Source organism: Schistocerca serialis, chromosome 1 (genome assembly GCF_023864345.2).
Source record: "Schistocerca serialis cubense isolate TAMUIC-IGC-003099 chromosome 1, iqSchSeri2.2, whole genome shotgun sequence".
Lineage (NCBI taxonomy): Eukaryota > Metazoa > Arthropoda > Insecta > Orthoptera > Acrididae > Schistocerca > Schistocerca serialis.
In genome coordinates this window covers 198,296,619-198,440,797 of record NC_064638.1, presented here as the reverse complement: position 1 = coordinate 198,440,797, position 144,179 = coordinate 198,296,619, and positions in this window count along the sequence as shown.

The following is a 144,179-nucleotide window of genomic DNA, read 5'->3' as shown; positions in this document are numbered from 1 at the left end:
GGAAGACTCTCTGACAAAACGCGATTCACAGATCTATTTTTTCCTAAAATTGGCTTTCGATCACACACGACGTAAATGAAATTCATATGGGACACCATTATGACGATTCTTTTGGATGGGGATACCAGAAAAATTTGCATAGATACTCATGATAATTTCAGGATTGGTCAATAACATTCTGATTATCTATCTACCTGATTACTCAGCTATTCACAATAAAGTGCCTGGCAGAAGGTTCAGTGAACCACTTTCAAGCTGTCTCCCTACCGTTCCACTCTCGAACGGTGCACGGAAAAAACGAGCACTTAAATTTTGCCGTGCGAGCCCTGATTTCTCTTATTTTAACGTGAAGGCCATTTCTCCCTGTGTAGGTGGGTGCCAACAGAATGTTCTAGCAATCGGAGGAGAAAACTGGTGATTGATATTTCATGAAATGATACCCGTGATCTAGGGGTAGCGTCTTTGATTCACAACCAAAACGTCTTCGGTCCCGGGTTCTATCCCCGCCACTGCCTAAATGTTGATAAATGATCAACATTGGCGGCCGAAGACTTCTGGCATAAGAAGTCAGCCTCATTCTGCCAACGGCCTTGTTGGTTACAGGAGAATATGGGCTTGGGACAAGGAATGAAAGAGGAGAAAGACTAATTGAGTTCTGTAACAAGTTTCAGGTAGCAATAGCGAATACCCTGTTCAAGAATCACAAGAGGAGGAGGTATACTTGGAAAAGGCAGGGAGATACGGGAAGATTTCAATTAGATTACATCATGGTCAGACAGAGATTCCGAAATCAGATGATTGTAAGGCGTACCCAGGAGCAGATATAGACTCAGATCACAATATAGTAGTCATGAAGAGTAGGCTGAAGTTAAAGACATTAGTCAGGAAGAATGAATACGCAAAGAAGTAGGATACAGAAGTACTAAGGAATGACGAGATACGTTTGAAGTTCTCTAACGCTATAGATACAGCAATAAGGAATAGCGCAGTAGGCAGTACAGTTGAAGAGGAAAGGACAATTAAAAAAATAGCCATCACAGAAGTTGGGAAGGAAAACATAGGTACAAAGAAGGTAGCTGTGAAGAAACCATGGGTAACAGAAGAAATACTTCAGTTGATTGATGAAAGGAGGAAGTACAAACATGTTCCGGGAAAATCAGGAATACAGAAATACAAGTCGCTGAGGAATGAAATAAATAGGAAGTTCAGGGAAGCTAAGACGAAATGGCTGCAGGAAAAATGTGATGACATCGAAAAAGATATGATTGTCGGAAGGACCGACTCAGCATACAGGAAAGTCAAAACAACCTTTGGTGACATTAAAAGCAACGGTGGTAACATTAAGAGTGCAACGGGAATTCCACTGTTAAATGCAGAGGAGAGAGCAGATAGGTGGAAAGCATACATTGAAAGCCTCTATGAGGGTGAAGATATGGCGGATGTAATAGAAGAAGAAACAGGATTCGATTTAGAAGAGATAGGGGATCCAGTATTAGAATCGGAATTTAAGAGCTTTGGAGGACTTACGGTCAAATAAGGCAGAAGGGATAGATAACATTCCATCAGAATTTCTAAAATCATTGGGGGAAGTGGCAACAAAACCACTATTCACGTTGGTGTGTAGAACATATGAGTCTGGCGATATACCATCTGACTTTCGGAAAAGCATCATCCACACAATTCCGAAGACGGCAAGAGCTGACAAGTGCGAGAATTATCGCACAATCAGCTTAACAGCTCATGCATCGAAGCTGCTTACAAGAATAATATACAGAAGAATGGAAAAGAAAATTGAGAATGCGCTAGGTGACGATCAGTTTGGCTTTAGGAAAAGTAAAGGGACGAGAGAGGCAATTCTGACGTTATGGCTAATAATGGAAGCAAGGCTAAAGAAAAATCAAGACACTTTCATAGGATTTGTAGACCTGGAAAAAGCGTTCGACAATATAAAATGGTGCAAGCTGTTCGAGGTTCTGAAAAAAGTAGGGGTGAGCTATAGGGAGAGACGGGTCATATACAACATGTACAACAACCAAGAGGGAATAATAAGAGTGGACGATCAAGAACGAAGTGCTCGTATTAAGAAGGGTGTAAGACAAGGCTGTAGCCTTTCGCCCCTACTCTTCAATCTGTACATCGAGGAAGCAATGATGGAAATGAAAGAAAGGTTCAGGAGTGGAATTAAAATACAAGGTGAAAGGATATCAATGATACGATTCGCTGATGACATTGCTATCCTGAGTGAAAGTGAAGAAGAAATAAATGATCTGCTGAACGGAATGAAGAGTCTAATGAGTACACAGTATGGTTTGAGAGTAAATCGGAGAAAGACGAAGGTAATGAGAAGTAGTAGAAATGAGAACAGCGAGATACTTAACATCAGGATTGATGGTCACGAAGTCAATGAAGTTAAGGAATTCTGCTACCTAGGCAGTAAAATAACCAATGACGGACGGAGCAAGGAGGTTCAAAAATGGTTCAAATGGCTCTGAGCACTATGGGACTCAACTGCTGTGGTCATCAGTCCCCTAGAACTTAGAACTACTTAAACCTAACTAACCTAAGGACATCACACACATCCATTCCCGAGGCAGGATTCGAACCTGCGACCGTAGCAGTCGCACGGTTCCGGACTGCGCGCCTAGAAACGCGAGACCACCGCGGCCGGCGGATCAAGGAGGATATCAAAAGCAGACTCGCTATGGCAAAAAAGGCATTTCAGGCCGAGAGAAGTCTACTAATATCAAATACCGGCCTTAATTTGAGGAAGAAATTTCTGAGGATGTACGTCTGGAGTACACCATTGTATGGTAGCGACACATGGACTGTGGGATAACCGGAACAGAAGATAATCGAAGCATTTGAGATGTGGTGCTATAGACGAATGTTGAAAATTAGGTGGACTGATCAGGTAAGGAATGAGGTGGTTCTACGCAGAATCGGAGAGGAAAGGAATATGTGGAAAACTCTGATAAGGAGAAGGGACAGGATTATAGGACATCTGCTAAGACATGAGGGAATGACTTCCATGGTACTAGAGGGAGCTGTAGCGGGCAAAAGCTGTAGAGGAAGACAGAGATTGGAATACGTCAAGCAAATAATTGACGACGTAGGTTGCAAGTGCTACTCTGAGATGAAGAGGTTAGCACAGGAAAGGAAATCGTGGCGGGCCGCATCAAACCAGTCAGTAGACTGATGACAAAAAATGACAAAATACCGTCGCGACGAAAAACTCCTTCGTTTTAATTACTACCATTCTTGAAACGGAGACCCGAAATTATCTAATGATTTGTTTAGTCCATGCTTTGCAGACAACGTGTATTTTATTAGCAATGAAGGATGTCCAGCGAGATCTGTAGTCAACATTATAAATAGCCCTGCATACAAACTAACACAGACTCAACCACTTCCTGAAAAACTATTTCACATATCAAGTAATATACTGCAAATAACGGTTCCACGCTCATCACTGAAATAAAAGAAATAAACATTCCAGATGTTGCCCATTTACATCACTAGACATCACAAACCTGTATTCCAATCTCCCTCTTAAAAAAAGCCTTTGCAAAAAATGGTTCAAATGGCTCTATGCACTATGGGACTTAACATCTGAGGGCATCAGTTCCCTAGACTTAGAACTACTTAAACCTAACTGACCTAAGGACATCATACACATCCATGTCCGAAGCAAGATTCGAACCTGCGACCGTAGCAGCTGAGCGGTTCCGGACTGAAGCGCCTAGAACCGTTCGGCCACAGCGGCCGGCAGCCATTGCAGTAATAAAGAACAACATACTGAAGCACAGAAAATGTTAACAATTTGAAATTATTGAATTTACATATTTACTATAAGTAATCTTCAACAATAAGTACTTTCTATTAAAGGATAATCTTTATCAGCAAGCAGGTGGGCTAGTCGTGGGCTCATCCATGTCTGGCACAATAGCAGACATGTTCATGAACCACTTAGAACACAATATATTCAGCAGTCGTGAACCCTGTTTAAAAACGTATTATACTGCAAAAGTGTGTGGACTGTACCTCAGTTTTAGTCGAAGATGACACCAAGGAGGCAAATAACTGCATAATTTTTTTAATAATGTACAGAAGAAAGTAAATTTCACAGCTGAATCCCAAGAAAGTAATAGCATTGATTCTCCAGATTTTTGCATAGAAAATCAAAACAAAGCACTATTTCAAGATATACGGAAAAAAGGCAACTCCCAGCATTAGAATCCCTGCCAAATCATGCCATCCAGCTGTGCACAAGATAGCTACACACACAACGATGGTACACAGAGCAAACAAAAACCCAGTGAATCGAGACGACAGGGAGAAAGAATTATACATCATTAAGCACAGCTACAGTGGCCAGTGACTTCCCCGGCTCAAAGATAAATGAAATTAAAAACCAAATAACAAAAAAGAAAAATTCCTGGCTCTTTAAAAGGAACAAATGAGACAATCAAATTTGTGGCCAGCATACCTTATGTAGGGGACATTTATTAAGAAAATAGGAAAATTACTTAGGTCACTTAAAGTGAAAGTATCTTCTCCACAAACAACAACAGAAATTAGTCCACACCTGAAGAAATGTTAAAAGATAAATTCTAAAATTCGGAAATACACAGAATTGTATGTAAAACTTGGTCAAGCTACTACATTGGACAAACTGGCAGGAAGTTTTAAATTAGATACACTGAACACAAGAACTGTTACACACAACCAGGTCGCAAAATCAGTGATAGTAACACACACAAAAAGACACTGGATACCCATTAGAAAATAAAGAAAATCTTACGATACTTCACAGCTTCCCTGCGTGACATACAACGGATATAATGGAGGAGCATGAAAATTTCGTACACTCAAGAAATTAAGGAGAAAGACTTCGTAGTGACTAGATAGTGAGTCAGTTAATCCTTTCGAATATTTCTCCTGCATGTGATAACTGCAGTAAATATCATAAATATGTACATTCTCTCTCTCTCTCTCTCTCTCTCTCAGAGAGAGAGAGAGAGAGAGAGAGAGATGTAATGTTTAAGTGGATAGCCAGTAATGGTGTGACAACTCTATATATAATGTAGTCCACGGAAAATTTAACGCCTCTGACTGCATCCAAATTCTTTTGAAACCATCCTAAAATCTCTGTAACATGTATGATTACAAAAACAAATAGTGTATGTGATGACTTGCCTGCGTGTGATATTCTGTATACTGGAGGAGGCGGAATACTTTTAAGTAGACAAACAGAAATACCATATCTAACATTAGCATATAAAAACATCCCAACATTCATTTTGTCCGATTTTCCGACTACAGTACATAAAAAAAGACAATACTGCAAGAGGCAGAAAATCAAACAAGTAAACGTCACAAAAATATTTACGGAAACAAATGCACTTGAGAATAAGAATAAATTTTAGAAACACATTGCGCTAGGCATGAAAGAGCAACAAGTGGACTTTTTCCGGTATTTAAATCGTGAGAAATGTTTTCTGCTTGTACACAACACCCGTTCGATTTCGTTTCGTAACAGTGATGCTGCTTTCTGTGAATGTACAGTACTTTCTTGCATTATAATGTTACTCAAACGTTTTTATGAGATGATGTCGCTAAACGAATGTGGGTCCTGCACTTTATTTTCTACTAACATTTTTACCAGTGATATGTTCTCACGTTCCAATCTTATGTAGGTGTTGTGAGTTTGAAATTGTGACTGTTCAAGGAGAAACAAAAGTTGTTCGGTGCAAGAATACCACTGTTACACCAAACCTTATGAAAAGCGTAGGGTACTGTTTAGTAACTCGTTCATTGTAATAGCGTTCATGGCGTTTCCTTATACCAACCGTCTAGAGGTTTTCGTTCTCCGCTTTTTTTCCAGTAAGGAGTCTGATTTTGAACTGTTTCAGCGTTTACTGGTGTCGAATAGTTTGTACGCTGTTGCTGAGAACTAACGCTAACAACTAGGGAAACTCCCCATCGCACGCCTCTTAGATTTAGTGGTAAAACAGCCCTTCAAAAACTAAACACAGATCAAGCATGAAAACAGTATGAAGCTGTGCTGGCGTATGAAAATAGAAGCGAAACAGAAACACTGAACGGTCCAAGCTGAATCAAGATGTGCAACATGGAGCGAATTTGAATAGCCACGACATCGTGGTTATATGATCACTGTGCTGGACTGCGAAGGGAAAGATCTGAGTTCAAACCTCTCTTGTGGCCCTCTTTCTTTCTAAAAGATCATGAACTGTCCGTCCGATCACTGACGTGTCTGTTCGCTGTATTCAAAAGTCTGTGTGTGTCTTGGTGTAACGTCCGTTTGCAACAGCGAGCTGTTAGGAAGAGACCTCCAGACGTACGTATCTGCTGTTTGTTCTAACCAAGTACCGCATATTATGACTCTTGCGTTCCGGTTTGAATGTTATGACTCTTGAATTCCTTTGTTGTAACATAGTTCACATGCGTTTTTTTCTATTTTCATTTTTGTGTGAAGTTGATGCGGCATATCGCCTGCTTTCACTATTCATCAGTTCTACTTGCTAGGGTGATGTAGTCTGTAACACTATCGTCTGCTCCTACTATATCATAACCTCAAAGCTGAAGGCAGTTCGTATAGTGAAATTATTTTTATTCGAGTAACTATAGTATGAGAGGAATTTTGCTACGTTGACCGTGTTGCACCTAACGGACGTGGCTTATCGGAAGTGAAGGTAAGAATTACGTAAATATTTAAACAGTAATAAATATTTTACCTAGCTACACTGTTCAAAGAATAAAGAAAACGGTCGGCAGTCTAATTAGGCAAGAGAATGATTACCATTCTTGTTCAAGAAAATAGGTATGAGTAACTTTAACAGACAAACACAACCTATACTTTGCCACACGCGACTGCAATTAACTCTAGCACCTGAATACAGTATGTTCAGGTTAAGGTTGGAGCTAACAGATCAGAATAAACTATTTGCATAAATATAACCTTATAATACTACACACTGTTACTTTCAGGGCCTATTCAAACTGAATGGTCTTTATAACATTACTGTTAATATTCACTGTAGAATCATAAATTGGACATAGGTTCAGCATTATTTTTCAAATATTTTCCTAGCTGACATAAAATTGTAAATGTAGTTCACTGCAAAATTGTGAACTGGTCACAGGTTAAATCTCTCTCAGCTCAATAATTTTCTATTTAGAATGAAAGTTAAGTAGAATTCACTAACAGGTTACTTCCCACTGTCTTTTGAATAAAGAAATTATTGTTTTCATAGATAGTGGACTTTCTATTAATAGTTATCTAGCATGAGCACAATAGACAAACTGTTGATCCTTTTACACCATTAATATGCGCTTTTAATACACAAAGGGGGGCCAATATTGTACAGAAGTTCACTTGAATTGGAAGAGTAATTGAAACTTGCTATAATTAAGTACCTTTGTGCATTTGAACTACTTTCAGTGGAGGGGGGCCCTTAATCTTGAACCCTGTCGCAGAGCATACTAAACACACTTTCAATACACTAAACAAACAAGCCCTTAACAAGTATGAACATGTAACCTTCAACAGTATTAGTTCTCAACTCTTACAGCAGTAGAACACAACTTGACATATCTGTAAGAAACTGATTCACCTTCTGCGATCCGCAATAGGCAGCAATGTGTTCATTTACTTCGCAAAACTTTATAAGCCACAGTTTTGAGAACATTCACTTTAGAAGTTGGCAACAAAATATTAATAAACGGTTTTAATAGAAAGATTATTTTCAACAAGCATCATACTATATTTCTATGTTACTATTTTACTCAGTTCCTCTACCTAAAGTTTAACTTTATTTTTACTATGTTCAAGTAGCTTTAATTAGTAAAACACTGGGCTTTCCTATTTTCACAGTATGGACACTCGGCAATCACTTTAGCGTGGGAAGGACCCTAAGTAGTTGTATGACTAGTGATAAAAAAATAAAGGTAGGTATAAGAGTTCGAGTATAAGTTGCCTTATATTTGTGCACACTGAAACATCCAATGAGCTGATCCTTCACTGTACGTTACTGTAGTGTTCCATTACAGTGATTGCCCAATGTGGTGGCGATTGCATGTTGGTAGGTGGATTTGCAGGCAGAATTGCCGGACTCCTGTCATTTCTTGGTGGCGATGATAGATACCAATTTCAGAATAGTTCGTTCTTTACCCATCCATACGAGGCCTTGGAAAGCGTCAGGAAAAGCCTCTCTCGGAACCAGCCCAATACACAACTTTTTACATGTGCAGTTGTTAGTTTGGTAACGTCCCCGACTGACTCTTTGTTCCACCTTTTCTACCTAGGCTAACCACAATTTGCGCGCGCTATACAGTTCCGTTCCCGAGGGGAACCACAACACCTTTTACATACAAAATAACTAAGAACCCTAAGTGAAGGTCAGCAGTTTACATAACAGCAAACAAACATTTTAAATAAAACAGAAAATTTGCATATATTGGTAGTTCTACAAAAAGTTATTTAAATAAAATTATTTAATTTTAAAGATAAACAAAGAGATTATATGAGGAAGACAAAGGATTATTATAGAGATTATATTTCATTACAGTATCGAATTAATCGTACACCAATTACAGAAGTCCAACGATGGGATGTTGACAAAGTAGAAAGCTAAATGAATCAACAAAAGGTATGTAATGTCTAAGCTATGGTGTTAAAAGTCCTACCACGTGACTCATATTCTATAACGAATGTATAGCAAGACAGTTGCCAAGAGAACAGAAGGGAAACAGACAGGTCAAAGACTGGAAGGAAAGATTATTATTCTGTGAAAAAAATTAAGCATGAGAGAGGTCTGAACACGGATGTTTCGCTTTGCAGGCCAACACCGTGATCTCACGATCATGACGCCAAACCTCTTGCAAATTTCTCGATGTTGCATGTCTTCAGCTTGGACAGTTCACTGCTTCTGTTTCGCTTCTTTTTTCACAGTTCAGTACACCTTCTTCCTGTTTTCCTGCTTTATATGTGTTCAGTTTCTGGTGGGCTTTCTAGTAAGCCATTTAACCACTAAATCTAAGGGAGATGCGATGGGGATTTTCCATTGTAAAGAATGTGATCATCCAGGCGCTGTTTATCTCTTGTGAGAACCAATGCGGATTTCGACACAACACTGGCAGTTCACTGTTCCTAGGAAAGTACAGCTATTTTCATTATTACAGATGAACACAAGTAACAGGCTTGTTCGTGTATCGTAACACGCAACGCGACAGCATGCCGTCATGAAGTTCGGCTAGACGCGGATCTAATTCGCACGACGAACTAACGACCGTGGCCGGTGCACCAGCCAGTCTGACTGGTTTCGCAGTGGTTTTCCTCGTCCGTGTAAGAAAACGCTGGGCTAGTCCCCACTTCTCGCCCTAGAAAATACGATCCAGGAACAGTTAAAATACGATCACAGACAGGTTTTCACTGTACTCAGTCGAGTGGTGCACGGGAAAATAAATATCCCAAATGGCGAGTACAGAGAACCCCACACTAGACGGGATTCACGTTAGCCAAAAGAGAAGTAATTAGTTCCACTTTGCTCCAGCTATACTTTGTATCAAAAAAGGATCTAGTACAAAAGCATAAGGCTGTGAAGAGTTACTCGTCTTCCGAGCTTTGACAAGGCACTGGCACTGAGAAGCGTTCAAGACTAGGTTAGTAGTGTATTGAAACAAGTCTATCGGGATTTTATTTGCATGTCTGGTGTTTGTACTTACTTTGGATGTCTCAAACGCTAATCGACAACTATTTTGAATCGTTTATTTGCGTGCTATATTTGGTCAGAGTAGCTGTGTCGCTGGAAGATTTGCTTCCTTGTTTTCGTCATCGCTGCTTGGCAGCGAGGATCACAGTTCTATCGTTAGCACAGTAGCGAGACAAGCGCGGGACGGAGGACTCGTGGCATGTAGACAAAGTTAAGTGCATCTTTGTTTGTGTTTGAATATTGTGTAACAGGGGAGAACTATTCGATTAGTGATTTAGAATAAAATGGGATACAATAAGATCAGAATAGCGTATGAAGAGGAAGGAAGGTAAAAATTTTATTTAGTGGCACTGCAGTCGCACGTAGTCTAGAATCGTTGTTGAATGAGACATCTATATCAGGGAACTTTACATTTTTCATTAAAGACTGAGTAATTTTCACTGCAAGGTATTTTCATGTTTATTAATGATTTGTCTGACATTTGTGAGAGTAAGTGTTTGGTATCAATTTTGCATTTTGTCAATGGTAATGAGGGTTTTAACACGAAGTGCATACAAGTAGTAATATATCGGATAATTTAAGAAGAGTTTGTTAATGAAATATTTTACTTAAGAGCATTGTCCACATCCTTGATCCAAGTCATCTTTAATAAAAAAAAGTGTCTCACTCAATGATGTGTATAAGATACCAGTAGTTTATTTGTTCTCTGGAACACTGCACTAAGCTCTCAGCTACCATAGCAAGCGCTGCATTTCCAAGCAGTCGCATTTACAACGTAAGAGTTTTAATTTTCATTTTGCTACGAAAATTATCAGCGCAATGGAACCATTTAATGAACACCATTATTAGGCAGATCATTAACGCAAAGGGACCATTTTATATTTAAATAAATAGATCAATAGTAAATCTCAGGATTTAAAACAGTCTGTATATTTTTTAGAAAGATTTAAAACAGGGCGAAATTCATGTTTTATTCTCGCTCGCGGATATACACTCCTGGAAATGGAAAAAAGAACACATTGACACCGGTGTGTCAGACCCACCATACTTGCTCCGGACACTGCGAGAGGGCTGTACAAGCAATGATCACACGCACGGCACAGCGGACACACCAGGAACCGCGGTGTTGGCCGTCGAATGGCGCTAGCTGCGCAGCATTTGTGCACCGCCGCCGTCAGTGTCAGCCAGTTTGCCGTGGCATACGGAGCTCCATCGCAGTCTTTAACACTGGTAGCATGCCGCGACAGAGTGGACGTGAACCGTATGTGTAGTTGACGGACTTTGAGCGAGGGCGTATAGTGGGCATGCGGGAGGCCGGGTGGACGTACCGCCGAATTGCTCAACACGTGGGGCGTGAGGTCTCCACAGTACATAGATGTTGTCGCCAGTGGTCGGCGGAAGGTGCACGTGCCCGTCGACCTGGGACCGGACCGCAGCGACGCACGGATGCACGCAAAGACCGTAGGATCCTACGCAGTGCCGTAGGGGACCGCACCGCCACTTCCCAGCAAATTAGGGACACTGTTGCTCCTGGGGTATCGGCGAGGACCATTCGCAACCGTCTCCATGAAGCTGGGCTACGGTCCCGCACACCGTTAGGCCGTTTCCCGCTCACGCCCCAACATCGTGCAGCCCGCCTCTAGTGGTGTCGCGACAGGCGTGAATGGAGGGACGAATGGAGACGTGTCGTCTTCAGCGATGAGAGTCGCTTCTGCCTTGGTGCCAATGATGGTCGTATGCGTGTTTGGCGCCGTGCAGGTGAGCGCCACAATCAGGACTGCATACGACCGAGGCACACAGGGCAAACACCCGGCATCATGGTGTGGGGAGCGATCTCCTACACTGGCCGTACACCACTGGCGATCGTCGAGGGGACACTGAATAGTGCACGGTACATCCAAACCGCCATCGAACCCATCGTTCTACCATTCCTAGACCGGCAAGGGAACTTGCTGTTCCAACAGGACAATGCACGTCCGCATGTATCCCGTGCCACCCAACGTGCTCTAGAAGGTGTAAGTCAACTACCCTGGCCAGCAAGATCTCCGGATCTGTCCCCCATTGAGCATGTTTGGGACTGGATGAAGCGTCGTCTCACGCGGTCTGCACGTCCAGCACGAACGCTGGTCCAACTGAGGCGCCAGGTGGAAATGGCATGGCAAGCCGTTCCACAGGACTACATCCAGCATCTCTACGATCGTCTCCATGGGAGAATAGCAGCCTGCATTGCTGCGAAAGGTGGATATACACTGTACTAGTGCCGACATTGTGCATGCTCTGTTGCCTGTGTCTATGTGCCTGTGGTTCTGTCAGTGTGATCATGTGATGTATCTGACCCCAGGAATGTGTCAATAAAGTTTCCCCTTCCTGGGACAATGAATTCACGGTGTTCTTATTTCAATTTCCAGGAGTGTATTTTGTTTCTCTCGCAGTTGCAGATTCAAAGAGTCACCCAAAACAAAGTTACACCGGACCAAGCAAGCAAGCCAGTAAGAGTTCAAAATCAAATCAAACCAAAATAATATTTAAATGAAACTTTCAGTGTCACCTATATCAGCGTGACTATTGTTACTACTACCTGGAGTCCACTAGATCCAGTTTGTGAAACTTGCGGACTTCGGAATCTCCAGGTAAGTTGCTCCTCAGTGACGTCACAAAACTAAGTGCACCCCGCTCCAGACTCCCAACAAAGAACAAACTCCTGCCAGTACCGAGAATAGAACGTGGGTCTTCCGTATCTCAGTCAGATGGACACATTGGTCAGCTGTACGCAGTAATATTCACTTACAAAACATCCACATATAACGAATTTGGCATTATGGACGTTGCTTTTGCGACGTGAGGTAATTCATGGAACTGCATGCTATCTCACAAATCTCGACGTAGCCGTATGCAGGCAGGTAAAATAGTCAATATCACATCCACTGGAATGTCTCAGTATACGCATCGAATGGTGGCATGGACTCAGCAAGTCAGTGGAAGTTGTTTGTTGTTGTGGTCTTCAGTCCTGAGACTGGTTTGATGCAGCTCTCCATGCTACTCTAACCTGTGCAAGCTTCTTCATCTCCCAGTACCTACTGCAGCCTACATCCCTCTTAATCTGCTTAGTGTATTCATCTCTTGGTCTCCCTCTACGATTTTCACCCTCCACGCTGCCCTCCAGTACCAAATTGGTGATCCCTTGATGCCTCAGAACATGCCCTACCAACCGATCCCTTCTTCTAGTCAAGTTGAGCCACAAACTCCTCTTCTCCCCAATTCTATTCAATACCTCCTCTTTAGTTATGTGAGCTACCCATCTAATCTTCAGCATTCTTCTGTAGCACCACATTTCAAAAGCTTCTATTCTCTTCTTCTCTAAACTATTTATCGTCCATGTTTCACTTCCATACATGGCTAACTCCATACAAATACTTTCAGAAACGACTTCCTGACACTTAAATCAATACTCGATGTTAACAAATTTCTCTTCTTCAGAAACGCTTTCCTTGCCATTGACAGTCTACATTTTATATCCTCTCTACTTCAACCATCATCAGTTATTTTGCTCCCCAAATAGCAAAACTCCTACTTTAAGTGTCTCATTTCCTAATCTAATTCCCTCAGCATCACCAAAGTAATCAGCAGAAATATTTATCCATGCTGCCTCTACAGCCGTCCACAATTGCAAAAGTGTTGCCGGTGCTGCATTTTGTGCACAAGCTGATCTCTCGGGTATGTCCCGTAAATGTCCATGGGATTCATGTCGGGCGATCTGTGTGGGCAAATCATTCCCTCGAATTGTCCAAAATGTTCTTCAAACCAATCGCAAACAACTGTGGCCCGGTGACATGGCGAATTGCCACATATAAAAATTCCATCGTTGTTTCGGAACGTGAAGCCCAAGAACGGCTGAAAATGGTCTGGAGTAGCCGAACATAACCGAGGACCCAATCCATTCCACGTAAACACATTCTACACCATTACAGAGGCACCACTAGCTGTCTCAGTGCCTTCGTGACACTTTGGCTCCATGGATTCGTGGGTTCTGCGCCACGCTCTAATCCTACCATCAGCTCTTACCGACTGAAGTAAGGACTCATCCTACCAGGCCACGGTTTACCAGTCGTCCAGAGTCCAGCCCAGGAGAGGTAGCTGCAGGCGACGTCGTGCTGTTAGTGAAGGCACTCCCTTGTGCCGCCTGCTGCCACAGCCCATCAGCGACACATTTCGCTGCACTGTCCTAATGGATAGGTCACCCGTAAGTCTCACACTGATTTCTGCGGTTACTTCATCCTGTGCTGCTTGTCTGTTAACACTGACAATTCTTCGCCAATGCCACCTGCTCTTGGTCGCTAAGTGAAGGCCATCGGCCACTGCGTTGTTCGTCGTGAGAAGTAATGTCTGACATTTGGTGTTCTCGGTATACTCTAGACACTGGTGAGTTCCGAAATTTACGATTCCTTGCGTCTAGCTCCAAGTACCATTCCACGTTCAAATTTTGTTATTTTACGTCGTGCGGCCATAACCACGTCAGAAAACTATCCAAGTGAATCTCCTGAATACAAGTAATAGCTGCGCCAGTGCACTGCCCTTTTATACCTCGTATACGCGATACTAGTGCCATCTGCTTGTCTACATATCGCTTTCCCATAAGTTCTGCCACTTCAGTGTTGCTCTTGGGTTGCTGGGTTGGGTTGTTTTTGGGGGAGGAGACCAAACAGCAAGGTCATCGGTCTCATCGGATTAGGGTAGGAAGTCGGCCATGCCCTTTCAAAGGAACCATCCCGGCATTTGTCTGGAGCGATTTAGGGAAATCACGGAAAACCTAAATCAGAACGGCCGGACGTGGGATTGAACCGTCGTCCTCCCGAACGCGAGTCCATTGTGCTAACCACTGCACCACCTCGCTCGGTATCAGTGTTGCTGTTCATTTGTTTCGAACAATCTCCATTTCTGTTTTACGGCCCGTTCTCAAGTGCAAGTTGAAACGTCGTAAAATGTTCGACATGTCTAAATGACACGTCTTCGTCGAAATAACGTATACTGCTTCTATAAATTAGTCGATGTATTACAGAATATGACTAATATCAAAGATACATTTACCAAGTGTAATGCGTTTGTGGCAGCCAATGCATTGCTGTGACCTGCATTCATCAAATCCAGACATTGGCTGAGTGATGGACGTGATGGTCTGAGCACTATGGGACTTAACATCTGTGGTCATCAGTCCCCTAGAACTCAGAACTACTTAAATCTAACTAACCGAAGGACATCACACACATCCATGCCCGAGGCAGGATTCGAAATTGCGACCGTAGCGGTCACACAGTTATGGACGTGATGAATACCGGTAATAGCAATGTACAGACTCTCATATACACACACACCGACAATGCCTGACAACATGCGTCAGCGCATTGTCAAAGCATGTGCGAACATTACGGAAGGCGAACTACTCGCTGTTGAGAGGAGTGTCGTGTGACGTATTGCCAAATGCATTGAGATTGATGGACATCATTTTGAGCATTTATTGCATTAATGTGGTATTTACAGGTAATCACACTGTAACAGCATGCGTTCTCAGAAATGATAAGTTCACAAAGGTACATGTATCACATTGGAACAATCAAAATAAAATGTTCAAACGTACCTACGTTCTGTATTTTAATTTAAAAAACATACCTGTTACAACTGTTCGTCTAAAATTGTGAGCCATATAGTTGTGACTATTACAAAGCGAAAAAAGTGGTCCAACTAAAACATTCATATTTCTTTACGTACTACACGAATATGCAATAAAAATGGGGGTTCCTATTTACAAAAAACGCAGTTGATATCCGTATGACCTATGGCAGCGCCATCTAGCGGGCCAACCATAACGCCATCTGGTTTCCCCCTTCAAGTTAGACGAGTTTCGTTCTTTGTTGCTGCTTATTTCGTGAGATATTTGGCCCGGTCATTATCAGTGGCCCACCCTGTATAATACGGCGACTGGTTTCTAGGACCAGATATATGTCATATAGGCATATCGGACTTTTGTGAATTCCAACTTCCACTTGGGAATGGCTACGAAGTCGAAATCATGGTAGTGTGAAATAAATGAATACTAATTTATAATGAAGTGGCGGAGCTTTCTTTCAAGAAGTTTTGTCACAGTCCCACTCCTACTTTCTATTAAACACCAGTAGCAAACGTTATAGAGGGAAGGACACAATATAAAGAGGTCACACACGTAAAAGGCGAAAGCAACTTTGACCAACCAGAAGATCCAGCGGAGAGATCTGAGAACAAATATAGGAAGGTGGGAGAAGAGGAAAGAGCAGCAAAGTTCGCGTTGCGTAGCTTCATCAGTGACGGCAGGCGGGCAGTCGGAGCGAAATGATTTACGAGTTAATCTCTCGAGATTGGATCCCCTTCTCCCTTCTTCCCGTCCCCCACACTCCCCACTCCAGAAATACTTCACCGATATTAATCTTCAGCCCAATATCAAGATAATAACTGCTCCTCTCGCTAAAGAAATTGAGCGAGCACTAATTGCGGTTCACCTTTATTTAATTTACCCATTCCACTGCGGGGTTACCTACATCTGTTGATTATATTTCAGTGTAAAGTCCTGGCATCGAATTCAGGTTTCGCAGATGCTATACCAGAACTTCAAATTACCACCTGAACTTAAACGTTCGCCCGAAGACTGTGCTAACCCTCCTCTGAGAAAGGCTTAGTGTGGTTACATTATCCGTTGCTTTCAAATGCACCACATGCTGGTAGCAGCAGATTCCTGGAGTACAGCCGGAATGATACGCCTATAAGAAAATTTCCCCTGTCTTACTGAAATTAAGTTTTTTTATTTGAATTTAACCAAACGAAACACGCTCTTGTGCACTAGCACTTTCTCCCGCGACTCTTATTTTCAGTTCTTTCTGTTGCTCTATGTCTTGCAATTGTGTTGTTTCTTTCGGAACGGACTGCTGTATGTGACTTCCTAACTTTATATATATATATATATATATGTATATATATATATATAATCTGTGTGTGTGTGTGTGTGTGTGTGTGTGTGAGAGAGAGGGAGAGAGGGAGAGAGGGAGAGAGAGAGAGGGAGATACAGTGCAACATCACAAGCAAGCAAACCCGTAAGATGATACTGTACACCCTAAAACATCATCAACACGACCTAAACGTTACGCTATTGATGATAATTATTGTCAGTTCACACACAAATTTCTGTGGTGTAAGGTGTTTTAAATTAGTTCTTTTAACATATAAATTATTACTGTAATCCTGTGGAAGTCTTATCAAACACTGTTCCGTATTTAATGGAAACATGTAAATGAAAATTTACATACCTTAAAGTTGGCCATCAATAGTTACTGTAGTCACAGTCTAACATAACACTCAATTCCTTTTTTTTTTTTTTTTTTTTTTTTTTTTTTTTGCTAGCCATTGCGATTGCATCGCTCCGAGCGGTCAGGAAGTTATACTGTTGAGTTCGGCGAGATCTTGCGAAAGCGAATTGTAATTGTTTATATTGGTCTGTAGAATGGTTTTTACAAACGGGAGCGTCTGCAGTGCAATAAATTGCAGCAGCAACAACAAGAGAACACCACATTTGTCTTTTTTTAGGTTTCCTAACAACCCTAGGAAATGCGCACCGCTGCATTAGAGAAGAGTTCATTCGCGATGCTGTTGGAATTTTCAGATATTTACCGGCGAATGTCGTGTTTTTAAGCACAAAAAAAATTGCTAATAAACAGTAAAAGACTTGACCTTTTGCAGAAAGGTGTCGTATATCTACTCAAAAACTACACTTCCAGGCAAATTAGTGAATGTGGTACATAGGTAACGTTTATGGAGTGCAATACATACATTATTTAACGTACCAAATAAGCTACCACATCTGTGGCTGAAGGAAAAACCACACAGATGTGATTATGTAAGAAAAAAAGCAATAATACTATTTCCCATCACGGAAGGAACCAAAACCACAATGATTGTTCAATCTGAGCCACGAACGGAAAGAATGTTCAACACATTCGCTTTTGAAACAAAACTAATAACGCTTACAAAAATTTTTATGTATTACAAAGTCGAGTGAAGTGCAAGAGTGTGTGAAGAAATTGGGTTCCCTTGGGAGCTGTTACGAGCCAAGGAAAGTGCCTGTCATAATAAGAACAGACGACAAGACACACACTGAAACGTCAAAGAAACTGGTATAGGCACACGTGTTCAAATACAGACGTATGTTAACAGGCAGTATGCGGCGCTGCAGTCGGCAACGCCTGTATACGACATCAAGTAGGCGGTGCAGTTGTCAGCTCAGTTACTGCTGCCGCAGTGGTAGGTTATCAAGATTTGAGTTTGAACGTGGTGTTATAGTCAGCGCACGAGCGATGGGACACTGCATCTACGAGGTAGCGGTGAAGTGGGGATTTCCCGTACGACCATTTCAAGAGAGTACCGTGAATATCAGGAATCCGATAAAACATCAGATCTCCGACATCGCTGCGGCCAGAAAAGAAACTAAGACACTACAAGAACGGGACCAACGAAGACTGATGAGAATCTTTCAACGTGACAGAACTGCTACCCTTCCGCAAACTGCTGCAAATTCTAATGCTGGGCCATCAAAAAGTGTCACCGCGTGAATCAACCAAGGAAACATCATCGATATGAACTTTCGCAGTCGAAGGTCCACTCGTGTACCCTTAACTGCATGACAAAGTTTTACGCCTAGCCTGGACCCGTCAACACCGACATTGGACTGTTGATGAGTGGAAACATGTTGCCTGGTCCGACGATTCTCGTTTCAAATTGTATTGGCTGATGAACATGACGGGTATGGAGACAACCTCATAAATCCATGGACACTGTATGTCCACAGGGAACTGTTCAAGCTAGTGGAGGCTCTGTAATGGTTTGTGGCGCTGTGCAGCTGGAATGATGCGAGACCTCTGATACGTCTAGATAAGATTGACAGGTGACACGTACGCAAGCATCCTGTCTCATCAGCTCCATCTATTCATGTCCATTGTGCATACCGACGGACTCGGGCAATTCCAGCAGGACAATGCGACACTTCACATGACCAGACTTGCTGGAGTCTGTCCATGAACACTCTTCTGAGTTTACGCACTTGCGCTGGCCACCACACTCCCCAGGCATGAACATTGTTGAGCACATCTGGGATGCCTTGCAACGTGCTGTTCAGAAGAGGTCTCCACACCCTCGTACTCTTGTGGATTTATGGACAGTCCTGCATGATTCATGGCGTCAATTCCCTTCAGCACTACTTTAGACACGCCACGTCGTGGTGCGGCACTTCTGCGTGCCCGTGCTTGCCCTAAACGATATTAGACAGGTGTACCAGTTTCTTCGGCTCTTCAGTGTTCTCCTGCATGAGATATGGGTTTGTATTTTCTCGTTTTCTGTTGAATACGCTGCAATTACACACATTTCGAAAGTATTTCATCATCATGAAGTTGTAGCTTATGTCACTGGATTAAGGAGATTCGGCTGTTTTACATGTATTTCATGATCATTCATCTCTCTTGATAATTTAAGAATGCTTCAGCGCAAAAATTTAGTAACTATTTCGTTACTCAAGTAGAAAAACTGATAAAAACAAACCTTAATTTTACGGCTGCGTTCTCGCTCCTTAGGGTGGTTGTGTCGCACCTACTGTCAGATGGTAATAATCTTCACAGCAATGAGTGTAGCGACTGTGTACGTTGGACATTGTTTCCTCTCAAATTGGAGATGCGTCTATCATATGAACCATATGTCAATAATTTCTTTGCATAGTTACTTAAAAATGTCACAGTCGAATAAACAAAAGCTTGATGTATACCAATACTCACACTTAGATATTCAGAAACGGAGACAATATGGAAGCCCGTGTTGGTTTGCTGGATGTCTATCACACGTAGTGATTTTTCAAATCTACATCGTTATTGCGAGGAAGAAAATAGGTTAATTCATTGTAACATGTGAAAACAAAGCCAACACATTCCTGGACGACGAAATTATGAATAAATATTTCTGTTTAATTATTGAACAGTTCAGGAAAGTTCCTTTCAACTCGTTATGAAAATTGGAAAGAAGAAGCCAAACTATCAGGATGCATGCCAACTACATAATTCGTCTTTCGGAGTTTGACCACACATGTTCTGTACAGTATCCTTGCTGTTTAATAGCTGACTATGGAGTGATTCTTTCAGTTTTACGAGGAGGTGATACGACTATAATAAAAAAGTCACCATTTCGAATTTCGCTAGTAGCATACTTTTTTCGATCCTATTTATTAATGAACCAAAATTTAGTAAACAAATATTGAATTATATACTTGTTTTGCAAATCAAACTGCCTTTTCCTGCTGCTAGTTACTTTATGCATCCCATATGCGTTTCGGCTTCTCCTGTTCTAAGGCATCATCAGTGGGATCTGTAACGATACAGTTTGTTAGTTATAGATTATCAAACAGTTGACTTCGCGATTTTTTGTAAAAATGTAATTACTTACGATTTGCTGACCTGCGTTTCCTCACATCTGGTCTGTAGGTCGCACTACCACTTTTATCACTGTTCTATATTCACATCTTTGTGTTTTCGCCATCTACACACTGTTCACCATGTTTCTCACTCTTTTTTCTGGTGGACTATCGTTCTTCTGTCACTCGATACAACTATTTCGTCATACACTTCTTTTCAAAGCGTAAATATTGCGACTCCCACTGATGATGCCTTAGAACAGGAGAAGGCGAAACGCGTATTGGATAAATAAAATAAGTAGCAGCAGTAAAAGGCAGTTTGATTTGCAAAACAAGTATTTATATGCTTGCTGCGGAGGATGGTCACACTACCAAATTTGTTACTGAATTATATGTTTTTTCTAAAAACAACTTTTAATTTTCATTACTGTACGAAGCACCGAGGTTTGTATTACAATCCCCGCTACGCCATGTACTTTTTTGTACTTAACGGGGCACTTTTATTTATTTATTTATTTGAGTTTTTGATGCATTTTACTACCATAACAAGAAGAAAATCTGAGAGGGCTACTCGATATTGTCGCCTTGTTGCTCTCATTACTTTTGTGACTGTAAGAAATCGTTCGCACTGACACTCGCCTGTTGCTGTTACCAGCAGGTGTAACGACTCCTCCTGATGTGTAAAACTCAACAGCCGTAAGAAACAAGAGTACGAGAACAGATAGCAAAAGCTTTTAGAACTGAGAGTAATGCAATGGTCCTATTACTGTACGGTACAGTTCTTCAAAATACATAAATTTTTCTTTACACCATCTGTTTTAAGTGCCACCAGCACAATCAGGTAGAATTTTGTAGACCTTGGCGAGAAACTCGCGTGTTCGTATTTGTAAGGTTTCAATACTTTTTCTGTAGAAATGTTACAGGGTTTTCCACGAACGGCGCAAACCGCAAGACTGCAGTATGAGAAGACTTGCATATAAGATGCTGGCAGCTGAGTTGTTGCAGTCTTCCTTGAATGCCGGATGTCTAAATTTACCCGAGAGTGTTGCAAAGATTCATATTAGATTTCCCTGAGCATCTCTGTTAGTCTTTTCTGTTGCCTGTACCGAAGTGATACGGTAATATTTTCTTTCCTGGGTCATCAGTCTTGTGAGTGGTTTGATGCTGCCCACCACGACTTCTTCTTCTCCTGTTGCAACCTCTTCCTCTCAGAATATCACTTGCACCCTACTTCCTCTCCTATTTGTTGGATATATGTCTTCCCCTACTATTTTTATCCACACCAGCTCCCTCTGGTACCACTGATGTTATTGCTTTATGTCTTAATGCATGACATACCACACTGTTAGTTTCTGTTGTCGGTGTTTTCCACATCCTCTTGTCACGGATTCTGCAGCAACTTTCTCATTTCTCATCCACCCAGTTTTCAACATCTTTCCATAGCATTCCATCTTGTAATTCGATTTTCTGGTTTTCCGCTTTTACCACAAACCATCATCATTCTCTCTGGCCTTGGTCGCACTGCAACATGGGGTCAGTCCTGTTCTTATGGATTTGGCAATGTTAGTGGCAGGGTGTGGCCAGATGACCTTCCCGTCGCTGCTCCACACCCCCAAGAGCAGAAGTAATGTACCCAAGCTGTCTGTCCAGTTTAAGTCATGAAATAGTGCAAATGTTTTCAATTGACTGGGAGACGTGCAACTAAGGTGGGACGTGGTGACCAGCACGGCATTCACCTAGTGATATGTGGAAAACCGCCTAAAAACCACATCCAGGCTGGCCGGCACACCAGCCCTCGGCGTTAATCCGCCGGGCAGATTCGATCAGGGATCGGCGAGCCAACCTGAGTCCAGGAAGCAGTGCATTAGCGCTCTCGGTTAGTATGCGTCTTTTACCACAGACCGTAATTCGATTTCATAGTACACTGTGCTTCAAAATCCTGTTCTCATAAATTTCTTCCTCAAATTAAATGCTATACTTGTTACTACTAGACTCCTTTTAGCAAAGAATGCCCTCTTGGCCTGTGCTAATCTAATTTACTTTAGTCCTCTCTGCTTCGTCCGCCATACGATTTTTTCCATCCAAGGCAGCGGAATTCCTTTTCTTCGTCTACTTCGTGGTCATCAGTTTTGATGTGAAACTTTTCACTAATATCAATTCTGTTGATCCTCATTACTTTAACCTTATTTCGGTAGACTCCAAATCCATAGTATGTACTGAAACTGGCCGGACCGAGACTCGAACTCGGTACCTTTTTCCTTCCGCAAACAAGTGTTTCACCGACTTTTTCCGGACTGTGCGCTTTAACAACATTTTTTTTCTTTTTTGGTTTATTTATATATAATTTCGTTAGCTAAAAACAAACAGGAACAATAGAGAGACGTATGCACTTTGTAACGGAAGGAAAGAGAAGAGAAACAATCGACGAAGCTCGAGGGCAAGGAGAGCAGGGTTTGTAACTGAGGCCTGGCCACAGTGTTCCCGGCCCTCTCCGTAGTCGGGTGCATAGGAGGGAAGTGTCTGTGGTAGTGAGGGTGGGGTGGGGTTGGGGAGACACCCTTTTATTTATTTTTTCCCCATTCGCGTAATATGCAGAAGAGGGCAAAGTGTCAAGGCACTGCCTTATGTGAGCTGACTTGTTCGGCGAGTATGATGTGCTCTGTTTTGTGACTTCCTCAAAAGATGGGAAAGAGATATTCAGATTCAGTGAGAAGAGCGGGGGGAGAGGGTGGAGGAGGGTGGGGCGGACATGAATACTCGTTGCAGGTAGTTGCCAAGCTACGTCCAGTATTTGGGTCGCCGCTCCAAGTCGACGTGGGCGTTCTGTCATATGCATCAAAAGCCGAAGTCACAGAGATAGCTGAGAGTCCTAACTTTAATGCACAATATGGCGTTGATTTTGGCAGCTGGGAAGTATGTGTCCACAGGAAACATACGTATTAGATTCAGCCATGTTAGGAGGAATTTGGAGAAAGCCGGAAATCGTTTTGCAGCTGAGCTTCCAGATGTCTGGGACTGATGGGTGTGTGAGGTGGTGGATAACCTTGTCGAGGTGTCGGCAGATAGCACACAATGGGGTGTCGGCTAATCCACTTGTATGTTACCTCTGTCGTGTCGTAATTTTTCCATTGGTAACCAAGTACCAAGTTGCTCGAACATATGTAGGGAGGTGAACTTGGTGAATATGGTGCCATACATTTGACCAACAGATTGCAGGGCACTTCTGTTCGACAATGCTGCGTGACACTGGACGTAACAGGGTGAACAGATGTGTTTGGCAGGAGAAGGATGCGTGGTCGCTAATGCAGGTTGCAAATAACTAGAGGCAACAACCAAGAGAGCAATGGGTGACAAGGTAGTATTAAAGTGAGCAACCAGCACTGGTGGAAGGATGGACGCCAGCATGAACATGTCTACTAAACTGCGTGCCCATTGTTTCCGCATCCTTCGCATATTTACAGTATAAGCTCTGTTGCTGGACGTTGAGTAGACGAAGTCCTCCTTGACTTAGAGGGATCGTAAACGTTTCATATTGGACCTTAAAGATTGTTCCCCCATCTGATAGTAGCCAGAGGCCAGTTGCAAACGAAGTACAGTCGTGTGCAGTAAGGGTTGGACTTGTGTAACACGCACCAGTTTCGAAGCAACATGGTGATTGAGATAGAACACCCGCTGAAGAGGGTCGAGACGGCTGATTGGATTGTTGTAGATGTCGGCGCGAACACTTTGCAACACGCGATGGAAATTGGTGGTTCTTGTCCGGGATGTATTTGACGTGAAGACAATGCCCTCATACTTGATTGTCTCCACCCGTGGGAAGGGTGCTTGTTTGGTATCAGGGTGGCAACGTCGTATTGTCTGCACTGCTGATTTATTTATGTTCATCGAGCTGCCTGTCGCTGCGCCGTATGTCATGATTGCTTTAGTCATATGCTGAATTCCCGCTCCCGAGCGAACCAAGAGGAGCACATCGTCGGAGTATGGGTGACAACGTAAGGTGCGCTGTCGTAGCGTGCCTCCCATGAGCGTAGATTTAAGGTTCCCAGTGAAGGATTTCAGCCTGAAGGCATATAGCAGGGTCGATAGCTGACTGCCTTGTCGAGGAGACTGATGTCTCAGAAATGGACTCGTTAAGCGACCATTGACTTGTTTACGGGAGCAAGACAGTGAGAAACGAGGATGGAAAGCACATCTGCGCCATCACGGGGAACAGGAAACCATTTTGTACTTTGTCATATGCGTTATCGAAGTCAATTGTAACCATGGCTGCCTAGAGACAAGACACCATGACCATTGCTATTACATCCCGACAATCTCCAGTTGATGTCGGCGTTGTCACTCGACCACGTGAGTTTGTCTTCTCTGGTGAAAGGATGCTGGGAAAAAGAGGATAAAGCGCACAGCCAAAATGCGGTCAAAGATTCTGTATCCACAGTAAGAAGGGTTACCTGATAGTAGTCAGTGATTGCCACAACACAGCGAGGCTTGTGTGTACGAATGATGACGCCCATCACAGACCTGGAAGGGTTAACACGGCCCGGCGTGAAAAGTTGCTATTCCATGTCTGGGACATTAACATCCAGAAGGGACGATAGAGCTCTATAGGCAGACCAACCATACCGGGAGATTTGTTAATGCCACTTTTGCTGATGGCGGTCACCACGTTGTCTCTGGGGATCGGTTCGATCAATTGGGCATACTCTCCATCAGGGATGGTGCAGGTGCAAGTGATATAAGACAGGATCTGACCAGCTGCTGTTGCATAAGCAATCATAGCGCCGTAGATGTTCCAGTAATGATTGGCGAAAGCAGTGACCATTTCAGATTGTTAGGTGGGGGGCTTTGCCTGTGGCGTGACAAGTTTTGGTATGATTCGCCGTCGTCATCTTTTGTAGGTTGCGACATGACGCATGGTAAGTATAGTCTTGGTCCAGTGAGTCCTGTAGACGCGTTCTCATGAGGACTTCTGTAGATGATGTCATGCCGTCGTTATTATGCGTACCTCAATCCGTTGCTGCTCCATCCATAGTTGTGTTGGGACCTTGCGATTCCAAGTATCGGAGGATAGCATAATAGTAGTTAATTGCTTGTCGGTGCCATTGCATCACGTCCTTCGTGCATCGCATCAGGCTTTACTATAACGAGGGCTTAGCACACCCTAGACACCATTCTAAAGTCATTCCGTAGGTGGGTGGTCACCGTTTGCAAGTCGTCCAAGCCTCTGCTACATGTCGTTACCATTCTGGCTCCTGGAGGTGATAATTGTTCACTTTCGATGGCGTGCGACTACACCAGACTGGTTGCGATTTGAGGAGGAGTGTGCAGACGTATCCACTGACGTGTGAGAAAGCCAGCAGCCACAGTTCAACATCTTCGACATCATATACAATTCGTAGGAGACGTAAATTCTGTAAGTCGACTTTCCGAATGCTTGTTTGATATGTGGAGCCAAGGGCAGTGCTAAATTTCTCTTTCCATGAATCACTAAGCCGGAGGTCTCGGATCATTATGCGGAGTTCTTGACAGGTATCAAAGTGAGGAGTCAGATCTTTCTGTTGCCAAGACACAGTTGAAGTCGCCTCCAAATATGCAACTTGCAGAACGCCCTAAGAACAATGGGGCAATGTCTTCAGAGTATAATGTGACTCTCTCCCACTGTTGTTGAAATATGTGTCCATAGCGATGAAGAAAATGCCTCGTTCTGATGATAGAATGGTCAGTTCCGTAATGGGGATTCCTTGATGAACATATGGATCTATGTCCCTGGCAAGGAGGTCACCACAGAGGTGTAAAGTATGTATCCAGCAACGTGATCCTGAGCAGCCAGATGTGGTTCCTGTAGGAATGCAATGGCAACGTCAGAAGCCCAGATCATGTCTCGTAACAGAGATAATTTCAGGGGAGAACTGATGTGATTGGTATTTATTGCCGCAATCCTGTATGATTGAGGGGAATGAGAAGATGGTAGCTGTCCTGGACAGCCCCAGCTGCTGCAGCCTACTTATGCTTGGGTCGTGGCCTCCACATGCGCTTCCGGTGACAAAGTCAGAGTCGATTCAGATGTCGTCGCTCCACCCGGAAGCGTGGAGTCCTGGTGACTCATCGATTTGCTCCAGCGGTACAGGTTGCTTGGACGTGACCACCAGTTCGACGATCCTTTGACTTGCTGCCACAGCTGATGGCTGTTCGTTAGTGGGAGTCGGGGTTACATTGGTGTATTTGACTTCAATCGATGTGGTTGTATTTATGGCAGTTGGGTAACTAATGCTTCTATGACCAGCATTCTCCGTCGGAAGACAGAGGTGAATCTTATCGTTAAGGCATAAGGCTATCGTTTATGTAAACTCCGTGTCGTCTGAGAGATGAATGGCTTGCTCAGAAGGTTGAATAATCAACGAAAGGATAACGTTGTAACAGTTGGAGAGTGGAATGTCAGAAGCTTGAACGTGGTAGGTAATCTAGAAAATCTGAAAAGGGAAATGCAAAACCTCAATCTACATATAGTAGATGTCAGAGAAGTGAAATGGAAAGAAGACAAGGACTTCTGGTCAACAGCAGCAGAAAAATGGTATAACGGGATTAGGATTCGTTATGAATATGAAGGTAGGGAAAATGGGTGTATTACTGTGAACAGTTCGGTGATATAGTTGTTCTAATCAGAATCGACAGAAAACCAACAGCGACAATGATAGCTCAGGTACACATGCCGACGTTGCAGGCTGAAGATGAAGAGACAGGGAAAGTATATGAGAATACTGAAAGGATAGTACAGTACGTAAAGATAGACGAAAATCTAACAGTCATGGGGGAGTGTAATGCAGTTGTAGGGGAAGGAGCAGAAGATGTTGTCGGGGAACATGGGCTTGGGACACGAAATGAGAGAGGAGAAAGACTAATTGAATTCTGTAATAAATTTCAGCTCTAAATAGCGGATAGTTTGTTCAAGAGTCTTAAGAGGAGGTGGTATACATGGAAAAAGCCAAGGAACAGTGGAAGATTTCAGTTAGATTACAACATGGATAAGACATATTCCGAAATCATACTATATTGTAAGGAGCATACAGGGGCAGATATAGGCTCAGATCACAATGTAGTAATGATGAAAAGAAGGCTGAAGTTTAAGAGATTAGTCAGGAAGAATCAATACGCAAAGAAGTGCGATACGGAAGTACTAAGGAACGCCGAGACACTCTTATAGTTTTCTAATGTTATGGATACAGCATTAAGGTACAGCTCAGTAGGCAGTATAGTTGAAGAGGAATGAATATGTCTAAAAAGGGCAATCACAGAAGGTGGAAAGAAAAACATACGTTCAAAAAATGTAACTGCGAAGAAACCATGGGTAGGAGAGGTAATTGATTGAGGAAAGAAAAAGTACAAGAATGTCCTGGGAAATTCAGAAGTACGGAAGTACAAGTCGCTGAGGAATTAAATAAATAGGAAGTGCAGGGAAGCTAAGAAGAAATGGCTGCATGAAAAATGTGAAGAAATCGAAAAAGAAATGATAATCGAAAGGACTGACTCATCGAACAGGGGAGTCGAAAGTAACTTGGGTGTCACTAAAATCAAGGGTGTTAAACGCGGAGTAGAGGGCGGATAAATGGAAAGAGTACATTGAAAGCCTCTATGAGGGGAAAGATATGTGATAGAAGAACAAACAGGACACTACTCAGAAGCTCAGAAGAGATAGGGGATACAGTGTTAGAAACGAAATTGGAAAGAGCTTTGGAGGACTTTCAATCAAATAAGAAAGAAGGGATAGATAAGTAGGTTGGAACTTCAGTAGTGGCAACATCGTTGTGGAGACGCTATGCAATGGAATCTATTGTTGTCGCTGATAGCACACGTTGTTGACATACCTGCATTACCTCCGAGCAAATGGACTCGCCCGTCCCACATCACCGTCGAGGAGAACACTGTCACTGGTGAGTGAGCAGTCTAACGCTCGGCCACACCGTCCGGCCTGCACTGAATGAACGTTTGGCTCAGCAGGATGTCTCCACCTTCGCATAGCTAATTCAATAATAGCCAATGAGAGTACATCACTCAAGGTGGGTTATGTGATTCACCTTCCGTTGAGTTCAGGTGCTTTATAATTTTTATTTTATTCCTTTTGTTCTGAGTTTTCAGCCTTCCTACAAGTTTGATGCCGCCCGCGCCGATTTCCTCTTCTGCGCCACCTTCTTCGTCTGAGAGTACCACTTGCAACCTACGTCCGTAATTATTCGGTGGTTGTGCTCCAAACCCTGTCTTCCCCTACAGTTTCTTTTACTTCTACAGGTCCTTCTAGTACCATGAATTTTATTCCTGACGTCTTAACAAATGACCTGCCTTCCTGTTCCTTCTTGACAGTGTTTATTTACCTTTCCACGCTGATTCTACAGAGAACCTTTTCTTCCCTTATCTTACCAGTCCGTATCTTTATTAACGGACGTCTATAACACCACACCTCAAACGGACTGATTATCTTCCGTTTCTGTTCTACCTGTTGTCCAAGATTCAATAACATACAATGCTCTGTTCCAAACCCACATTCTCAGAAATTTCTCTCTCGTATTAAGGCCTATGTTCGATACCAGTAGACTCCTCTTGACCAGGAATGCGCTCTTTGATTGTGCTACTCTGCTTCTTATGTCGCCGTTTATGGGTCCGTCAAAGGTAGCAGTATTTGTTAACTTCGCCTACTTCGTTACCATCAATTTTGGTGTTAAGTTTCTCGCTATTCAAAACGTGTGCGAATTCCTAAGGGGCCGAACTACTGAGGTCATCGCTCCCTAGACTTAAACATTACCTAAAGTAACTTATGCTAAGAACAACACACACACACACACACACACACACACACACACACACACACACACACACACACACACACGCCCGAGGGAGGACTCGAACCTCCGGCGGGAGGGGCCGTGCAATCCGTGACATGGCGCCTCAAACCACGCGGGCATTGCGCGCTGCTTCTCGCTACTCTCATTTATATTATTTCTCATTTCTTTTGTCTGCTTCCGGTTCAATGGCGATCCATACTCTGTATTCATTCGACTGTTCATTCTGTTTATCGGACCCTGCTATTGTTCCTCACTTTCACATAGGATAGCAATGTCAGTAGCTATTCTTATCATTGATATCCTTTCACCTCGAATTTTACTCCAACTCCCGAATCTTTGTTTTATTTTCGTAGTTGCTTTCTTCGATGAAAGGACAGCATTTCTCTCTTACACCATTTTTAATCGAGCCCTCCGTTTTCTGTGTTCAAAAATGGTTCTGAGCACTATGCGACTTAACTTCTGAGGTCATCAGTCGCCTATAACTTAGAACTAATTAAACCTGATTAACCTAAGGACATCACACACATCCATTCCCGAGGCAGGATTCGAACCTGCGACCGTAGCGGTCACGCGGTTCCAGACTGAAGCGCCTTTAACCGCACGGCCACACCGGCCGGCTTTCTGTGTTCTATTCTCGCTTTTCCATCTGGATTATTCTACATATTGTATGTTATACGTATCGTCTGATTGTTTACAACTATTTTCCTGATAATTTCGAACATTTTGCTTTGTTATAAATTGTCGAATGCTGTTTCCAGATCGACAGACCCTTTGGATGCGTCTAGATTTTCTTACGTTTTGCTTCCATTATCAAACATAATATCAGACCGTTTGTTTTTCGTCTCTTTACCTTTCCTGAAGCCTAGCTGATCGTCATCTAACACATCCTCGGTTTTCTTTTCCATTCATCTATATAATAGTTTTGTAAGCAACTTGAATACATGATATGGTAAGGTGACTGTCCTATTGTCTTCACACTTACCTGTCCTTTCTATCTTTGGGATTCGGTGGGTGACTTTTTTCGAAAATGTCTATTAGTATGTATCCTTACTCACAGTATCCACTCTTCCCTCCGCATTTAAGAGGGTAAATACTCTCGCACTCTACTTGTTGACATCTTTTCTTTTAATTCTCCCTAAGATTGTTTTCACATTTCTATTTGCAGAATCAGTCTTTCCGGCGCCCATGTACTTTTCGATTTCCTCGCAGTTTTCTTGCAGTCACTTCATTTTGGTTTCCTTACACTTCCTATTTATCTCATTACTAAGTGACTGAGCATTTTTAAACTTCCTTCTTTCATCGATACATTGAAAAATTTCTTCTGTTAACCAAGCTTTCTTCGCATTTGATTTCTTTGTACCTACATTTGTCTGTCCACCTTCTGTAATTTCCGTTCTTGGATCATCTTCTGTGGTATTCATTATCACAGTATCAACAGCCTTAGCGAACTTCAAACGTATCTCTGTATTCTTCAGTTCTTGATTACTGTCATTCCTACTAACCAGCCTATATTCCTGTGTAACTCTTTATTCTCTTCCATCCGATAATACAGATAGCCAGTCATCCATGATAATTGTATTTTCGTCTCCCATTACATAATACTGCAATACACTTTCAGCATTCGCACTTATTTCTGTCTAATGGTTACAAGTTTCGCTACCAAGTTTCGTCACCATGCCATCTTACGACAAAAGATGAAAGTACTTAGCTAAAATATTCTTTAAGAAACATTGACATTTTTTCCTACGGTAGCTAAGCTATGATGTAGTCTTAACATACAGGCAACCCCTTATGCGGGGTGCTGAACCGTATAGCTCGCTTACCGAAGTAGGTGTGTTACATACTGTCAGTAAAGGTCAATGCTCTGCTCTAAATAGACACAACCTACAGCTAGACGTTATAAGAGTGCCTCCTGTATACAGAGGGTTCGTTTTTTATTTCTTACAGAAGGGTCAAAATTTAGAAGATAAAAATTTGAATAACACAGAGGATGTTATAAGATAAATAATAAAACATAGACGGCAGAATAACACAACCTACACTGAAGCGCCAAAGAAACTGGTATAGGCATGTGTATTTAAATAGAGCGATATGTAAACAGCCAGAATACGGGGCTGCGGTCGCCAACGCCTATATAAAACAAGTGTCTGGCGCAGTTTTCAGTTACTGCTGCCACAATGAATGGTTATCACGGTTTAAGTGAGTCTGAGTATGGTGTCATATTTGGCGCACGAGCGATGGGACACAGCAATTCCGAACTAGCAATGAAGTGGGGATTCTCCCGTGTGCACCGTGAATATCAGGAATCCTGTAAAACATCAAAGCTCCGACATCGCTGCGACCGGAAAAAAATCCTGCAAGAACGGGACCAATGACGCTGAAGAGAATCGTTAAGCGTGACAGAGTTGCAACCTTTCCGAAAATTGTTGCAGATTTCATTGCTGGGCCATCAACAAGTGTCAGCGTGAGAACCATTCAACGAAATACCATTAATATGGGCTTTCGGAGGCGAAGGCCCACTCGTGTTCCCTTGATGACTGCACGACACAAAGCTTTATGCCTCGCCTGGGCCCGTCAACACCGACATTGGCCTGTAAATGACTGGAAACACGTTGTCTGGTCGGACGAGTCTCGTTTGAAATTGTATCGAACCCATGGATGTGTACGGGTATGGAGACAATCTCATGAATCCATGGACCCTGCATGTTAGCAAAGGACTGTTCAAGCTGGTGGAGGCTCTGTAATGGTGTGGGGCGTGTGCAGTTTGAGTGATATGGAACCCATAATACATCTAGATACGATACTGACAGGTGACACGTACGTAAGCATCCTGTCTGATCATCTGCACCCATTCACGTCCACTGTGCATTCCGACGGACTTGGGAAATTCCAGCAGGACAATGTGACACCCCACACGTCTAGAATTGCTGCAGAGCGTCTCCAGGAACACTCTTCTGAGTTTGAACACTTCCACTGGCCACCAAACTCCCCGGATATGAACATTTAGCATATTTGGGATGCCTTGCAACTTGCTTTTCAGAAGGGACCTCCAGCCGCTCGTACTCTTACGGATTTATGGACAGCCCTGCAGGATTCATAGCGTCAGTCCCCTTCATCACTGCTTCAGACATTATTCGAGTCCATGCCACGTCGTCTTGCGGCACTTCTGCGTGCTGGCGGGGGCCTACACGATATTAGGCGGGTGTACCAGTTTCTTTGGCTCTTCAGTGTAAATGGTAAAGCGCAACATAGGAACTTGGCTGCGTTACTCTGCTTCTAATATTTTAGTACATTCTTTCTCCTTAATCTTGTTTTACTATTTTCCTTCTCAGATTCCATACTTTATGAAATTTTTATAATTTTAAAACTGCACTTTGTATCACACGTTAGTAATCATTGAAAAACTATTTTGTAAATATTTCTTACGCCATATTTAACTTTGTACTATGATATTTATTTGTTGGATGGCTTGATGACGGTGCTTGATACCGAGAAATGGTTCAAATGGCTCTGACCACTATGGGACTTAACATCTTAGGTCATCAGTCCCCAAAAACTTAGAACTACTTAAACCCAACTAACCTAAGGACATCACACACATCCATGCCTGAGGCAGGATTCGAACCTGCAACCGTAGCGGTCACGCGGTTCCGGACTGCAGCGCCTAGAACCGCGCGGCCACCACGGCCGGCTTTGATACCGAGACAAGTGTACATATACACCTACATACCCATTCAGCTTTTCAAATTTAAGTGCTTCGTAGAGAATACGTACGATCACTTTTAGACTATTTCTCGACCATTCCACTTTCGAGCAGTAAGTGAGAAAAATTAACACCTAAAGCGTAAACGGGACTCATTAGAAAAGATAAAAACTTAAGTAAATAACTTTATGTTGATCGCTGTTCCAACGGATATTGTATCGAGAACACGTTTTCGTCTATTGCTTGTGGTGACGGCCTTTCTACCTTATTTGTAGCTGCTGGCGTCGGTTTACTATCAATTAGATCATCACCACACACTTCCAATTGCAGGTGACATTTGCTGTGCATACAGATGGTGTGTATTTAAAGCAGCGGTTTCGGTTGCATTTTTCGTACTCATGCTATCGACCATTTGCCAAGGCCCTTAGCAAGAGCAGGATGACTCCTTATACCGGGGCTGTTCAATCACCATTGCTGATGATTTTCTTTGTAAATTTAAGCAGTAGCTGGCATCGACTTGAGACCTAGAGTATTTTTTTTTTTTACTTGTCGAAAACGCTAGCCTTTTACTGCTAAAGCTGTGAGGCGGAATATGAAGCAGAATATGTAAGGGTAAATAATAGTAGAACATGTGTAACGTTTGATGATAAAGAATAAAGAATTTCGATTCAATTAAAAACTCTAGACCAGAAACACCACACAACACAACACGTATACATCAAGGAAATTAAAGGCAGCTCCCTCTGCAGGCAAAGTTATACCAAGAGTCTTTTGCGATAGTGATGGTGCCATTGATGTGAGTGTTTTGATAGAAAGGTCTACCATTAATTCAGAGTCATATGTGAAGGCTCAACAAACTGAAGAACAGTTTACGACGTGTTCGATCACACAAGGGACCACGAGAAAATTCATTCAAAGACGGCAGTGCACGCCTGCGCAAGTCGCAGAACCCGTGAACACATCGACAAACTGGTTTGGACCTACTGTCTCATCCACCCTGAACCCCACACGTGGCACCCTCAGACTTCTGTCTGTTTGGAACAGCTAAGAATTCTATACATGGGACTCACGTTGAAAATGACGAGAGCGTAATTCATGCGGTGAAAACTTGGTCACGGGCACATGACAAGAGGATTTACCGAAACGGAATAGCTGCTCTTGTGCAACACTGGCGTAAGGCCATAGAATGTGATGGAGATTATGTAGAAAAACAGTACATGTAAAATAAATGCTGGTTAATATAATCTCTGAATACTATCTCTTGAGAATAGAAAAACTACGCTCTGTGAAAAAAAAAGACCTTATTTATTGAACGAAGGGATATCGGATGAGGCTAAATCTCGCTGTCTTGGGTAGGAGGGAATGGGGGTTTTGGAAAGGGAGCGTGGGTGGGCTTGAGGAGGCAGTCGCAGGGACGAAGCGCCCACCCCCTACCTCGGAGCGCGTTATGGACAGAGGCGGCGGGCAGGGGGTGGGAAGTTGAGAGGAGAGACGGGCGCCTTTTGGAAAGTTGGAGGGCCATCCAGCCCTGGCAGAGGGCGGAGTGGCGCCGCGCCCTAAGGGCCGGCCCTGCGTCGCTCACGTGGCCGGCGAGCAGCCCTTGGCGCGCCGCCACTCTGCGCTATCACAGCCGTCTGGCCCCAGCTCTGTCGTACCACGCGGCCGCCCCGTCTCTGCTTGTCACGGAAGGACAGAGTAAGACAAGTGATAAGCTCTTTAGCTTCGTAGCTGCACGTAAGTGCAAAGTCATAGTAAACGCTGCCTTAAAGCGAATCGTTACACAGCCGGTAGACTTACTACACATTCCAAAGCATAGTAAACTCAGGGTTTGACTCGTCGACAGAGAAACAATAACAATTTCAGTCTGTCAAAGTGATGAATGACGATTTTAATGCACGAATTAGAACAGCTCATTTAGTTTTCTACATTCCATCTGATGTCCTGATTGTCTATTGTAAATAAGACAGGCACCAACTCCCACAGTCACTTAAAACTTTATGAAAAATATAACCGCCATTTGGTTGTACGACAGATGTTTTCCCATGATCTAAGTGTCAGCCTAAGGCCATTATGAAGTATAACAAGAATCAATAACAATACACTTCATGTCAAACAGTATCGTCAAATATATATTAGTATGCCGCTCTTCAGCTTACAGACTTAGTTTTAAAAATGTGAAGATAATATATAATAAAAAAACGGGCAATAAAGTCGGAGACAAAGGGTAAAATGGCAAAAAAAAGCGTGGAACTTAAAACATAGAACAAAGAGATGATGATGCTAATAAAATACATATGAAGCAGACAGGTAAAATACTAGACAGACAATTAAAAAACATGACGACAGTCTGGTTTCTGTTCGCAAAAGACATAAAATTCACACCCAGCTACAGCATGGTTTCTGTTCACAACACAGGAAAAGACAAAACTACACTGAACAGTCACTGGAACACTGCAGTAAAATATGACATATCACAGCTGAGAGCAGGTGGGGGGAAACTGGACAGATGATGGGAAAATAAAAAAGGGGAGAAGGTGAGGAAAAGTGAAGGGGGGAGGGGGAATGGAGCCAATGAAGGATGAGTACCCATAAGAGGGGTGCTGGGCGGACGTGACAAGGAGTGGGGAAGGCAGAGGACGGGAATACAAAGGGACTCGAAGGGGGGGGAAGGGGGAGAAGGGAGAGGTTAGGCGGGGAGAAGCACAGGAGGAGGGGGGGGAAGAGGGAGCCCAGGGAAAGGATGGAGGAAAGGTGGGGGGTGGTGAGGATCGGAGTTGATAGGAGGGATAAATGGAGAGAGGGCATCATCCGGGAGGGGGAGTTGATGGAAGCCACCTTGGGAAAGGAGATGAAGGGTGTAGAGATGGAGGGTACGGAGGACACAACAGTGAGGGTGTGGCAGGGGGCGGGGATGGGAGAGGAGAGGAGAGGAGAGGAGAGGAGCAACCAGGGGGTGAGGGGGATCAAGGCAGCGGGAGATGTACAGTAGGCCAATATGTTTGAGGAATAGGAGCAGATGGGGGAAAGGAATGAGGTCAAGATCCGTGTGGGGGAGGGGCGGCATATACGGAACGTGAGGCGGAGTGCATGAAGCTCAAGGATCTGGAGGGACTTATGACATTTTTGGAGGGGGGGGCAGATATCCAGGCGGGACCGGCATAACGGAGAATGGGATGGATTAAGGATTTATAGGTGTGGAGGATGGTATAGGGGTTCAACCCCCATGTCCAGCCAGTCAAAAATATGTAGCTTCGGTTATATAAACCAATTTTATCAAACGTAAATGCGAGAACATTTGAGTAACAGGCTAATTTACTGGCAGTTGGCATGACTTATTCACTCGATATGGTTGTGGAATAAAATAGATGACCAAATAGCAGGTTTTAAATTCCCCTACGTTGTGTCTATGCAGCCACTGTCAAATATATGTGACATATATTCTCGCAGTTAATTTTGATTAAACACTTTTATATAAATGGAGATAGGCGTTTTGACGATGGGTTGTCATCCACTATAGTCTTATAAAGGCCAAAGTCTATATTGTGGAATAAAAGATTTATTTTTTAAATAAATTCCCTCTCAGTTTGGACAACGGCTTCACCCATCAACATCCTCCTGTAACTTCAAAGGAGATAATCTACCAAAGGGATATCACAGCCGGTGCTATACATCATTATTTCTTTATTCCTTTCTTTCTAAGAAAAAATCAGTATAGTGCCACCAGTGACGATGCTCAAATAGTTGACTCCCACGTCATGCGAGACATTCTATCACTTGCAACATTAAATTCCAGTATTGGCTCCTAATCTCAAAATAATGTGTTTTGGGACATCTACATCATATCTGACTTTGGTTCTATGGTCTGGAATACGCCGTATGCAAGAGCAGCCTCGTGGATCTTCCTACGTTTCTCAGCAGGTCGTATGTATACATCGTGAACAACCCCTTGGAACACACATTAAGCTACTTTCACGAATGGTGACTTTTCCCCGTTAGGAACCAAGCACTGAACTCTATCGTCCAGCAAGTTCCATTTCGAAGTTTGTCCTGTATTGCTAAGCTCGTGTATTGTTCTTCAGGCGATGCAAAGAAATAACACTGAACGACACTAGCTAATCAAGCAACATGGTTACTACCGTTCGCCGCTTATTGCTACCTTCCGGATCTCATGAAATAGTAGGATATTACGATCCCTGGCTGATGCTCTCTGACCCTTATTGAACCTATACATGCCTATTTCCTAAAGGAGAGATTCCGGTACCTTTTCTTTGTGGACTTACGCGCCTTTTGGTTTTGTCAGGGGAACCCGTGTTTCCTGCTCAACGTTTGGATTCTTGTAGGCTCGTTTCTCATTTACACTTTGTCCATGTATTTTCATTACTTGTTCTGAAGGCGTTAACGCAGCAGCTCCTAGAAGAGTAATCATTTGGTTTAGAACTGATCTGAATAAAATTAGTAATTGAATATATTGACAAATTTTATTTTGAAATGACACTTAAGGTTCTACCTTTTGATGCGCAAAAATTTATGTCATGGTTAATATTTTCATACCAATGTGACTTCTTGGAAGCTTATCTAAGGCACATGTGTATCTTTAGCTTTGAAATCCTAGGTGAATTGGCATGTATGTAAAGAAGTATGAGGAAGGAATTGCTTTTGTGTGCTTGTGACTTAGCGCTTGTTAATTATCGGCGGTGGACATTTTTTAGTTATTTAATTGTACGGATTTAAGTTCGAATTCACTGTTGTTGTGATGAAAATGGAATGCATCGTATACATCAAAAGAACACGAACAGAGTTCTTCTTGGATTGAATAAACAGCCAAAAAGAATGCAGCCTGTACTTGCCACTTATTGCTCATGCTGTGTATAATGGGCGAAGAGGACTTGCAAACTTTCCATTCTATCACCACCACTACCAGCTATCCATTGCTTGGTAAAGAAATCGCTCAGGTTTCTCCACACATTACGTTCTTCAGCTATTCCCATCCATACTGTTTTTGCCTATTTCATAATGTCGCCTGTTCACTTTCAATAAGGTCGTCTAGTTCGTCTTATATCCTAGGTTGCATCAAGGTAATTCTTCAGTTCAGCTACTGCAAATTCGTCTTGGTATGTCGTACTCGACTCCATTTGATTTTAATTTCAGTCATAATTACTTCTGCCTCAGATCGTTCCATGATCCATTTCGTAGTTCACCAGGCTGTTCTATCAATCCCCAATATCAGCCTGTCCCATCCTCACTGACCACTTAAAGTTTGTGAATGGTTTTTGCATTTCAAGTCTATATATCACTGCCATAAAACACAACTAATGATATACGCTGATTGTAAACTTCTCATACCAAACCCGTCGAAGAACTATCCTGGAAAATGTTTCATTTAGAGGAAGTTTCTCGAAATTATGATGTTGCAGAAGGTTGTATTGGAACTAAAATATTTTTTGTTGATTGCGTTCGAAAGCTTTTGTAAACTGTATAGTTATGTCGTGTACCACCTCCATCTACTGTTCAGTTTATTCTTTATTATCCAGATTAGATACATGAATAGGTACATAATAAATCCACTATTTCAGAAATGTAATATGTATAAATACACATGTACTCTACCTGACTACACTAACGCTTTTTAACGTTATTTTTAAAATTTCCAAAGTTATCGACCGATTTACTCCAAATTTTGTGACGTACCCTAATATATATTGCGACGAACACCCGAAGTACAGTATATTTCTAAACAAAATTGTGCAGGTTCTCTCTTAAACGCGGCCACTAGAAGGTTTGTTTTTCCTGCAGTCACTTTTTAACTACGACAGACAATTATTGTTTCTCTCATATTAACCCTTCCTCGTTACGTATATAATTCTAAAGAAAAACTGCTCTACAACAATGTGCTGTTTTGTTTTCTTCCTCACAGTTAGTTTTACCAGGAAACATGAAAGTTGTATTTGTGGATTATCGACTTATCATTAAACATCTACTGCGGAATCTTAATCGTTCCATACTTTCCAATCCTAGCTGTCGGCGAATTAAAACTATGCCATATACTTCGTTGTAGCTACTATCCTCACAGATACAGCAGCGGTCTGTCTCATTCCCCATATACATTTATACCTGCATCATATTCCGCAAGTCACCTGACGGTGTGTGGTGGAGCGTACTTATGGTACTACTAACCGATTCTCCCTTCCCTGTTCCACTCGCGAATGGCGCGTAGGAAGAATGACTGTCGGCAAGCCTCTGTACTGGCTCTAATTTCGGGAATTTTCTCGTCGTGGTCATTTCCTGAAATGCCTGTGGGGGGAAATGGTATGTTGTCCGACTCTTCCAGGAAAATGCTCACTTGAAACACCAGTAGTGAACCTGTCTGTGATGGACAATGCCTCTCTTGTATCATCTGGCACTGCAGTTTGTCGAGCGTCTCTGCAACGCTCTCGCGCCGAGTAAATGGAACCCTTACGAAATGTGCCGCTCTTCGTTGGATCTTCTCTCTCTCTCTTCTGTATTGATTGTAATAGTGATCTCAATCGATTTCTCAATTCAAACAAGTTCCATATCAAATCAAGATTTCGTATGTATTAGTAACAAGCAAGGCTCAATGTCAGAGAAAAACGGAAAAGGAGATATACAGAGAGATGGAGTGGAGGGAATAGACAAAGAGAGAGGACAGCAGGAGATGGACGGGAAGTGGGGGCAGGAGGAGGTGTAGAGATATGGGAGGGGAGGAGGAGGAGATGGACAAAGTGACGGGGAATGATGAGATGGATAGAGAGAAGAGGAAGATGAACATTATTAGCACTTATATCCATTTCCCATACATATTTAGCAATTACGAGGCATCGCCAGTTATTTATAAATATAAATTGAACAGCAGCTTAAGTTGTTAAAGGTTGTAATTTCTACAAATGCACTGTAACATTCTTCATATCAAACATTATTTACGGTACGTTAATTGGCAGAGTTACAAAACTGGATGCCATAAAAATATATGTTCATAGATTTGTAAAATGTAAGCTTTCACGGCCGGAAATGTCAGAATTAACAAAATGTTCCGAGCTATTATACCGCGGTCGGATGGATTTCAACTTAAAACCCGTTGTTTCGTCTCCATCTGCGGAGAACATTTTCAAGAGGGATGGTAGCTTTCTTGAATGTCCGAATCACACGCTGGCTCGTCACTGACTACAGCAAAATTCCTCTTCCGCACAGTTGCGTGACGTCACATGGTTTGAATACGCGAGCGCGGTTGGCCGTTGTCGACAGCCGTCGTGTGCCGTTGCTATCAGCCCATGGAGGAAGAATGGTACACGTCATCTTCATCCTCTTGAGAATGTCCTCCGCACATGGGGATGAAACGGGTTTTAAATTCAAATCCATTCGACCACGGTATAACAACTCGAAACATTTTATTAATTCGTAGATTTTCAAATATTTCTGCCACCCTTCACACTTTGATTGTTTAAATTGTTGGAGGGGTGTGTCAGACATGAAGTAGAAACGTCTGAAGAGTTGTTTTTTGGCAAAAAAGTAATAATAGTATGGTAAATGGTTATAAATTTTAACTCGCCCGTCAGCTCTCTTGGTGTATCAGAGGATATGTCAACTTGTTCCGTGCTGAAACCTGCTGTTCGCTGCAACCTCATTGATTCGCCTGTCCTCAACCTTGAGACTGCATGACTTTTCATAAAATATGGTGAAAGTCCTTACTCGCTTCCATTTTTGCTATGGAAAACTTATTTTTCCCAAAAAGCTTCAAGTCCATAACTTACTGTACTAGTTCTCATTAGCTTCCTTGATTGTCATTTCTCGACGTCTTACTTTTTCTATTGTTCCCTTATGTCCTGTCTTCTCCACCTTCGCCTACTGCAGAAAAAGACCGTATGAATCTATTAAGGTATCTTATGGCCGGTAGAAACTGAAATTGCTTTGCCCGATACAACGCGAACGGACTGAAGTGGTAGTTTAACATTCCCATTGTTATTACTTGGAGCAGGTATTATTGCAGTCTGCATATACAGAGAAGAATTAACAGTTGTATCCAAAGACACAATAAACCAACCCAAGGACATCACACACATCCACGCCTGAGGCAGGATTCGAACGTGGACGGTAGCGGTCGCGCGGTTCCAGACTGAAGCGGCTAGAACCGCTCGACTACAGCGGCCGGCACTGTTGCTTTGATCCAAAATCGCGTGAGTGCTGCTGCTCCCCAGGAGTTCACACTGGAGTGGAGTGACAATTGCTGCCGATACGCTAGCGACTAGCAACAGTTCTCATCCGGTACAGTTCACTGTCCAGTACCTTGTACATACACTCCTGGAAATTGAAATAAGAACACCGTGAATTCATTGTCCCAGGAAGGGGAAACTTTATTGACACATTCCTGGGGTCAGATAGATCACATGATCACACTGACAGAACCACAGGCACATAGACACAGGCAACAGAGCATGCACAATGTCGGCACTAGTACAGTGTATATCCACCTTTCGCAGCAATGCAGGCTGCTATTCTCCCATGGAAACGATCGTAGAGATGCTGGATGTAGTCCTGTGGAACGGCTTGCCATGCCATTTCCACCTGGCGCCTCAGTTGGACCAGCGTTCGTGCTGGACGTGCAGACCGCGTGAGACGCCGCTTCATCCAGTCCCAAACATGCTCAATGGGGGACAGATCCGGAGATCTTGCTGGCCAGGGTAGTTGACTTACACCTTCTAGAACACGTTGGGTGGTAAGGGATACATGCGGACGTGCATTGTCCTGTTGGAACAGCAAGTTCCCTTGCCGGTCTAGGAATGGTAGAACGATGGGTTCGATGACGGTTTGGATGTACCGTGCACTATTCAGTGTCCCCTCGACGATCACCAGTGGTGTACGGCCAGTGTAGGAGATCGCTCCCCACACCATGATGCCGGGTGTTGGCCCTGTGTGCCTCGGTCGTATGCAGTCCTGATTGTGGCGCTCACCTGCACGGCGCCAAACACGCATACGACCATCATTGGCACCAAGGCAGAACCGACTCTCATCGCTGAAGACGACACGTCTCCATTCGTCCCTCCATTCACGCCTGTCGCGACACCACTGGAGGCGGGCTGCACGATGTTGGGGCGTGAGCGGAAGACGGCCTAACGGTGTGCGGGACCGTAGCCCAGCTTCATGGAGACGGTTGCGAATGGTCCTCGCCGATACCCCAGGAGCAACAGTGTCCCTAATTTGCTGGGAAGTGGCGGTGCGGTCCCCTACGGCACTGCGTAGGATCCTACGGTCTTGGCGTGCATCCGTGCGTCGCTGCGGTCCGGTCCCAGGTCGACGGGCACGTGCACCTTCCGCCGACCACTGGCGACAACATCGATGTACTGTGGAGACCTCACGCCCCACGTGTTGAGCAATTCGGCGGTACGTCCGCCCGGCCTCCCGCATGCCCACTATACGCCCTCGCTCAAAGTCCGTCAACTGCACATACGGTTCACGTCCACGCTGTCGCGGCATGCTACCAGTGTTACAGACTGCGATGGAGCTCCGTATGCCACGGCAAACTGGCTGACACTGACGGCGGCGGTGCACAAATGCTGCGCAGCTAGCGCCATTCGACGGCCAACACCGCGGTTCCTGGTGTGTCCGCTGTGCCGTGCGTGTGATCATTGCTTGTACAGCCCTCTCGCAGTGTCCGGAGCAAGTATGGTGGGTCTGACACACCGGTGTCAATGTGTTCTTTTTTCCATTTCCAGGAGTGTATGTCCCCACTAAGACATTTTTTAAGTTAGCACCATGAAAACTGTTATTTCGTTTCTCAATCAGATACAACAAAATACGTGTTTCAGCATTTTTGGAAATTTTGGAAAATAAATCATTGTTAAAGAACTGCTAAAGCATTTTTAAACCTACAACTACGGAAACATATTTGACTTCTCCATTAGATATGTGTTCGGAAATTCAACCCCCTAAGGGACTAAAACAGGGGATACAAAATTTTATGAAATTATCCAATATGGCAGCTTTTGCAAAGCTAAATCTATGAAAATTTGCATTTGGTCTGTCTGTTAGAAATTTAAAAAAAAGGCGTTTCACTGTTTTTGGAAATTCAACACCCAATGGCTTGAAAAAGGGATGAAAATTTTTAATAAAATATTTCGTTAAAAAAAAGGTAAATCAGAGAAAATTGGTATTTCACTTCTCGATTACATATAAAGAAATATGCCAAGGGATGGAATTTTCTATGGAAAAATCACCATAAGAACGCAGAAGGCTTGACTGAAACTAAACTTTGATTCCAGTCACCTGAATCACTATTTGGTCAGAAGTACATCCGGGCAAGTCAATGCTTTAGAAGTCTTAATTTGCGTGAGAAGTTTAGAAAGCATTGCAAACTGTAAACTAAATCAAAGAAAGCTATTTCACAGTCATCTCGACAAACTGACTGTGTCAAAATTTCATAGAAAAAGAAGATCATTAATACACTAATTTTTCAGTAGGCTTTTTAAACCTACTACTCAAAAAATAATTTTTATGTGATTACTATACAAACGCGAGAGAAGCAGTGGGTGCTAAGCTAATAGTTAACATTAGCACTGCAACAGAATGAGATGTCATAATGATAGGCCATATAAATGCACTGCATTGAAATGACAGGTTGCTACATCCTTGACTTCTTTCCACATTCCGCGGGTTCCTTCGTGTATAAATAATGTGATGTAATGCAGAATCACTTTTAGGGCGTTCTGTTTGGCTCCCAAATTCAGTGTTCACATTATCGTGTGTAACAAAGTACGAGAAAGTTGTTGCAAGAGAGTTTCGCTGTCGGTTCATAATTGTATGAAACAACGTCGGCCGTCGAACCCGCGTTCGGTCGCAGCAACAACAGACCGGAAGGAGCAGAGGAGGGCAGGTCGGGGTAGGGCTTCGCCTTTCAGAGGGCGTCCCCGGTCCCGCCGACGTCACACGCCCCGGGGCTCCGCCCTAATGATCCCCGACAGACGGTAATCAGAGCGGCAGCGCCGGCTGATTGCAGACTGGAAATCGGAGTTCAGCAGCAGGGAAACCTCTGCTGAGTAAAATCTGAGAGCGGAGGAGAAGGCAGGCGGCGAGGAAATTCCCGGGAAATGAAATAATCGACACACCCCAGGGCGGAAACGCTCACCTTGACTTCGCGCCAATGTCTCCGGGGTAACTCGGGATTAAATTAACTGCGAGAGACCGCTGGCTCAAAAACGTCGCGAACCGAACTGTTTTCCCTTGTGTAATGCCCTGCCTGCGCCACACGAGCAGGGCTGTCACCGCATAAATAATTTTCCTTACAGCTATTTGCTTTATTGCTCTGTTCAAAAAAATGGTTCAAATGGCTCTGAGCACTATGCGACTTAACTTCTGAGGTCATCAGTCGCCTAGAACTTAGAACTAATTAAACCTAACTAACCTAAGGACATCACACACATCCATGGCCGAGGCAGGATTCGAACCTGCGACCGTAGCGGTCGCTCGGCTCCAGACTGTAGCGCCCAGAACCGCACGGCCACTCCGGCCGGCTTGCTCTGTTCATCTCATACGGCTATCGGCCATATATTTCATCACCTTCTCGCACTTCTTAAACATGCGTCGAGTAACCGTTCTCCACAAAAGTCACAACAAACATTCAAAATAAGAGGAACGGACAGTAAGAAAAATTAAGGAGATTACCAATAGGGAGTGGTGCTACTGAAGAATGCTGAAGATTAGATGGGTAGATCACATAACTAATGAGGAGGTATTGAATAGAATTGGGGAGAAGAGAAATTTGTGGCACAACTTGACAAGAAGAAGGGACCGGTTGGTAGAACATGTTCTGAGGTATCAAGGGATCACAACTTTAGCTTTGGCGTGCAGCGTGGAGGGTAGAAATCGTAGAGGGAGACCAAGAGATGAATACACTAAACAGATTCAGAAGTACTGGGAGATGAAGAAGCTTGCATAAGATAAGGTAGCATGGAGAGCTGCATCAAACCAGCCTCAGGACTGAAGACCACCACCACAAAAACAACAACAACAACAACAACAAAAACAACAACCAATAGGGAACAATGTGGAAACATTTGTGAAGAATTAAAAAGGTGTACTCATCCAGGACTGTGCATAAAGGTTGTCCTCTTTCCCTTGAACAAATCAAATAAAGGTTTGTCCACAAGCAAATTAAAAAAATAATGCATCAAGAAAATGCTTTTAGGTACCAGTGGGACATCAAACAACTTGATCACCTGTGGTGTCATCGCCAGACACCACACTTGCTAGGTGGTAGCTTTTAAATCGGCCACGGTCCATTAGTATACATCGGACCCGCGTGTCGCCACTATCAGTGATTGCAGACCGAGCGCCACCACACGGCAGGTCTAGAGAGACGTACTAGCACTCGCCCCAGTTGTACAGCCGACTTTGCTAGGAACGGTTCACTGAGAATTACGCTCTCAATTGCCGAGTCGAGAGTTAGCATAGCCTTCAGCTAAGTCAATTGCTACGACCTAGCAAGGCGCCATTTATCCTTTGCTATGTATCTAATGAAGCATGTACATCAACAAGACCAATGTTCACCAATTGTGGATTAAAGTTAAGTATTCCAGCAGCTACGTACTTTTCTTTATAGCATTCATTACGTATCCTGTTTCAGACCAGCATGCGTGAGTTTAAGCGCGTGCCTTTCGGTTACCCGTCACTGTGGACTGGCTGTCTTGTCAGTCCACAACATCACCTTTCTTGTAACTTTGTACATTGCGGCGATATTGAAGGGTAACCATAGTAGGGCCTATTTAAATAATTGATTATGTTGGCATAATTTTACTGTTCTAAAGCAATAATTTTTCAAAGGAAAAAACAGACAAATTATGCTAAACAAGTTATTGATTCAATCTCGTAAACAACTAATAGGTGGTTTAAGATTTCAATGGACAAGGATCCTGGGTGGCAGAAGTGAGTCACGTACTCTGGCCCTAAACATGTGAATAACTCAGTCTGAATTAATCTTTAACTTATCAAATCTACTTTAGTTTCTCTACATAGGTGCAGCTGAGTGCAACTTGCGATTGAGATCTGTATGCCCTGACAATGCCTGAGCGGCAGTACGTTACCCTGTTTGCTTCGTGCGGCCATGTAACTTGCAGCTGGCGAGATGCGTGCGGTGGAGGTGAGACGTGGAGGCGGCACCTGTGAATCTATCGCGACCACGAAAGAAATTCAAAACTCTCATGGTCTAGCGATCAGGCAGACGGATCGCAATTTACTCTCTACCAGAACCCTGAAATCACGGTACATTTCAGTGTGTGACACACCCGTTCGCTAGTCGTACCAAGGACCAAATTGGCTCACTCGTACGATGGAGTGCACAAGGATACCAAACGTCAAGACTGGTAGACCAAAAACGAATGTGTGTGCCCTCGGCAAACGAGTAGTCGGAGACGTTTAAAGTCACACTGTCAGTACAGTGAGAACTTCACTACAAGCTCCCCAGTCTAAACTACTCCCAAGTGAATTCAGTCTCAGGACAGGTGCCAAGTACCAAACACACATGCCAAAGCTTCAACTAGAAGTGCTTTCAGACCAAAGTCCCGCACCCTAGTGCTACTCACCTCTCCAGAAAGAAATCCGTTTTCCTGCAAAGTGCACGAACGACACTGTCTTCACCCGATCTTGAGTCAATCACAGGGCTCTAGAGGCGCTAAATCTCCCCACCCACACGACAGTACAAACACACGTCGAACCAGGGCAAGAGTTAAGAAATATGCATCTCTGAAAAAAAAAGAAACCGCCAAAAACTGGCTTCCTTAAGTTTTCGCAGAGAGGGAAGATGATTTTGTTCGAAGTTGTTTTGCTTCCCATGGCAACAAGAGGACAGATACAGTTCTTTATCTAAATCGCCTGTGCCTTGGAACTTGTTAGTCCTAGCTATGGGTGTAATAAAGATTGTATCTCTAAACGTTTCTCAGATGGAGTTTTTTCTACAACTGGGATGGCCATGAAGTTGTTCACTGGCCTATTTGCACTATCAGCGAACACGAAAACAGGTGAATTTTTATTACTTGTGGCTCTGCTGACAATGCTCAGTTTATGACTCCACTGTGTAGACACATTCCTTCAGAATGTTGCCCCCATCCTGGCGCCACGACAGGTACCTCATCATTGTTCTGCTGGAGACCTGTCTCAATGAGGGGTTGCCCTGTCTGCTCTGTAAGGCTGTGGACGTGTCTGGCAAAATTTACTGAGGGATGGGCTCGGCACCAATTGCTTTCAACATGCCATTCCTTTGAGCTAAGAACCATTAAAATACATGAAGCTTTCAGTGCCCTACCAGGCTCCATCAACGTGTTCAGGCCATTAACTTTATAGAGTCTCTCTCAAGGTGCGTCAGGTTGTAATAAAGTCTTTAATAATTTCCGATATACGAAAAATAGGTGAGAGAGTAACTTGTCCTCTCTCCACATGAACCGCAGTACGTCACTTTTAAATAGCATCCTAATAATTTATAACAAGTTGGTACCATTCCTGCCTTTTACTGCAGAAAGTAGCCTCAGGATTCTGTCCTGCAAACTATCATAGATACAAGTACACTGCAGAACACAACTGAAGTATCTCACATTCGAATTCAATTGATTCTCTCCTACTGCGAGACAGAAATTTGAAATTTGGCTCAATTCTGCCAACGACCTCCTGCTGTAATAGTGCGAAAGTGTGGCGCTTGTCCAAACGTCAGCCACGCTGAACACTTCAAACAGTAACGTGTCAACACCTGCTAGGTTCATGTGACGTTTAAGGTGGATTATTGATGCCACAGTGGCACCAAGTTTCGCCACAATTCTGACCAGCTTCAGTGTCAGCATGTCACATGCTGAGAAGGTCGTCACATCCAGTCTTGCCCACATTTCACCGTAACGTGTTTGCGATGGAGGTCACAACCGCGGCACCCTGCGTCGAAATGGCGCTTTTTGTTGGAGGTGGCCAAGGAAAACATTTCAGACACACCGCCGCTCATAAATGACACTAAGAGACCTTATGGCGAGGCATAAAGGGCGTCAATGAAACCACCCCTTCCCCTGAGGCATTGATTCCCAAACATGTCGCGGTAGAAGAAAACAATTAGCAGTGCAGTGAGCACTGAGACGACGCTTTTGACAACCTTCCACACTGCTGTCACTCCCAGGCGTTTCAACCCTTCTCTAAGGACACTGTGGGGCTCCATCCTCATCGAATGTGATCGCGTCCCTTTGGAGTGCCGCGCAACCCCAATTTTTGCATTGGTATATGGAGTACAACTACTAGGGACTGTTCAAAATTATTGGACGAAATTTGTTTGTGATCCGAAGCAGTAAACGATGCGTATGCAATTTTGGGCCTGCTGCCTTCTTGTGACGTATCACAGGAGCGTGGAACATTGAGACATGCATGAATGAAACAGCATAGCGTGCTTCTAAGACCCCCACATCGACAACACCTTTCGTGGAAACCACTGACATTTATTGAGTATTGTGAACTTGTGCCTTTGCAGTGATAACTTGCAAAGTATTCCTAGGCGCCTGCAAGTTGTCATCTGGAATTGGAGGTGTCAACAGGTGGCCTGCCTGCAGGCGCCAGAGAGTAATTCACTGGTTGCCTCTGTGTAGGCTACCTCTCTGAACTTCCTGATAAGACTGGCTGGTGCCACCAATGGTGTTGCTGAGCTGGTGCATCTTAGAGGGATGGTTTCCAGTTTTATTCACAGATGTGTCAATGTCACCCTCGACCCCTCCCAATCATGATCACAATATAGGTGTGTGCAAAAGAGGAAGGCTGAAATGCATAAACATTATTTGCTGCTTCGGATCGCGTTCAAATATTTTCTAACGGTTTGGAACTGTCCCTAGTGGTACCTAGAGAGAGTGACGCTATACCTGGAAGGGGTGTGATTACGTTATATAGGTAGGAATCTAGCCCCATAATGTCCTTAGGGAAGGGCTAAAATGGCCAGGGGCGCCGGTCAAGTTGTCAAGAACTTCGTCATGTTGCTCATCGCGTTCCGAACTGCAGTTTTCGATCTCAAAATGTGTGGGAATCAACGCCTCAAGGGAAGGAGTGAATCCACTGACGTCTTTCGTGCTACTTCCAGAGTCCTATACGTGTCGATTCTGAACGGCGGTATGCTTGAAATGTTTACCTCAGCAGCCCATAAGAAAGGTTGCATTATAGGGCTCAACGGGGTGCAGGATGAGACAGAGTTCAGGGTGCAGCGATGTAAGTGCACTCTTACGACGACTGTCTTCCGCACGTATAATCTGTAAAACTCGATCTTTCGTGAAGATGACGTGGCGGCGGTATGTTGCAGAGACCTTAGTTGTACCTATGGAAATATCATGTTTGTTGGTGGACACGTCAGTCTCGTCACTGATTTTAACATCATATGAAGGAATGCGCATCCATAAGCGGTTTCCGCCATTTTGGATAGTATTTCGTTGCTGCCAGACATCAGGACGTGCATTGTGCAGCACTTACAGATATTTTGATTTCTGAATTAACTGACTGTTCCGCCGGTTGCTAGTAGAATATTTAATACGTTATGAATGAAAAAACACTCGATACTGGTGTAATGTTCTACAGTACTTATTATTTTACAAAATGGCTTTCGGCTGTTAACGCTACTCTCAGGTACAAAGATAAATAGGTGTGGCTGTGAAATTTTTATGTGTGATCAAAAGTTGTAAGATGTTGCTTCCAACTAAGATATTTTGTAGCTGCATTATTTTGAAGTCTTCGATACCACAAAAATTTCAGTCACACCTATTTATCTTTGTACCTACCGACAGCGTAAGAGCTGAAATATTTTAGAATATTACACAAGTGCCGTATGTTTTTTTTCCATTCATAATTTGGAGTTCTACAGTTGAAGTGCTGTATAATACAGAGGGTTAGGAATATAGATCGAGATACTGTAGTAACTGGTACCTTAATTTGTACCTGCTCCAGTGTGATATTTTTTTTTCTCCGAGTCTAAGAGAGTTCTTCGAACACATCACATAATTTAGTATCTGATGTTTTCTGCACAATCGTATACACGCCACGATCTGGACTACGCCTGTTAGTACAGACTGTCCGTTTTGTATTGGCGCATCCACACTTTCAAGCCTGACCTGCTGCCCAGAGGAAAAAACATTAATAGCCTGCTTGTGCTACGCGTACCTGGAATAATGTAAGGTAAATACTGATTTAATGTTGTTCAGTACACTGTCTTCCGTCACTAATAGAAATATATATACTTGTACCCGAAAAACCTTGTATGTTAAAGCTATTTGGGAAACATTGTTAATTACAGAATTTAGAGAATTATAGGGCAAGTAATATCATACATATTTTTGAACGATTCATGTAAGTTGCGGACTGTTAAGCCAAATTTTGATGGTCGTTCATCATCTTGTAGCTTCAAACAGGTAACGATCTTTTGGGATATTTGCAAATTAATTGAGTTCCCTTAATGTCCTAACAAGTTTGCGTGTGTGGAAAATGAAATTTATGTTGGTTTCAAAAATCTTCAATTTCAGTATACATTTAAGCTGTAATTGGTTTTTGATAATACTTCTGCTTAATTTGATTTCAGTTACTAAATATTGGTGTTCTGTATAGTAATAATGTAAAAGATAGAAGATTAAATGGCATACTGACAAGATGTTCTTAATGGCAACTCTTTTAAATTTCGATGGAATATTTGTTCCTCAGTACATGACCATGTTGTTCGTTGCAGCCTAGGTCTTCCGGAATAATTTTTGTAATTTTATAAAAAGAAAGTAGCACATTAGAAATGAATGACATCATTTAAAAATGGAATGAGAAAACATGTTAAACTTCTCTAGAGCCGAAAGTTTGAGATGTGTACAGGCTACAACACTCTCGGCCCCCTTTTCTTGTTCGTAGGTCATGAGTTTTCTAGCTGATTCGATGCGGCCCGCCACGAATTTCTCTTCTGTGGCAACCTCTTCATCTCAGATTTTAACGTGCACTCTACGTTCTCAATTAATTGCCGCATGTTTTACAATCTCTGCTTTCCTTTACAGATTTTACCCTCTACAGCTCCCTCTAGCATCATGGAAGTCATCCCCTGATGTCTTAACACATGTCTTATCATCCTGTCCCGTATTGTTGCCGCTGTTTTCCATATAGTCCTTCCTTTGCCGTTTCTGCAGAGAATCGCCTCATTGCTTACCGTATCATTCCACCTTATTTTCAAAATTCGTCTGTAGCACGGCATCTCCAACGCTTCGAGTCTCCTCTTTTCCGGTTCTCCCACAATCCATGTTTCACTACCATAAAGTGCTGTGCTACAAATGTACATCCTCAGAAATTTCTTCCACATATTGGCTGGCTCTGAGCACTATGGGACTCAACATCTATGGTCATCAGTCCCCTAGAACTTAGAACTACTTAAACCTAACTAACCTAAGGACAGTACACAACACCCAGTCATCACGAGGCAGATTCCACATATTAAGGCCTATGTTACATACTGGTAGACTTCTCTTGGCTAAGAACGCCCTTTTCACCTGTGCTACTGTCTTTTATATCCTCCTTGCTCCGTCCATCATAGGTTATTTTGCTGCCTAGGTAGCAGAGTATTTTTTCTACATCTACTTCTTGAACCCCAATTTTCATGTTACGTTTCTCACTGTTTTCACTTTCGATAATTCTAATTACTTTCATCTTTCCTCTATTTACCCTCAGGCCATATTCTGTACTCATCAGACTGCTTACTCCACTCACTACATTCTGTAGTTCAAGTTCAGTAAGGATAGCAGTGTTTCCAACAAATCTTATTAGTGATATCGTCTACAATATAGATCTGCAGCGCTCTTTGTCGTCGTCTTTACTTTACACAAACTACACTACTGGCCATTAAAACTGCTACACCACGATGACGACTTGCTACAGACGCGAAATTTAACAGACAGCAAGAAGAGGCTGTGGTATGCAAATGATTAGCATTTCAGAGCATTCACACAAGGTTGGCGCCGGTGGCGACACCTATAACGTGCTGACATGAGGAAAGTTTCCAACCGATTTCTCATACACAAACAGCAGTTGACCGGCGTTGCCTGGTGAAATGTTGTACCATCACGTTTTCGACTTTGATAAAGGTCGGATTGTAGCCTACCGCGATTGCGTTTTATCGTATCGCGACATTTCTGCTCGCGTGGGTCAAGATCCCATGACTGTTAGCAGAATATGGAATTCGTGGGTTCAGGAGGGTAATACGGAACGTCGTGCTGGATCCCAACGGCCTCGTATCACTAGCAGTCGAGATGACAGGCATCTTAACCGCATGGTTGTAACGGATCGTGCAACCACGTCTCGGTCCCTGAGTCAACAGATGGGGACGTTTGCAAGACAACAACCATCTGCACGAACAGTTCGACGACGTTTGCAGCAGCATGGACTATCAGTTCGGAGACCATGGCTGCGGTTACCCTTGACGCTGCATCACAGACAGGAGCGCCTCCGATGGTGTACTCAACCATGAATGGCGAAACGCCATTGTTTCGGATGAATCCAGTTCTGTTTACAGCAACATGATGGTCGCATTCGTGTTTGGCGACATCGCAGTGAACGCACATTGGAAGCGCGTATTCGTCATCGCCATACTGGCGTATCACCCGGCGTGATAGTATGAGCTGTCATTGGTTACACGTCTCGGTCACCTCTTGCTGGCATTGACGGCACTTTGAACAGTGGACGATACATTTCAGATGTGTTACGACCCGTGGCTCTACCCTTTATTCGATCCCTGTGAAACCCTACATTTCAGCAGGATAATTCACGACCGAATGTTGCAGTTCCTGTACGGGCCTTTCTGCATACAGGAAACGTTCGACTGCTGCCCTGACCAGCACATTCTCCACATCTCTCACCAGCTGAAAAGGCCGCTATTACGGCCAGAGGTGGTTGTTCTGGGTACTGATTTCTCAGGATCTATGCACCCAAATTGCGTGAGAATGTAATCACATGTGAGTTCTAGTATAATGTATTTGTCCAATGAATACCCGTTTATCATCTGCATTTCTTCTTGGTGTAGCAATTTTAATGGCCAGTAGTGTACGTGTCCTCGTTTTAAGTTATGGGATGTGCTTGGATGTACTGCAGTAGAGGCCAGTTTTGGTTGATGTTGATCTACGCTGGCTTCCACAGAAAGTTCGCCGCACGCTCTACGTCATAATTCTCCAAATTTACATCTACACTGTGAGGCTGACACTATGGTAATCAGCAGCTTTAACGGTGGCGCCGAGCCGTCCTGAGCTAACACTTTAAGAGCGGCCATATATCTCCCGCACAGTATCATCGCCTAGCGGGGCGTGCATTACGTACGACAATATCCGCGGCGTGAGCAGCGGGTGCTCGCTGGAGGGTCCCCACCAGCACGAGCCGCCGGCGATAAGGTGGAGGCTGGGCGGCTGTGCTGACAGCCGGCGGCGTATCTGGCGCGGGGGCGGATGCGGCGGAGGCGGTGGGGGCGGCGGAGGCGGCGCTTTCAGCCCGCCGCGCCGCTGGTTTATCTGCGCTGCGCTCCACTCCGCTCTACCAGGGTCTGCGCTTCGCTGTCCCGGGCTGCAGTTACCATTACTGCCGCCGCTATCCCAGCACTTCACTTCAGGGATAGGTTGCACGCACTGTCGACAGTAGCAATTCGCGAATGACACGTTGATACAGCGGGCTACCGAAGATACCGATATATATCCCTCCCATCACAGTATCGTGTGTCAGTGCTGTGAAATTTCATTAACGTTAAATTTAAGAGACTGTTATTTACTGAAGTGAGTAACGTCCCACATTCATGTACAGAGAGAGTCACTAACAATTGCCATTTAGAATAACTCCGAAAGTATGAGAGTAGCTGAGAAGTTTGTGTGACTGAAGTTACAAGGGACAATGGGGGCAATAATATGGCGTTGGTTTTTTGCTGCTAGGTGGGATCGCGTCAGAGATATGAAGGTCAACTTTTTTTTTTTTTTTTTTTTTGAATGGGATGCTATGATTTGGTACTGGTAGCGGCTATCTAGATGAATCAAATATGTGTAACAGCAAGGTCTTTGAAGGACAACGAAGGTGGCATGAACGTCCATTTACAGAAGGTGTTCGAAGTGATGACCGTTGGTATCAATGAAGTGCTGCAATCTTCTTATCATGGATTGACTGATATTCCTTATCAGTTCAGCACTTATCGAAGTACATGCTCTGATAGTTCTCTCTCGTGTATCGTGCAAAATACCAAATATCCGCCAAATATGGCGTATACATTTAACGTGCCATTGACATGTAAACACCATTCGGCGGTTTCGCAATGAAACACTAATAGGAACGGTAAGACTAGTATCCTCGAATCAAGCGAATGTGAATGATGTATTACTTCGAAGAACAACTCGATACGCTTCTCATTTACGGGGAATGCCAACGAAATTCAGTGAGAACTAGAGACTTACACGCTGAAAGATATCCTCAACATACTCACCCTACACGTCCTACATTTAAATATGTGCATGATAGGTTGAGAACAACTGGATCTTTAACGCATCAGAAACATATTCGGCAAAGGAAAGTTACTAATCAGGAAACGGATATTGGCACCCTTGCCACTGTGGTTCGAGATCCTTGTGTTAGTTCGCGTCAAATCGCAATGGAATCTCATGAGCCAGAGTAGTGTTGTTCTTGTTCTGCATTGCCATAAACTTACGATATCAGTCTCCACCAACAATTAACTGGTACGGATTGAATTCTGCCGATGGGCTCAACTTCAGATTCGGAGGGATGACACATTTATTAATTTGGTTATATTTACTGATGAGTCTACAGTGACGAAATACGGAAATGTTAATTTGCATAACATGCATTATTGAGCAACTGAAAATCCATGTTGGCTGCGGCAAGTTGCACACCAAAACCCGTGGTCGATGAATGTATGGTGTGAGATTCTGTAGGACAGAATTATAGGCCCCTATTTCATCGAAGGAAATCTTAATGGTCGGAATTACACCACATTCCTGCAAGAAACATTAATTCTGTTATTGGAAGAAATACGTTTAGGAACAAGGGACAGAATGTGGTATCAATACGATGGGTGTCCGGCATATTTTTCGCTGATGGCTAGAAATTAGTTGAAGAGAGAATTCCCAAATCGTTGGATTGGACGCGGAGGAGACGTGTCGTGGTCTGCTCGTTCACCAGACTTGACCCCTCTGGATTTTTTCTTGTGGGGATTCATAATAGATAAAGACGTTCCAACTACACCTGAAGATACGCGATAGAGAATTGTCGGAGCATGTAATTAGATAAGTGCTGAAATGGTAAGAAATACCACTCAATCCATGATAAGAAGATTGCAGCACTGCATTGATACCTATAGTCATCACTTCGAACACCTTCTGTAAATGGACGTTCATGCCACCTTTGTGACCTTCGTTGACCTTCAAAGACCTTACTCTTACACATCATTCGATTCGTCTCGATAGCTGCTATCAGAAAATACGAGGGTCAGTCAAAAAGTAATGCCTCCTATTTTTTTTTCTACGTTTAATTGTCAGGAAATTTAAATGCAATTACATAGGTTGAAAACCACAACATTGAGGATCATTTTGTCATTTTTCAATGTAATCTCCGCCCATCTCTACAGTTTTGGTCCATCTTTGAACAAGGGCATGTATCCCAGCACGGTAAAAATCACAGCTCTGCTTCCTAAGCCATTGACGCACGGATGTTTTGACGGCCTCCTCATCTTCAAAATGAATCCCACGATGAGCTTCTTTTAGTGGCCCGAACAGATGGAAGTCTGATGGTGCCAGGTCAGGGCTGTATGGGGGATGAGGCAAAATTTCCCATCCAATTTTGACAATCTCGTCAGAGGTGTGACGACTGGTGTGTGGTCTTGCATTGTCATGCAAAAGAAGAACATCTGCCATTGATTTTGTTGGGCGAACTCGCTGAAGACGTGCTTTAAGTTTGTTGAGGGTTGTGACGTATTGAACAGAATTTATTGTGCATCCCTGCTCCAAAAAATCAACCAGAATCACACCCTCTGTATCCCAGAAAACTGTTGCCATAACTTTCCCTGCCGATCGCACAGTTTTGAATTTTTTCTTCCTCGGCGAGCTTGTGTGACGCCACTCCATTGACTGCCTCTTTGATTCGGGTTCAAAAAAATGCACCCATGTTTCGTCCCCGGTCACAATTTTTTTCAGAAACCCATCTCCCTCCAAACGGAAGCGCTGCAAGTGTTGGGAGGCTATTGTTTTCCTTGCCTCTTTATTCTGATCGGTTAACATTCTTGGAACCCACCGTGCACAAACTTTTGAGTACCCCAATTGTTTAATAATCGTGATCACACTGCCTTTACTAAGAGAAATAATGCGACACACTTCATCTGCAGTCACCCGACGGTCACCACGAATGATGTCATCAACTTGCTGAATGTTGTGTGGAGTCACTGCACTCACCGGCCTGCCGCTCCGCTTTTCGTCAGTCAACGGTGTTTGCCCTTCAGCTTCCTTACAACGACGAACCCATCGTCTAACAGTGCTGACATCCACTGTCACAACACCATACACCTTCTTCAGTCTTTCATGAATGCGTATGGGCGTTTCACCTTCTGCATTCAAGAATTCAATCACACAACGCTGTCTCAAACGAACATCGATGTCGGCCATCTTACAAACTTCTGCTGTGCTGCCACCTGTTGACACAGAAAGTTACTACTGCAGTGGATTGCAGAAGAAGGTTTGAGGAATGGCGCCAAATTCAAATTTTTCACTTAACTTAATTTCTTTAAGTAGAAAAAAAATGGGAGGCATTACTTTTTGACCGACCCTCGTAAGTACCAAACTACAGCATCCGATTTAAAAAAAAAAAAAAAAAGAACAAAGTTGACCTTCATATCTCTGACGCGATCCCACCTAGCAACAACAAATCAACGTCGTATTATGGCCGCCGTTGTCTCGTGCAACATTTGTCCCACAAACTTTTCAGCTCCTATCATAGTTTCGGAGTTGTTCTAGGTGGCAATAGTTAGTGACTCACTCTGTAAGTATCACACTGGGGCAGAAGAAAGTAGGTCTAGGGAGCAGGCAGCACACGGCATTCGGCATTGTTATAGGAATGCGTGGTGTCTGTTCCTCCTGTTCCAAAAGAACAGGCACCACACATTCATATAATTGATTCGTCTAGCTGGGCAATGGGACAATTTCCTCCAGTGGGGATGAACAAATACGTCCTACCTGCTGTGGGAATCGCAGAGTGGCGAAGGAGAAGGCAGTGGGGTGCGACTGCGGGCAGGTGGCGCTCGGTTAGGATGTGGATCGCCCGTGAAGCGTGCTGAGACAGTCCGCGCGGAAGGGACAACGCCGTGTCTTGGATGGCACAGTGGTTAACGCACTTGGCTAGTAATCAGGAGATCCCGGGTTCGAATACGGGTCCAGTACACATTTTCAGTCCGCGCTGCTAATTCCGCGTGATGTCCCGATGCCGCTGACAGCAGTGATCCGCTCCGTGTCTTTTCCCTTCTCCCCTCTCCATCTTTAATTTACACTCAAAGTCAGCACTGTGTTAGACACATCTTCGTAAGTCTTTCAGCGCTGCTCCGGTACAGTTATTGATAGCGTAGGAGATACTTGTACCTGCAGGACACTGCAGCTAGGAGCACATGATGTTTCTCGGTCGGTGTTTCAATATAGTGACTGATTTTAGAATCGCATGAAGGAATACGCACTAGAAACCGCCATAATCAGGTTCTGGCATTTTCTGCTGTGTTTACTGTTGTGAGACGTGGGGCTGTGTTTTGTGCAGCGTCTGCAAACATTACGAATTCTACCAATTTAAGAGCTCTACAATATATTAAAGACATCTGGAAAATATTGATAATTTTTCAGTTGCAGAGTTTTATGGTGCGTACAATTCCGTGTATTTTTAAAACCAGTTACCTAACGTTTGGACGGTTAACCTATACTTTGTTGATCGTGCACCATCCTGTACCTTGAAACAGAAGGTCTTCTACCATGGGATACCTTATACGAGTGTTGGAATTTAAACAGTGGCAACTGTTTATTGACATCCGATACAAAAGAGTTCGATGTTTGCACCTGTTACTGTCCTTCAGAGATGTCATCAGCGTTGTTTAGAACCCGTTGCCAGCGATGTGAAAGGCGTAGTATACCGCTGGCAAAGCCTGTTCTGTCCATGGTGCGAATAGAGAGGTCTAAACTTAGGGTGATTCTCGTGTACGACTGTGATGGTGTTATCCTAACGCATTACGTTCCTCCACGGCAGACCGTCAGTGCACTGTATTACCGTTCCATTTTGGAGCATCACCTGCGACCAGCTTTGCGAAAGAAGCGGAGACACTTTCTGCGCAACCCACCCAACATTTTGCACATCAATGCGCAAGCGCATACAGCGCAAGCTGTGGCTGCTCTGTTCGGCCGATGGGACTGGGAAGTACTGTACCACGCACCATACTCTCCGGACGTAAGTCCTTGTGACTTTGATTTGATTCCGAAGATGAAGGAACCACTTCGTGGCATTCGCTTCAGAACTGTTCCAGAGATTCGACAGGCAGTAGACCGCTCCATTCGCACCGTCAACAAAACAGGCTCTGCTAACCGTATACAATGCCTTCCACATCGCTGGCAACGAGTTCTACCCAACGCTGGTGACTACTTTGAAGGACAGTAACAGGTGAAAACATGTAACTGTTTTGTATCGGTTGTGAATAAATAGTTGCCACAATTCAAGTTCCAACCCTCGTAGTTGCACGAAGTTTCTATGATGTCCTACGAAAATTTGTTTTGGAAGCCAGTAACTCATATTTCAAAATGTTTTTTTTTTTTAATTTGTAACTCGTTGTTGACAATATTCTTAATTTGATTTTACATGCTCAAACTTTGTGTGTAATGGAGTAGTGACAAAATACACAGGTTACTAAATACAGTGTTGACAACGATCGAAGGGGAAAATGGTGCAAATGGTGCGCACGCCACCGCAGCTACAAGGTCACCGCAGTGCGATAACATGTCTATTCTACAGCTGACAGGCCAGCAGGTGAAATAAAGACATGCTAGCAAGGGCACACGAACCTGAAAATCACTAACTGGGGTCCGAAGATTTCCATAAATTAGGAGTTCCAAAAGGGAAGGCAGAGGCGATGTGACAAGACACTGTGTGGGCACAAAGCCAGCAGCCGTTCATGTGCTGTAAGTAAGGGACGAGCAGTAATAGAGAAGAGTGTACGACCTTGGATCGCCTCTGTCCTGCCCTGTAACAGAAGTAGAGCGCATTTTCTTATTCCATTTTGAAATGATTCCATTGCTTATATTCTTTTTCTTCAGTTATAAAACACACTGCAGAAAATTCTGGTTCTTCCAAACGTGAAAAATTGTTCCAAGGTGCAGCTTGGGCAAGTACCTGATATTTGAAGGCTTTGCAGTCGGAAAAATATTGTCGGTACTCTATTTAATAGCCCGTGTATTAACTTATTACTGTATTACAAACCAAGTATCACTAAGTAAAGTCAAATCAAGAACATTATCGAAAACCAGTTAAGAACTAAAACCATTTTGATGCTGAAGCTATTGGCTACCAAAACAAATTTCCATACGAGATTATAGAAACTCAATGCAAGTACAGCGTGTTCCATGGCAGAAGATTTATTTCGAAGCACAAGACGGTGCATGGCAGACGAAATATGGGTTAACCGTCCACACGTTTTGCAACTATTTTTAAAATATACAAAATTTTACTCACCATGAAAATCCGAATCCGGGGTGGCCAACATTTCGGATGATGGGCCATGCGGGGGCCCCGAGTACCAAAACGCTCAGCATAGCTACGCGTTTCTCCCAATTGCTAACTGAGCATGAGGTGTAGGAAGAGGTGAAAACAGCGAACGCGCCGTATTTAAACTGCAGTGCAGTGGCACTGCATGTGAATATAATTTTTTTCTGGTACAAACTGCCAGCCTACGGACAGACGTGACAGATTCACAGAGTTTCGCACTCAAGTTGCCACGTAAATCATGACTTATTTAGTTTCATAATAAAAAAGACTTTCACACAAATAAGTCGGACCAAATAATGTAGCACTTTTGTAGCCTCATTGTTGAGACTTGGGAAATCTACCTGAGGAAAGCAATGTAGACACCCTGCACGGTTTTCAAGCAAGTAGATATGTCACTGAAGCTGGAATTACCTCCTGATCAATCGGTTATTTCTGCATATGCGCCGGACGCTGTGGCCAAGCGGTTCTAGGTGCTTAATTCCGCAGCTGCTACGGTCGCAGGTTCGAATCCTGCCTCGGGAATGGATGTGTCTGATGTCTATAGGTTGGTTAGGTTTAAGTAGTTCTAAGTCTAGGGGACCGATGATCTCAGATGTTAAGTCCCATAGTGCTTAGAGCCTTTTGAACCATCTGCATATTCACAGGGGCGCTTTCTATTGAAACGGCATCACCTCGAAAATAGATGTAAGACTGGAAGGGTCCTCAAAACGTTTAGGAAACTATCCTTTCAATTCCTGCAAGGCTACAATGAATTATTCAAACCTCTCAGTTTCTTTCATGTCAGTGAGTTTAGGAATCTGCACTGTCTTTGTCAGAACTTGTCCCTTGTACAATACGGTTTTTTCGCACCATTCAATGTCTTGCTGTGGGCAGTGGGCAGTAAAGTCCACTTAAAACGCCAGTTCTGCAATCCACAATCCGGATGTTCTAATTTTCGTTCCTGCACTCCTTTTTCCTTCATAAATTCAACAATGTTGTTGTTGTGGTCTTCAGTCCTGAGACTGGTATGATGCAGCTCTCCATGCTACCCTATCCTGTGCAAGCTTCTTCATCTCCCAGTACTTACTGCGTGCAACCCACATCCTTCTGAATCTGATTAGTGTATTCATCTCCTGGTCTCCCTCTACGATTTTTACCTTCCACGCTGCCCTCCAATGCTAAATTTGTGATCTCTTGATGCCTCAGAACATTTCCTACTAACCGGTCCCTTCTTTTTGTCAAGTTGTGCCACATACCTCCCCAATTCTATTGAATACTTCATCATTAGTTATGTGATCTACCCATCTAATCTTCAGCATTCTTCTGTAGCACCACATTTCGAAAGCTTCTATTCTCTTCTTGTCCAAACTATTTATCGTCCATGTTTCTCTTCCATACATGGCTACACTCCATACAAATACTTTCAGAAACGACTTCCTCACACATAAATCTATACTCGATGTTAACAAATTTCTCTTCTTCTGAAACGCTTTTCTTGCCTTTGCCAGTCTACATTTTATATCTTCTCTACTTCTACTATCATCAGTTATTTTGCTCCCCAAATAGCAAAACTCCTTTACTACTTTAAGTGTCTCATTTCCTAATCTAATTCCCTCAGCATCACCCGCCTTAATTCGACTACATTCCATTATCCTCGTTTTGCTTTTGTTGATGTAAAAATTCAACAATAGCGAGTTTGAAATCGAAAAATCGTTGCAGGCATACCCCGTGACATAACCAATGTACTTTTCACTAATAATCTTCATTCATTTCCAGTGAAAGCTATTGCAACTCACAATAGAATAATGGGTGCAATTCCGGAATTTTACTATTCATACCACTAGTTTGTTCGATATCTCCATGCTTACAAATTTAGCACAAAGTACTCCTTGATCTACAGAATAATAAAATTTGTGTGTCGATCGTTTTCATTTTTTGCTCTTTCACTGCTATGCAAATGTTTAGGTTGTCTCTGCCTTGTACCGTAATGTCGTTTCATAGCAAGTAAGCAGTACCCTTCGCTTATGCAAACTGAGAATCCTCGCCCCTCTCGTCTGTCATTGCCATTCATTTTAAAGGATTGTGACGATACATCGCTAGGGTGCATCTTTTTCAACAAACAGCCGCTGAACATGTGAACGTCCTTCATACCACGAACAAATAGCGGAGTTTAAACAGCGCTGACACCACGATTCTGACGAACTCTGTTGTGCCGACCGAAAAATGCCGCATCGCAATGATAAATGAAATGGCGCGCTGTTCCGAGAACGTCCGAGTAGGACCGAACATAGCCGAGTGACAGTCTGAGCCTTGGCACGCCCGCAGTTCCCACACGCTGCACGCGTGAAGTTCGACACGCTGTGACCGGCCCTGCTGTAACTGAAGAGTTAACAATATCCTCCATATAGATTTCATGTATTACGTAGCACTTCAATATGTAGAACTAGTAACATTGACAACTGTTGCATAAAACACAACCTCATATCTTACAGCAATAAGAACTCTAGGAAATGCTGGAAACGGCTTATTGCAGCTTCTAGTGAGCAATGCTACATGTGATTCTAAAATCGATCGCTAGATTGAGTCACTGACCTGGAAACCATTGTGTGTTCCTAGTTACACTATCGTCCAGATAAATTACTCTCCCATACAATAACAGTTGCAATACAGGAACATTCTGACCACTAAGGTGTCCCTAGACGCTTCGGGACTGACAAGCGAAGTAGTGATGTCACAGTGCTGACAACCATGCAGCAAATCTGTGATGAAGACTATTTCGTTTTGGAGACCGACAGATAACGAAAAGATCAGAGCAACGAAAGCATTGGATTTCTGCAAAAAAGCAGTCCGCTCTTGTCTCTAGTAGTGACATGGTATTTGTGTTTCTGTAAAATGTTAGAATGAGTCACTGAGCAGTACACGTCTCTGACAAACCTGAGTAAATAAGACGACGGAGTGAGATATACGTATACTCTCAGTCATGAAACAGTGCTCCACTCTGTGTGACGTCTCCTGGCAAGACATTTACAAAATCGTTAGAATATATAAAAATTATAAAAATACACATTTTTCTGTACTGCTGCTACTACTACTACTACTACTACTACGTCAGTATTATTATTATTACTACCACCACCACCATTATTATTATTATTATCTTCATTCCTTTCTCAGACCTTAGGTCTGGTTAAAAATGGAAAGTGGCGCGGACCTTGATCAAGTGTGACTTCCTTTTAACTGTAAGGTGTATGTTACATTGCATTTAGGAACTTTCGGGTAATTGAACATGTATCAATAATTACAGATTTCTGTAGTTGTATATATACGTTTGGATGTAGCTGTATTGCGTTGATGTACTGGTGGATATTGTGTGGTATGACTCCTGTAGTTGATAGTATAATTGGTATAATGTCAACTTTATCCTGATGCCACATGTCCTTGACTTCCTTTGCCAGTTGGATGTATTTTTCAATTTTTTTCTCCTGTTTTCTTCTGTATATTTGTTGTATTGGGTATGGATATTTCGATTAGTTGTGTTAATTTCTTCTTTTTATTGGTGAGTATGATGTCAGGCTTGTTATGTGGTGGTGTTTTATCTGTTATAATGGTTCTGTTCCAGTATAATTTGTATTCATCATTCTCCAGTACATTTTGTGATGCATACTTGTATGTGGGAATGTGTGGTTTCATTAGTTTATGTTGTATGGCAAGTTGTTGATGTAATATTTTTGCTACATTGTCATGTCTTCTGGGGTATTCTGTATCCGCTTGTAATGTGATCTACTGTTTCTATTTGTTGTTTGCAAAGTCTGAATTTATCTGTTGTGGTACTGGGATCTTTAATAATATGCTTGCTGTAATATCTGGTGTTTATTGTTTGATCCTGTATTGCAATCATGAATCCTTCCATCTCACTGTATATATTGCCTTTTCTTAGCCATGTGTTGGATGCGTCTTGATCGATGTGTGGCTGTGTTAGATGATATGGGTGCTTGCCATGTAGTGTTTTCTTTTTCCAGTTTACTTTCTTCGTATCTGTTGATGTTTTGTGATGTAAAGGGTTGTAGAAATGGTTATGAAATTGCAGTGGTGTAGCAGATGTATTTATATGAGTGATTGCTTTGTGTGTTTTGCTACTTTCTGCTCGTTCTAGAAAGAATTTTCTTAAATTGTCTACCTGTCCATAATGTAGGTTTTTGATGCCGATAAATCCCCTTCCTCCTTCCTTTCTGCTTAATGTGAATCTTTCTGTTGCTGGATGTATGTGATGTATTCTACATTTGTGGCATTGTGATCGTGTAAGTGTATTGAGTACTTCTAGGTCTGTGTTACACTATTTTACTACTCCAAAAGAGTAGGTCAATATTGGTATAGCATAAGTATTTATAGCTTTTGTCTTGTTTCTTGCTGTCAATTCTGTTTTCAGTATTTTTGTTAGTCTTTGTCTATATTTTTCGTTTACTTCTTCTGTATTATTTTTATTATCTATTCCTATTTTTTGTCTCTAACCTAGATATTTATAGGCATCTGTTTTTTGCATCGCTTCTATGCAGTCACTGTGGTTATCCAATATGTAATCTTCCTGTTTACTGTGTTTTCCCTTGACTATGCTATTTTCCTTACATTTGTCTGTTCCAAAAGCCATATTTATATCATTGCTGAATACATCTGTTATCTTTAGTAATTGGTTGAGTTGTTGATTTGTTGCTTCCAGTAGTTTTAGATCATCCATGTATAGCAAATGTGTGATTTTGTGTGGGTATGTTCCAGTAATATTGTATCCATAATTTGTATTATTTAGCATGTTGGATAGTGGGTTCAGAGAAAGGCAGAACCAGAAAGGACTTAATGAGTCTCGTTGGTATATTCCACGCTTAATCTGTATTGGCTGTGATGTGATATTATTTGAATTTGTTTGGATATTACGCGTGGTTTCCCAATTTTTCATTACTATGTTTAGGAACTGTATCAATCTAGGATCTACTTTGTATATTTCCAATATTTGTAGTAACCATGAGTGGGGTACACTGTCAAAAGCTTCTTGGTAATCAATGTATGCATAGTGTAGCAACCTTTGTTTAGTTTTAGCTTGATATGTCACCTCTGCATCTATTATCAGTTGCTCTTTACATCCTCGTGCTCCTTTGCAACAGCTTTTTTGTTCTTCATTTATAATTTTGTTCTGTGTTGTATGTGTCATTAATTTCTGTGTAATGACTGAAGTTAATATTTTGTATATTGTTGGTAGGCAGGTTATGGGGCGATATTTAGCTGGGTTTGCTGTGTCTGCTTGATCTTTAGGTTTCAGATAAGTTATTCCATGTGTAAGTGTATCAGGGAATGTGTATGGGTCTGCAATGTAATTGTTAAATAATTTAGTTAGATGTGAATGTGTTGAGGTGAACTTCTTTAGCCAGAAATTTGTTATTTTATCTTTTCCAGGGGCTTTCCAATTGTGAGTAGAATTAATTGCTTGGGTGACTTCATGTTGCAAAATTATCACTTCAGGCATTTGTGGTATCATCTTGTATGTATCTGTTTCTGATTGTATCCACCGTGCATGCCTGTTATGTTGTTCCAGATTTGACCATATGTTGCTCCAGAAGTGTTCCATGTGTGTTTGGTGGATTGTCTATTTTAATGTGTGTGTTATCTATTGTCTGGTAAAATTTCTTTTGGTTTGTGTTGAATGTTTGGTTTTGTTTCCTTCTATTTTCACTTTTTTTGTATCTTCTAAGTCGTTTGGCCAATGCTTGTAATTTCTGCTTCTTTTCATATAATTGCTCTATCGCTTCTTGTTGTGAGATTTTACCTAACCTTTTTCTTCTTTTTCTGACATTTCATTTCCTATAAATTATGTTAGCTGTCCGATGTCTTTTCTCAGTTTTTCTATTCTGATCTGCAGCCTGTGTTGTCATGCTGGTTTTGTGGGTTTCTTCTGTGTGTTGGTTGGTTCTGATCTCTGCCTAGTGAGTATATTTAGTGTCGTGAGTGCTCCTATATAAACCAGTAGTTGTAACTCTTCCATAGTTGTGTTTTCATTTATTTTGTTGTGTATGATTGTGTTGATAGTTTTTATTGTTGTTTCGACTTGTGGGTTATTTGGTAGTCTATGCAAGAATGGTCTAATGTCTGTATTTGTGTCTTTGTATTCTATATATGTCAGCTGAAATTTTTCTTCTATACCTAACATGTGTGTCACCTTGTGTTCTATTTGTGCTTGTTCTGGTGGCTGTCTTAAGATTTTGTTTTCCTCTGATTGTTTAAATGATGCGTGTTGTTGTTTGTTTGTTTGCTCTGGGATGTTTTAGTCCATACTGTATTTCCTTCTTCTTCTGATTGCACATTATTTTGTTCCAGTATTTGTTGTACTTGTTGTTTGATGTTTTCTAATTCTGACTGGGGTATCCTGTTATTTTTTATTATTACACAGATCTGATCAGCTAGTCGTTGTTCTGTTAAAAATTTTAATTCTGGGTATCTGATAATAAATGTTGTGTATACTTGTGATCTGTATCCAGTTGTGTTGGTTCCTAGGTTTGTTGCTTGGTAATAACAGAACATGAGGTGTCAATTAACTTCATCTGACCATCTCATCCTCTGTCTTTGTTTTCCTTCTAGGGTGGCTGCAGGAAGCATATCCTGCAAAACACCTCTATTTGGATTTAAATCATTTTCCAGTTGGCTAGCAGTGTCGTTACCATTGTGGGCAGGCATAGGGTTCAAACGTCGTCCCCGACCTTGACGGCGTTTGTCCGAGGCTTCTTTAGTTCTGTCCTGAACCAACTAATAACACTAAAAGGGGGGTTAGCCCTATTAGTGGTTTGTTCTTTTCGTCGCCTTTTACGACTGGCAGAACATACCGGAGGCCTATTCTTTTCCCGGGCCTCCACGGGATTAATAATAATAATAATAATTATTATTATTATTATTATTATTGTTTCATTACTGTATGAATGGTTATAGATTATGTATAAACGGAAACAACGATTTTTAATGTCTATGTTTGTGCAATATTTATGTATTTATATTTCACAAATAACGTCTGTGGTCGGCGATTGTATGTATAAAAGCACACAATGATAATTCTAAGAGATAAGAAAGAAGCTTATTTAGTTGCCTATAAATAGTGGAGGTTAAACCATTACTCCCTGTGTCTTCTTGTAGCCGTTAAAGCTGGAAGAGCCTGTGACGCTCGCTTGAATGCTTAGGTAGCCTTCGTTTGTCCTTTGATCGAGAAAGACGCCATTGGAGGCTGATATTTGTAAAAGGTGTGTACGTTCAATTTGTGTTGATTTTTTTAATAAATAAATTGTTAAAATTATTACCTGCAATAATTTATTGCTAGCCTGCCCAATATTTCATTCCACATGCTTAGCAGTTTTCAGCATATTAGGAATTTTTCATGAAGCAGAGCCGTGCAGCGATAGCGGGAGCCGCTGCCGCGGCAAATTCAAATAAAATTGAATGAAAGCAGTTTTCCCTCAATATAGCGGGGAGGTAACGGTACATTAAAATTGTCTCTTTTAGCTTCCTGGAGACTTCAGAGGGAAATTTTGGATTTTATTAGGTCATTTTGAGGTGGACATGGCCAGCTGCTATTATGTTATCAGTTAAGTAAATATTTCCATGAGTGATAAAATTTTACTTGTGTGTGATCAAAGACTGCTGTGCAAAACATGTTCTGGCTGATAACATAATAATCGAATTTCATTTTTTTAATTTCATGGTCTCATGTTATTTGTGGCAGTTAATAGTGTGCACATATTTTTAAAAAAATCCACTGCAGCTTGTACGTTTAGTGAACATAACATACTGTAACTTCCGTACAGGTAGTAAGAGTGATTTCTGTGCATTCAACAGATGAACGTAGCGAAGGGAATTTTTTTATTGCACAATTAGTTACAGTAATGATATCATGTTCCATATGTAACAAGGTAGATCAGAGTTATATAAAAATAGTTTGCAAATTAAAGATCGTACGTCCACAGCAGTGTTGTGCGTATTCTTACATTATAGGTCAAAGTGCATAAAGTTAAAATATTTTCAACTGCAGAAACTAATAGTGAGAATCGTATTTTATCCGTCGTTCTCGCAACAATAAGCAATATAAAATTAATTAAAATTTTATGCCATATAAAATGCATATAAAGTAAAAAGGGTGTGCGTTGGGGATTACGCGACATCTGGTTGCCAGTAACCGATGATGTTAGAGTGATCTGAATGCAGCTGCCTCTTGAAAGAGATACACCAGCAAAACAGAAGAGATACACCAGCAAAACAGAAGAGTAAACCCCCTGGAAGATACCTCTCCCAGTTAGGTATATATGTGAGAAACTCCTGAACTCTTTAAGCTGTTCTTGCTTGAGACTGAGTTTATCCACTTTGTTGTTCCACTCGTCTGTCCTAGGTAAATGGAGAAGCCATCTGCTCCTTTTCATTTACTATGTCGTTACAAAGAGACAGACGACGATTCTCAGTCGCTCGAGTCCTGACCTCATCTAACGAGGACGTGGATACGTCGTCCTACACGGCGCTAGCTATTCCAGCAGAAGATGTAAAGCAGCAGCTTGCTCTGTCTTTCTGTGGCATCTTCACTGCAGTTTTGAAAGCTACTGCTGATTTAGCTTCCTGCGTAAGTGATGAACCGTCAATGTCATTCTCATTATCAACTGTTTTTATCTGTACGTTTAGGTTGTAGGCTCTGTCGATCTCGATGGGACAGTAGTAAAATGCTTAAAGAAGGTTTGGAGAATCTTTCGGGTTTGGATGTGATCCACAAAAGTTCTTCGACGTTTCTCCCAGAGATGCGTTGGACACCTTCAGAGGTGCCACCGAGTCTTGCCGACTGTTGATGTCCGAGACCAATGTAAAAGCCTTCAGAAGAAGGCGTGGCAGAAATTTAGACATAGTCGACCGAGGTAACACTTTTCAAAGACAGAAAACTTAACATTTCTATACTACCTGGATGTCTAACTCTGACTTCGGAGCAAAGAACTTCATCGTGCCTGCCGATTCCTGCACCTGTGTCATTCGCCATCTTGTAATTATACAAAACGTGTTCCATTAGGCTATATGTGTCAAATAATTATTTACTTTTTCCGATTTTAAATATTATGTCAATTACTATGATGTGGTAAGGTGATGTGAAGTTTTCCACCATTCTATACGTTGTAAGTAAACTGTTTAGGTTTTTATGTTGGTAACGCCACGTAGCACTGTGTATGAAAATTACCAACTGTGCTGTGTGCAGTTTGTGGCTGGTTGGCATTGTTGGAATGTTGCGATTGTAGTGTTTGGCAGTTGGATGTGAACAGCGCGTAGCGTTGGGCAGCTGGAGGTGAGCAACCAGCAGTAGTGGATGTGTGGAGAGAGATGCCAGAGTTTTGAGAGCGGACGATCTGGACGTGTGTCCATCAGAAAAAGGAAATTTGTAAGACTGGATGTCATGAATTGATATATATTATGACTTTTCAACACTATTAAGTTAATACATTGTCTGTTCTCTATCAAAATCTTTCATTTGCTAACTAAGCCTACCAGCAGTTGGAGCCTCCAGTAGTTGGAGCCTCCAGTAGTTGGAATCTTTCATTTGGGTGGCAGTATTGGCGCTCACTGTATTGCAGTAGTTTGAGTAAGGAACATTTTTGTGAGGTAAGTGATTCATGAGAGGTATAGGTTATTGTTAGCCAGGGCCATTCTCTTGTAGGGATTATTGAAAGTCAGATTGCGTTGCGCTTAAAAAAATGCCAGTTTAGTGATGATCAGAATAAGTATAGGGAGAAATATCTGAGTACGTTCACTTTTGCTCAGATGTTTGAAACTCAAATAACCTAAGAAGTTTACCAGCACAGTCATTTATAATTTTTCTAAGGCGACGTTTCAACGTGTCAAAGAGTTAATTATCTGTGTGATTTTAAATCTTATTTAAACTACAGTGATGCAGTAGGGCGAAGTGGCAGTACAACGGTGAAGTATTTTCTTCGGTGTCCTATTAACACTCCGTGGCAGCCATGTTCTAGTCGGGCAAGGAATGAAATACCTGGATCTTTGATCGGCACTCTCAGAAAGTTGTTGTATGACATCCGCGTGGTGTAGAGGTGACTGTCTAAAAGCTCTCTGTCAAAGATAAAACTTACCTGTCGATAACATAAAACCACTGTCCATGTATAACAAAGTATCATGACGTCTTGCTTTCCGAATCGTCCACATATTTATATATTTCGATGGCTTTTCTATACAGGCGTTGATAATAGTTCGCCATTGTTGATAAAATTTTGTTATCATAAAAGTTCGCTTCATAGTTTACTGACTAAAGAGAATGCAATGCACGTGTTAAAGCTCATTTTTCACTTTCTCTAGTCAGCAAATGCTTTTGTGTTTCTTCAGACGAGTATTCACACTTCTCTTTGTAGGTCCAGTGTAGATTTCACCAAGTGGACATGTGATCCTACATACGTCACATCCGACGGAAGAGGGCGTTTATCGTTTACAGATCTACGAATCTACAGATCTGAGGACTTGGCCTACTGGATTTCAGTCTGAAAACAGTTATGACGTTTCTGTATCTTATCTGCTGGGTCAGTTAAGTTTTCAATAAAGGGAAGAGAAACTGTCTTCTTGCAGCGTTATTTTTCGTCGTTGTCTTTCATCCTGCTGTAATTTGATCGCCGAACTATTTACTATTTTCCTGAATAACACTTTTTTTATGTATTTATTTTATGTGACACTATTCTGTAATGTATTATTTGTTACCCATGAGGTGCAGCGTGTTATGGAGTAAATCTGAACAATTTTAACGGTATGTCTACTGCTAAGGTTACAGTATTGCGATAATTTGAAATTAAAAACAAAGAATTTTTTTGTTTATGTGTTATCACCACAAAATGCGACCCTAACAACTTATTGAACGATATACACTTCGAAATATTATAGGGTGGGCATTACTTATGAAATATCGAATGACAAAATACTTGGCTAGTACAGAAGGGATTTATTTTGTAGATATCTTTAAGGTGGGTTTACGGTTTTCATCTACTCGGCTGGCCATACATTACCCCGGATTGGTCTTTTTTTTTCTGGAAAAACTAGTATTGTGATATTCACCTTTGCTTTTGCAGTGAACAGTTGGAGAACCTGGTCTGGCTCCAGATGTCGTCCATAATGGCGTATGCTATGTTCGTTGTAATCAGTAAATCTCTTCCAGTCAATATTTTGCCTACAAAAGCAGACAATCTTTTGCCACATTCATGACTTGTAGTTAGCGATGATCTATGACAAAATATTTGTGAACCAAAAACACATTTCTGATTCGGATATTTTCACTCTTATAGCTATAACATCGATATTATCAACTCGTTGTTTCGTCTTATGTAAGACATTATGTTGAACTGAAACAACCTTTTGGTTATCTATAGCTCGATACTAAGCAGTATAGCCGGAATATCCCACAGAACACTGCGTTTTCGAGGAAACTTTTCTGTCATTCTAAATTTTAATGTTATTGTATCAGCCAGTATAAATACTCTTTTTTTTATTTTTCTTTCTGGCAGTTAGGCGGGTAATAATGTCGAGTTTGTGTGCTTGAATTTGTCGGGAAAAAAGATGAGAAGGTGAGAACGTGAGGAGAATAAATGGTGACTAAATGGTTCAAATGGCTCTTGGCACTTAGCTGGGGTTCAAAATGGTTGAAATGGTTCTGAGCACTATGGGACTTAACATCTGTGGTCATCAGTCGCTTAGAACTTAGAACTACTTAAACCTAACTAACCTAAGGACATCACACATATCCATGCCCGAGGCAGGATTCGAACCTGCGACCGTAGCAGTCACTCAGTTTACACTGAAGCGCCTAGAACCGCTCGGCCACAGCGGCCGGCTAAATAGTGACTATTTCACTATTTTCCTGTGCACGTAGGCGATTGCAAAGAATGGAAACTGGAACGCAGTATTAAGAACCGCGGGACGTTCATTATTTGGGATAATCTGAAACCATAGCTCACAAAGCATACAAAAGTGTTGTGTGGTAACTTCCCCCTTGTATGCTAATATATTAATTTATCCTGCTTTTCTTCCTTGCCATTTGCAGCTAGTGGAGAACCAAAGGTTGAATACACCTACCCTGCTGCAGTGGACTTCGGCATTCGGTGTGTAGGAGCTTCGAAGTATAGGATGCGTTTGTCCTCTCGTTGCGAATTAAGTACATAGTTAATAATGTGTTTGGTTATTAAGATTTTACTTGCACATTCAACTAATATCTGCGGCTCATTATGATGCCGGATACTGCAATAGTTTGCTGATAGAATTTGCGTAGTGTTGTACACTGAGGTTCATTTAGGCGGCACATTTTTTATTGCTTTTAAGATATTGGAATTTAAACTATTAAAGCGCACGCTCGCTGGATCGCTTATCCTCTTCACTTCGACGATGTCACAACTAACGAAACTGGTGCCACGTGAGACTTATGAAGGATAGAAACGGTTTTGTGAAATTAAACAAAAGGTAAGTAGTGAAGTTATGAAAATAAGGTTGAATAATGAGTATCTTGAAGTAGGTATTATGTTTAATTTGGCAAATATGCGATCTCGCAATGTGGTCAAAGGCAATTAAAAGTGACAGTAAAGAATGAGCGACTGTTTAGTGAACAAATTTTCAATAGAGGAAGGAGCCTGCCATGGTGACTGAGAAGATATCGAAGAAGCTTCGGAAAACGAAATGAATCCTGCTGAATCTCATACAGCTAGAAGACGAAACTGATATCCTGAGCACGGAAGTCGCCTGGAACTTTCCTTCGGCAACTTGTGACCACCGTTTTCTGTAACTCCCAAAAATGAGAAGCCGAGACCGTCAACTTCGACTCCACTCCAGAAAGTTGCCGGTGGGTCCGCGCACAAGTGGAACCGTTATCTCTTCTTTTACGACTTTGTGACCGCTGTTTGCAGCGAAGTCGATTCCCAGTCTGCGGCAGCGCGGTGCTTCTTGCAACCTTCCAGATGTTTCGTTCAGTTCGTTGTTTCTAACACTGAGAAAGCGCCGCGTATTTAGCAAGAGTGAAGTATTAGCTCAACTGGACTGCTGTAAGAGGCAAGTCAAATATTTCGGTGGTAGCTCATACAATACTGGCCATTAAAATTGCTACACCACGAAGATGACGTGCTACAGACGCGAAATTTAACCGACAGGAAGATAATGCTGTGATATGCAAATAATTAGCTTTTCAGAGCATTCCCACAAGGTTGGCGCCGGTGGCGACACCTACAACGTGCTGACATGAGGACAGTTTCCAACCGATATCTCATACACAAACAGCAGTTGAAAGGCGTTGCCTGGTGAAACGTTGTTGTGATGCCTCGTGTAGGAGGAGAAATGCGTGCCATCACGTTTCCGACTTTGATAAAGATCGGATTGCAGCCTGTCGCGATTGCTCTTTATCGTATCGCGACATTGCTGCTCGCGTTGGTCGAGATCCAATTATTAGCAGAATATGGAATCGGTGCGTTCAGGAGGGTAATACGGGACGCCGTGCTGGATCCCAACGGCCTCGTATCACTAGCAGTGGAGATGACAGGCATCTTATTCGCATGGCTGTAACGTATCGAGCAACCACGTCTCGGTCCCTGAGTCAACAGATGGTGACGTTTGCAAGACAACAACCATCTGCACGAACAGTTCGACGACGTTTGCAGCAGCATGGACTATCAGCTCGGAGACCATGGCTGCGGTTACCCTTGACGCTGCATCACAGACAGGAGCGCTTGCAATGGTGTACTTAACGACGAACCTGGGTGCACGAATGGCAAAACGTCATTTTTTCGGATGAATCCAGGTTCTGTTTACAGCATCACGATGGTCGCATCCATGTTTGGAGACATTGCGGTGAACGCACATTGGAAGCGTGTATTCGTCATCGCCATACTGGCGTATCACCCGGCGTGATGGTGTGGGGTGCCATTGGTTACACGGCTGGGTCACCTCTTGTTCGCACTGACGGCACTTTGAACAGTAGACGTTACATTTCAGATGTGTTACGACCCGTGGCTCTACCCTTCATTCGATCTCTGCGAAACCCTACATTTCAGCAGGATAATACTCGACCACGTGTTGCAGGTCCTGTACGCGCCTTTCTAGATACAGAAAATGTTCGACAGCTGCCCTGCCCAGCACATTCTCCAAATCTCTCACCAACTGAAAACGTCTGGTCAATTGTGGCCAGTCACTACTCTTGATGAACTGTGGTATCGTTTTGAAGCTGTATGGGCATCTGTACCTGTACACGCCATCCAAGCTCTGTTTGACTCAATGCCCAGACGTATCAAGGCCGTCAAGAGGTGGTTGTTCTGGTTACTCATTTCTCAGGATCTATGCACCCAAATTGCGTGAAAATGTAATCACATGTCAGTTCTAGCATAATATATTTGTGCAATGAATACCCGTTTATCATCTGCATTCCTTCTTGGTGTAGCAATTTTAATGGCCAATAGTGTATTGAAGCATATCTCCAAAATTGGGTAACGTTTTTCGTTGACTTATTTATTATTAAGAGTTTGCGTCATGTGAATAGGAAATCATCTAGATCGAACACTCAGGTTCTGCAAAGACTGGAAAAGAACTTCCCCATAATTTTTGTGACGTTCGTATTTCCGAATATTAGTTAGGAAAAATTTAGAAATTTTAATCAGTGCCTTTACACCGCAATAGAAAAACGTTTTGCTGCTACGCCTTTTTTTTTAGTCACACCGTACCTATTTCTGAACCATTAAAAAAGGTCTCTGAATGTACCCAGGATGAGCGCTACATACTCAGTACTTAGCACAATACGAGGGAGTACCCGAAATAACACCGGAATTACATTTTAAAAGCTATGTATTTTCAAAATTGTTTACAAAACCTTATTCCCTTCATAATACTCTCCAGTACAACTAATACATTTGTCCCAACGGTGCATCCACTATTCGAAACATTATGTGTAGTCATCTTTATTAATGACTCCCACCTTTCTTATTTACTTCTTCAATGTAGTGAAATCGGTGTCCTTTCACCTCCCTTTTCATGCGTGGAAGTAAGAGAAAGACTCACGGAGTCGGGTCACGCGAGTAAGGTGCGTGGGGCAAAGGAACCATACCATTTTTAACCAAAAAGTGTCTGACAGAGTTGGCTGTGTGTGCAGGTGCGTGGTGGAAAACCACTCTCCTGTCTGGCACAAATCGGGTCTTTTTTTTTATGACCACTGTTGCGCAATCTTCTTGATAATTCCAAATAAAAGGTTTGATTGATGGTTTGATCTGGGGGAATAAACTCTTAATGAACTACAGCCTTGGCATCAAAAAATTAAATCGGCGTTGTTTGGATATTTGATGTGAGTTTACGACACCTTCTTGGTCGAGGTGTCAATGACGTCTTCCATTGGCTTCACTATTGCTTTGTTTCTGGGTCATAACCATAGCACCACGAGTCATCACCAGTAATGTCCTTTGACAGAAAATCTGGATCAGATGCAAGCTGCTGTTTCAAAGCATGGCGTTCCTTTTAATTGTCAGAACCCGAGGAACAATCTTGGCAGCGGCCCTATTTCATTCCCAAATCTTCCATTAAAATTCGTTCAACAAAGCTCCAAGATAACCCACTGATCTCTGACAGTTGGTTGGTTGGTTGGATTAAAAGAGAGTGTAAGGCACCAAACTACGAGGTCATCAGTCCCTTGTTCCGAATAAAACAATGCCAGAAGTGTGAGAATAAAACGAGACTGACAAAACAAAACGGAATGAAAGGAAGAATCACAAGAACGACGAAAGGAAACAAACATGTAAATGGACAAATGGGGGACAAGAAAACCACAAAAACGCAAGAAACGGGATGAAGAGACTAAAACAACGAAAAAGATGACGATGGCTGCCTGAAGACGAGAATAAAAAGGATAAGCCAGCCACTCTGAAACACACGAACATCCACCATAAAAGCACTAGGGTGGAGGACACAGACGGACAAAGGACGTGCACTAAAACGTAGATCAAATGATAAAACCCACCCTCACGTATAAAATGTAGAACTAAATCAGCCAATGAGACGTTTTCTGATAAAATTAGCTGCAACGAGTCCGGTAACCCACGATTCCGTCACTGGGCAGTCAAAGTGGGACAGTGCACCAGAAGATGGGCCACTGTCAACAGGGCGCCGCACCGACACCTAGGCGGGTCTTCACGGTGCAGGAGGTAACCGTGGGTCGCTGAGGTAACCGTGGGTCGCTAAAACGTGACCAATGCAGAGCCGGCAGAGGACAACTGATTCTCTGCGAGAAGCCCGAATTGAAGACTTCCACACAATCGTAGTCTCCTTAATGACACGAAGTTTAGTGTGAGTACTGTTATGTTATTCCATCTCCATAAGCCATAAAACCCTGTGGCGTAAATCAAAACACAGGTAACGTTCAGAGATGCACATCTCCAGAAGCGGTTTCCGCGTAGCCTGTTTGCCCAGACTATCGGCAAGTTCGTTGCGTGGTATGCTGACAGGTCCTGGAGTCCACACAAACACCACTGAATGGCGTGACCGGTCCAGGGCATAAATTGACTCCTACACTCCTGGAAATGGAAAAAAGAACACATTGACACCGGTGTGTCAGACCCACCATACTTGCTCCGGACACTGCGAGAGGGCTGTACAAGCAATGATCACACGCACGGCACAGCGGACACACCAGGAACCGCGGTGTTGGCCGTCGAATGGCGCTAGCTGCGCAGCATTTGTGCACCGCCGCCGTCAGTGTCAGCCAGTTTGCCGTGGCATACGGAGCTCCATCGCAGTCTTTAACACAACAGCCTCAACGGGTGCGGGGCAAAGTCAGGACATGCGGGGACCAAGCAGCAATCGGTATTGTAATTGTCAACTGTCGAAGCTGCGTTGGCAAAGTACCGGAACTTCAAGCGCTGATAGAAAGCACCGAAGCTGAAATCGTTATAGGTACAGAAAGCTGGCTTAAGCCAGAGACAAATTCTGCCGAAATTTTTACAAAGGTACAGACGGTGTTTAGAAAGGATAGATTGCATGCAACTGGTGGTGGAGTGTTCGTCGCTGTTAGTAGTACTTTATCCTGTAGTGAAGTAGAAGTGGATAGTTCCTGTGAATTATTATGGGTGGAGGTTACACTAAACAACCGAACTAGGTTAATAATTGGCTCCTTTTACCGACCTCCCGACTCAGCAGCATTAGTGGCAGAACAACTGAGAGAAAATTTGGAATACATTTCACATAAATTTTCTCAGCATGTTATAGTCTTAGGTGGAGATTTCAATTTACCAGATATAGACTGGGACACTCAGATGTTTAGGACGGGTGGTAGGGACAGAGCATCGAGTGACATTATACTGAGTGCACTATCCGAAAATTACCTCGAGCAATTAAACAGAGAACCGACTCGTGGAGATAACATCTTGGACCTACTGATAACAAACAGACCCGAACTTTTCGACTCTGTATGTACAGAACAGGGAATCAGTGATCATAAGGCCGTTGCAGCGTCCCTGAATATGGAAGTTAATAGGAATATAAAAAAAGGGAGGAAGGTTTATCTGTTTAGCAAGAGTAATAGAAGGCAGATTTCAGACTACCTAACAGATCAAAACGAAAATTTCTGTTCCGACACTGACAATGTTGAGTGTTTATGGAAAAAGTTCAAGGCAATCGTAAAATGCGTTTTAGACAGGTACGTGCCGAGTAAAACTGTGAGGGACGGGAAAAATCCACCGTGGTACAACAACAAAGTTAGGAAACTACTGCGAAAGCAAAGAGAGCTCCACTCCAAGTTTAAACGCAGCCAAAACCTCTCAGACAAACAGAAGCTAAACGATGTCAAAGTTAGCATAGGGAGGGCTATGCGTGAAGCGTTCATTGAATTCGAAAGTAAAATTCTATGTACCGACTTGACAGAAAATCCTAGGAAGTTCTGGTCTTACGTTAAATCAGTAAGTGGCTCGAAACAGCATATCCAGACACTACGGGATGATGATGGCATTGAAACAGAGGATGACACGCGTAAAGCTGAAATACTAAACACCTTTTTCCAAAGCTGTTTCACAGAGGAAGACCGCACTGCAGTTCCTTCTCTAAATCCTCGCACAAACGAAAAAATGGCTGACATCGAAATAAGTGTCCAAGGAATAGAAAAGCAACTGGAATCACTCAATAGAGGAAAGTCCACTGGACTTGACGGGATACCAATTCGATTCTACACAGAGTACGCGAAAGAACTTGCCCCCCTTCTAACAGCCGTGTACCGCAAGTCTCTAGAGGAACGGAGGGTTCCAAATGATTGGAAAAGAGCACAGGTAGTCCCAGTCTTCAAGAAGGGTCGTCGAGCAGATGCGCAAAACTATAGACCTATATCTCTTACGTCGATCTCTTGTAGAATTTTAGAACATGTTTTTTGCTCGCGTATCATGTCATTTCTGGAAACCCAGAATCTACTATGTAGGAATCAACATGGATTCCGGAAACAGCGATCGTGTGAGACCCAACTCGCCTTATTTGTTCATGAGACCCAGAAAATATTAGATACAGGCTCCCAGGTAGATGCTATTTTTCTTGACTTCCGGAAGGCGTTCGATACAGTTCCGCACTGTCGCCTGATAAACAAAGTAAGAGCCTACGGAATATCAGACCAGCTGTGTGGCTGGATTGAAGAGTTTTTAGCGAACAGAACACAGCATGTTGTTATCAATGGAGAGACGTCTACAGACGTTAAAGTAACCTCTGGCGTGCCACAGGGGAGTGTTATGGGACCATTGCTTTTCACAATATACATAAATGACCTAGTAGATAGTGTCGGAAGTTCCATGCGGCTTTTCGCGGATGATGCTGTAGTATACAGAGAAGTTGCTGCATTAGAAAATTGTAGCGAAATACAGGAAGATCTGCAGCGGATAGGCACTTGGTGCAGGGAGTGGCAACTGACCCTTAACATAGACAAATGTAATGTATTGCGAATACATAGAAAGAAGGATCCTTTATTGTATGATTATATGATAGCGGAACAAACACTGGTAGCAGTTACTTCTGTAAAATATCTGGGAGTGTGCGTACGGAACGATTTGAAGTGGAATGATCATATAAAATTAATTGTTGGTAAAGCGGGTACCAGGTTGAGATTCATTGGGAGAGTGCTTAGAAAATGTAGTCCATCAACAAAGGAGGTGGCTTACAAAACACTCGTTCGATCTATACTTGAGTATTGCTCATCAGTGTGGGATCCGTACCAGGTCGGGTTGACGGAGGAGATAGAGAAGATCCAAAGAAGAGCGGCGCGTTTTGTCACCGGGTTATTTGGTAACCGTGATAGCGTTACGGAGATGTTTAATAAACTCAAGTGGCAGACTCTGCAAGAGAGGCGCTCTGCATCGCGGTGTAGCTTGCTCGTCAGGTTTCGAGAGGGTGCGTTTCTGGATGAGGTATCGAATATATTGCTTCCCCCTACTTATACCTCCCGAGGAGATCACAAATGTAAAATTAGAGAGATTAGAGCGCGCACGGAGGCTTTCAGACAGTCGTTCTTCCCGCGAACCATACGCGACTGGAACAGGAAAGGGAGGTAATGACAGTGGCACGTAAAGTGCCCTCCGCCACACACCGTTGGGTGGCTTGCGGAGTATCAATGTAGATGTAGATGGTAGCATGCCGTGACAGCGTGGACGTGAACCGTATGTGCAGTTGACGGACTTTGAGCGAGGGCGTATAGTGGGCATGCGGGAGGCCGGGTGGACGTACCGCCGAATTGCTCAACACGTGGGGCGTGAGGTCTCCACAGTACATCGATGTTGTCGCCAGTGGTCGGCGGAAGGTGCACGTGCCCGTCGACCTGGGACCGGACCGCAGCGACGCACGGATGCACGCCAAGACCGTAGGATCCTACGCAGTGCCGTAGGGGACCGCACCGCCACTTCCCAGCAAATTAGGGACACTGTTGCTCCTGGGGTATCGGCGAGGACCATTCGCAACCGTCTCCATGAAGCTGGGCTACGGTCCCGCACACCGTTAGGCCGTCTTCCGGTCACGCCCCAACATCGTGCAGCCCGCCTCCAGTGGTGTCGCGACAGGCGTGAATGGAGGGACGAATGGAGACGTGCCGTCTTCAGCGATGAGAGTCACTTCTGCCTTGGTGCCAATGATGGTCGTATGCGTGTTTGGCGCCGTGCAGGTGAGCGCCACAATCAGGACTGCATACGACCGAGGCACACAGGGCCAACACCCGGCATCATGGTGTGGGGAGCGATCTCCTACACTGGCCGTACACCACTGGTGATCGTCGAGGGGACACTGAATAGTGCACGGTACATCCAAACCGTCATCGAACCCATCGTTCTACCATTCCTAGACCGGCAAGGGAACTTGCTGTTCCAACAGGACAATGCACGTCCGCATGTATCCCGTGCCACCCAACGTGCTCTAGAAGGTGTAAGTCAACTACCCTGGCCAGCAAGATCTCCGGATCTGTCCCCCATTGAGCATGTTTGGGACTGGATGAAGCGTCGTCTCACGCGGTCTGCACGTCCAGCACGAACGCTGGTCCAACTGAGGCGCCAGGTGGAAATGGCATGGAAAGCCGTTCCACAGGACTACATCCAGCATCTCTACGATCGTCTCCATGGGAGAATAGCAGCCTGCATTGCTGCGAAAGGTGGATATACACTGTACTAGTGCCGACATTGTGCATGCTCTGTTGGCTGTGTCCATGTGCCTGTGGTTCTGTCAGTGTGATCATGTGATGTATCTGACCCCAGGAATGTGTCAATAAAGTTTCCCCTTCCTAGGACAATGAATTCACGGTGTTCTTATTTCAATTTCCAGGAGTGTAGATGATCGCTAACAGAGATTGGCGAGGGTAGCACTGATCGATAGCTTGTAGGCTCCTCAAGGAGTCAGTGAACAGAAGAAACGATTCCTCAGGGCATGAACGGATATACTGAAGTGCACGAGATATTGCCACCAGCTCTGCAGTGAATACACTACTGCCATCAGGCAAGGAGTTCTGTTCTATATGTCCTCCTTGAAGAAGGGCAAAGCGAACGTTACCATCGCCCATTGAGACATCAGTGTAAACCACTTCATGGCTCCAGTACATGTCGAGAATCGAGAGGAAGTGACAGCGGAGAGTTGCATGGTTAACTGAGTCCTTAAGGACATGTGAATGGTCCATGTGAAGCGGCGGTCTAGGTCTCACCATGGAGGTGTACGTGAATGGACCTCAAGCATAGGTGGTGAAGGAAAGGACTCTAGATCAGACGCAAGTGATCACACGCAAACCGCCATCGTGAGCCCTGACCTAGGCCGCCGATGAGGGAGACGGTCTACCACAGGTGGGAAAAGGAGATGGGTAATTCGGATGCACAGGAGAACTACGAACGTGCACAACGTAACTGACGAGCAGTTGCGCACGCCCAACATTCAATGGAGTGATTCTGGCCTCCACCAGGACACTGGTCAATGGACTCGTTCTAAAAGAATCTGTAGCTAGGCGAACGCCACAGTGGTGCACTGGGTCGAGTAAACGCAACGTCGCGGCCGTCGCTGAACCATAAACCCCGCTCCTATAGTCAAGGAAGGGTTGAACAAGGGCTCTCTAGAGCTGAAGCAGCGTGGAGCGGTCTGCACCACAGTTGGTGTTGCTCAGGCAGTGGAGTGCATTGAGGTGCTGCCAGCATTTCCGCTTAAGCTGACGAAGGTGAGGTAGCCACGTCAATCTGGTATCCAAAATCAGTCCTAAGAATCGATATGCCGCCGCTACAGTGAGTGGATCGTCAGTAAGATAAGGTTCTGGTTCCGGGTGAACGGTACGACGCCAGCAGAAGTGCATGTCTCACTACTTCACGGCTGAAAACTGGAAGCTGTGGGCTACAGCCCATGACTGCGCCTTTTGAATGGCCCCCTGTAGGCGTCGCTCAGCAACACCAGTACTGGAGGAGCAGTACGAAATGCAGAAGAAATCTGCATACAGAGAAGGCGAGACAGATGGCCCTACAGCTGCCACTAGACTGTTTATGGCCGCTAAAAATAGAGAGACACCCAATACGGAGCCCTGCGGGACTCCATTCTCCTGTATACGCATGGAACTACGGAAGACACCAACTTGGACACGAGAAGTACGAAGCGCCAACATAGTTTGAATAAAAATCGGGAGGGGGGACTCAGAGACCCCACTCTTATAATGTGCCATCGATATGATGACGCCTAGTTGTGTCATACGCTTTTCGTAAATCAAAAGAGACGGCAACCAGGTGTTGGCTTCTGGGAAAAGCGGTTCAAAAGGCAGACTCTGTGGAAACAATATTATAATTGGTAGAGCGATCCTGGCGGAAGCTGCCGTGACATGGAGCCAGTAGGCCACTTGACTCCAGGACCCAACACAACCGCCAACACACTACATGTTCTGGCAGCTTACAATGTACGTTGGCGTGGCTGATGTGCTGATAGCTATCCACATCAAGCGGGTTTTTACCGGGTTAAGCACCGGAATGATGGTGCTCTGACGCCATTGGTAATTGCAGATCCGGTTGAAGACGATTAGGAGATGTTGCTGGTAGTAAGATGAGAGGTGTTTAATGATCTGACTGTGGATCCAATCTGGCTCAGTGGCTGTGTCAGGGCAATGTGCAATGGCACTGAGGAGCTCCCCTCTGCAAATGGGGAGTTATAGGGTTCATTGTGGCGTGTAGCAAACGAGAGGACTTTCTTTCCACCCGCTGTTTGAGGGTGCGAAAGGCCTGGGGAGTAGTTCTCCGATGCAGCCTTTCACTGGGGGCACCCTAAAGAGCGAGCGATCGTGTTTTCCGCCGCAGTGACGATTGTTGTAGTCACCTCCTCAACCATCAAATCGATGTTACCGTGTGGAGAAGAGTCAACGGTGGCAGCAGTGGTTAAAGTTTCCCAGTCTGCCTTGTTTAAAGCCCATCTGGGCAGGCGTCCATGGGCCTGAGGCCGGAGCAGTGACAGGAAGATGGGGAAGTGGTCACTACCACACAGGTCGTCATGTGCTCTTCAGTGGATAGATGGGAGAAGTCCTGAGTTGCAAACTGATAAATCAATGGCCGAGTAACTACCATGAGCCACACTGAAGTATGTGGCGGCCCCAGTATTTAAGAGGCAGAGGTCGAGCTGAGACACCAAAATTTCGACATCTCTGCCTCGGCCAGTAATCACAGTGACACCCCAAAAGTGTTATGGGCATAGCAGGTAATACATCCAGGGGTACTGCGCCATCTGGAGGAACATATACATTGCAGACAGTTATTTCCTGTGTCGTCCTTATTCTGACAGAAACAGCTTCCAGAGTAGTTTGAAGGGGCACAGTTTCATACAGGATGAGTTTAGGACATAAAAGCAAACTCCACCTGATACTCGATTATAGTCGCTACTGTTGCTGTACAATCCCTTATAGCCGCAGAGGGCAGGAGTTCGCATTGCTGGGAACCAGGTTTCCTGCAGGCAATGCAGAAAGCAGGTGTCAAGCTTAACAGTTGCTGTAGCTCAGCCAGGCGGTGGAAAAAAACCGTCGCTATTCGACTGGAGGATGATATCATCGTGAGACTGGGAAGGCATGGTACATTAAGTGAGACAGTTTACGCCTCAGGGTCACCTGCTGCCACTGACTTATTGCCTTAACAGGCTATATCCATGGTGTCTGAGGGTCCGGCGAGATATAGGTCCTCAGGTGACGTTATAATCTTCACCTTATCCCCAGACACAGACCTTGTAGGTAGCGGTGGTGTGGGTGTCACTGCAATTTCCTTGGTCTTATGGGTCTTCGTTTTGGACTTTTCTCGTTGCTCCTTGGGTTTCTCTGGCTGGGAGGACTTCACTGTCTCCAGGACTGAGGATGATTGTGAAGCCCTACGACCAGCTGCTTTTTGGCACTTCGGCCACTTGTGGGTTCCATCTTTCTCATTAGCAGAAACCTGGGAAGGGAGTGACCCAAGGGACACCTTCCTGGCGAAAGAAGCTGAAGAAGACTTCTCCACCTGAGGTGACTGGTGCCCCCGATGGTTGGGGCGTGGGGGAAGACAGAGCTCCTGAGTTAGGCGGTGCAGGAGGAACACGGGAGGGGGGGGGGGGGAGGGATTGTCCCCAACCATCAAGGAGGCAGGTGTAGCCTTCTGGCTCTGAGAGGCGACTGGAATTCGCAGAACTGATGGGGCTACAACTGTTCTCATAGTGGCGGCGTATGAGGTGGTCATAGGCACAGGATGTAGACTGTCATATTTTGTCTTAGCCTCAGTGTAGGGTCTTTTATTCCATGATTTTCCTCTCTTTCCGTAAAGCTCGTCGTCAGACTGCAAAAGAAGGTTCCTGTGGAAAATATTACCCTGGGCCATTTTTAAGCTTTTTTGTGGCGTGATGTAGCAGAAACATCCCACAACTTGTTACAATCGAGTGAAGTCCGTTACCGGGCAGAGGATGCTGTTTTTATCAAGACTGACCAAGAGCGCATTTTTGACAAGCCCCTCACCTCCCATAATTGTGCTCTAAATGCTCTACAAGAAACTGCGGCTTCATCGAAACAAAGGAGTCCGGATCAGTTCTCGTACATATGAGGTACTGGGGTGAATAACAGCCACTCTCATCCTTAGCCTGGCGTTCTTCCCATGGTGTAGCCAGGGAGGGGAATGATTTAGGGTCATACTGTCTTGCATTGTACTGAGACTCAGAACGCTTACAGACTGCTGGTGTTTGATCACCAGCAAGTGCTTCTGCCCTGATGACATCCACTCTGACCAGAGGCCCTGCCCACGGGTGCCACCCAGCCGCGACAAAGGCCACCTGGCGGGATGACCAGTGTCAGGAGTCCCAATGCCTCAGGGAGATGGCATCTACTCCATGCCACACGTGTGGAGTTAACGGCGCAGGCATCAGCAGAGTGATCCCTGTGTTGTCAGGGGGCTACAACCGACAGGGTACACGGCAGGCCCACCACAACGGACTGGCTACTGTGCTGGATATCAGGTGCAAAGAAGTCCATGGTCATCGTCGGCGCAAAAAGCGTTACTGCATAGTGCATGGTGGAAAATGCACCCAGGAATGCGACCTCGCCCAAGAGATGGAGAATGATCTGGACTGCAGTGCGACGACGAGAAAGTGAGCTAAAGATCACAAAGCACGATGGACAAGATGCTCCATGTAAGGCACCCTTCCCTAGTTGGCTAGCTCTTTGGAAAAATTTTGAAAAACGGAGGTCAAATGCTGCAGGGGACCATTACATAAAGGCTGAAAAGCGTGAGAACCCTTTTAGTCGCCTCCTACGACAGGCAGGAATACATCAGGCCAATTCTAATCCCTGCACCCGAAGAGAGGTCTGACAGCTGACCAGCTGTCTATTGATGGTCTGTGAGCATGAGTTCTCGAATTTTTTTCAATATTTTCGTCGACTTGAGCAGCTGATGGACATCCAGATCCAGCTTTGTAATCAATGGACATGTTGCTCTTCTTAAAATCGTGCAAACCACTCGTACGCCTGAGTTTTTCCCATGGCGTCATCTTGGTCAGCTGTTTTCAACATTAAAATTGTTTCAGCGGGACTTCTACCGAGTAGGGAACAAAATTCCACAGCCGCATGCTGTTCACTTAAATTTGCGATAGTAAAAAACGAAACAATAACAAAACAGGACTATCAAGAACAGTTGCTGTAGATGAACAGAACAATCCAGGTCGACAACACAGGCGGCACTAAATTGCCAATGAGTTGCGCTATACACGCCCAGTGGCAGAAATGAAATGCGTACTATACAAGCTCCGCCGACGGTAACGTTATTCCTTTTTTCTTTTTTTTTTCTTTTTTTTGTACCTCTTAGTGTAAAAGCAGTTCGGAAGAACTGCATAATCCATATCTATGATGTAAGCCTACCACGACAGGTACCTGAATTCATAAATGTGCTCCATTACCTACAGTATGTGACCAAAATTAGCCACACACCTATTAGTGGACATCAATGAACGTTGTGTCCACCTTCCGCTTTTACGATGGCTTCAACTCTGCCGGGGGACACTATCAGCGAGCTGTCTGAATGTGACCGAATCCAGAGACAATAGTGATATTGGACGCTGCGGTCTGGAGCGAAATCGACGTTCTAACACACCCAAAAGCTGATCCATTGGATTCAGGTCGAGACTCGTGGCAGACCATTGCCTCGTAGATGCTGCTTTACGGCAGGATTCATTGTGATCCTGGTAGAATCATCATCTCCCGACTGTTACTCTACTGTCCGCAGTACACAATGCATTTAGCGTTTTCTTCAGCACAGTAATGGGACCGCATCCTAACCACAAAAAACGCTGCTGTACCGTAACGCCACCTGCTCCCTACTTCATTGTTGGCAGGTAAAGTTCAAGTACTAGAATCAAAATTTAAGAGAGCTTTGGCGTACTTAAGATCAAATAAGGCAGGAGGGATAGATAACATTCCATCAGAATTCCTAAAATCATTGGGGAAAATGGCGAAAAAACGACTATTCTTGTTGGTGTGTAGAATGTACGAGTGCGGCGGCATATCATCTGATTTCCGGAAAATATCATCCACACATTTCTGAATACTGCAAGAGCTGACAAGTACGAGAATTATCGTACAGTCAGCTTAACAGCTCATGCATCCGAAAAGCTGAGAACAAACGGAAAAATAGAAAAGAAAATTGAAGATGAGTTGGGTGACGATCAGTTTGAGTTTAGGAAAGATAAAGGCACCCGAGAGGCAATTCTGACATTGCGATTGGAAGCCAGACTAAAGAAAAATCAAGACACGTTCATAGGATCTGTCGACATGGAAAAAGCGTTCGACAATGTAGTATGGCACGAGTTACGCGAAACCCTGAGGAAAACATGGGTAAGCTATAGGTATACACGGGTAATATACGGTATGTACCAGAGCCAGGAGGGAATAAGAACAATGGACGACCAAGAACGAAATGCTGAAATTAAAATGGGTGTATGACAAGAATGCAATCTTCCCCCAGTACTGTTCTATCTGTACATTGAACAAGCCATGATGAAAATAAAAGAAAGTTTCAGGAGTGGAATAAAATTCAAGTTGCTATATTGAGTAAAAGTGAAGAAGAATTACATGATCTGCTGAATGGAATGAACAATCTGTTGAGTACAGAGTATGGACTGTGAGTAAATCGAAGAAAGACGGAAGTAATGAGAAGTAACAGGAATGAGATCAGCGAGAAATTCAACATCACAAAGTAGATGAAGTTAAGCAATTGTAATACCTAGCAACAAAAGAAACAATGATGGACAGAGCAAAGAGGACATCAAAAGCAGACTAGCACTGGCAAAAAGGGCATTCCTGGCCAAGAGAAGTCTAGTAATATCAAACACAGGCCTTAATTTGAGGTAGAAATTTCTGAAAAAGTACGTTTGGACCACAGCATTGTATGGTAGTGAAATATGGACTGTGAGAAAACCGGAACAGAAGAGAATCGAAGCATTTGAGATGTGGTGGTGCAGACGAATGTTGAAAATTGGGTGGACTGATAAAGAATGAGGAGGTTCTACGCAGAACCGTAGAAGAAAGGAATATGTGGAAAACAATGACAAGGAGAAGGTACGGGGTATAGGGTATTTGTTAAGACAGAAAGGAATCATTTCCATGATACTAGAGGGAGTTGCAGAGGGTGAGAACTGTAGAGGAAGACAGATTGGAATACATCAAGCAAACAATTGAGGACTAAGTTGTAAGATCTGCAGTGATATGGAGAGGTTAACATAGGGGAAGAATTCGTGGCGAGCCGCTTCAAACCAGTCGGAAGGCTGACGACTCAAAAACTGTTTCGCAGGCATTAGCTAAACTCAAACCCTTCTATGGCATTACACACGGCATAGCATGCTTCATCACTCCTTCACTGACTACACAAATGTGTGGCTGCTGGACAATTGCATCCCATTATTGTAAACACCGAGTACAGTTACTGTGCTAGATGGACTGCCGTAAGCAACTTAGAACCGATAATGTATTTCCGCTGATTCCACGCGATTATTTTACAGCTGCCCTCCGCAAAGCTGGACGGACCCTGTCTGCCCCAACGTGAAATCTGCCTGCCCTTAGTTTAGCTATGGTAGTTCCTTCGCCTTTCTACTTCAGTTGCATCATCAGCTGTCGAACTGGGAAGCTTTGCAAGAGTAGAAAAGTTGCTAATGGCTGTGTTACTCAGGTGACATCCAGTGACTGGTCCGCATCCGATGACTCTGAGCTCTCATGACCAACTAATTCTGCTTTTACTGCTTCTCCACTGACAACACGACACTTCCTGCCTGGTTTTGTATTGGCGAATCCACCTCTCGTGACATCTAACAGTCACTTTCGCGCTACCTAGGGGTGTACCGATTCTTTTGATCAGATAGTGTACTTCCGAAATTGCTTCACCACAGAATACGAAATAAATATTCCAGAATTCGAATCGATAACAGCTGCTAGCATGAGTAACTTAGAAGAAGATATTCTCCGAGTAGTGAAGCAACTTAAATCATTCAACAAAAGCAAGTCTTTCGGTCCAGACTGTGTACCTGTTTGATTCCTTTCAGAGTATGCTGACGGAATAGCTCCATACTTAACGATAATAAACAACTGTTCGCTTGAGGAAAGATCCGTACCCAAATACTGGAAAGTTGCATTGGTCATACCAATATTCAAGAAAGATAATAGGAGTAATCCAACAAATTTCAGGGCCCATGTCATTAACGCCGATATGGAGCAGGATTTTGCAAGATGTATTGTGCTCGAACATTATGAATTACCACGAAGAGAACGGCCTATTGATACACAGTGAACACGGATTTAGAAAACAACGTCCTTGTGAAACACAAATAGCTCTTTACACACACGAAGTGATGAGTGCTATTGACAAGGGATTTAACACTGATTCCGTACTTCTAGATTCCCAAAAGGTTTTTGACAGTGTACCACCCAAGCGGCTTGTAGTGAAGTTGCCTGCTTACGCAATATGGTCCTAGTTATGTGACTGGATTCGTGATTTCTGTCAGAGGGGTCACAGTTCGTAGTAAAATCGGTAAGCGGATCTAAATCCCCTATTCAGTCACTCGTTGACCACGATGGCACCGAAACAGAGGACGACCGAAGAAAGGCAGAAATACTGAATTCAGTGTTCCGAAACTGTTTCACTGCGGAAAATCGTAACACGGTCCCTGACTTCAGCCGTCGCACGGACGCCAAAATGGAAAATATTGAAATAAACGATATCGGAATTGAAAAACAACTGCTATCACTTAGTAGCGGAAAAGCATCCGGACCAGACGAGATACCCTTAAGATTCTACAGTGATTATGCTAAAGAACTTGCCCCCTTTCTATCAGCAATTTATCGTAGATCGCTGGAAGAACGTAAAGTACCTAGGGACTGGAAGAAAGCGCAGGTCGTTCCCATTTTCAAGAAGGGTCATAAATCAGATGCGAATAATTATAGGCCTATTTCGCTTACGTCAATCTGTTGTAGAATAATGGAACATGTTTTGTGTTCTCGTATTATGACGTTCTTAGATAATACAAATCTCCTTCATCATAACCAACATGGATTCCGCAAACAGAGATCATGTGAAACTCAGCTCGCCCTATTTGCCCAAGAAATTCACAGTGCCGTAGACACTGGCGAGCAGATTGATGCCGTATTCCTGGACTTCAGGAAGGCATTTGATACGGTTCCGCACTTACGTTTAGTGAAAAAAATACGAGCTTACGGAATATCGGACCAGGTTTGTGATTGGATTCAGGATTTCCTAGAAGAAAGAACATAACATGTCATTCTTAACGGTTCAAAATCTGCAGATGTAGAGGTAATTTCGGGAGTACCGCAGGGAAGCGTGATAGGACCTTTATTGTTTACAATATACATAAATGACTTAGTTGACAACATCGGTAGCTCCGTGAGGCTATTTGCAGATGACACGGTTGTCTACAAGAAAGTAGCAACATCAGAAGACTCGTACGTACTCCAGGAGGACCTGCAGAGGATTAATGCATGGTGTGACAGCTGGCAGCTTTCCCTAAACGTAGATAAATGTAATATAATGCGCATACATAGGGGCAGAAATCCATTCCAGTACGATTATGCCATAGGTGGTAAATCATTGGAAGCGGTAACGACCGTAAAATACTTAGGAGTTACTATCCGGAGCGATCTGAAGTGGAATGATCACATAAAACAAATAGTGGGAAAAGCAGGCGCCAGGTTGAGATTCATAGGAAGAATTCTAAGAAAATGTGACTCATCGACGAAAGAAGTAGCTTACAAAACGCTTGTTCGTCCGATTCTTGAGTATTGCTCATCAGTATGGGACCCTTACCAGGTTGGATTAATAGAAGAGATAGACATGATCCAGCGAAAAGCAGCGCGATTCGTCATGGGGACATTTAGTCAGCGCGAGAGCGTTACGGAGATGCTGAACAAGCTCCAGTGGCGGACACTTCAAGAAAGGCGTTACGCAATACGGAGAGGTTTATTATCGAAATTACGAGAGAGCACATTCCGGGAAGAGATGGGCAACATATTACTACCGCTCACATATATCTCGCGTAATGATCACAACGAAAAGATCCGAGAAATTAGAGCAAATACGGAGACTTACAAGCAGTCGTTCTTCCCACGCACAATTCGTGAATGGAACAGGGAAGGGGGAATCAGATAGTGGTACAATAAGTACCCTCCGCCACACACCGTAAGGTGGCTCGCGGAGTATAGATGTAGATGTAGATGTAGATGTAAGTGACGGAAAGTAACTGAGTGAAGCAGAAGTGATGTCTGGCGTTCCCCGAGGTAGTGATACAGGCCATCTGTTCTTCGTTATCTACGTAAATGATTCAGAGGACCACCAGAGCAGCCGTCTTAGGTCATTTGCAGATATCATTGGCGTTTATCGTCTAGTAAAGTCATTAGAAGATCCAAACAAATTGCATAACGATTTAGAAGAGATGCCTGTATGGTGCGAAAATTGGCAATTGATGCTAAATAATAAAAAGCAGGAGGCCGTCCACATGAGCGCTAAAAGAAATCCAAAGACCGGTAATTCAACTAAATACCTATGAATTACAATTACGAATAACGTAGTTCACATAGAAAAAGTTGTGGGGAAGGGAAACCAAAGACTGCGTTCTATTGGAAGAACATTTAGGAAATGTAACGGATCTACTAAAGAGACTGCCTACACTACGCTTGTCCGTCTTCTTTTGGAGTACTGCTGCGCGGTCTGGTGTCCTTATCAAACGGGATTAATGGAGTACAACGGGAACGTCGTCACAAACACTTTTATGGAGGTCAGAATAGTGACAGCGTTGAAATCACGCTGTTTCCTTGTGGGTGGCCGAGGAAAACATTTCAGAACTCAATGTCGCTCAGAACCGACACGGGAAAGCGTCACCGTGTGGCTGAAGGGGGTCAGTGAAACCAGCCCATCTCTTGGGGCATTGATCCCACACATTTAGCGACCAGAAAGAACAGTTCGCAGTGAGATGAGCAATAGGACGACATTCTTGACAATGTTCGACACTGCTGCGACCCCACGGTCGTTTCAACCCCATTCTAAGAGCATTGTGGGGCTGCAACCCGACTCTACGTGGACTGATAGTTTTGGAGTGTAATGTGAGCGCATGTTTTGCTCTAATATACAAAGTACTAGGGACGGTTCAAGAGGAGTCGACGAAATTTAAACGTGATCCGAAGCAGCAAAGCAAGCTTATTCTTCTGCAGCTGTCCTACTTGAGCCAGCCGGAGTGGCCGTGCGGTTTTAGGCGCTACAGTCTGGAACCGAGCGACCGCTACGGTCGCAGGTTCGAATCCTGCCTCGGGCATGGATGTGGGTGATGTCCTTAGGTTAGTCAGGTTTAATTAGTTCTCAGTTCTAGGCGACTGATGACCTCAGAAGTTAAGTCGCATAGTGCTCAGAGCCATTTTTGTCCTACTTGAAGCTATATTGTGTCGTGATCACGACGGAGTGCAATATAAACACGTGCATGCATAAAACAGCAATGGGTTCCTCTAAGAATTCCACACTCGGCAGTACCCTCTTTGCCACCCACGCACCGCTGTTGAGCACATTACAGATGTACGTGTCAAAAATTTCCACAGCAGCATCGTAGCTATTGCAACGCCTGAGGGTTAGGCAAACTCTACGTAAGTGGTGTTGAAGGTGTTGCCTAACCCCCCACAGAATAGAGGCGCCGTGAGGCTCAATCGGTATAGGAATTCCTGGCAGGTCTGTTAGTAACGTGAACAACAAAAGTGCATCCGATGCACCGAGGGCGTTCCCGAAAGGGGGCGTGGGTTCTTAAAAACACACTTCGCCTTTTTTTGATTCAATATTAATGTTACGCTCCCCCACGGTCACGCCACATGATTGCACAGAACAGGAGGGCTGAAGATGCATAAATAACCTTTGCCACTTCGGATCACATTCAAGTTTCGTTAACGGTTTTTGGTTAAAAGAAGTCTGCTACTCGTAGGATCGTAGACACTAATTTTAAGAAGTAGTACTTGAGAATGTACGATTGGAACATATCACTGAATGGAAGTTAATCACGGGCTGTAATAAAACTATAAAGGGAGATAATCGAAGCGATGTTGTGTTGTTACAGAAGTAAGCTTAAAGTTGAACATATTTATAAGACAGCAAAAGAAGAGGTTAACCGTGGGATCAGCGAGAAAATGAAAACGTGTGTCAAGACATCAGGAAATAAGCTCCATCATACTAGAAAGATTCACAGAATAGACGAGCTGTAGGAGAAGACAGACTGGAATGTACCCGACCAAGAACTAAGTTTAACAGGTAGGCACAGCCGAGTATGTCATGGCCGAAAAAGTAACTCATGCAAAAAGGTCGTCAACATGCATTTCACAATATCAGAACTTCGGAACCATTTCTGCAAAGCCCTAGCAGTGTTCTGTAGGTTTTCATCCACTCACAATTCCGTTACCAAAATTTGAATTCGTTAACACGGAGAAATTTTTGAACACTATAAAACAGTTCATTGACTCTATTGCTTGGGCGCCCTTTGCGCTATCGGACAAGGCAAAGGAATGCTTTCTCAAATAACTGGACGGTGGGGTTTTTGCGATACATATGACCATGCCGAAGAAAGATAAAACAACCTTGCGATGAGTGATGTCCCTGTGGGAAGTAAATCAAAACGACTGGCGCCATTTGTCTGTCACAAACGCCGTGGCAAGTGCCCAACGAAATAAATTTTACTCAGTTCACCGATCTCTGTATCTTCGCATGTAGCAGCGTGGAAAGCTGCATCCAAGCAGTCTTCAGCTTTAAGATCACAATAACATACCTATAGTACAGTAACAAACTCCGTGGGAACTGTACTGACCGACTGCCGTGTTATCCTCAGCCCATAGGCGTCATTGGATACAGACATGGAGAATCACGTTGCCAGCACACCGATCCCCCAGCCTTCGTCAGTTTTCATAACCACAGCTGCTAATTCTCTCTCAAGTAGCCCCTTAATTAGCCTCAAAAGAGCACTCCGCTTGCCAAAAGCTCTCGGCAGAACCGGACGGTGACCCAAGTGCTAACCAAGCCCGACAGCACCAAACTTCGCTAAAATGACGGGAACCGGTGTCATCACAGCGGTAAGGCCGTTGGCTACAGTACACTGCTGTCCATTAAAATTGCAACACCAGAAAGGACAGAAAATAACGAGGTTTTACTAGTTCAGCGTCGCCACTATCGGAAGAAGAGTACTTGGGTGTACGCAGCACGGATTGGTTATAGTAAATGTGCAGTTCCTAACAAAAGTCTAGTTTGAACTGTAATTGTCGTGTGACAGCGTAACTTTGTAGGTATTCTAACACGTTAATGTGGCACCGATTTACGCTGGAAAAGAATTAACTCCAATTCTGGCCATGAGGTGCAAATCGAGCGCTTTGAATGCAAGAAATACTTATTCAAATTTCTCCATATGTAATGCATTAGGAACGGAATGCGAGCAGAAAAGGTCAAACAGGTGAGAAAAGCATTATGTTGATGTTGTTGTTATTAACTGCCGCTTACACAATTTGTGCAGCGTGAGCACCAGAGGCGTCGACGAGCAGCTCGATCAGTAAAATTATGTGATCAACAGTATCTCGCAGCAGTTCCGGTGGAATCTGAGCAACGTGTCCGTGTATACTGGCCTTCAGATCAGGTAGAGACCAAACGTGTCCCCGGAAAATGCGTTCTTTTAGGTATCCCCGGAGTCAAAAGTCACGCAGGTTCAGATCAAGTGACTTTGCAGGTCATGCATCTGGAAAACATCTGGGGGTAGTACGGTCGTGGAAGGTTGCGTTTAGCAGACCTTTCATACGACAAACGACATGAGGTGTTCCCCCATCTTGCATGAAAATAGTTTCGCTCTTCCATAGCAGGAATCACCTGCTGCGTGAGGACATCTCGATAACGAGGCGCACGTCATGGTACAGCCGACAGTTCCTCCGACTGTATTCTCTGCGATGAAGAACGAACCCAGAATAAAGGTGCTTGAGAATTCATGCCACAAAGTCACGTACATCAAGTTCAACGCCTCTTCGTGCACAACATGCGGTTTAATAGTATCCCAGATCTGGCAATTCTGTGTACTTACTGCACCTTGTTGCGTAAAATGTACCTCGCCACTCCTTGGAATATTATCCCGAAGCACGTCATCACGTCGATCCGTGCTGGAAATAGTTCTTAACGCAGTTGCGGATCATGATGTTTCAGTTGCTGAGTCTTGTATGGGTACTGTGTATAAGACACAGCAAATCTTTCCATACTGTTGACCATGGGATGGACAATTCTCGTGACACTGCACCAACACTGGCACGTGCTGATGGTCAGTCATGGTGACATCAACCTCGTCGATAACCTCGACCAGGATGGTACACCTTCCTCTTCCAGGTGCCCCACCAAGATCACCGGTGTTTTCGAATTCCATCATCGTCTTCTTTAAAAGATTTAATGAGATGTGGCCTCTCCGTAGACCTTTCTGTTGGCTATTGTCTCTCAGTGCAGCACTGTAGTTTCTGCCGTTCATATAAAATAGTTTCACTAACACCTCACGATCTCTCTTCTCCATAGCCATAGTGGTCATTCACGTTATGGCTTTTCAAATGTCAGAGTGGACGTCGTACTGTCATACTAGGTCTCATCAATAAATTCCCGAACTTTGTCCACAATATCTTTCTACGGTTACTTTTTTCTTACTGTGCTAAAAATTCGCACGGGTTAAGTACGGAGATTACGGAGGATGAGGTAGCACAGTGATTTCGTTTCTTGTGCTATAGTCACGCACCAACAGGTACGAATGTGCGGGGCCGTTATCGTGATGCAAGAGCCATGAATTGTGTAGGCACATTTGAGGCCGTTCCCTTCCCACATTTTCTGGCAGTCGTCGCAACGCGTCCCGATAGTACCAGCGATCAACAGTTCGTCCCTGTGGCCCGAATTCACTATGAACTAATCCTTCACAGTCAAAGAAGACTATCAGCATGGCTTTGAGATTTCATCTGACCCGACGAGCTGTTGCCTACCTTTCCCTGCCCACCGTCAAGGTTGAAACTTGGCTTCAACATCATATCCGTAGACCACCAGGTACGATTCTCTTAAGCAACATCTCGTACTCACTTGCGCCATGCAAAAGCTCTTCACAGATAGCGAGGCGAAGATTTTTTTTCTTGACTCATGAGCCGTGGGACGAACTTGGCAGCAACACAATGCATTCCAATATCCTGTCTCAGGATTTCATGACATGGTCGAACTGAAATTTTACAGTCTTCTGCAATCTCTCGAACAGTCAGTCTTCGATTGGCACGCACAATTTCGTTGACGCTCCTGACATAAGCGTCGTCGGTAGAGGTCGAAGGGCGTTCTGAACGAAGGTCATCTTTAACTTATGTCCAGCCAATTTTAAACTAATCACCCTACCCGCATCATTTGGTCTGTCTCTGTAAAGGTTTTCTCGAGTTTCACGCAAAATTTAATGCAGAAGCAGTCTCGAAATTTGCAAACTCTGCGACACAACGTTCTACTCAGTACAGTACTGAATAATAACTAACATACAGCAATGAAACTTCCAGTGGTTTCACATTAAACACAGGAGTGCAGGGATGCCAACAGCATTGCGCGCCAGCACATCACTGGCGTGAAATTATGAATGTTCCGGAATTTTTTTTAACAGACATCGTACAAACAGTGTAGAGCGCCAGATTTCCACCTGATGGCCAAAACAGGAACTAATTTTTTTTCCATTGTAAATCGCTTCCACATTAACGCCTTAGCATATCTACTAACTATCACTCCCATACGATGACTAAAGAGCACACTAGACCTCAGTGAGCAGCTGAACTTCAAGAATATTCACCCGGTACCGGCACCGAGTCGAGCTGAAGTTGGATGGCAGATACGAGTACTCCGACACATGCTGCTTTGACTGTAAGTCACGACTCGTCAATGGTAGTGGCTGGTGAGTCGTGTGTGCCATTCTCTCGGCAGTCCATTACCAGAACTTTTAAACAGGTGAGACACTTGTAGAACTTGCTGGCGAGATCAGTAGCTGAAAACCCGCTATATCGAGGCACCCTCAGGAAAGCACGAGCAACACCAGGTTTTGCGTTATCTTTTTGAAAGATCACGTTACAGAGAATACAAAAATAGGACACAACAGCCAGCCTTACCACGTCTGAAATCTGAAGTCCGCTTTCCAAATAACCTCCAAGGCTAACCACGAGTCATCATAATGAGGTTTCACTCCATCCTGTCTCCTACCATACGCCTAAATCGGTAAGGAGTGAGCCACATACACGTAAGATCCCTTCCGTTCTGAGTTTGTGAACTCAGTAATTACGATAAATAGGAAACAAACAAACGCAGTTAACTTTGTCCCAGTATCTACGTTAAGATTCACTGTAAATAAATCTAAAGACTGTTAGCCTCCCCTGAAAGCAATGTGCCTAACGCAGACAGAACACACTGTCAGTAATTACTGCAATCAAATAAACAAGAAGTATTCCTAACTTCTCCTAGTCCTTATTATGATGTAGTAAGTGATTATGTATGTATGACAAATATGTGGTCGTTCGACTAGGTACAAAACAATGTAACCGTCTAAGTTATGGCCAAGATCCGATTCCGTCTTAAAGAAATGCACCACAGTTCGAAGTACTGCTCAGCACTCACCTCTACATAAACGGTGAAAATACGTAACAACAAGCAACCTCTTTGTGCAATTAGTGTTCCCAAAACACAGTGGCAATAACATTGATTATATTAGTCATTCCCGTATGGTTCAGGTTAGCTTCAAAATTGTGTCATGTTTTGCATGTGCTCCAATACTCATTGCAGGTAGTCATTCGTAGACTTTCAGTGGTGCTTATCAGGTATAAAAGTTGCAGTTAGTGTTCTGGGGGGAGGTTTAATATCACTAAGGTCCGTATTAGCAAAAATCTGTTATCAGTCCTATCTCTGTCAATAGACCTTCCTGCGCAGCGTAAGTCAATCATATTAGTGACTGAACACTCAGTATGACAACACAAGTCCTAATGAAATGTTCCGTTTCTATACAATGTTCGTCAGGTACTTTGATTGTGATTACTGATTGCACGCTAAAATAACAAGGTAATAACTACACCTAATCTGTAAAGTATTTTCAGTCAGGGAGATTTAAATTTCGTTCAAATCCTTTTATTTTACTCAAACCAGAAAAGGAAACACTATGCCTGGGCATCGTTTTCTTGTTAATGCGAAGTTAGGTAGCGTATACCGCACTTACATTAACGTACAAACACAATGAATCCCACAAAATGCCGAAAAGAGTTCTCTATAACTACTTAAACATAAAATCTTAACAAATAACGAGTACATATTATCTCTTTACAACAAACCCTGGTTCAGCCTGAAGACAAAATTTATTAGTGAAAACAGATCATTAATCCATTAACACGTGGGAGAGGACCAGTCACTCTCTCACATATTTTTCGCATACGGAAAATTATTAAAGATTTTGTTACAACCTGATGCACCTCGAGCGAGACTCAAGAAAGTTAATGGCCTGAGCAGACGCTGATGGAGCCTGGTAGGGCACTAAAAGCGTGAGGTATTTTTATGATTCTTAGTTCGTAGAAACGGCTTGTTGGGAATTGGCGGCGAACCCATCTCTTAGTAAATCTTGCCGGACACGTCCACAGCCGTACAGAGCAGACAGGGCAACCCCTCATTGAGACAGGTCTCTAGCAGAACAGTGCCATGCTACCTTCCGCGGCGCCAATAGAAGCCTGGGCTGGGGAGACGTCTGAAGTAACGCTTCTAGACAGTGGAGCCGTAAACCGGGCATTGTGTGCAGAGCCACATGTAATAAAAGTTCAAGTGCTTTCATGTTCGCCGATAGTGCAAATTGGCCAGTGACCCACTTCCATTGGCCACCCCGGTTGTATAAGAAACCCCGGCGTCTGAGAAACGTTTAGAGATAGAATCTTTACTACACCTCATAGTTGGGACAAGGCACAGGTGATTTAGATAAAGATTTTTGAGATTGTATCTATTCGCTTGTGGCTGCGGGAAGAGACACAACTTCTGAGAAAATCATCTTCCCCTCTGTGAAAACTTAAAAAAGCCATAATTTGCGGTTTCTTTTTTTCCAGATGCATGTTTCTTAACTCTTGCCCTGGTTCGACATGTGTGTGTGGTATTGTGTGGGAGGGGAGATTTAGCGCCTCTAGAGCCATGTGATTGGCTCAAGATGAGGTGAAGGCGGAGTCGTTCGTGCACTTAGCGGGAAAACGGATTCTTTTTTTTTTTTTCTGGAGAGGTGCGTAGCGCTCGGGTGCAGCACTTTGGCCAGAAAGCACTTCTGGTCGAAACTGTGGCATGTGTGGTTGGTACTTGGGACCTGTTCTGAGACTGACTTCACTTGCGATTAGTTTAGTCTAGGGAGCCTGTAGTGATGTTCTCACTGTACGGCCAGTGTGACTTCAAACGTCTCTGACTACTCGCTTGCCGGGGGCACACTTATTCGTTTTTGGTTTACCAGTCTTCACGTTTGGTATCCTTGTGCACTCCGTCGCATAAGCCAAATTCGTCCTTTATACGACCAGCGCACGGGTGTGTCACACACTGAAATTTACCGTGATATCAGGGCTCTGGTAGAGAGTAAATTGCGATCCGTCTGCCTGATCGCTAGACCGTGAGAATTTTTGCATTGCTGTCGCGGTCACGATAGATTCACAGGTGTGCATCCACGTCACTTCTCCGCCGCACACATCTCGCCAGCTGCAAGTTACATCGCTGCACGAAGCAAACAAGCTAACGTACTGCCTCTTTGGCATTGTCAGGGTATACAGATCTCAATCGCCACTTGCTCTCAGCTGCACCTATGTAGAAAAACTAAAGTAGATTTGATCAATCAAAGTCTGTTCAGCGTCAGATCAATTCAGCTTGTGTTATCCACATTTTTAGGGCCAGAGTACTTGACTCACACCACTAGTTAAACTGTCTCTGCCACCCAAAATCCTTGTCCAGTGTAGTCTTAAATCACCTGTTAGTTGTTTACAGTATTCGATCAATAACTTGTTTACCATAATTTATGTATGTTTCGGGAAAATAAATGTTAGTAAACTAAATGTGGCCTACATTCTCAATCTTTAAATAGCCCCACTAGGGTTACCTTTCACGTGGTCCAAGTCTTCAAGATACAAAGACGATCGTGGGCTTCACCGTGTACCTATTTCAGCACCACTGATATTCAATTTTAATAAAGTTACTCCGTGACAAATTAGTTTCGTCATGGCGAAAGAAGACACAGTCAGTTGCAGCTCTTCGACTGATGACAGTGTAACGTATTCGCCTCTAGTAGTCGCTAGTGTCACACTGTCAAATTGGTACTGCAGTTACATTCATTCTAGAAACAGAAACCTGTCATTGGACGTGGAAAAAAGAAAAGAAATCCGTCTTAGTATTTCTTCTTATTACCTGATACTCAGTTTACGAAACTTGTTAAATATTATCAAAATACATGTAAATGAGTAATAATAATAATAATAATAATAAATAATAATAATAATAATAACAATGTTGTTGTTCTGTTCTTCAATCCAGAAACTGGTTTGATGAAGCTCTCCATGCTACTCTATCCTGTGCAAGCTTCTTCATCTCCCAGTACCTACTGCAACCTACATCCTTCTGAATCTGCTTAGTGTATTCGTCTCTTGGTCTCCCTCTACGATTTTTACCCTCCACGCTGCCCTCCAATACTAAACTGGTGATCCCTTGATGCCTCAGAACATGTCCTACCAACCGATCCGTTCTTCTAGTCAAGTTGTGCCACAAACTCCTCTTCTCCCCAATTATATTCAATACCTCCTCATTAGTTATGCGATCTACCCATCTAATCTTCAGCATTCTTCTGTAGCACCACATTTCGAAAGCTTCTATTCTCTTCTTGTCCTAACTATTTATCGTCCACCTTTCGCTTCCATACACGGCTACACTCCACACAAATACTCACAGGATAGACTTCCTGACACTTAAATCTATACTCGATGTTAATAAATTTTTCTTCTTCAGAAACGCTTTCCTTGCCATTGCTAGTCAACATTTTATATGCTCTCTACTCCGACTATCATGAGTTACTTTGCTCGCCAAATAGCAAATCTCATTTACTAATTTAAGCGTCTCATTTCGTAATCTAACTTCGTAATCTAATTTCCTCAGCATTGCCCGATTTAATTCGACTACATTGCATTATCCTCGTTTTGCTTTTATTGATGCTCATCTTATATCCTCCTTTCAAGACACTGTCCATTCCGTTCAGCAGCTCTTCCAGGTCCTTTGCTGTCTCTGACAGAATTACAATGTCATCGGCGAACCTTAAAGTTCTTATTTCTTCTCCATGGATTTTAATTCCTACTCCGAATTTTTCTTTTGTTTCCTTTACTGCTTGCTCAATACACAGATTGAGTAACATCGGAGACAGGGTTGTAGCCTGTCTCACTCCTTTCCCAACCACTGCTTGCCTTTCATGTCCATAAATGATAATTTCGTGTGGCTTACTTGACTGGTAGGAGTCTTTCTATTGGCCGCCGCTTAAACATCTTGCGTGTCCCTAACCCACCTAGGTATGCAACCGTAAAAATGGACCTGCAGTTTTATCTTGGAACGACGTGTCGTTTTTGGCGACTCCTCACATCATTGAGAGGTGAAGGCGAAGTTAAAACGACGACTGAAAAATCCGTGGTCCGACTGATTCGATTGCGTGACATCTCAGTTTCCATGCGCCCCACATTAATGCTAGACCACCTAGCCCGGCGTGTGTGTACTATGTGGAGAAAAATTATGTCACGAAATTTTAACTCTGGGTAGCTGGTGCCAGTACGAACCAAAATTACCAATGTTGCGTTGGTCGACAACGCACAATTTTTGAGCTACGGAAATTTGGTGCCATGTTCTGCTATTTGCCGTGGGATTGCCCTGCTGCCAGATGCTGTGGACATCGCATGACCGCGAGTGCTTTGCCTGCCGGACGTCGCGACGCATGGTGGCAGCACGCCAGCCTTCCGCTTCTGGAGCCGAATCCGCCGGGGTCCCGACACGTCGATTGTAGTTGCACGATAAGACGTACCAGGAACAAGCCCGTCAACAGCTCTTAGTTCGCATACAGGAAGTCTTTCACAAATTGTGTCGGCCCTGAAAACGGCCTTTTTCTTTTGTAGCTAGGACATTGTTTGCTTATAGCAGGTGCTCGAACTAGCGATCCTCTGACGCGACACAAGCTTGGTAACGTCGAACGGTGTTTTGCCAAACTCTTTCGAAGATTCCTCGCATTGCCCTGATGTGAATGGTTGCATTAATTTCTCTGCGTTTGTAGGTGGTTCGCGTCCGGGTGAGTGAATTAGAACCTTGAAGAATCCCCACAGGAAAAAGTCCGGTGACGTGAGGTCTGGTGATCGCGGGGGCCATGTCCAATGAGCACCTATGCCAGTTACCCGGCCGTCGAAGAGTTCATTTAAATATCCGCGCATAGCACAACTTATGTGTGAGCGCCCCATCATTCTGCAACGACATGCATATCCATATGTCCAGGGGTACATGTTCCAGTAGGCCGGGTAGAGTTTCTTGTACAAAGTGAAGGTAATTAACACCAGTAAGTCGAGGAGGTAGACGGACCGGCCCAATCAGATGGCCACCCACAATGCCTGCCGAAATGTTGAGCGAAAATCGTTCCTGGTGTACGTACGTGGCATGAAGTTTTCCCCTAGCCCAGTAATGAACGTTTGGAGTGTTTTAAAGGCCATCTCGATAGAAGGTGCACTCGTCGGTAAACAACACAATGGCGGGGAACTCGGGATCTCGTGCAACACTTCGCAGAAACTACCGGCAAAATCCTAGCCTGTGTACATAGTCCCTAACAGGAGTTAACTCTTGGTGGAAACGAAACGGATGCTGGCCGTCATCCCTCAAAACCTTCAAGACTAACCGATGAATGACCCCCATGTCGGGTCCAACCGCTAGAGTACGTGTCATAAGTGCTCCGTCAAAGCACTGGAGAACAGTCTCCTCAAATAAAGTATCCCGTCGTGTTCGAGGTCTTCCAAGATCACCATGGAAAATGGAAATGAGCGTTTGGCGTCATTGGCCGGGAGGCCCCTTGTGGGGCAGGTCCGGCCACCTTGATGCAGGTCTTATTACATTCGACGCCACATTGGGACGACCTGCGCTCCGGATGGGGATGAAATAATGAGGAAGCCAACACGACACCCAGTCCCTCAGCGGAGAAAATCTCCGACCCACACGAGAATCGAACCCGAGCCTGTAGGACGGCAATCCGTCACGCTGACCACTTAGCTATCGCGGCGGACAGTATCACCATGATAGCCCGCTAACGAGCCTGTTTGCCAAGTCGCCGGTGAATTGCTGTAAATGTTATCGGGTGTGGGTGGCGACTAGCTGCACGTTCTGGCTTGGCGATAACCTCTTCGCTAACAATGGTCAGGTCGTCTAAGTGGCACAATAAGAGGTGCCCAATGGATCTGTCGTTCGGTTTCGTCGCATACCACATCTGTCCAGAACACTTCAAATCGACTTCCCCGTTTTTTTCATTTCTGCCAATGACAGCGACCTAGCAGTTGTAGTGCCCAAATTGCGCGCTGAAGGTAAACGTTGCAGTTTCTGTTTGTAGCGACGATTACGTCAGCATTTCCCCCTAACTCGTTTCTACCCACCGCAGAGACCAATCTTGTCATTTAGATTTTTCTTCGTCATTTGCAGTAACTGCTATTGAAGAACGCCTATGTCAAGAAACGGCACACTAGTTTCGTTACAACTGTTAATTAACGCAACTGATGTGCTACTACTTCTCATCTGAAACAATGTCGCCGACTTATATAGATCTGTGAAGAACAATCGCAATACAAATATATATCGATGTTTTATCGACAGGCCTATTACCGTTTGGAGTGGGGAGTTTGAGCACTAAACTGCTCCTTCTGATGCGAGTAGCACTGCTGTCTCTCCCCTCCGCATGGGGAAGGAAGTTTTCGGCCGGCTCGAGCACCGCCGGCAAGCGGTTTCCGGAAGCAGCGGCGCCCGAAACCCGCACAGCATCGGCAGCAGCGGCGGCAGGATTTTGTTTCCGTGGCCGGCTTCCCTCGCAGGACGCATCGCTCGGAGACAGAGCCGGCGATTACGCGCGATCAGGCGGTCGACCGGGGCGGCCAGTCGATACTCGTGGGTCGGGCGCACCGCAGATTGCGGCCGGCCCGTGTCGCCAGCGCCGTGTCCTCATTAAGCGACGCGTGGCTCGTTAGCGCCCCGCTTGGCCGCGTTTAGCGCCGTCTGAGGACAGCGTAGACCTGGTGGCTCGGTGGCCTAGCCGCTCCACCGCGAGGCGTGGTCCTGCAGCCCTGCTACGTACAGGCAGTGTGGCAGAAAGAGATCCCCAACAGGTGAAGTGGGCTTGGAGCGGCTGTCCGTGGAGCCGTTGGCATACAGCGGTTGAAACCTGGAAACGGCTTTTCTAGCTGCCAGGCATGGTCTCCCAGCGAACGGTGCACACGGTGTTCAACCTATCTTAACCACTCCAAATAAACATTTTTCCAGAATTAAAATAGTAGAAATGCATCGAGCAAATGGGGTTTAGCTACCACGGGAAAATGGCCCAGTGTTGTTGCCTTTCTTATCATTTAATTCGTGACAGCATCGCCTCTAACATGTTTTATTCGGATATCCACTTCCTTTCCTCAAGACCTTTTCTAAAACTTGTCACAACGTACTGTCATATAAACATGACGATAATTAGAACATTGTAAGGTGCCTCTTACTTGAGGAAGACATTTTTTACCAGTTTTAATAAATTATTGTCTCTTATTGGTGTATTCACGATAGTTAGGAAGTGCTGAGTCGGAGAGCATTTCCCACGCTGGCTGGCTAGGTGACGAAGCAACCGTATGTCGCGCGTAGTGCGGTGGGGTTCGGCGCTGGACCGTAGCAACAAGCGTCAGCCATCTTGGCGCCAAAGTCACCGATTTTCTTTATTTACATTTAATAACTGAAGTCATTAATCACAGCATGAATACTAGGAGCAGCCTCTGAATGTTTAAAACTATCATAATTTTGCCTCGTTAAAATTCTCACCTGTTCATTAACAAATGCATATCTTAGTAAGTACGAACTTGATCGAAAATCCACGAACTGTGACGAAACTAGTAAGAGATACGGACTGCGCGCCGAAGTCGGCAGTCGTGGTTAAGAGCTCTTCCTGTCTTGTTCGATGGTAGCCATGCTCTCGGTTACGAGTAGTCGGTGACACGAGTGATTCATTATTGATGTAATAGGAATAAAAGTGATATTACGGCATTCTGAATGTTAATTTCGAGTAAATAGATACCCCAAAATTGATCGACAGCAATTTCAGGTAGTTAGCTTCCACCGACAATGACATCCAATGTGCCAATGAAGAATCTGCACGGGACGACATTTACGAGAGCTGCACCGCGCACAGGTAGGAGGAAATCCGACGACACGACCCACCAAGGCGGATCAAGGAAGGTCCGACTTACACTCGCAAATTCCGGGTGGAAATGCTGACCAGTTATACTGTTCGTCACATACCACCCACTACGGACTCGCGGCTAAGCTAATAACAGTATCAGTTTAGAAGCGAGGGGATGTTGCAACATGACACCCTAAACTGTCTTTGACTCTTGCGTGCTTGCACACAATGAAAGTACCCGGAGTAACGTAACTCATCCACTTGCTGGAGTTGATAGCAAACAGGGGGAAACACAAGGAAAATGAATTCTGGACATTCAGTTAACCGTCTCTAGGCGAATCTTTGTATGCGTGCCGTGTACACAGTCTAAAAATGCTACTCATCTATGGAGAATGTGTAAGTAGGCTGTTTAGGTTTTCTTAGCGCTCTGTATGAAAATCACTGGCTGTGCTGTGTGCAGTCTGTGGCTGGTTGGCATTGTTGTAATACTCGCCATTGTAGCGTTGGGCAGCTGGATGTTAACAGCGCGTAGCGTTGCGCAGTTGGAGGTGAGCCGCCAGCAGTGGTGGATGTGGGGAGAGAAATGGCGGAGTTTTGAAATTTGTAAGACTGGATGTCATGAACTGGTATATATATTATGACTTTTGATGACTATTAAGGTAAATACATTGTTTGTTCTCTATAAAAATCTTTCATTTGCTAACTATGCCTATCAGTAGTTAGTGCCTTCCGTAGTTTGAATTTTTTTTTAGCTGGCAGTAGTGGCGCTCGCTGTATTTCAGTAGTTCGAGTAACGAAGATTTTTGTGAGGTAAGTGATTTGTGAAACGTATAGGTTAATTTAGTCAGGGCCATTCTATTGTAGGGATTATTGAACTGGGTGTTGTGTGCTGTCCTTAGGTTAGTTACGTTTAATTAGTTCTAAGTTCTAGGGGACTGATGACCACAGATGTTAAGTCCCATAGTGCTCAGAGCCATTTGAACCATTTTTTGATTATTGAAAGTCAGATTGCGTTGCGCTAAAAGAATATTGTGTGTCAGTTTAAGCACAGTTATGTATAATTGTTCTAAGGGGACGTTTCATATGGCGACCCTATGTATAATTGTTCTAAGGGGACGTTTCAAATGTAAGTCGTCATAACAATGACTGCAATAATATTTTCTTGTTTGCAATAAGAATACATCTAGCAATGGACTACTGTACTTTTAAACGATATGCAGCACTTCTGTTACTCCAGTTAGACCTAGATTTTATTACCAAACGGTGCCGCAAGAACGAAGTCGAATGACACGCACAGATGACAACTGCGGTCTACTTCTGTAAGGAAAAGTCTGTATCACGGGGCACGTTAAGACTACAAAACAGGAACATATCATGGCCCCCTGCTGTTCGGTACGTTTGGATAAAAATAGACCATCATATGTTGTGACACATCTGTGTCGTAGGACTACGAAGAGAGACGCTAGAAGTGCCAAAGAAACTCACCCCCCACGGAAATGCAGCGCTCCTGGTGCACTTGTGCCATTCTTCTATGAATTTCCTTCCCTGGACTCTCCGCTGTAAGGAAACGCACTACACCCCTTTGCTCTTCTTTTGAAGCCTCCATGTGTGTGTTTCTCAGCACTGTTGAGTCGACGAGTGCGCACGCTTGCTCTGTCGTCACGTGTGCGCGTGCGCTTGCCCGTGGCCATCTAGCGCTCATTGTGGGGGCTACAACTCTTTCAGTACGCAATGACATGTCGGCCCCTTTAGCGGTTTTCATTTTACAGTCTCCTGCTCGGGTCTTTTTCAAATGCCCTACTACAATAGTGTACAAAGAACAGCAACAAATTTTGCAAGGCTGTGTTTATTTTCCTGCAAAACAGTATGACCAGGAGATAGTGAAGTAGAAACAATGTAAAGAACACAGAACTTAAACAACTGCAACATGCATAACGGTAGACAAAAATGTTCGTTTTATTCCAACTTAACGGATGTGCACACACATTCTGACAACTAGTTAATGCGGCCAGTATGGGGTGTGGCCACCTCTGGCAGCAGTAAAGGGTTTACAACGACGCGGCTTGCTGTGAATGATATCGTGTTGAGGCAATAACACCCATTCTTTCTGCACAGCTGCTCGCAGTCTTAGAGAGTGGTTGGTGGGTGCTGACGTGATGTAAGCAGCCTCCTCAGTGCTTCCCAGACATGCTCTACTGGATTCAAAGCGGGATTGAGAGAGCAGGTCACGCCATGTGTGCAATGTCTTCCGTTACCAAGAAAACATCAACGACCCGTGCTGTATGAAGTTGAACATTATGTTCCATCAGTAGGAAGTCTGGGCGCACAGCACCTTGCAACTACTGCCAATGAGGTCCCAAGATCTCGTCACGATACGTGACAGCAGTTATACCTTGCCGATTCACCCGTACAATATCATGAAGAGGTGTTGGAGTGCTAAATATAATCCCTGCACACGCCATTAAGGATCCTCATCGATCTCTGTCTCTTTCCACAATGTTTGGGTGCCGAAATCGTGTTCCACGTTCCCTCAACATGCGAATCCGTCGAGACTTACTCTCCAGAGTAAACCGGAACTCATCTGTGGAAACAACATTGGCCCACTGTTCGACCGTCCAGGTGGCATGTTGACGTTCCGTTCTGTGAAGACGCGACAGAGGTACACACACACACACACACACACACACACACACACACAAACACACACACACACACACACACACACACACACACACACACACACACACACACACCAGATCTCCGGAAGCGTTCTGCACACCGTTTGCCTCGATAAAACACGTCCAGTGGACGCTGCGAGCTCACATGCAGTTGCCGTGCAGTACTAAGGCAGTATTGTTGTGCCCTTATAGCCAAATCCTATCTTCTGAAGTCACACGTGGTGGGTCCTGCACTGGTCTTCGGGATGCAGTTTTGGTCTCTATAAACTGTCGCCACATCCGAGAACGGAACGACTCGCCTTAAACCATCGGACCACACCAGTTTGCGACTGTCCTCCTTCCTTTCTTTTTTTCTTTCTTTCATTCTTTCTACGGTCCTCCATCGCAGAGTGTCTTGTACGCATCTTCTCTGTGCCGTACTGCACCGTCTACAATTGTGTACGCAGCGACTGTTGATGTTGCGCCACCCTGCGAACACTACCTCGTTTCATAGGTGCCATGACGTCATCGTTGGCATGGTTGTCCGTTGACCAGAATGTAATCTTCCGTGGAGAACACGATCGTGCGGACATCTGATTGACAGTTTGGATGATTACATCGTGAATTAGACACAGGACGGGGAAATTGCGGTTTGTTGCTTTAATTTTGGACACCAGTGTATAAACGTGTACCTTTTGCTAGGTGCAGAGTATTGGGTTCCCTGGTGTGGAAGTGTTGTTCTAGGGTGACCTGCAGTGATTCAGAAAATATTTCTCACGATAAACAAACCTTACAGGAGTTCGCAGCTCCGATCCCCATGCATGGGTGTGAAGTGCTGAGCAGGATTTTTTTTTCCAGTTTTTGTACGTAAGTATGTTGGCTTATGTTGGTATGCGGAGGCCTGAGTCTGTTGGAGCTGGAGGACAGGCAAGACTGATTTGGCGAGGATTTGACAGAAGACTGCAAAATGAATTTCTTTCCATATATCTGAAGTATTTTGATATGACTTTTGAACCATTGGCTTAAATGATTAAATTCTTGCATTTACGGCAAAGGATAAGTCCATTGACATCGCTTTCAGAATCTAGTTAAACTATTTGTTCCGCTCCTCTCTATCATTTTCGACTTATTCTAAATACCCTTCATTTCGACTGCCCCTCTGGCTGTTCACCTGTAAAGCTGTTCACTATTTCCCACCGTGTTTCGCTAATTACTCGGTTCACAGTTTCCACAAGTAATTTTTCAACTTCTGACCACTTTTTGGTTGGTTTGTGTGCACAAAGCTTCAGTATCAGTGATACGAAGGTATCCGAAAGATTTAACGATTTCATGCCCTATTTTTATTGCTTTTATCGGTGACGTACATTGGTAATCGTGTTCACTTTTTTTACCACCATTTCTAGCAATTCAGCTTCACTGAGATCAACAACCCGTCTTGTCAGCCACTGGTTAATTTCGACTTCCTTTGTTACAAGAGGTAGTGTCATACCGTCAACAACAGAATGGTATGCAGCAGTATGAATAAAAATAACGGATGGTCTTATCAGGTTTGGTGCGACTGTTTCGAGCTTTTTCTGGGAAACTACACTGTTCCTCTCTTCACGATAATCACCTATCGTTTTCGAACGAAAAATTAGCAATAAGTTTGGTACAAAGCTGCCCAAATGGCTCTAAGCACTATGGGACTCAACATCTGAGGTCATCAGTCCCCTAGAACTACTTAAACCTAACTAACCTAAGGACATCACAGACATCCATGCCCGACAGTAGCCGTAGCGCGGTTCCAGGCTGAAGGGCCTATAACCGCTCGTCCACAGCGGGCGGCTACGAAGATGAGCGATCCACTTGAAAATAACTCAGCTACTGAGAGGAATTCCTGTACAGTACAGAAGGAGTATGCCACAAGAAGCAGTATGCCACAAGAAGCACTTTCAGCTTGAATAGTTGAGGTTTTCACTCAGTTTTTTTCGGATCTGCTGGTAGGCCTTCTGTACAGAGCTTAAGGAAGTGTTATCCAAGTGCATACCGTATTTCCGTCTAGTATTCGCTCAATGACTGCTGCAGTTTCTTCTGAACGAGTCAATGTCAATGACGAATCCGATGATGCAATATACGTGCAAGGACGGAAGAGTTAAAATTATGATACACCTGAACAACGGCTCGCACGAAATTCACAAACTGACATGACAAATCAGTCTGACCGCTCTTTCCAGAGATAAAAAATTTTTGTGACAGCAGTGTTGCCCTAAAGTTCAGCAGAGTACGAGGTAACAGAGTGAAACCAAGCAAAGTAAACAAGCCTTCGCATTTCAGTGTCAGACGCAATGTGGATAACGCTTATACTGGAATAGTATCTTTCAGTTTCTGCGCAAGATCTTTAATGAGGTATTTCCAAGAAAGGCTTTCCCATTAGTACTAAGAATTTAAAATGCTCGACTTCAGATACCAGTCGACCCGTTTGGGCACGTCCCACTTTACACGACCCCAGCAGTCAGATCCAAATATCTTCCCTGTTTCTCTACACTGGAGGACAACCTTCTGCTTCCTACTTGCCAAATGTGAAGTGAACCATTGTTGAAGTTTTTCAATAATCTCATTGTGGTGTCACCGCCAGACACCACACTTGCTAGGTGGTAGCCTTTAAATCGGCCGCGGTCCGTTAGTATACGTCGGACCCGCGTGTCTCCACTATCAGTGATTGCAGACCGAGCGCCGCCACACGGCAGGTCTAGAGAGACTTCCTAGCACTCGCCCCACTTGTACAGCCGACTTTGCTAGCGATGGTTCACTGACAAAATACGCTCTCATTTTCCGGGACGATAGTTAGCATAGCCTTCAGCTACGTCATTTGCTACGACCTAGCAAGGCGCCATTACCAGTTACTATTGATACTGAATCATGTACAGTCAAGAGCGACGCTCATCATTAGTGGATTAAAGTTAAGTATTCCTCCAGGTACGTCCGTTTTTCTAAAGTCTAATTTCCTTGTCCTGTTCCAGACCTCACGCCAGCCTGCGTGAGCTAAAACGCGTGTCTTTCGGCTTCCTCTATTACCCCGGTGTTGGCTCTCCTGCCAACCCACAACACTCATAATGTTGCAAGTTATTCAGAAGTATTGCATGGTCCACAAAAATCAAACGCTTTCTTTAAATCAAAGAAATACCTACTATCCTCAGTCTATCGTTTAGTCTTGCTACTGTCTCACACATACAAGGAAATATTGCATTTTCTGTAGATACTCCTCTCCTAAAACCAAACCAACTCTAACAGCAAATTATATGAATTTGAACGTGTCGCTGCTTTCTTATACATTGCTTCCTCACAATGTTTTAAAAACACTGGTAGTTGTCTTGTGACAGCCAGAGCGAGAGCACCAGCAGCAGCGAGTACTGTTTGTATAAAGCGTTTATTTTGTATTTTGTTTACGACCTTCCACTAAGGAAGGGATTCTATTTGTGTTTATCTGCTCTGCATAGTAACTAACAGTTCTTGATAAAACTTTACGTAGTTTTCGTGGTAGATTTCTTAGTGTTTTCTTGATCGTTTAGAACAGAAAGCTCCCTAAAACCGTCTTTTGTTTGTTTCGCGGCCGTTAGCCACTAGTCACTTGAATCAGCAGTTGTCTTGTGACAGCCAGAGCGAGAGCACCAGCAGCAGCGAGTACTGTTTGTATAAAGCGTTTATTTTGCATTTTGTTTACGACCTTCCACTAAGGAAGGGATTCTATTTGTGTTTATCTGCTCTGCATAGTAACTAACAGTTCTTGATAAAACTTTACGTAGTTTTCGTGTTAGATTTCTTAGTGTTTTCTTGATCGTTTAGAACAGAAAGCGCCCTAAAACCGTCTTTTGTTTGTTTCGCAGCCGTTAGCCACTAGTCACTTGAATCAGCAGTTGTCTTGTGACAGCCAGAGCGAGAGCACCAGCAGCAGCGAGTACTGTTTGTATAAAGCGTTTATTTTGCATTTTGTTTACGACCTTCCACTAAGGAAGGGATTCTATTTGTGTTTATCTGCTCTGCATAGTAACTAACAGTTCTTGATAAAACTTTACGTAGTTTTCGTGTTAGATTTCTTAGTGTTCTCTTGATCGTTTAGAACAGAAAGCGCCCTAAAACCGTCTTTTGTTTGTTTCGCGGCCGTTAGCCACTAGTCACTTGAATCAGCAGTTGTCTTGTGACAGCCAGAGCGAGAGCACCAGCAGCAGCGAGTACTGTTTGTATAAAGCGTTTATTTTGCATTTTGTTTACGACCTTCCACTAAGGAAGGGATTCTATTTGTGTTTATCTGCTCTGCATAGTAACTAACAGTTCTTGATAAAACTTTACGTAGTTTTCGTGTTAGATTTCTTAGTGTTTTCTTGATCGTTTAGAACAGAAATCGCCCTAAAACCGTCTTTTGTTTGTTTCGCGGCCGTTAGCCACTAGTCACTTGAATCAGCAGTTGTCTTGTGACAGCCAGAGCGAGAGCACCAGCAGCAGCGAGTACTGTTTGTATAAAGCGTTTATTTTGCATTTTGTTTACGACCTTCCACTAAGGAAGGGATTCTATTTGTGTTTATCTGCTCTGCATAGTAACTAACAGTTCTTGATAAAACTTTACGTAGTTTTCGTGTTAGATTTCTTAGTGTTTTCTTGATCGTTTAGAACAGAAATCGCCCTAAAACCGTCTTTTGTTTGTTTCGCGGCCGTTAGCCACTAGTCACTTGAATCAGCAGTTGTCTTGTGACAGCCAGAGCGAGAGCACCAGCAGCACCGAGTACTGTTTGTATAATGCGTTTTTGTACTTATTTGCTGCGCTTAGCTTTTAAATAGTTTTTCTGGGAAAACCTAGCGTAGTTTTCGCGTCTCGTATTTCAGTGAGTGTTTCTTGATTATCAGAGTAGCTCATCAGAAGATTATCTTGGGAATTTGTCACCGTATAGAGTAGGGTAAACATAGTCATGTGTAGGGACTGTGGTTGTTGTGAGCGGACGCAAGGAGAATTGGCCACTCTTCGGGGGCAGGTGGAGGCTTTGTCTGTTAGGCTCATCGAGCTCGAGGCGCAGGCGTCAACTCGTAGTGGCGTTGGGGCAACTGTGGTGAGACCTATGCCTACTTCGGTGGCCTTGGAATCACATGGAACCCCTGATGTCGCTGCGTCTTCCGGCAGTGAGCATCTTACCGGTCAGCCATCACTCCAGGGTGAATGGCGGACAGTGGTGGGCTCGCGCGTGCCTGGCCGAAAGGCGAAGGTGGGATCTGGCCGCGTGGCAGCTGCCTTACCCCTTTCCAACAGGTACGGGGTGCTTCCTAGTGGTGATGACATCATTACCGAGCCACCACAGGATGCCTCGCCTGTTGGGCCAGTGGCCGATTCTCCGGCAAGGTCCCGACAGTCACAGAGGGCGGGCCTATTAGTTATAGGGAACTCCAACGTTAGGCGGGTTATGGAGCCCCTCAGGAAAATAGCGGGTAGGTCGGGGAAGAATGCCAGTGTGCACTCGGTGTGCTTGCCGGGGGGTCTCGTCCGTAATGTGGAGGAGGCCCTTCCGGCAGCTATTGAACGCGCTGGGTGTGACCGGCTGCAGATAGTAGCACATGTCGGAACGAATGACGCCTGCCGCTTGGGTTCTGAGGCCATCCTTGGTTCCTTCCGGCGGCTGGCTGATTTGGTGAAGACAACCAGCATCGCACGCGGAGTGCAAGCTGAGCTTAATATCTGCAGCATAGTGCCCAGAGTCGATCGCGGTCCTATGGTTTGGAGCCGTGTGGAGGGTCTAAACCAGAGGCTCAGACGACTCTGCGACTATAATGGTTGCAAATTCATCGACCTCCGTTATTGGGTGGAGAACTGTAGGGCCCCCCTAGACAGGTCAGGCGTGCACTACACACCGGAAGCAGCTACTAGGGTAGCAGAGTACGTGTGGCGTGCACACGGGGGTTTTTTAGGTTAGAGGGACCCCCCCTTGGGCGAAACGATAAAATACCTGACGGCTTACCAGAGAGGACATTATCATCGTTGATAAAGAACGTCCGTCCTCAGAGACCAAAAACAGGAAAAGTTAACGTAATATTGGTAAACTGCAGGAGTATCCAGGGCAAGGTTCCTGAATTAGTATCTCTTATTGAAGGAAATAGTGCGCATATAGTATTAGGAACGGAAAGTTGGTTAAAACCGGAAGTGAACAGTAACGAAATCCTAGACACAGAATGGAATATATACCGCAAGGATAGGATAAACGCCAATGGTGGAGGAGTATTTATAGCAGTAAAGAATTCAATAATATCCAGTGAAGTTATTAGCGAATGCGAATGTGAAATAATCTGGGTTAAGTTAAGTATCAAAGGTGGGTCAGATATGATAGTCGGATGCTTCTATAGACCACCTGCATCAGCAACCGTAGTAGTTGAGCGCCTCAGAGAGAACCTGCAGAACGTCGTGAAGAAGTTTCGTGATCATACTATTGTAATAGGGGGAGACTTCAATCTACCAGGTATAGAATGGGATAGTCACACAATCAGAACTGGAGCCAGGGACAGAGACTCTTGTGACATTATCCTGACTGCCTTGTCCGAGAATTACTTCGAGCAGATAGTTAGAGAACCAACTCGTGAAGCTAACGTTTTAGACCTCATAGCAACAAATAGACCGGAACTTTTCGACTCCGTGAATGTAGAAGAGGGTATCAGTGATCATAAGTCAGTAGTTGCATCAATGACTACAAGTGTAATAAGAAATGCCAAGAAAGGAAGGAAAATATATTTGCTTAACAAGAGTGATAGGGCACAAATCGCAGAATATCTGAGTGACCACCATCAAACGTTCATTTCTGAGGAAGAGGATGTGGAACAAAAATGGAAAAAATTCAGAAACATCGTCCAGTACGCCTTAGATAAGTTCGTACCGACTAAGGTCCAAAGCGAGGGGAAAGATCCACCGTGGTATAACAATCATGTACGAAAGGTACTACGGAAACAAAGAAAGCTTCATCATAGGTTTAAGAGTAGTCGAATCATAGCTGATAAGGAAAAGCTGAACGAAGCGAAAAAGAGCGTAAAGAGAGCAATGAGAGAAGCATTCAACGAATTCGAACATAAAACATTGGCAAACAATCTAAACAAGAACCCTAAAAAGTTTTGGTCATATGTAAAATCGGTAAGCGGATCTAAATCCCCTATTCAGTCACTCGTTGACCACGATGGCACCGAAACAGAGGACGACCGAAGAAAGGCAGAAATACTGAATTCAGTGTTCCGAAACTGTTTCACTGCGGAAAATCGTAACACGGTCCCTGACTTCAGCCATCGCACAGACGCCAAAATGGAAAATATTGAAATAAACGATATCGGAATTGAAAAACAACTGCTATCACTTAGTAGCGGAAAAGCATCCGGACCAGACGAGATACCCTTAAGATTCTACAGTGATTATGCTAAATAACTTGCCCCCTTTCTATCAGCAATTTATCGTAGATCGCTGGAAGAACGTAAAGTACCTAGCGACTGGAAGAAAGCGCAGGTCGTTCCCATTTTCAAGAAGGGTCATAAATCAGATGCGAATAATTATAGGCCTATTTCGCTTACGTCAATCTGTTGTAGAATAATGGAACATGTTTTGTGTTCTCGTATTATGACGTTCTTAGATAATACAAATCTCCTTCATCATAACCAACATGGATTCCGCAAACAGAGATCATGTGAAACTCAGCTCGCCCTATTTGCCCAAGAAATTCACAGTGCCGTAGACACTGGCGAGCAGATTGATGCCGTATTCCTGGACTTCAGGAAGGCATTTGATACGGTTCCGCACTTACGTTTAGTGAAAAAAATACGAGCGTACGGAATATCGGACCAGGTTTGTGATTGGATTCAGGATTTCCTAGAAGAAAGAACACAACATGTCATTCTTAACGGTTCAAAATCTGCAGATGTAGAGGTAATTTCGGGAGTACCGCAGGGAAGCGTGATAGGACCCTTATTGTTTACAATATACATAAATGACTTAGTTGACAACATCGGTAGCTCCGTGAGGCTATTTGCAGATGACACGGTTGTCTACAAGAAAGTAGCAACATTAGAAGACTCGTACATACTCCAGGAGGACCTGCAGAGGATTAATGCATGGTGCGACAGCTGGCAGCTTTCCCTAAACGTAGATAAATGTAATATAATGCGCATACATAGGGGCAGAAATCCATTCCAGTACGATTATGCCATAGGTGGTAAATCATTGGAAGCGGTAACGACCGTAAAATACCTAGGAGTTACTATCCGGAGCGATCTGAAGTGGAATGATCACATAAAACAAATAGTGGGAAAAGCAGGCGCCAGGTTGAGATTCATAGGAAGAATTCTAAGAAAATGTGACTCATCGACGAAAGAAGTAGCTTACAAAACGCTTGTTCGTCCGATTCTTGAGTATTGCTCATCAGTATGGGACCCTTACCAGGTTGGATTAATAGAAGAGATAGACATGATCCAGCGAAAAGCAGCGCAATTCGTCATGGGGACATTTAGTCAGCGCGAGAGCGTTACGGAGATGCTGAACAAGCTCCAGTGGCGGACACTTCAAGAAAGGCGTTACGCAATACGGAGAGGTTTATTATCGAAATTACGAGAGAGCACATTCCGGGAAGAGATGGGCAACATATTACTACCGCCCACATATATCTCGCGTAATGATCACAACGAAAAGATCCGAGAAATTAGAGCCAATACGGAGACTTACAAGCAGTCGTTCTTCCCACGCACAATTCGTGAATGGAACAGGGAAGGGGGGATCAGATAGTGGTACAATAAGTACCCTCCGCCACACACCGTAAGGTGGCTCGCGGAGTATAGATGTAGATGTAGATGTAGGAAGAAACTGGCCAGTACGTAACTAATGCTTCGTGCACTGACCTCCACAACGATTCATAATCATAACAGGAGTCTCAACTCTGTACTAATCTAATAGTTGACTGAGTTTGTGTTGCATTGTTTCCTGTAGCTTCTTGAAACACGGCAGAGGTCTGATATTTAAACCAGGACACTGGTGCAGATTCTGATGATCTCCCTTGCTGGTGAAACACTGGCACTGAAAAGGGCAGATCCGCTCTTCATTCGCTGTTTGGACGCCGGCACCCACCTGCAGTCACCGATGTGACTGGCAGCAGTGCAGCTCCCAGAGGTGAAGTTTCCCCCACAGCTACTTGACTGCAGACTCTCAGTAGTGGACTCCGAAAACTGTGCTGTAGACACTTCACTGTATTCACCATAGCATCCTGCAACTAGCAGAGCTGACCTTCCGTCGGTCTGAGTGGTGATGATGGAGAGGCCTAACTCGGAGAGAGCGAACAGAAAGAGCTTCTCGCCTCGGCCTTAAAGGCCCGAGGCATGTCTACCGGCCGCCGTGTCGTCCTCTGCCCTGCGGACTTTATGCGGATGGTATGGAGCGGCACGTGGTCAGCATACTGCTGTCTCGGTCGTCTTGCAGACTTTCCAGACCGTCGAGCCGCTGCTTCTCGCTGAAGTAGGTCCCAAATTGGTATCGCTAGGCTGTGTACCCCCCCATCCCTCCTACCAGCAACGAAATATTCGTAATAGTACCGGGACTCAAACCCGGGCCCTCAGCGTGACCACTGAGCTACGGAGGCAGACGCTTATGATGCGATTGCCCTTCGTACAGACGACCGATGTGCCTTCCTTTTCTGAGACTGTCGGCACCCTTCGTTGGCCTAATGTTTAATACCTTTAGAGCCTTAGAGAGTTCCTTTATGCAAAGTTTACATCCTGAATTACGTTCTCCTGCCTATCTGAAGTTAGAGAAGAGCGTTCTGACCGCTGTGGATTGTCGTGTAGGTGCTGAATCACCGGTCTCCGACGCCGTCTCCCGCACGCTATTAGGCAATACGCTCGCTGTCTGTTTCTATTTCGGCAGCTCCGAGTGTTGACATTTGTTACGCCATCGTTGCGTAGCCGGGGATCTGTTCCACTTGACTTAGTTCCAGCCGGATTTAACGAAATTTTGTTTCTACACTTAATTACTAGTCTGCTGTGCTACTGTGCTTATGATGCGGTCCCGTTATTGAGCTTAAGAAAACTCTAAAGGCGGAACAATTGTGTAATTGGATTGAAGAGTTCCTAGATAACAAAACGCAGCATGTCATTCTCAATGGAGAGAAGTCTTCCGCAGTAAGAGTGATTTCAGGTGTTCTGCAGGGAAGTGTCATAGGGCCGTTGCTATTCACAATATACATAAATGACCTTGTGGATGAGATCGGAAGTTCACTGAGGCTTTTTGCAGATGATGCTGTGGTGTATCGAGAGGTAGTAACAATGGAAAATTGTACTGAAATGCAGGAGGATCTGCAGCGAATTGACGCATGGTGCAGGAAACGGCAATTGAATCTCAATGTAGACAAGTGTAATGTGCTGCGAATACATAGAAAGATAGTTTCCTTATCATTTAGCTACAAAATAGCAGGTCAGCAACTGGAAGCAGTTAATTCCATAAATTATCTGGGAGTACGCATTAGGAGTGATTTAAAATGGAATGATCATATAAAGTTGATCGTCGGTAAAGCAGATGCCAGATTGAGATTCATTGGAAGAATCCTAAAAGAAATGCAATCCGAAAACGAAGTAGGTTACAGTACGCTTGTTCGTCCACTGCCTGAATACTGCTCAGCAGTGTGGGATCCGTACCAGATAGGGTTGATAGAAGAGATAGAGAAGATCCCAACGGAGTAGCAGCGCGCTTCGTTACAGGATCATTTAGTAATCGCGAAAGCGTTACGAAAATGACAGATAAACTCCGGTGGAAGACTCTACAGGAGAGACGCTCATTAGCTCTGTACGGGCTTTTGTTAAAGTTTCCAGAACATACCTTCACCGAAGAGTCAAGCAGTATATTGCTCCTTCCTACGTATATCTCGCGAAGAGATCATGAGGATAAAATCAGAGATTAGAGCTCACACAGAAGCATACCGACAATCCTCCTTTCCACGAACAATACGAGACTGGAATAGAAGGGAGAACCGATAGAGGTACTCAAGGTACCCTCCGCCACACACCGTCAGGTGGCTTGCGGAGTATGGATGTAGATGTAGATACTGCCTTTTTGATTACCCGGTAAGTAAATCACTTGCCGGCAAAGGTCTCGCGATCGAGGCTCGGACTGTCGTACAGTTTTAATCTGCCAGGAAGTTTCGTCGTAAAAATAGTTGTTAAGAGATCGAAAGAGAGCTACTAGCTCTTGGTAGGTTACTGTCGGCGTCATGGAGGCAAGGATAGACATGGAGCGGCCAGGGATTCCTGGTCACGGAAAGCGGCGGTGTGTGAGGTAAACACCGCGTTTCATTAGCAGCGGACGCTGCAGGCCGGAGCAGCACTGGCGCTGCAGGCAGGCAGGCAGGCAGGCACGCGGCCGTTTATTCCGGTCGCAGCGCGCGGCACGACAGCAGGGGACGGAGGGACGGGCCGCTGATTGCATGGCGCGGCGCGGCGCGGGCGGTGCGTGGCGGGCCGCGATACGGCGCAGCGCACAGTGTTCCAGAGGGGGAGGGGTGGCTGCATTTTTAATGAGAGGCGCACATACCGGCGGTTGGCGGCGCGCGGAATGCACGTGCTCACAGGTGGCTGGCGCCGCCGCTCTGCATTGCAAATACTTCGCGTCACTCACACCGCCCAAGCCCGAGTAATTATGTGCGAGCACTTCATCCGCTCCGCACCAAGATTAATGCAACAGTGACGCCGTATTATGTGGGTTTGCAGCGAGTACTCGCTTTAATCCCAAATATTCCGCTACCTCGCTAACACTGGCAGAAACGTATGATCACTACCGCCACTAGAACGACAGGAATCAAAAATTCTTATTCTTCAGTACCCCCAGACTGGCACTCCAATATCCATCCCTGTAACACCCTACATAGACATACGTTTCTACATACAGTTGTACAATATAATTCACCAAAAAAGATCTTGGCATCCCATAAAAATGAGACCAATAGTCACTTTGGAATGCTGTAGAGTATGAAGCAGGGATACACACTACTGGCCATTAAAATAGCTACACCAAGAAGAAATGCCGATGATAGACAGGTATTCATTGCACAAATATATTATACTAGAACTGACATGTGGTTACATTTTCACGCAATTTGGGGCCATAGATTCTGAGCGATCAGTACCCAGAACAACCAGCTCTGGCTGTAATGACGGCTTTGATACGCCTGAGCATTGAGTCAAACGAGCTTGGATGGCGTGTACAGGTACAGCTGCCCATGCAGCTTCAACACAATACCACAGTTCATCAAGAGTAGTGACTGGCGTATTGTGACGAGCCAGTTGCTCGGCCACCATTCACCAGACGTTTTCAATTGATGAGAGATCTGGAGAATGTGTTGGCCAGGGCAGCAGTCTAACATTTTCTGTATCCAGAAAGGCCCGTACAGGACCTGCAACATGCGATCTTACCTTATCCTGCTTCAATGTAGGATTTCACAGGGATAGAATGAAGGGCAGAGCCACGGGTCGTAACACATCTGAAACGTAACGTTGACTGTTCAAAGTGCCGTCAATGTGAACAAGAAGTGACCGAGACGTGGAACCAATGGCAGCCCATACCATCACGCCGGGTGATACGCCAGTATGGCGATGGCGAATACACGCTTCCAATGTGCGTTCACCGCGATGTCACCAAACACGGATGCGACCATCATGATGCTGTAAATAGAACCTGGATTCATCCGAAAAAATGACGTTTTCCCATTCGTGCACCCAGGTTCGTCCTTAAGTACACCATCGCAGGCGCTTCTGTCTGTGATGCAGCGTCAAGGGTAACCGCAGCCATGGTCTACGAGATGATAGTCCATGCTGCTGCAAACGTCGTCGAACTGTTCGTGCAGATGGTTGTTGTCTTGCAAACGTCCCCATCTGTTGACTCAGGGACCGAGACGTGGCTGCCCGACCCGTTATAGCCATCCGGATAAGATGCCTGTCATCTCGAGCGCTAGTGATACGAGGCCGTTGGGATCCAGCACGACGTTCCGTATTACCCTCCTGAACCCACCAATTCGATATTCTGCTAACAGTCATTGCATCTCGACCAACGCGAACAGCAGTGTCGCGATACGATAAACCGGAATCGCGATAGGCTACAATCCGACCTATATCAAAGTCGGAAACTTGATGGTACGCATTTCTCCTCCTTACACGAGGCATCACATCAACGTTTCACCAGGCAACGCCGGTCAACCACTGTTTGTGTATGAGAAATCGGTTGGAAACTTTCCTCATGTCAGCACGTTGTAGGTATCGCCACCGGCGCCAACCGTATGTGAATAGTCTGAAAAGCTAATCATTTCCGTATCGCAGCATCTTCTTCCTGTCGGCTAAATATCACGTCTGAACCACGACATCTTCGTGGTGTAGCAATTTTAAGGGCCATTAGTGCACACTGAGGTAACAAGTCGATGGCTAGCGACTTGCACGTATTCACGAGGTATAAAATGGCAGTGCATTGGTGGAGCCGTTTTCTGTACACAGTTGCTTCATCTGATAAGATATCCGGCATGATAATTGCCGCTCGGCGAGAATTAACAGACTCTGAAAGCGGAATGGTAGTGTGAGCTAGACGCATGGGAAATTCCATTCCGAGAATCGTTAGGGAGTTCAGTACTCCGAGATCCGAGGCGTCAAGAGTGTGCTGACAATACCAGATTTCTGGCATGACGACGTAGTGACCGACGGCTTTCACTTAACGACAGAAAGGAGCGGCATTTGCGTAGAGTTATCAGTGCTGACAGACAAGCAATACTACGTGATATAACCGCACAAATCATTGTGAGACATACGAAGACCGTATCCGTTAGAACAGTGCAGTGGAATTCGGCGCTAATGGCCTATAGCAGCAGACAACCGACGCTGTTTCTGCAGATATGTCTACTGACCATATCGCTTATACGCTAGACGACTGGAAAATCGTGGGCTGGTCAAATGAGCCCCTGGTGTTAGTTGGTCAGAGGTGACGGTAGGGTTCGAGTGTAGGGCAGAGCCCAAGAAGCCAAGCACCCAAGTTCTCAACAACGTACGGTGCAAGCTGGTGTTGGCTACATAATGATGCCGGCTGTGTTTACATTGAATGGACTGGGACCACTGCTCCAATTCAACCGATCATTGACTGGAAATAGTTATATGCGGCTACTTGGAGACCATTTGGAGACATTCAAGGACTTCATGTTCCTACAGAACGACGGAATTTTTGTGAGTGCGATGTCACCGGGCTAGAATTGTTCGCGATTGGTTTGAAAAACAGTCTGCGAGATTCGAGCGAATGATTTGGCCACACAGAACGCCCGACGTGAATCCCATCGAACAACTATAGCGCGTAATGGACAGGTCAGTTCGTGCGCGAAGTCCCGCACCGCCAGCACTTGCGTAATTATGGGCGGCAATAGAGGAGCATGGCTCAAAATTTCTGCAGGGAACTTCCAACAACTTGTTGAATCCATGCCACGTCGAGATGCTGCACTGCACCAGGAAAAAGCATGCCCGATGAACCGTGAATTTACTTTCAAAACTTTTCCTTATTTACTTTATTTACTAGCAATTCATCGATAACATTAACACATTTTTTCACACTATGTGAGCGTGGAAGTAGTTGCCAGGGAGTAACTGATGTAATCAAAATGAAATTGCTTTTGACAAACGGGTTTTTTTTTTTTTTTTTTTTTTTTAGAAACAGATTTCAAATTATAAGCTGAAAGCACCATCTAAATATCAAGTTACAATTTATTCAGAGGCAGAAAGAAACAAATTTTTGAGTATGAGCTTTCGGGCTGAGAACCTTGACGCTCCCTTTCGACACAACCGTAGTCACGACCCCTCACAGGTGCAAATCTGCAACACACCAGATTAGCTTAAAGTAAAAGTTTTAACAATTCACACAAACTATGCACCTCGTAGGAGGGATGGAAATGGTACAAAACACTAACAATTAAAATATTAACCTTGCCACAGAAGGTGCTACTTGATTTTAACTTTTAAGAAAAGTATTGCGGTGGAAGGGTAGCAAATTTATATAGTAAAATGACGGTTTAAATAAAAGCCCATGAAATGCAATCTTACATAAAATTATACAATGTTGGCCAAACATGCTCTAAGGTACACATGTATCGCCTTTCAAGATAATAGGCACGATAAAAACATATTTCAGGAATTAGGCCGTTACATTTCGAGCAATAAATTCGTTAACACACCGAATCCGACAAACATGACAGAGGCAGCTATTAACGTACGGCAGATTGATAAGGCGATTACCGAACAACCTGAACCGCAGGTTGCTGTAACCCGTACGAACTCCACAAGGGAAAAAGGAACCAACCAATTCACAAATAACCACCTTCCCCCGGGCGGGCAAACGGAGAAGAATGGTTGGACGACCCCATAACAAAGCAGCTGGTGACCTCACCAAGAAAACACGTAGAAGTTAACAAGTAAAAGAAACAACATATCACCAATCACTTTTTTTGTTTCGTTTTTGGTCATCGGTCTACTGACTGGTTTGATGCGGCCCGCCACGAATTCCTTTCCTGTGCTAACCTCTTCATCTCAGAGTAGCACTTGCAACCTAAGTCCTCAGTTATTTTCTTGACGTATTCCAATCTCTGTCTTCCTCTACAGTTTTTGCCCTCTACAGCTCCCTCTAGTACCATGGAAGTCATTCCCTCATGTCCTATAATCCTGTCCCATCTCCTTATCAGTGTTTTCCACATTTTCCTTTCCTCTCCGATTCTGCGTAGAGCCTCCTCATTCCTTACCTTATCAGTCCACCAGATTTTCAACATTCGTCTATAGCACCACATCTTAAATGCTTCGATTCTCTTCTGTTCCGGTTTTCCCACAGTCCATGTTTCACTACCATACAATGCTGTACTCCAGACGTAGATCCTCAGAAATTTCTTCCTCAAATTAAGGCCGGTATTTGATATTAGTAGACTTCTCTTGGCCAGAAATGCCTTTTTTGCCATAGCGAGTCTGCTATTGATGTCCTCCTTGCTCCGTCCGTCATTGGTTATTTTACTTCCTAGGTAGCAGAATTCCTTAACTTCATTGACTTCGTGACCATCAATCCTGATGTTAAGTTTCTCGCTGTTCTCATTTCTACTACTTCTCATTACCTTCGTGTTTCTCCGATTTACTCTCAAACCATACTGTGTACTCATTAGACTGTTCATTCCGTTCAGCAGGTCATTTAATTCTTCTTCACTTTCACTCAGGATAGCAATGTCATCAGCGAATCGTATCATTGATATCCTTTCACCTTGTATTTTAATTCCACTCCTGAACCTTTCTTTTATTTCCATCATTGCTTCCTCGATGTACAGATTGAAGAGTAGGGGCGAAAGGCTACAGCCTTGTCTTACACCCTTCTTAATACGAGCACTTCGTTCTTGAACGTCCACTCTTATTATTCCCTCTTGGTTGTTGTACATATTGTATATGACCCGTCTCTCCCTATGCTTACCCCTACTTTTTTCAGAATCTCGAACAGCTTGCACCATTTTATATTGTCGAACGCTTTTTCCAGGTCGACAAATCCTATGAAAGTGTCTTGATTTTTCTTTAGCCTTGCTTCCATTATTAGCCGTTACGTCAGAATTGCCTCCCTCGTCCCTTTACTTTTCCTAAAGCCAAATTGATCGCATTCTCAATTTTCTTTTCCATTCTTCTGTATATTATTCTTGTAAGCAGCTTCGATGCATGAGCTTTTAAGCTGATTGTGCGATAATTCTCGCACTTGTCAGCTCTTGCCGTCTTCGGAATTGTGTGGATGATGCTTTTCCGAAAGTCAGATGGTATATCGCCAGACTCATATATTCTACACACCAACGTGAATAGTCGTTTTGTTGCCACTTCCCCCAATGATTTTAGAAATTCTTATTTGACCGTAAGTCCTCCAAAGCTCTTTTAAATTCCGATTCTAATACTGGATCCCCTATCTCTTCTAAATCGACTCCTGTTTCTTCTTCTATCACATCAGACAAATATTCACCCTCATAGAGGCTTTCAATGTATTCTTTCCACCTATCTGCTCTCTCCTCTGCATTTAACAGTGGAATTCCCGTTGCACTCTTAATGTTACCACCGTTGCTTTTAATGTCACCAAAGATTGTTTTGACTTACCTGTATGCTGAGACTGTCCTTCGACAATCATATCTTTTTCGATGTCTTCACATTTTTCCTGCAGCCATTTCGTCTTAGCTTCCCTGCACTTCCTATTTATTTCATTCCTCTGCGACTTGTATTTCTGTATTCCCGATTTTTCCGGAACATGTTTGTACTTCCTCCTTTCATCAATCAACTGAAGTATTTCTTCTGTTACCCATGGTTTCTTCGCAGCTACCTTCTTTGTACCTATGTTTTCATTCCCAACTTCTGTGATGGCCACACTTAACGTCTAATAAACCGCGATTTCTGGAGAATACGAAGCGCAGCACCCCCAAAACGCTCTACTGAGTCGTCCGCTGCCAGCCACTTTAACGGACGCAGAAAGGCGCGCCGATCTCCCGTCTCACGGCGTCATAGCTCGCACCGGCCAGACCGATGTCGTGGTTTCGCTCCTGTTGCTGTCGTGTCAGCCTCGAGGCCACTAACGCTCGCTATACGGCGCGGCCCACTGGACTCCCGTGGCGACCTCACATGCGCCGACGCTCAAGGCGAACAAGTCATCTTGTGTCTCCGTGCGCGACCGACCAACCGATCGATGCAACCAACAATGACCATTGCCTGAACAAATTCGAGCCGACTGGCGGCCTAACACGTACTGGCACTCCGGACGACAGACATTGACTGTCCCACACTGACCCGGCTGATCAACTGACCCCCTGGCAGCTCATAGCGCCGCTTAAATGCACGTGAACAGGCAACCTTTCCCCTTTCCCACCAGAGGGAGACACCAAAGCCGCGATTGCCACAGCGGCGCCACAGCCAGAAACGGAGGGCGACTGCTTCACACAACGCGCTGCGGCGCGCTCTTCAAAACAGCTATTTTTACCACGGCTCATCCGACACGATATTAGTGGATAAAAATGATTAAATGGTTCTAAGCACTGAGGTCAGGTAGTGTGAATTTAAGCCGCCGTAGCAAGTGGCGAAGGTGGACTCCAGGAGGTAACAGAGAAGAGGGACGAGCCCCATACTATCAAATGAATCATCAAAGAACGAAGCATAGGAGGGGCGGTCATGCATGGCACAGAAACGGCATGCATACCTGCTGAGAAGAAAGTAACGGCGGTAGCACAGTGGTACTTCAGCAGCTTCAGCATACAGACCCTCAACTGGGCTGGTGTAAGAGGCGCCCGTGGCTGAATGGATGCCACGATGGTGGATAGTGTTGAGACAGCGGAAGAGGGATGGGCGTGCAGATGCATAAACAAAGCATCCATAGTCGAGTTTCGAACAGACAATGTACCAGTACTAACGGAGAAGGGTGGTTCGGTCTGCACCCCAAGAAGTACCATTGAGGACACGTAGGAGATTGAATGACCGCGTACAGCAGGCTGCCAGGAAAGATACATGCGTGGACCATGAGTGTTTCCTATCGAGCATGAGCCCCAGGAAGGGCAACAGGCCCAAGATGTAGAAATGGTGGCAGAAACCATTTGCGCCGTCAGAAATTCATACAGACCGATTTGTCAGTGGAAAAGCGAAAGCCATTGTCGATGCTCCAGGAGTAAAGGCGATCAAGACAGCGCTTAAGACGCCGCTCAGACAGGTCCATGGAGAACTGCAATAGATGGCAAAATTATCAACAAAAAGAGTATCGGAGATGCCCAGCGGCAGACAGGCCACTATGGGGTTAGTGGTGATAGCAAAGAGGACGACGCTCAGGACGGAACCCTTCAGGATAAAGGTATCCGACAAGGTAGAACCCACACGCACTTCGAAAATTGCGTCTCGTAAAAATGCCCGAAGAAAACAGGGCAGGCGCCCGTGGAAGCCCCACGTGTATGAAGTGTCGTAGGCTTTCTCCAAATCGAAAAAACGGCCACAGTCTGAGATTTCCGCAGAAAACCATTCATGACTTGGGTGGACAAAGTAACGAGATGGTCAACTGCAGAACGCCGCGCTCGAAATCCACGCTGTGCATTCGTTAGTAAATGTCGAGACTCGAGACACCACACCAGCTTGGCATGAATCATACGTTTCATCATCTTGCAAACACAGCCGGTAAGAGAGATAGGGCAGCAGATAGAAGGAAAGTTTTTGTCCTTACCGGGCTTAGGTATGGGTATGACGGTGGCTTCACGCCAGCGTCCAGGGAATGTGCCCTCTGCACAGATGCGGCTGTACGTGTTAAGCAGAAAGTGCTTGCCCACAAGAGAGAGGTGCTGCGGCATCTGAATGTGGATGGCGTCTTGGCCCTGGGGCGGAGGATCGGGATGGAGAAGATGTTCTAGCTTCCTCATTATGGAGATGGCATTGTAGTACTCACGATTTGGAGAAGAGAAGGGTATCGCTCGAGTCTCCTCCGCTCGTTTCCGATGTAGGAAGGCAGTATGGGAAGAGCTCTAAATTTCCACAAACGGCGGTCCAAAGCGTTGGAGATAGCAATAGGTTCCACAAAGACCTCGTCATTGACTGTCAGGCCGGAAATTGGGGAATGGATCTTGGTTCCAGAGAGCCGTTGGAGGGTGGCCCACATGACGGAGGAAGGTGTGGAACTGTTAAAAGAACTAGTAAATATAGTCCAGCAAGCTGTTTTACTATCCTGAAGAACGCGACGACACTTTGCTTGCATCTTTTATAATGAATGCAGTTTGCCAGCGTAGGGTGTCGGTTAAAAACGCGTGGAGCTGGTCTACGTGCGCTAGTTGCGTCGCAGCATGCCTCAGTCCACCAAGGGAATGGGACACGACGTGGGATGCGGGGGATGGAACGTTCTGCAGCTCTAAGGATAACGTTTGTGAGATATTCGACCTGGTCATCACAACTGGGGAAATCTCGTTCTTCGAAGGTCGCCAGGGAGGACTAAAGCTGCCAGTCAGCCTTAGGAAGCTGCCATTTAGGCGTGCACCAGACAAGGTGTGGGTCAACACATGGATAGCGAACGGGAAATGGTCACTCGAGTAGGTGTCAGAAGGAACGGACCACTCACGACGATGGGCAATCTGGGCAGTGCAAAGGGACAGGTCCGAATGGGAATAGGTATGCGAGGAGTCAGAAAGGAAAGTGGGTGCTCCAGTGTTAAGGCAGAAGAGATGAAGTTGGTTAAGAAGATCAGACAAGGCACCTCTCTGACAGATCCTGACACAACCCCAAAGCGGATGATGTGCATTAAAGTCACCAAGTAGCAAAAAGGGGGGAGGTAGGTGCCCAATAAGTTGAAGGAAGTCTGCCCTGGTGACAGAGAATGATGGAGGGACATATATAGTACAGAGAAATAGAGTCAGGTAGGGAAGGAAAAGGCGAACTGCCATAGCTTCAAACTGGTAGTCAGGGAGATGCGTTGACTTGCATGTCATCCCGTACAAACAGCATGACGCCCCCGTGAGAGAGAATGCCAACCTCAGTGGGAAAGTCAAACCGAATCGGTAAGAAATGTGAAAGATCAAAGCAGTCTTGAGGGCGCTATTTCGTTTCCTGAAGGCAGAGTATAATGGGACGCTGCGGCGCTAAAAGCAGCAATAAATTCTTTTTGTGGACCAAAAACCGCGAACATTCCATTGGAGGAGAATCATGATGGAGAGAAATGGGGGTGTCAGCTTGGCGGCTGCAGAGTGACAGCTGGGGAAAGGGCGTTACTATAGGGCACAGAAGCAGGCTGATCCTGCTCCATGGGGTCCACAGAGCCATCAGCTTGCTTCTGCCGTCCGTCTGTGGAGTCAAACGCCGAAAACCGGAGGTTGGCTGGGCTAAGATATCATATGCAAACAACATCTAAGAGGATCTTTGAGGTGGCGCAGGAGAAGACCGTTTGCCTTTGGACGACTGTTTTTAGCCTTTCCGGTTAGATGAAGACTCGGATGTTGTTTGGCTGGAGGGATGGAGGAAGCCTTAATGGGAGTACTCCTTGTGTTGTTTATGGCCTACCGGTTGTGTAGCTTGTGGTTTCGCCTCTTGAGGCGAGAGTTTGACGGCTTGTTGCACAGCTGGAGGAACGAGAGGAGAAGGGAAACAAAGAAAGGAAAAGGGAGTAAAAAACAAAGGTGAGACTGTTCACACGTCAGCGACACAATGCGGAACAGTCCCAATAATAACCCAGACATGTTCGCCAACGGAGGGGAAAAAGAATAGCAAGAGGATAGACATGTAGCACGGAAGAGAAAAAATGCTGCAAATGCTGGGGCCCTGTGGCAGCCAAGCGCGAACCCGCCAAATAATGGTGACCCCCCCGGGGGGGGGGGGGGGGGGGTCATCGATCAGTGTTCGACACCTTGCACAACATTTTAAACGTTGTTGACGCCCATTCAAGAAGCCTGCGAAACTGCACAGTAGCTGTGTCAAGCTACTGCAGATGACTTCTTTAGCTGAATGATCAGCATGGATGACTGCTGGAGATATCATGACGACCCAGAGAGGAAACAGCGAAGAAAGAGTGGAAACGCGTAGGTTCACCACTGCAGAAAAAGGCGAAGGCTCGGTGATCATTGGGGTAGTTGTTCCAGAGGGCTTTCTTGAGACTGCTGAAGTGTAGTACTATCTATGCTCGTAATGGAAACGCAACTTCCATTTGACTGATTTCCTCCATTTGTAAGGCATGCAACCATCCATAGTTAGCGCATAGTAATTCCGTGGAAACGTCTTGATCAAGACTATATGATAGTAAGAAGCATCGCGAAAAGCTAGTCAAGGGGGTGTTTTGGTCCACGACAGGACATAGCCACATCCTGACGTAACTGATACATAAAACATTGGCCACAGACATTTCCAGGTTGACGACAAAGTGTTTTGCAAGCTCAAATGTTTCCTGTCTGCCCATAACCCAGGCTTCTATAACCACGGTGGTCAAAATTCCATCCACTGTTGCGAAAAATGTGTCACACTAAAGTGTGAATACGTAGATAAGACGAACACCACAACTACGTTTCATGTTTGAAGATTTCCTGTTTCGAAGCGATAATTAAAACTTTCAGATTACCCTTTACACCAACTGTATGAGAGCCAATTGAGTAAGTTTCACATTTCAGAGAAGAGAACAGAAATTCTTGGGTGGGCGAACTTCATTAGGATAAGGTCAGGGCTCGTGTTGTACAGCATCTGACAGTTTTTGAACAGAAAAGGCTTTTGTACAATATCTCAATTTTCAACCACCCTACTGGGCACTGTACGACTGTCATCCCCACTCCGCTGGCAAAACGACTTTAAGAGAGACTTTCGAAATATTGTATTGGTAGGAGAATCAGCAAATGCAAACAATGGAAGCTTTACAGCCGATTTTGAAGTGCTTAGCGCCATACGTCGCTCATATGAAACAGGTGAAACGTCATCTTCATGCAAGTTGTTAGTTCGTACGTGTGAGAGAGCTATTTGCTATCAACCTGCGTATACAACCGTCCAGGAGACGGAATATTATATACAAAATTTCAAACTTGAATGGAACATTTACCATATACCAAATGGAATAAAAATTTGTACAATATTTTCATTTGTCAATAGCTAACGCCAGTATAAATTTCAGACCAATGTTTGTCATAATTATACAGGTACGATGTACACAGGAATTTGTCATGTACGAAGTTCGTGAATTCTCAGTTATAGTATGTTTCTACTTTTTTCGTGGGAAGTATCTATTTTATGGATTTAAGAATTCTGTTCCTTCCTGCAGTTCTTCTAAGCAAGAGAATTGAGAATTTTGATTTTTCCTGTTATTTCCTGCATGACATTACTGTTAAAGCGTCCCAAAACTCCCTGTAAGTACGTTAACAGCTCTTCTCCTGCACAGTCTTATGGAATTTAAATTTTACGACTTTTGCTGAGAGTGTCCATTAAATATAGTTACTTCATCAGTTTTAAACTGCGCAAACGACTGTTTTATTGCTAGATGCACAACGTCCAATCCACCAAACTTAGATAAAATGTAACCATATTTTTTAATTTGATACAAACGGGAATAGAGCTTGATAATCAGGTTTACGTACTTCCTTTAACGAAGTAAACATGCTTGAATTTGCAATTTTCGATCAGTACTCCATCGTACGGCTACTTTCCACTAATATTAACAGTAAATGCCGATGTCTTACATTCTCTACTTGTATCCATATTTCTCAGTACACAGTGTCTGAAGCAGTATGTAAGCCTTGACACTACATCAAAAATCTCTCCTTTTCATAATTGTAGTTTATATTCGTCTTTTATGGCATCTGTTTTCGCCATATAATCCAGTTTTAATTTTTATTTTATTTATTTTTTTAAATTCGAACTCTCCCATTCCCAGCTTTCTTCTTCGTGCAAATAACACATCAACTGCACTTAAAGCTAATTTCATTACTGGGAGAAGAGCAGTTAATTCTCACTTACAAGAAGATACGGGACGCTTTAATAGTAATGTCATACAGGAAGTAGAGGAATATCAAAATCCCCAAATTTTCTTTCCTTGGAGAATTGCAGGAAGGAACAGAGCTAATTATTAAACCCATAAAACACATGTTCTATAGGTATGAAATTATACATATCATAATCGAGAACATTCCCTCTTCGTACAAGTTAAATTATTGGCTGGTGAATGAAATACACGATTCTAGTATAGACGTAACGTATAAGATAAAAATTAAACAGGATGTTGTTAAAACTACACTAAAGAAACTTAAAAGAATATTGGTTTTCTGTGCATAAATATATATGCAAAATGTTTCTGTAAAAGATTATTTGTTTACTATATTCTCTCCTACAAAGAATCCAAACAACCTGTTTACACTGATACACATGTGTCTTTTGGTTCTACATCCGTTTCTTATCTCTATGAACGTAACTCGCATAATTGCCTTAGGTTACTGGGGATTCTCCGATGGAGGCAGAGGAGAGGGGGAAGTGGCCTTGAATGTAGCTAGACCATGTGTGTAACCCTGATGCTCCAAGTCGTTATAAGTGGCCTTGAGATAAGATCGTTGTAGGAGTTCATTCTGTCCCTGCATATCTACTACTTTCCATTACAGAATTAGCTTATCATTGACCCTTTCTTCATTACTCTTCGTGTCTTTCGGTATCCAGAACTCTCGACTACATAACGAATATTAGTAACTTCTTGACGAGTACGTAAGTGTCAGCTAAGCACTTGTGGAGAATTTAAGTATATGTAGCTTTTTCGGTAACAAGGAAAAACATTTATGCAAAACACTTTTTTTGACGATTTTATTATCATTGTGATTAACATTTATGGAAATAAGGGCAGTTTTATTTATCTTCTAGTTCGGCGAATGAAAGAACGTATAGGCGTGACGTACGTGATGTACGAATTTGTGAACAAACGGGTATAAGAATGGGAACATAAGTCTGTAGCGTGAATGAGTCATATACACAGAGGAATCTAGTGATGTGTAGTACGCCAGTTCACGGTATTCGGGAAACGACAGACTATGTGATGTTCAGTTATACAAAGAATGATTGAACTTCTCTTGTTGGTTTTCCAAAACTGATTAATAAATTGATGTCAAGGTATGTACATAATATGTTTGCTGCAAGGCAAAAGATGTGGGATGGTAAGTATTAGATCTGATTGGCTGTACTGGGACCAAAGCAAACCTTAGAGAGCAAATACAATGCGCATTTTTACAGCAAGAGAGATTATGTTCTGGAGTCTAGAAGATTTGGGATTCGAACATCATGGCAGTCAAACATGTTAGCACTGTGCTCTGGAAAGAAGGTAGTTCGAAGAATCGTTTGCTATGCTCGTAAGTATGAACTGCAGATTAACAACGTAGTTTTACGTACAGATGTAATTTCGAGCAGTCATGTTCTTAAAGAGATTGTGGAGTGTCAAAGTATTTACGGACAAACGGCAATGACGAAGTCGGAAAATTCCGAATTTTCTGTATGAACTGTGATCCTTTTTGAACAACTCAAATCCGCATGTTGTACTGTACAAATCGTAAGCTAAAACTGAGAGTCCGAGTGGTCAACTTGCAGTGTACTGAGCCAGCATTCAATCTAAAGATAATCCACGTGTATTATTCCGCTAACAGGTTAGGGTGTCTACAATATTCTAGCTATTAAGAATGATCTTGATTACGTGTTAAAGTGCCTGCCCAGCTAGCCGCGCCGTCTAATGCGGTGCTTCCCGAGCGGGAAGGCGTGCCGGTCCCCGGCACGAATCCGCCCGGCGCGTTAGTGTGGAGGTCCGGTGTGCTGGCCAGCCTATGGATGGACCGGCACGAATCCGCCAGGTGGATCAGTGTCGAGGTCCGGAGTGAGGATGTGAACCACTGAGGGCTACAGCGGGCCAAAGCCTCTCCGTCGTTTCTAGCTCCCCGTTTTAATACACAGTACACAATAGACTACACTACACACACACACACACACACACACACACACACACACACACACACACACGTTTTAAAGTGGCAACCTACGCCAACTTACAACAGGACGCTCGTATCATGGGTTACTTACAACTTTGTAGGATTTTAGTAGTCCATTAGGACAATAGAATGCGCAAGGAGTAAGGCGTACGACTCATGCGACTTCGAGAAAATCACAAGGCGAGTCTTACGCGTCCATGATGTACCAGTGCATAGGAGCTACTGATGGTCATGTGGTTATCGTTCGACCTCCGTAATCGCTGGATAGAGTTCCGCTCATTTTTGTTAATTTATATTTTTTTCAACACTAGTCGTATTATTTCCTACATATTCCATTTGAAAGGTAATATGATGAAAAGACACTTGAATTTGCATGAACTTTTATTGAATTTCCAATGTTATTTGGTTGTTTGCTGATTTTTATTGTTACAAAGAATAATATATTTATAACTGTCGATTAGTAAATGGCCAATTGCATCAACTTTTCCTGAAAATATATGCCTGTCGTTATTTCCGAAATACCTACACTTTCAATCGGCTAAGGCACCGACAACTGCACCTGGACTCTTCCATATGCGGACACGGGTTTCAAGGACGAGGAACACGCTTGGAAAGCCCAAGTCAAACATCGATAAACAAAGGTGCAAGTAACTTTATTCAGTAATAAGTACAATGAGCTGCAGTATCCCACAATATGGGGGTAGTGTACGATTAATCGTCAAATGTCATTTAGCATTACAAGTCACAGTGTGATATTTTTCTAACAGTCGCGGAAAACGTAAATTAAAACTGCATCTAATACATTGAATGAATGCAATTTTCCCGCATTCAGATGGAATCTTCAGTGTTTCTAAGGAAAAGTAGAGCTCACTGACATTTTGAAAAAATTTTCTTTCCCCCGACAGTTTGGATGCTAACCATGTGTAACCCAACATGTTTGTGAATTTTGGTACCCAAAATTGGCGATGCACGATTCAATGTATTTTAATAGCATATACACGACGAACAATTTCTCGTCTCTTGTCAATCAACCATGAACAAGTTTTAAGGCGCCTGTTAAAATTTTTGACTTGCATGTAGAAATTAAAGTCACATAACATTTATTGTAATAATAAAAATTAGTTAACAGCCTAACAACATTCGAAATCTAATAAAAGTTCATGCAAACAACGTCTCGTTTCATCGTATTACCTTTCAAATGCAGTATGTATGGAATAAAACGACTAATGTTAAAAAATGGAAGTAAAAGAAGAGCGGAACGCGATACGGCGATCCATCGATTATGGAGCTTTTTTCCCTACCCATCAAAATTACATGATCTTTACAATAAAGACAATGTGGAAAATGTACTGCACGATTTTAAGAGGAAAAATGTCATTACATTTTTCTCTTGTGACTAACATCTTTCGTTTTTAACTTTTTTTATTATTATTATTTTCTTTATAAGTTAGTGGGCACATTCGGTCCGAACAATAGCGTACATAATAAAATTACAGTAGGACATGAAACCTGTGTGACAGCGTTGTATTTATTAGTAAACAATATAAAACAGAATACAATCATATTAAGGCTACCTTTCCAGCAGTACAATAGAAGAACGACAACCACTCGGAAAAAAAGAAATCAGAAAATAAACACTGTCTGGTCCCAACTCTCCAGAGTGAGGACTCTGGTTATGTCTTCTAGGAATACAGTTTCGTTCAGTTGTCCATTTCGAAATTAAAGTCAGGGTCCATCAGAATCGACTTTCCTTACCTGGTAGTATCCAGCAGCTGGAGGGGAGGAATCCTTGAATAACTTGTTTAAGAAATTCGGTATCTGGAACGGTATAGCAGTTCCAAAAAGTCAAGCACATCTTTGAGACCTTCCCGAGAAAGTCGTTTGATCCGGTACATTGCATGTGTCTTTGATTGGGGAAATTAGGTCTTAACCGGGCGAAGGAGTATTCTGGGTCTGATCCTGTGAGGCAGGATCCAGAGACAGAAAGCAAGCATTCCCATCTGAATTAGACGCCACACATCCGCAACGGTCCACATTCCTGGGGATGTTCATCCATCTCATCGCACGACACTGCATGCACGTTGGAGAGACAGCCAGAGTAATGTTGTGGCGCCTACGTTTTGTCGGAAACTTTTTCTTGACCACGAGATGCCAATTGGCACGTATCTCCGTCGTAAAATATTTTCTGACGAATCGCTCGCCACATCGTAGGCCACGCCACTAGTGGATGGCGCCTTTCAAATGTTCAAATGTGTGTGAATTCCTAAGGGACCAAACTGCTGAGGTCATCAGTCCCTCGACATACACACTACTGAAACTAACTTTAACTTATGCTAACAACAACACGACACACACCCGAGGGCGGACTCGAATCTCCGGCGGGAGGGGCCGCGAAATCCGTGACATAGCGCCTCAGACCGCGCGGCCACTCCGCGCGGCAGCGCCTTTCAACCGGTCGTACACATCACACGCCGTAGGTGTCCTTGTACAAGTGAGATTCGTGTGCACACAGCTATGTTCGAGGATGCGGGAGAGTGTGCGTGATGTGAGCGAATGCAACAGGGGACAGACGGGATGGAGGCGCCGGTTCGTCAATGAGGAGACTGGTGAAACGGAATCGAGGATGGGTCCACATCCTGTACACAGCGCCACCGATTTTGCTCGAATGCTGATAACTCCCAGTTCTCCGATGTGAAGTGGGAGGGTGAGAGCATCGTATCGTATCTTGAACAGAAGTCCATTGTTAGCTCAGTGCTGTCGTACAGCAATGCCCGAACACCGAAGTCTATCCATCAGCTCCAGAGGGGTAAGTCTTACCTCCCAGAGCCCTTGGCCGATTATGACGGCACGTGACTTTACCAGGTTCATGGTGCTGCCTGCAACGTTCCCATACCACTCAATCCATCGTAGCGCCATGTAATATTTCTGGCTCTGCAGGCATCACATTCAGGTATAAGAACCTCTTCTTACTGTAGTTGAGAACGCATTAGTGGCAAGATGACGCCATGTGGTGTGAGGTACCGATGACGGAATTGTGAACCTCCTCCGCGATTGTCTGCTGCATTCGGAAGTCGCGCGCCAAAATGATAATCTCCTGTTATTATTATTTGACAAACGAAACAGCGTATTTACTTGCATCTCAGAGTAAAGTATCTCTCAATAGCGTGGTATCATTCCATTGTTTCCCAAGTATTAATAACCAGGACGATAATAATCAACTGCTAAACGAAAAGGCAGACGAAACACTTCGGCGATCTTCGGATCGTGCCTAAATTGGGTGGCAGGCGAAGTGGTTCGGCTGTAAGGTCAGAGCTGGTTTGGCAGTGCCGGAGGACAGACATGTTGTCTGCCGTGATATCAGTTTAGACTTAATTTCCAATGTCTAGTTTGTAAAGGTGGGTACGAAAATACTCAACTCAATTTGTTGAAGAACAAATTGTTTGTGACTCTAAAGTGTTACATAATTGTGTAGTTTCTCGTGTTCTGCCAATAAAAAGCGAGTGACATTCCAAACAAACAAACTGAGTGGAAATTAAATTACTTCTAAAATAATCGTTCCTCGCTAAGATTGTCTTACAGGCTCAAGATTACGGATTCACGACCTACGTGCTGTTTTCTGCACAGGGAACAACTGTAGAAGACTGCAGGTTGGTGTACATTTATTAGAACTTATGCAAGCAGGCACCTCGCGTGTGACAAATTGCCTATTGGCTTCTGTCTCGTGTTCTTCGGCCGACGTTCATCTAATGATTTACTGACCTTTTTCGCCAGCACGAGTGGCTGGCATTGTCAAAGCTTCACTCTCCATTACCGGTGGTGAACTGGAGCCGAGCTCGCGGCCGCAGACTATATGTACCTGGCGCGCCAACGTCCGAGGGCTTCTCCGCGGTCATTTCCGGTGCGGTTCTCCTCTTGCTACCTGCGACGGTCGTTCGCTGCAGTACGGGAAACCAGGATCAGTTTACCTTAAGGCTTTCCTCTTTCTTGCAGGTGGAGAAATCGGCCGTGGCAGAGCACGCACTGAGTGAGACCGACCACATAATAAAATTCGCCGACACGGAAGTTCTGGGTGTAGAGAAGCACTATCATACGCGCTTGTTCAGAGAAGCTGTAGAAATACAAGAACACGCGAACAGTTCCAACAAGAAAGAGGAGAACCGCACCGAAAAAGACCGCGGAGAAGTCCTCGGACGTTGGCGCGCCAGGTACATTGCGGTCGCGAGCTCGGCTCCAGTTCACCACCGGCAATGGAGGGTGAAGCTTTGACAATGCCAGCCACTCATGCTGGCGAAAAAAGTCAGTAAAATCATTAGATGAACGTCGGCCGAAGAACCCGAGACAGAAGCCAATAGGCAGTTTGTCAACAAGTGGCCACGAAAGCCTTAACAATTTTGCACCTCGCGTGTACTGCAATCTTTGTACAAATGAAGTCACTCCCGCATGTGTGGTAACACAAATGGTTCTAATGGCTCTGAGCACTATGGGACTTAACTTCTAAGGTCATCAGTCCCCTAGAACTTAGAACTACTTAAACCTAACTAACCTAAGGACATCACACACATCCATGCCCGAGGCAGGATTCGAACCTGCGACCGTAGCGGCCGCGCGGTTCCAGACTGTAGCGCCTTTAACCGCTTGGCCACCACGGCCGGCGTGGTAACACAGAGGAGGTGTGAAAGAGAGAAATATTTTTGAGGGGAGGGGTTTACTGAAGTGTTGGGAGAAGAGCCAACACCGTTTTGCTAGAGGAGGCACGCTTTTAAGCTCACGCAGATTGTCGTGAGGTCTGGAACAGTTATAGGAGTTGAGTCTAATAAAAAAAGGTACGTAGCTGGTAGAATACTTAACTTTAATCCATAATTGGTGTACATCGCTCTTGACGGTACATGTTTTATAAGATAAATATCAAATGCTATGGCGCCTTGCCAGGTCGTAGAAATTGACGTAGCTGAAGGCTATCGTTTCGGCAAATGAGAGCGTATTTGTCAGGGTTGCATCGCTAGCAAAGTCGGCTGTACAACTGGGGCGAGTGCTAGTAAGTCTCTCTAGACCTGCCGTGTGGTGGCGCTCGGTCTGCAATCACTGACAGTGGCGACACGCGGGTCCGGCGTATACTAATGGACCGCGGCCGATTTAAAGGCTACCACCTAGCAAGTGTGGTGTCTGGCGGTGACACCACATTTACCATACGCACATATGTATCACCCTCTCTCTCACTCTCTCATTTACAACTTGCCGTAGCCATCCGGATATCCTCTGCACGTTCGTCCGAATGGGCGTCCAGCTCGGTGGACGGACACGCCTCACAATCCAGTATGGAGGGATCCATCTGAAGTTCATCGTGGTGGTGAGAGATCGCATTGTCTCGCGACTGTGTCGTCGGTGCACCGGTTCTCATCTTTCACTTATTACGAGGCGTAACAAGTGAAAGATGAGAACCGGTGCACCGACGACGCAGCGCTGTTCCTGGGAGTGCGTCTTTGTGTCAGATGGCGGGAGTGACTCCCGACGTCCAGCACAAAAGCGGCCGTGGGCACAACCATCCCATCAATTCCCATACCGTCATGGAGCTTCTCTTCGTCTCCTCCTAGAGCCATTGGGACGTGAGGAGGAACTGTATTAGGCGTCGGTTGCGCCTTCCTGTCCTTTCTCGACATCGGCAGTTGCGGACGATCCAGTGGTTCGTCAGGCCCATGCATCTAACTGGGATTCGTCCAGAGCGTCGCTACGTACGTGACAGATAAAGATGCTGGGGTGGTGGAAGGCTCCGTAGCTCGGAGCTGGGCACTGAGGGAACGTGACACTTTCATGCAATCGGAGCACGTCTTTGGCTGGCTGTCATTTACGATGATTGATCTGTATCCCCCGATGTAGAGGTACATCTCCACCTACATCTACGTGATTACTCTGCTATTCACAATAAAGAGCCTGGCAGAGGGTTCAGTGAACCACCTTCAAGCTGTCTCCCCACCGTTCCACACTTTCGGCGCGTGCGAAAAACGAGCACTTAAATTCTTCTGTGCGAGCCCCGATTTATTTTATGGTGATGATCATTTCTCCCTATGTAGATGCGTGCCAACATAATGTTTTCGCAATCGGAGGAGAAAACTGGTGAATGAAATTTCATGAGAAGGTCCCGTCGCAACGAAAAACGCCTTTGTTTTAATGATTGCCACTCCAAGTCACCTATCGTGTCTGTGACACTATCTCTCCTATTTCGTGATAATACAAAACGAACATTTGACCTTTTCGGTGCCATCCGTCAGTCGCATCTGATGTGGATCCCACACCGTACAGCAGCATTCCATAATACGGCGGACAAGTGTGGAGTAAGCAGTCTCTTTTGTAGGCGTGTTGCACCTCTGAAGCCTTCTGCCAATGAATCGCAGTCTTTGGTTTGCTCTACCTACAACACTATGTGATCGTTCCAATTTAGGTTATTTGTAATGGTAATCCGTAAGTATTTAGTTGAATGTACTGCCTTTGGGTTTCAGTGACTTATCGCATAATCGATATTTAGCGGAATTCTTTTAGTATTCATTTGAGTATCTTCACACTTTCCTCTATGCAGGATGAATTGCCACTTTTCGCACCATACAGATATCTATCTATTCTATTGAAATTCGTTTTAGTCATCTGATGACTTTACAAGACGGTAAATGACAGCATCACCCGCAAATAATCTAAGACGGCTACTCAGATTGTCTCCTATATCGTTAATATCGATCAGGAACAATAGAGGGTCTGTAACACTTCCTTGGGGAACGCCGGATTTTACTTCTGTTTTACTCGATGACGTTCCGTCTGTTGCTACCAACTATGACCTTTCGGACAGGAAATGACGAATCTAGTTGCAGATGTGAGGCGATATTCTACAGGCACGCAGTTTAGAAGAAGTTTGTGACGAACGGTGTCTAAAGTCTTCTGGAAATCTAAAAATATGGAATCAATTTGACATCCTCTGTTGATAGGACTAATTACTTCATGAAAATAAAGCGCTAGTTGCATTTCACAAGAAAACCCAAAGAGATTCTGTTAGTATGTACAGTAAACCAGTGGAAAAAAAAGTCAATAACGTCACTGCGCGTTAACGGTTGAAATGTTACCGATGATGGTGTCACTGAAGCGGAGTTACTAAATACAATCTTCCGTAATTCGTTCACAAAAGAAGAAGTAAATATTCCAGAATTCGAAACCAGAACAGCTGTTAGCATGAGTGACATGGTTCAAATGGCTCTGAGCACTATGGGACTTAACATCTGTGGTCATCAGTCCCCTAGAACTTAGAACTACTTAAACCTAACTTACCTAAGGGCATCACACACATCCATGCCCGAGGCAGGATTCGAACCTGCGACCGTAGCGGTCACGCGGTTCCAGACTGAAGCGTCTAGAACCGCACGGCCACACCGGCCGGCATGAGTGACATGAAAGTAGATATCTTAGGTGTTGCGAAACAACTCAAATCTCTGAAGAAAAGCAGGTCTTCCGGTCCAGATGGTATACCAATCAGGTTCCTTTCAGAGTATGCAGACACAATATCGCCTTTCTTAGCAATCATATACAACCGCTAACTTGACGAAAGGTCTGTTCCTAAGGACTAGAAAGTAGCACAGGTCACACCAACATTCAAGAAAGGAGTAACCCATTGAATTATAGGCCCATATCACTGACCTCAATTTGCAGTAGGATCTTGGAGCATATACTGGAACATTATGTATCACTTTAAAGAAAATGACTTACTGATACATAACCAACACGGATGCAGAAAATATCGTTCTTGTGTAACGCAGCTAACTCTTTATTCCCATGAAGTAATGAGTGCTGTCGACAAGGGATCTCAGATTGATTCCACATTCCTAGATTTCCAGAAGGCTTTTGATACCGTTCCTCACAAGCGACTATTAATGAGATTGCGTGGATATGGAGTTTCGTCTCAGTTGTGTGACTGGATTCGTGATTTCCTCTCAGAGGGGCCACAGTTCGTGATGATAGACGGTATATCATGGAGTAGAACAGAAGTGATATCTTGCGTTCCGCAAGGTAGTGTCGTAGGCCCTCTGCTGTTCGTGATTTACATAGATGATCTAGGTGATAATCTGAGCAGCCCCCTTAGGTTGTTTGCAGATGACTCTGTAATTTACCGTCTAGTAAAATCATCAGGCGAACAATTCCAACTACAAAATGATAGAGAGAGAATTTCTGTATGGTGCGAAACATGGAAATTGGCACTGAACAAAGAAAAGTGCGAGGTCATCCACATGGGTACTAAAAGAAATCCTATAAATTTTGGGTATACGATAAATCACACAAATCTAAGGGCTGTCAATTCGACTAAATACCTAGGAATTACGATTACGAGCAACTTATATTGGAAAGACCACGTAGATAATATTGTGGGGAAGGCGAAACGAAGACTGCGCTTTGTTGGCAACACTTAGAAGATGCGACAAACCCACTAAAGAGACAGCCTACATTACACTTGTCCATCCTCTGCGGGAATATTGCTGCGCGGTATGGATTGACGGTGGCCATTGAAAAAGTGCAGAGGAGGGCAGATCGTTTCGTGTTATCGCGCAATAAGGGTGAGAGTGTCACTGATATGATACGCGAGTTGGGGTGGCTGTCGCTGAGACAAAGGTAGTTTTCTTTGGGCGAGATCTATTTACGAAATTTCAATCACCAACTTTCTCTTCCGAATGCGAAAATATTTTGTTGACACCCACCTACGTCGGGAGAAATGATCATCGTAATGAAATAAGAGAAATCAGAGCTCGAACGGAAATATTTAGGTGTTTCCTTTTCCCTCGCGCCATTCGAGAGTGGAATGGTAGAGAAGTAGTATAAAAATGGTTCTAAGAACCCTCTGCCAGGCACTTTAAGTGTGAATTGCAGAGTAACCATGTAGGTGTAGATGAGCGATATTTTCTGAATCCGTGCTGACTGTGTGTCAATAAATTGTTTTCTTCGAGGTAATTCATGATGTTCGAACACAGTACATGTTCCAAAACCCTACTGCAAATCGACGTTAGTGATATCTGTAATTCAGCGGATTACTCCTATTTTCCTCTTTGGGTATTGGAGTGACTTGAGCAATTTTCCAGTCTGTAGGTACGGATCTTTCTATGAGCGAGCGCTTGAATATAATTGAAAAATATGGAGCTACTGTATCAGCTGCTACGTGGGGTTTCCTATCGTGGGGTTTCCTACAAGGGTGCAGCACGTAGCGAAGCTGTCCCGAGCAACCGGTTCCCTAACGAGATGGTTGCGAACTGAGCCTCCCCCACTGCTTGTCTACCCCAGTCCCTCACCCTCAGTGCAGGTGTTGTCACGGTTTCTCAGTCAGTGTCGTCGTCGATCAGCATCAATAATTTCGCAAAGTTAACTTGCCGAGTCTGGAGTTTTGTCATATGTCATACGAAACTAATTATTTGTATTTGGTGGATCTCATTCACAAAAGTACGCTTTTAACGGTAATTCTAATGTTCTATTACACAATCTGCTATTTATTGAATTTTTATAACAAAACTGAAATTTTACTTGGTAAATTTCTTACATAACATGGTCACTCGTCCTGTGAAGCTTCCAGAATTTTTGGTGAGGAAGGCGGAATGAGGACTCAGACAGCTGCTTGCGCACTTCTCTGTCAGAGAGTTTTAAACACGAGCGTATTTGCTTTTATTGTGCTCCAACAGGAGCACTTTTAAGCTGATTATTTTGTAGTTCATTTTATAAAGATGAAATTTCATGTATATTAAGCAACGAATTTTATCATCTGTAGACATCAAGAACAACACTCTAGTTATCGAGACTTTATACGTCGCATCTAACCATAGGGAAATATTCTGTAATTTCTTTCAGATGAACACGCCCATTGTCGCGTGAATCTTTATCTAATTACTAACTGTAAACGCGGCGTTTCCTGGATATTTATTCATCCTAGTTTTATGCCAGTTCATCCTCTCTTCACTCATCTCTCTAGTCCATTTAGTCCTATCTCGTCTTTCTATCCACCACCTCCTTCCGCCCATCCGTCTCTCTTTCCATCTCCATCTGCCCCCTCTCTCACAGCACTTCCTCCTCCTCTCCATCTTCCTCCTCTCCTCCTCCTCCATCCATCTTCTCGTCTCTGTCCACCTCCTCCTCCGCTTTTTCTAATAGTACGTCAAATTCACAATAACACCCCTAATTTATGTATTTATTACAGTGTTCCATTAGTCATTAATCACCTTCTCCCTTTCTCTATTTATCTGTTTACCTGCTGCTTCCTCTCTCTTTTAATCTGCCTCTCTCACTTCTCTGGATGGACCTCGTCCCCCCTCCCCGCCCCTATCGCGTTCTCCTCTCTCCGTATAGCTCCTCCTCCGCCTCCGTCATGCCATCTCCTCTTTCCCCGTCTATGAAAAAATACGTATATCTGCCAACTTTCATGCTTATTGACGAGACGATGTTGAATTTATTTAAAGGTAGGCCAACCATACGCCATCCAGCATACGTTGGCTTGTGTAAATGCCTCCACCACGAAAACATACATACATAAGCCAACTCCCAAGCTGATCAGTCAAACGGTGTGTAATTCTGTTGTAAGGTACCCTCCGCCATACACCGTATGAAATTTCAGTAGACGGTGAGGTTTCCCTTGTTTTGAAGATCAAATGTACAAAATTTCATCAAGATCGGAGCAACACTGTGGCTTTTGTTGAAATCCGTAAGTGAAGTACCCTCCACCATGCACTGAACGAAGTTTTATGTAGACAGTGACCTTCCTCTTGGTTTGGGAAATAGGAATTCATTTTTATACACCCCACTCGCTCTATGCCGACTCAGTTGCGAAACATAAATAAGAGATTCGAGCAACAGAAATCGTAGGGGCAACATAGCTATTAAACAATAGTAACGAGATTACGAGAGCAGTCACTTTCAGTTTTACGTAAACAAACGTTATACCTTGTAAATTATCACGACACAAAATGAAGATGAGAAGCAATGTGGGACTTCCTTCCGTTTGCGTTTGAAACTCTCGTAGAAATCCTGTATGGTGAAGAGGGTGGGAGGGGCAGCAAGGGGAGCCTCGATTTGTTTTGCCGGCCCGGGCCGGCTCGTATCAAACCCCACGACAACCTATCAGCATACTCTTAAAGGAACCGGACTTTAGACCATCTGGACCGAAGGCCTTGCCTTTATTGATTCAAGCTGCTTTGCTACACCAAGGATATCTACTTCCGCGTTTCTCATGTTGGCCATTGTTCTCGATTGGAATTCAGGAATATTCACTTCGTCTTCTTTGGTAAAGGCGCTTCGGAAAACCGTGTTTAGTAACTCTGCTTTTGTGGGACTGTCATCAGTGACTTCACCGTTGTTATCGCGCAGTGAAGGTATTGATTGCGTCTTGCCACTGGTGTGCTGTATGTTTGACCAGAATCTCTTTGGGTTTTCTGCCAGATTCCGAGACAGGGTTTCGTTGTGGAAATTATTATGAGCATCTCGCATTGAAGTAAGATGATAGGAACGTACATGCTTACTGAGTTCACAATGCGTATCTGCAGGGTAGGTGTCGGCACTTCGA